Raw genomic sequence first — 144,179 nt, 5'->3', positions numbered from 1 at the left:
GTGTAAATCAGGATTCAAATCAGGTACGCACAATGCATTTGGTTCATAGGCTCTTAAATCTCTTAATCTGTAGCCCTCTCCCACTTCTTTTTTTTCCTCTTTGAAAATTATTTATTGAAGTCAGATCATGCATCCTGTGGTTTCTCATATTTGGGATTTTGCCGTTTACATTCTGTGGTGCCCGTCTAGCCCTAGAAGTTCCTGCAAACTTAGAGATAGAAGCAAATGAGGTTGAGGTGGGGCCAAGAATACTTCCTAAGTGGGCACTGTGACAGCCCCTTGACAGCCATTGCCTGCGTGCAGTTCACTAGGAGTTTGCAAGATGGTGACATCATGGTATTGGTGTCCCTTCTGTATTTGTGAGAACATTCTATGAAGACAAACTTCCCCCTATCAGTTGTTTGGTTGCTCTGAAGTAGGTCCATACAGAAAAGTTATATGCTTAATTATTGTCTTTATTCACTAGCTTTCAGAATAATGAATTGGTTTTCTAGCATTTTCCAGAGGTGACCAGTTAGGTACTTTTGTTTTTTTTCTATTGTCATCTGAATTCAAAGATTTAAATATATTTGATGCGTTTTTTTATTAAGATTTTATTATTTATTTTATTTTTTCCCCCCAAAGCCCCAGTAGATAGTTGTGTGTCATAGCTGCACATCCTTCTAGTTGCTGTATGTGGGACTCGGCCTCAGGATGGACAGAGAAGTGGTGCCTTGATGTGCACCCGGGATCCGAACCCGGGCCACCAGTATTGCAGCGCGCGCACTTAACCACCAAGCCACAGGGCCGGCCATTTGATGTGTTTTAATCCATTACAGTTTTTAAAATTAATACTCATATTATCCCATCTTCAGCCAGCAGGAGCCTCTTCAAGTTCTCCCTGAGGCTTTTTTTTTTTTTGGTGAGGAAGACTGTCCCTGAGCTAACATCTGTGCGAATCCTCCTCTATTTTGTATGTGGGACACCACCACAGCATGGCTTGATGAGCAGTGTGTAGGTCTGTGTTAAGACCTTCGGGGATTCGATCGGAGACGTAAAAGACACTTTCCACTCCAAACAAATGGACCGAAGGTATATTTTATTATATAGAGGATAGTAAAGGCAACAGTCTGCAAACAGATCCAAATAGGTCAAATATTAAGAGGGAAAAAAAACATCAGCCCGACTGGAAAGGGAAAACACCCACATCAGCTGAAGAGAAATGACACAAATCAACCGGAAAGAGAAACACCAGGTTGACCGAAAAGAGAACATATCAAATCAATTACTTCACATCAAATCAGTTACTCACAACATCCACGCCCCACTGCTGGGAGAGCCCTGTCAATCGACGCGGCTGGGCAAGGATCACACGTCCTGGGCAAGGTGTCCCTTCCACAGGTGGAACTCTCTCTAGGTGGAACTCTCTCTCTAGGGCTCAGTTTCCAGCAGTTTTTATACCATCAGTGATTTTTAGAGTAAGCAATTACAGAGTTTGCAGAGCAAGCATTTAGTGTTCCCATGCACAAAATGGTTATCAGTGGCGTACGTGCACTGAGCCCCCTGGCTAACGTCCCAGCCCAGTAGTTGCGCACGTGCATTGTTCTCTTTGGTTATCATCTTAGCCCGGCACAGATGGCCAGTCCATTCCGGGCCACGACGCTCCAAGAGCCTTGAAATGTTACAACTTGCAACTCTCTCCGTGGGAGAAAGGCCAGTTCCCGGGAAAAGGCCAGTTCCCACCACACAGAAAGCAGCTTTGTATTTCTTTTTTGTGCTGGTGGCTGTAGGTCAATGGAGCGGCCAAACATGGCTGTACTCATGTCAAGACAGTCTGCGCCTGGGATCTGAACCCATGAACCCTGGGCTGCTGAAGCAGAGTGCGCAAACTTGACCACTATGCCATCGGGCTGGCCCTGCCCTAATTCTTTTTGACACAAGCCTTGTATCATTGACAGGTTCTTTGATTTCTGATGTGACAAGATGTCCCAGGCTCATCCTCCATAATCCCTGAATCCTTAGACCTGGAATCAGCATATTTTTTTCAAGGAGCTCTGTGCCATCTTGGTGGGAAATGGCATTTGGAGTACCCAACTGGGGCTCTGGGAGTGCCTGTTGCTACTAGGTTGGTCATTACTTCTAGATCTTTTCAGAGGACAAAGCTAGGAAACATTTTTTTTTTAATGCAAAAAAAAATCGTGAGTTCACACATATTTCAAATACAAACTTAGGGCTAGGTGGTTACTAACTTCTTTGATTTTATATTTGTATCTCTTTTTCTCTTATATAGGCACAGTTTATTGTGCTCTGCTTTACTGCACTTGCAGATACTGCATTTTTTACAAATTGAAGCTTTGTGGCAACCCTGCATTGAACAGGTCTATCAGCGCCATTTTTCCAGCACCATTTGCTCACTTTGTGTGTCTGTGTCACATTTTGGCAATTCTCGCAATATTTCAAACTTTTTCATTATTATTATATTTGTTATGGTGATCTGTGATCAATGGTCTTTGATGCTGCTATTGTACTTGTTTTGGAGGGGTGCCACGAACCACATCCATATGAGATGGCAAACGTGACTGATAAATATGTGTTCTGACTACTCCACTGACCAGCAATTCCCCCATCTCTCTTCCTCTCCTCATGCCTCCCTATTCCTTGAGATTCAACTATATTGAAATTACACCAGTTAATAACCCTACCATAACCTCTAAGTGTTCAAGAGAAAGGAAGAGCCGCACGTCTCTCACTTTAAATCAAAAGCTAGAAACAGTTAAGCTAGTGAGGAAGACACGCCAAAAGCCACGACAGGCCGAAAGCTGGGCCTCTGGTCCCAACCAGTGAGCCAAGTGGTGAAGGCAAAGGAAAAGTTCTTGAAGGAAATTAAAAGTGCTGCTCCAGTGAACACACGAGTGACAAGAAAGCAAAACAGACTTATTGCTGATAGGGAGAGAGTCTGAGTGGTCTGGATGGAAGATCAAACCAGCCACAACATTCCTTTAAGCCAAAGCCTAATCCAGAGCAAGGCCTCAACTCTCTCCAATTCTGTAAAGGCTGAGAGAGGGGAGGAAGCTGCAGAAGAAAAGTTCGAAGCTAACAGGGCTTGGTTCATGAGGTTTAAGGAAAGAAGCCGTCTCCATAACATCCAAGTGCAAGGCGAAGCAGCAAGTGCTGATGTGGAAGCTATAGCTTCCAGAAGATCTAGCTAAGACAATTAATGAAGGTGACTACACTAAACAGATTTTCAATGTAGATGAAACAGCCTTCTGTCCAAAGAAGATGCCATCTAGGACTTGCACAGGTAGAGAGAAGAAAAGTCAATGCCTGGCTTCAAAGCTTCAAAAGACAGGCTGACTCTCATGTTAGGGGCTAATGCAGCCGGTGACTTTAAGTTGAAGCCAGTGCTCCTTTACCATTCCAAAAATCCTAGGGCTCTTAAGAATTAGGCTAAATCTACTCTGCCTGTGCTCTATAACTGGCACAACGAAGCCTGGATGACAGCACATCTGTTTACAACATGGTTTACTGCCCATTGTTGAGACCTACTGCTCAGAAAAATATTCCTTTCAAAATATTGCGGCTCATTGACCATGTACCTGGTCACCCAAGAGCTTTGATGGAGGTGTACAACAAGATTAATGTTGTTTTCATGCATGCTAACAAAACATCCATTCTGCAGCCCATGGATCAAGGAGTAATTTAGACTTTCAAGTCTTATTATTTAAGAAATATATTTCGTAAGGACTTAGCTGCCATAGATAGTGATTCCTCTGATGGATCTGGGTGAAGTAAATTGAAAACCTTCTGGAAAGGACTCACCATTCTAGATGCCATTATGAACATTTGTGATTCGTGGGAAAAGGTCAGAAGATCAACATTAATAGGAGTTTGGAAGAAGTTGATTACAACCCTCATGGATGACTTTGAGGGATTCAAGAATTCAGTGGAGGAAGGATCTGCAGAGGTGGTGGAAATAGGATGAGAACTAAAATTAGACATGGAGCCTGAAGAGGTGACTGAATTGCTGCAATCTCATGATAAAACTTTAACGGATGAGGAGTTGCTTCTTATGGATGAGCAAAGAAAGTGGGTTCTTGAGATGGAATCTACTCCTGGTGAAGATGCTGTGAAGATTGTTGACATGACAACAAAGGATTTAGAATATCACATAAACTTAGTTGATAAAGCAGCGGCAGGGTTTGAGAGGATTGGCTCCACTTTTTTTTTTTTTTTTGCTGGGAAAGATTCACCCTAAGCTAACATCTGTTGCCAAGCTTCCTCTTTTTTTATTTTTTTTTATGTGAGCTGCTGCCATAGCATGGCCAGTACAGACAAGTGGTGTGGTTCCACTCCCAGGAACTGAACCCCGGGCCGCTGAAGCGGAGCATGCTGAACTTTAACCACTAGGCCATCGGGGCTGGCCCTGACTCCACTTTTGAAAGTTCTACAGTGGGTAAAATACTACCCAACAACGTCACACACTACAGAGAAATCATTCATGAAAGGAGGAGTCAGTCGATGTGGCAAACTTCAATGCTGTCTTACTTTAAGAAATTGCCACAGACAGCCCAACCTTCAGCATCACCACCCCGATCAGCCAGCAGCCATCAATACTGAGGCAAGACCCTCCACCTGCAAAAAGATTACAACTCACTGAAGCCTCAGATGGTGGTTAACATTTTTTAGCAATAAAATTTTTTCTTTAATTAGCCAGCACAAGTGGTCTAGTGGTTAAGATTTGGCACTCTCACTGCCACGGCCTGGGGTTCATTTCCTGGCCAGGGAACCACACCACCTGTCTCTTGGTTGTCACACTGTGGCGGCTGCATGTTGCTGTGATGCTGAAAGCTATGCCACTGGTATTTCAAATACCAGCAGGGTCACCCTTGGTGGACAGGCTTCAGCGGAGCTTCCAGACTAAGACAGACTAGGAAGAAGGACCTGGCCACCCACTTCTGAAAAATTGGCCATGAAAACCCTGTGAATAGCAGTGGAGCATTGTCTGATACAGGCTGGAAGGGGAGAGGATGGGACAAAACCACCAGGCAGGGTTCTGCTCTGCTGTACACAGGGGCGCTAGGAGTCAGAATCGACTCGACAGCGCTAACAACGAATTTTCAAATTAGGGTATATACATTTTTTTTTAGACATAATGCTATTGCACACTTAATAGGCTACAGTATAGTGTAAACATAGCTTTTATATGCACCAGGAAACCAAAAACATCGTGTGACTCAGTTTATTGCGACATTTGCTTTATTGCGGTGGTCTGGAGCCAAACCCACGAGGTCTCCGAGGTGTGTCTATATTAAAAATCTTGGATCGTAATTATCTTATCACAATTACTTACTTTACTATTTATATATAATTGTGTCAGAATAACAGTGCCAATATTATTAACAGTATAATTACTGAAAACAGTCTAAAATTCTTTTGCAGTTGTTCTTGTTGTTAGGATATATTCCATTTGCGATATTACGCTGCTTTAAAGTAAATTGAAATACAGGTTTCCCCACTATCTGAAAGCAGAGTGTTCCTAGAAAACTTTTCGTAACCTGAAATGCTGTAAAGTGAAGAAGCAACTACCATTAATTTGTATGGGAAAAATTTTTGAGTGTTCCGGGACCCAACAAATAACCTACCAAAATGAGTCAAGACGAAGCCTGCAGACGCAGGGCAGGCTGTTGCGGCTGGAGGCTGAGATGCAGAGCGTGGCTCCCAGGAGGAGGAGGCGGCGCCACTCCCGCTGCCGCTGGGCATGCGCGCTGCCTCGGTAACAGCTCGTTGCACAAGTGCTGAACGCTGTTTTTGCTTTTCGCCTTTTTTCATAAGAGCAAAAATCCTCTTTGGGTTTCTTTCAGTTAGGGAAAACAGGTGCTAATGCAGGTGTTTCGGAAAAGCTAAAGCATAAAGCGAACTTTCGGATAGCGAGGAAAAGCTGTAGTTTGTTTCTGTGGGGTTAAGACTAACTTTATATATTGGCTCATTTGTTTCATTTTGCTTTTGCTTTTTAGGGTTACGTTTTTCAAATTTTCATATAATTTTGTTTTATGATCTTGTAAAACATTTATATGGTTCCAAAGTCAAGTCTACAAAATAAAGTACATTCAGAGAAGTGTGGCTTCTCTCCCAGTCCCCACCAACTTGTTACCTCCCTCTCCCTGTTGGTAACCATTTATTAACGCTGTGGTTTGTCTTTCCATTTTTAAAAACCTGAGTCAGCTTCGATGAAGAGTAGAAATCTGTACCTACTGTTCTGCGATTTGGCTTTTGTCACTTAACAAAAGTGAGTACCCTGAGATCTCTCGTTGGCAGCATCTAGGGATATTCTTACCACAGCTGCATACTCCTCTCTTGCGTGAATGTGCCATAGTGTATTTAACTAGTCTGCTATTACCGGACATTTGGGTTGTTTCTTGTCTTTTGCTATTAAAATTAGTGCTGTGATGAATAGTTTTATGTGAGTCTTTTCATAGTTTTGCCAGTTTAATTTTGGGATAGATTCCTAGAAATTGCTTGGTTAATGGGCATGTGTAATGCGTTTTTGCTGTGTGTTGCCCAGTTCCCCCCCACAGGGTTGTACCATCTTGCATTCCCACAAGATGTGGGTGTGGTGTTTCCTCACAGCCTGTGAACCAAGCATGTTGTCAAGTATTTGGAATTTTGCCAATGTCAGGAGTAACAAATGGCATCTCAATGTGGTTTCCCTTTGCATCTTTCCTGTGGGGACGTTGAGCATCTTTTCATATGTTTAAGGGCCATTTTCTCTTATTTGTCCATGAACTTGCTCATTTTCCTACATGGTTGTTGGCCTCTTCCCTGTGTTTGTGTGTGTGTGTGTGTGTGTGTGTGTGTGTGTGTGTGTGTGAGGAAGATCAGCCCCGAGCTAACATTCGATGCCAATCCTCCTCTTTTTTTCTGAGGAAGATTGGCTCTGGGCTAACATACATGCCCATCTTCCTCTACTTTATGTGGGACGCCGCCACAGCATGGCTTGATGACATGATGAGCGGTGCGTCAGTGCATGCCTGGGATCTGAACCTGCAATCTGAACCTGCGAACCCTGGCGGCCAAAGCAGAGCGAGCACACTTAACCGCTGTGCCACGGGGCCGGCCCCGTTCCCTGTGGTTTTAGAAGTGCTATTACGTTAACCCTTTGTGATGTAAGTTGCAGATGTTTTAAAAACTCTATATTTAATGCACCAATTTATCAATTGTTTAAGATTAAAATTTGTAAAAAAAAACCCTTATAGTCTTTTTTGATGTAACCTGACAAGTTACAATAAACAATCAATTTGATACCAGAGAGATGGTTATAAAGAGTAGACTTCAAAATCAATTTTAACATATATCCTTTTAACCTGACTTCATTAACTATCATGATTCACTTCATCCTCAACCTCATTAATATGCACAACTGAGGATACTTAGAAATAGCCTGTTCAGAGAAGACAAATGGAAATTCCTTAGGGGGAAATGCACTATAAGGCTGATAATACATTGATTGTTAAAAATATTTGACTGCTATGCTTTTTTTATGGCTTTATTGAAGTATAAATTACACATATTTTAAGTGTACAATTTGATGAAAATTTTGACATAAATATATGCCTGTGAAACCATCACCACAATCAAGACAATGAACATACCCATCAGCCCTAAAAGTGTCCCCCCGTCACTAGCAACTGATCTGCTTTCTGTCACTATAGCACAGTTTGCATTTTCTACAATCTTTTTTTAAAATTTTATTTATTTATTTACTTTTCCCCCAAAGCCCCAGTAGATAGTTGTATGTCATAGCTGCACATCCTTCTAGCTGCTGTATGTGGGACGTGGCCTCAGCATGGCCGGAGAGGCGGTGCGTCGGCGCGCGCCCGCGATCCGAACCAGGGCCACCAGTAGCGGAGCGCGCGCACTTAACCGCTAAGCCATGGGGCCGGCCCTCTATAATCTTATATAAATGGAATCTTAGAGTAGCTATTATTTTGGGGGTGGGTGAGTCTGGGTTCTTTCCCTCTGCATAATTATTTTGAGATTTATCCATATTGCTGCAGGTATCAATAGTTTGTTCCTTTTGATTGTTGGGAAGTATTCCATTGTAAGAATATACCACAATCTGTTTATCCACTTACCTGTTAATAGACATCGGCATGTTTCCAGTTTTTGGCTATTGCAACTAAAACTGCTACAAACATTTGTATATAAGTCTTTGTGTGGATGTGTTTTTGTTTCTCTTACGTAAATACCTAGAATGGCATCGCTGAGTGGTATAGTAGATGTATATTTAACTTTCTAAGAAACTGCCAACCTCTTTCCCAGGTGTTTTTACCACTTTACCTTCCCCAGCAGATGTGACATGTGCTCCACATACCGCCCACGCTTGGTACAGTCAGTCATTTCAAAAATTAGCCATTCTGGTGGCATACAGTGGTGTCTCCTTGTGGTTTTAATTCACATTTCTCTAATGCTTAATGACGTTGAGTATCTTTTCTTGTGCTCCTTTGCCGTCTGTGTTCTCTGGCAAAGTGTCTAGTGAAGTCTGCCTGTGTTTTATTGGGTCATTTGTCTTCTTCTAATTGAGTTGTAGGACTTCTTTATAGGATGGGATACAAGTCCTTTGCTGGATATATGTTTTGCAAATATTTTCTCCCAGTTTGTGCTTTGCCCTTTCATTTCATTTCATTTTGAGGAGCAAAAGTTTTAAATTTTCATGAAGTCCTGTTCACTTGTGTCCTTCCTTGAAAGTTATGCTTTTTGTGTCCTATTTAATACATCTTTGCCAAAGTCAAGGTCACTAAGGTTTTCTCCTATGTTTTCTTCTAGAAGTTTCCACTTTACAATTTGGTTGATGATACATTTTGAGTTAATTTTTATATGTGGTGTGGGGTAAGGGTTGAGGTTCATTTTGTTGGTATATGGTTATTCAAAAGTTCCAGCACCATTTGTTGAAAATGAAACTCTAAGTTTTACATAATCTTTTATATATTAATTTATACATGCTATATGTAATATAAGGTGTAAATATTTCCCCCAGTTTGTCACGTGTCTTTTTACTTTGACTATGTTTTTGGTCCTGCAAAAATTTATTTCTTTGTAGTCAAATTTATCAATGTTTTCCCTTACTGTGTCTTGATGTTGAGTCATAGTAAAATTTCCCTAACGTCCAGGTTCTAGAAGAATTCATCTAGGCTTTCATCTAGTACTTGTTTGGTTTTGTTTCTTTACATTTAAATCTCTGTTCCATTTCGAATTTATTCTGCTATATGATGTGAAGAATGGATCTAATTTTATCTTTTTTCCAAATGGCTATCTGGTTATCCCAATACTACATATTATGAAGTTTATCCTTTGCCCACAGATTTGAGATGACACCTTTCTTATATCAAACTTCCAGATGGGCGTGGTCTCACCAGTAAACGCTCTGACATTTGGAAAGGCCCAGACCCTAGCCCGTGGATGCAGAAGACGACCTTGCAGGTAGAATAAGCCACATGTGGGAGCTGGGAGCCAGGCTGCCCCCATGCCTTTGTGTTACATCCAGGGAAGGTCACTGAGGGTTGTTGGCTCTTGCCTGCCAAGCCCCAGGTGAATGGTCCAGCTGAGATTCTACTGTTGCTTCTGCCACAGCTGCCTGGCGTGGCCTGCACTGTCCTCAGCCATCAGGGCCCTGTTCTCTCAGGCCCTGGAGTTCCCTCCAGATCCATGCAGGCTTTAGGATTGCCATGGATCTGGGCCCCCCTCTCTACACACTGCACTCCAGAGTTTCTCTGCTTCACCTTGTGTTGAGGGGGGCCTGTTGGGGGAGACTCTTCCTTCCTCCATGTCAATCTGACCCCACAAGTTGCAGGACCCACTTGTGGGGCATGAGCTGAGGGAGTCCATGAAGGAGACCTCCCAAAACTCTACAAGCATGTGAAGATCCTGGCACAGTTGACACCAGCCTGCTACCAGCTGTTAGGGCTGCTTTTTTTGTTGTTCTGAAAGGAATTGGTGCTGTTGGTTGGAGGGAGGAGTGTCTGGAAGTGGAAATAAGGAGCAAGGAGAACATCCTCCCAATCTCCAGTTCCAGTGGTACATGGGGGAGGGAGGGCTTCAGGGGATCGAGACAGCCAGGTTTTAGTTAGAAGAAGAAGTCGAGGGAAACTTTCAGAGAAGTCACAATACAGAGGGATTTGTTGATGTTCATAAACCAAAGAGCAGAGCGGAAGGTGGGGCCAAGGAGGGCTTCGATTTTTTTTAAGGTGTGAAAAGGTGTATTAGTTAGATAATGAAGGTTTCTGGGAAGAGTGGAGAAGGCCTCTCAAACAGGTCTGAAATAGCTTGAGAGAGCAAGGAAAGGATACTGGCCTGGTCTTTATTGCGGTCAGTGTGTGGGACGGTAGGAGGGTTCTCAAGCATACGCAAGGTCTTGTGTGGTGTGAATCTCCTGCTGGCAGCAAAGGAGGGAGCACTCAGCTTTCTTATCCACGTGTCCAGAGGTGGGCGTGGAGAACCAGGGGCACGAGGTTTTCTTATCAACGTGTCCAGATGTGGGTGTGGAGAAACAGGGGCACGAGGCTTTCTTATCAACGTGTCCAGATGTGGGCGTGGAGAAACAGGGGCACGAGGCTTTCTTATCAACTTGTCCGGATGTCTGCGTGGAGAAACAGGAGCATGAGGCTTCAGCGCTGTCAGTGAAGATCAAAACATGGAGCCGGACCACCCATTGCACCCCTGATGTTTTGTGGCTGAAACTCACCGTGTTTCATTTAATTGAATTAGAGCTTGTTTAAATAAACCTTATGGTACTCTCTGCAGCTGGTAAAGGAGGTGAAAATCCCACTGTATGCCTTCTTCAAGAGCCCGGCGTTGTGTCTTCTGAGAAGTGACATGAGTGCCTCGGCCCCTGTCAGTGAAGTCTGGAGCTCCAGAGGGGATGAGGCCTCGTACTGTGCCTGAGTATAGGCAGAGCCCTGTGACCTTGATTGGTATTTTGCGGCATCTGTGAAGAGAGAGATTCCTGGAGTTCTTTACCCTAAAGGGGGCAACTCTTAGGCAGTGACACCAGAGTTTGTAAAAATGTGCAGATGGCGCCACTGGTTAGCCAGGCCATCCAGTGTTAAGATAACTGCCTGAAGTTTGGCCAATTGTGCCGACCCTCAGGGATATCCCAGTTAAGAAATGAGCAGCAGCTCCCCACTGAGCTCCACACCTATGATGGCTGGCAGTGCTGTTCATATAGTTATGAACTCCCACTGCTATTCACTCAGTTCATTCCAAGGGGCTCCCCAGGTAGCCAAAGTGTCTAGGGAGGGCTGACTCCAGCACCCTGGCATCTGGCAAGGGACTGAGGACAGGTGAGGCCACCCCTCCTGCAGGTGGAATATGCCAGAGGACCCAGGTTTGGCCCCATTCTGTACCAAGGTGGCCTCATCAGCATGGCTGAGCTTGTGGGGTGCTGCTTCCATGACCCAGAGCAGAATGGGCAGCTGGGTACAGAGGGTCACAGGCTTAGGGCCTGTGAGAGCCTCCATTTCCAGGAGGGTCCAATATGTGGTGAGCAATTGCAGCTCTAATGGCATATAGTATGGGGGCAAGGAGGGCAGTTTCTTGCATCAGAAGCCCTTGGAGGGCCGACCCCGTGGCTTAGTGGTTAAGTGAGCGAGCTCCGCTGCTGGCGGCCCGGGGTTCGGATCCCGGGCTCGGATCCCGGGTGTGCACCGACGCACTGCTTCTCCCGCCATACTGAGGCTGAGTCCCACATACAGCAACTAGAAGAATGTGCAACTATGACATACAACTATCTACTGGAGCTTTGGGGGAAAAAAATAAATAAAAAAAAAAATTAGAAGCCCTTGGAGAACTTATGGCCATGATGGGTGGCCCAGAGACTCCAGAAGGCATGAAAGGAGGTTGCTGAAGCCCCTACCATGGAGGAGTCTCGGTAGGGGGCACTATTGGTGGTGCCTGTGGCATTACAACCTGGACAGATTCTAGAATTGTTTTGTTGGAGGGGGCCCCATTGAAGGTGGGCTGATTTGCAAGTAACAGCATAAATGGGGTTAAGTAAAATTTGTAAATGAGGAATATGTTGCCTCCAGAAACCCCAAAAGACTAAAAGATATTGTGGGTGCTGAGAGGGTCAATGGCTGTTTCTTGACAGTGTCAGGGATGGAGAAGCCCTTGGTTTACCAGTCATTTTCGGTAACTTAACAGAGGTGGCAGGGCCTTGCATTACATTTGGGGCCATGGCCCATTCCCTTTTGGTGTGCTCCTTTGTGTTTGTATGTCCTGATAAGTGACGAATGAATGAGTGTCAATTGAATCTCCTTGGAGGAAGATGTCATCAATGTAATGTCACACCTGTGCTCCTGGAGCAAGGTGGATGTAGTTAAGATCTTGTCTGCCAAGCCTGTATGTGACAGTAAGGCTGCTGAGGTACCCCATGCGTATCATAGAAAAGGTGTCTTGTGTCCCTTCAGAGATGAAGGCAAACTGTGGCTGAAAGTCTGTTGAAATAGGCACTGAACAGGACATAGTAGCCAAATCTCTAATGGCCAAATACTTAGCAGTTGCTGATTGGATGGAGTCAGTAATTTCAATAATGTTGAGTGTGGTCTTTAAATGTCAGGTATGATGGGTTTCAATCCTTGAATGCCCTATTTTAATTTATATTGGGCTGTATTAACTATTTCAACTGGGGGGGGGTTCATGGGTGTCCCATGTTGTCAAGCCAATTTGTAAGTGGCAAAGACTTAATTAAATTTTAATTGATGGCTTACTGGGTCAGAACGTCCATCCCATTATGGAATACTGTAGGGCAGTGAGTGCTATGATTATGGGGAATTTAGGCAAGGCAATAGTTTTGATGGTTACGGTGAGGCATACTATCTGGCTGCACACTCAGCTGTGTGAGCAGAGTGGGAGAGGTTGCAGAGAGACTGAAGAAAAGACCAGGAGATGGCAGATGAGACAAAGGTTTATTGGGTCTTACTTACAGGGAACGTCCAGGAGCGGCCAGCTGGACAGAGTTGCGCACCTGCACCTGCTACTGTGAACAGGGAGGGGATTGCTTATATAGGTGGAGGGACAAAAGCTATGTGCTTGCCAAGACGGGCTGTCCCTGGTATGGCCAGCATTCCCAGGAACAGTAGCTCATGTGGAGGGGCTCTGTGTTCCTTCAAGATGTGACGTTCCTTGAGATAAGTTTTGACCCGGGTTGGCCAGTCCCGGAATTGTTACAAATCCCAGAAGGTTGATGTCCTGCCCGGGTGGGGGCCAGAAGGACACATGGCTCTTAAAGGACTTGCAGTTTACTGCTGAGCAAGCGTGGCCCTGCACATACCTATTTGTCCTCTATTTTATATTCAGTAATTCTGTTATTATAGGGGTCTGTGTTTAAATTTGGTGAGATACCCAGGCGTAACTGTAATTTGACACTCAGCATCAAGTCCATGAAGGTTTGCCAACTAGTGCATTTCAGCAGATGTAAATTCAGAACCCATGCTGTAGACACAAAAGACTTTTATCTTTTTGTCATATATTTTAGTAAATCCTGAATTCCCAGTTGGGTCAAACTGTGGACCTCTTTTTTTTTTTTTTTTTTTTTTATTTCCTCACCCTGTATCCAGGTTTCTTTCCTTTATTTTGGGGGGGGGGTCACTGGATATACTTCAGGGGGGTCCTCTCTACTGCACTCACATTGATACATTTCTTCCTTAGCATGCCACCAAATGCCTCCCTCCAAATATGTTTTCTCATGAGTGTTGAGTATCCCCCCAGTGGACGCACTTCTCGCACAGGGTAGAGTCTCCCCTGAGCCTCGAGTCAGTTGCAGCTCTGCTCTCAAATACAGATAGGTCTGGGCTCAGACACAGGACCCAGGCCACTTTAAGGAGGGCCCAATCCCATACTTCTGTCCCTAAACACCAATTAATTATCAAAACTACTGATTTTGTTCAGCTAAATCTATAACAGAGTGTCCATTGGACTCAACAATGCAACACATGCAACGTGGCTGAGTGCGTCCTGGCCTGTAGGAAGAGTGCTGGTTAGTGAGCCAAAGCAAGAGCAGATGGACCCCTGGGGTGATGTCACCGTCTAGACAGCCTGCTCACAGGCAACAAGTCCAGTTGCTGTGGTCACCTGCAGAGGCAGATGGCCCCACTCAAAATGAGGTTCAGATGTTAAGACTGATGACGACACACACACACCATGAGGGTATGAATGGTTTATTCCTTACATAACTGAGGTCAGCAGGGCAGTGTCTCAAGCAGGTCCAAAGTGGTTTGAGAGCGTGAGGAGAGGAGACTGGGCTGGATGTTTATTGTGGTTGGGGGGGCTGGGGCGAGCGCCCCCATGTTCGAGCAGGGACTTGAGTGGTTTAAATCTTCTGCTGGCATCAAGGGAGGGAGCACCCAGGCTTTCTTACCAGTGTGCCCTGATGTGGGCATGAGGAGGCGAGTAGGGCGCAAGGCTTAACTGCTGTCAACAAACATCAGAAAACAGATTGACTGCTCAGTCCACTGTTTGGGAAGTCCGAGGCAGCTCTCCAGACAGTTGCTGTGCTCCCACCTCATTGCTTCTTGCTCGAGATTCTCTGTCTCCTGCATGCAGGCACAGGTGGCCTGAGTGCCCAGTGAGCACATCTCAGCCCTGCAGTGGTGTCCCTACAGAATGTGTTAAGTGGTGAAATTATGTGTAGTATCTTTTTTTCCCCTTTTCCAAATTTGCATTTTCTAGAATGACGTTGATTTGAAAATTTAAAAAATTTAATTGCAGAAGCTACATTTGAAATTGTGGCTGTTACACACTCATGAGCACACGTCTGTACAGCAGGTGATTCTGCCACCTGCCGCCTAGTGATGCACTCATTGGCGGCCCCCACCCCTGCATGGGGTGATCAGGGATGGTGGTTGCCTCTGCAGTAGCTGGAACTCCCCCCAGACCACACGTGGTAACTGGGGATTGGCAACAACCAGAGGGGGTTGGGGGGTGGGCACCAGCTCTCTCTTGTTGGGCGATTTCAGCCCTTTTTAAAAACGCCATCCTGAGACATCCTTGCCCCTGGCAAGGGCAAGGAGGGCAGGAGTCCACAGATGACCACGCCAAGAAAGGGACGGCGTTTTGGATTTGGGGAACAGTGTTCAGATCCCAGTCCCAGCAGGAAGTGTGACGGTTCTTCTCTCACCCTGTCTTCTCCACTTACCCTTTCTCCTCTCCCCAGTTTCTCTGTTTCCCTACCATATAAACCAATAATTAAAATAATTAAGGGTCCTTTGAGAAAAATAAGGCTGGGGAAAGAGGCAAAAGGACTTGAGATGGTGTGACACAGAGAGGGACATACACTTGCTTGCCCCCAGTCTCTTCTCCACACAGTAGATTATCTTGTTAAAATGTAGGTCAGATCAAAACCCTGCAACATCTCCCCATTTCACCCACCATAAAAGCCAAAGTCCTTGTCATGGCCACAAGGCCCTTCATGATACAGCTGCCATTACTCTCACTTCACCTGCTTCTCCCTTTGCTCACTCCACTCCCAGCCACCTGACCTTTGATGATCCTTGAATGTTCTAGGCCCACTTCTGCTGAGGGCCTTTGCACTGGCTATTCTCACTGCCTGCCCCCCATCCGCCCCCATCTCACCGGTCATTCTCTTATCTGCTTCAAGTTGTTGCTCAGAGGACACCTCAGTGAAGTCCCCACTTGAAACTGAGCCAGACCCATCTCCTACCTTACTTCTGCTTCACAGCAGTCGTGACCACTAGGTCCTTCTCTCTCCCCACTGGCACGTCAACTTGAGGGCAGGCATTTTTTGTCTGTCTTGTTTCCCACAGTATCCCCAGTGAATGGCGTATAGTAAATATTCGACAAGTATTTACTGAAAGAAGGAATGTTCAAAGCCAGGCTGGACAAGAAGAAATGTGAAGCCAGAGGGCTGCGTGACAGCGAGAAAGCACGAGGGTCAACAGCCTACAGCTCTCCACGAGGCAAAGAGACCGAGCACGTGAGTTGGAGGAAAACAGGGCAAAGTTGTCATCAAAACTGCAGATGCGGCAGTTTCTTGTCTAGGGTGTTGCCTTCACAAAGAGGGGCTGAAGTGGAGGGGAAGGGGTGAAGAAACCCGAGGGGTGAGTGTGACGGACAGTGCCTCTGCAGGTGATCAGTGACGGGCCACTCTGGACGGTCTCTGAGATGAGGGTAGGCAGCCCATTCTGGCCCAAGCCCACGGGACTGACCTTTGCATCCTTGAGTCAACTCTTCCACACTTTCTTCAAACCTCCCACAACCTCTCCCTCCTCATTCAGAACTGATGGCCTTACCTCTACTTCCTTGAAAACACAGAAGCCAAACACTTACCTTTCTTCCATAACTGCAAACCTTACTACATGTGCCCATTTCCTTCCTTCCTCCTGGAACAATGCAGAAGGTGCTTCTCCACCCATCCATCCATCCTATGACACCCCCAGGTTGAGAGCTGCTGGCTGGCATCCACAGGGCTCCCTCATGGCAGACGTGTTGCTTCTGGGCCAAGGTCTCCCTGCTCAAGGAGCAGGGGCACAGCTCTGGGAAACTGAGGAGGGAAGCTGGTCCCCACCTTCTAGGGGCACCTAGCAGGTGCTCCAAAAGTGTCTAGTGATGAATGGACCTGTGAAAAAACTGAGCCTGGGAGCTTGTGGAGTACTGGAGGAGCATGGAGAGAGCTGGCCTCTGTGGAGCTGACAGCCAGGACCGTGAGGCACAGAACTGGAGGCTGGGAAACAGCTGACTGTGTGATTGTGCGGCAGCCCCGTGCAGGGCCATGGGCACCTGAGTCACAGCGGAGGCATGAAGAGAAAGCATGACCTGAGACTGCAGGTGGGCCCAAAGGAAAGGGAGCAGGGGGGCCTGTGTGCAGTTACAGAACGAACAAGGGTGAGGAACTGGTGGCAATGAGTATGCACCACCTCTGGGGGAGGGTGACCACAATCAGAACTGAAAACCCTTGACCTGATTTTATGTAAACAGAATATCACTTACAGCCAGTGACAAAGAACTCATTCTTTATGTCTAATTACCAAACAACACAATTACTGTGGTTATCTTGAACCAAATGTCAGTTCACTTCTTTGGTTACGTTTGGTAACAATAATAAACTCTATTCCTGAATATGCAGCCTCTATCATCTTTTCCCACCTAACAAATATGGCAGTCTGATAACAAAACGTAAAAACAAAACAAAAAAGAAACAAGAGATCACATGAGGTGGGAACTGGCAGGGGAAGGAGGGGAGGGAGCCATATAGGATGTCTCCAATGAGGGTCCCAGGCTTTGTGGGCAGTGGGACCTGGGTGTGGAGGGCAGTGGGTGAGCCCAGCTTCAAGTCTGGGAGGTGGGAGAGGCTGAGACATGGCCAGAGAAGCTGGAGAGGAGCCAGCCTGTCTCACTCCCTGGTGTGGGTCAGCTGGTGCTTGACCAGCTTCGACCGCTGGCTGAAGGCTTTCCCACAAGCAGTGCAGTCATAGGGCTTCACCCCAGTGTGAATCCTCTGGTGCTGGATGAGGACTGAGCGCTGGCTGAAGGATTTCCCACACTCATTGCACTTATATGGTCTCTCACCAGTGTGGATTATCTGATGTTGAATAAGGTGTGAACTCTGGCTGAAGCCCTTACCACACTCAACACACATGTACGGCTTCTCTCCAGTGTGAACCTTCTGGTGGTGAATGAGGTTTGAGCTTCGATTGAAGGCTTTACCACACTGGTTACACTCATGGGGCTTCAATCCATTATGGATTCTCTGATGCTGAATGAGAGTTGAACTCTGGCTGAAGGTTTTTCCACATTCAGTACATTCATAGGGTTTCTCTCCAGTGTGAACTCGCTGGTGGAGAATAAGGTTGGAGCTGCGACCGAACGTTTTCCCACATTCACGACACTCATAGGGCTTGTCGCCTGTGTGCACACCCTGATGTTGAATGAGGGCTGAGCTGTGGCTGAAGGCCTTCCCGCAGATGCTGCATTCATATGGCTTCTCTCCTGTGTGGATTATCTGGTGCTTTCTGAGCACTGAGCTGTAACTGAAGGCTTTTCCACACACACTACACACATGAGGCTTTTCTCCAGTGTGAATTCTCCGGTGCTGAATGAGGCTTGAACTCTGACTAAAGGCCTTCCCGCAGTCACTGCATTTATAGGGTTTCTCTCCAGTGTGAACCCTGTGATGCTTAATGAGGTTGGAGACCCGGCTGAATGGTTTGCCGCACTCGTTACACTCGTATGGTCTCTCTCCAGTGTGAACCCTCTGATGCTTCCTCAGGTGTGAGCTCTGGCTGAAGGCTTTCCCACACTCATTACACTCGAAAGGCTTCTCACCTGTGTGAATCCTGTGGTGTTTGATGAGGTTTGAGCTCCGCCTGAAGGCCTTCCCACATTCGGTGCACACATATGGCTTCTCCCCAGAATGAATTCTTTGATGTTGGATGAGGTTTGAACTCCGCCTGAAGGCCTTCCCACATTCGCTGCATTCGTAGGGCTTCTCACTCATGTGAGACTTCTGGTGCTTTTTAAGGCTGGAGTTCTGGCTGAAGGCTTTTCCACATTCACTACAAACATGAGGCGTCTCTCCACTGTGGTTAATCTGATGCCTGATGAGGTTTGCGTGCACACGGAAGGCTTTCCCGCATTCACTGCACTGGTGGGGTTTCTCATTCATGTGTGACCTCTGATGATTTTTAAGAACCGAGTTCTGGCTGAAGGATTTTCCACACTCAGTGCAGAGGAAGGACTTCTGTCCGGTGTGGATTATCTGATGCTGAACAAGATCAGCATTTCCTCTGAAGGTCTCCCCACACTCGTTACATATGAATGGGCCTTCAGCTGTGTGAAGCCCCTCGTGGCTAGTCGGGTCCATGCTGTCCCGGAAGCTCTGGCCACACATGTCGTACGGATGCAGCCTTTCTTCTGCAGGGATTCCCTGATATGCCATGGGGTTTGGGCTCAGGCTGAAGCTTCTCTCAAAATTGTCACAGTCCAGCTCTCTCTCCCCTAAGGGGCTCTTAAGAAGCACTGCCACTGGTGTGAAGTCCCCCTCCCGGTAGAGGGGCTGCACCCATCTGTCCTCATCAGGGACTCCCCAGTCTCTCTCTAACACATCATCACAGAGTTCTCCAAGCTCAGCTGCTTGGGAAACATCACTGGTATAGTTTCCTGACATTTCTGCCTGTGATTCCAAATGCTCAGAAACTTCTTCCTTCTGAAGAAATTCCTTGCCCTCAGTCCTGGTGTCCCAATCTGAAATGACAAACATAAAGTCACTTGGAAGGAAGCAGGAAAACATACAGATGAGTCTGGGGGTATGGGACCCACTGGGGATGGTAGTCCCAGATCTTTTGAGGGGACCAGGGAGGGTCTGCGAGAGCTCTGAGGGGACAAGGTTGCCCAGCAACTGAAGATTGACTCTCAACCCCTTACCCCCAGCACCCACATCTCAGAAAGTCACCAGCAGTCTCCCTACTGGTTCAGGCCAAAATCGTGTGTGCCCCTCAGCTGCCCTTCCTTTGGCCCACAGCAGGTCATTAGCAAGTACTGTCAGCTCTGGCTTGAGTGTGTCCCAAACCCAGGCGCTCACCCTTCCCACTTGTACAAGGAAAGCATTACCTGCCTCGCATCACATTGTTAAACATTCTACCCCTTTTGCTTTTCCACGGTGCATGGTGTCAACTTCTCAAGCCTATATTTGTTCTCTCAGTGCCAACTGATGGCATTCAGGCTTTGCCTTAGGAGTCGCCAGTGGGGAGGTGGGCCCTCGGCCAGCAGGTGCAGGAGAGCCCATCCTCTTCAGAGAAGCAAGGCTGGTTCCGATGGCGTGGGGGGTTGAGAACTGTGGTGGGGACTTGTGTGAAACACCAGATTCCATCCCATTCAACAGAGGAGCCTTCAGAGACCTTGCCCTGTCCTGCCAGTCACTTTTACCCCCTAAGACTTGCAACTCTGACTGGTGTTAGCTGGACAATTTCGTGCCCCAGTACAATGTTTAAGCAGCTGCATCCGTCATTCAGAAGGCAGAAACGTGCACAAGGCTCCTTATCACACCAGAAGGGCTCTGGCACCTCCCCCTTCTCTCTTCATGCCTGAAGGAACAAGGAAACCCTCACTCTCCTGGATCTCTCACTTCAACGAAGATCTTGAGTCTCTGTCTCATTCAAGTTGAACACCCAGGCCATGCCACTGCCATCTTTTCCTACCTGGACACTGAATAGCTTCCTTGGTCTCCTACCTTCCCCTCCTGCCCAGACAGCCTGGTGACATAAGAGCACTTCAACATCCTCCCAGGCCCTCCCTGAGCCCACCCCCACCTCTCCTCTTGCTGTTCCCTCAGCAAGGTGGATATGCTCAACTCAAGATCTGCCTTGCTTGGAACACCCTCCCCTGATGGTTCTACACTCCCTCCTTCCCTTCCTCCTGGTCTCTGCTCAAACACATCTCACTGGAGAGCCTTCTCTGACTGTTGCCCCTCCTTGCTATGTCCTACACAGCCCTGATTGCTCCCTGACAGGGCTCTATGTCCTGGGACTGGGGCAACCCCTCGTCTGGCTGCAGTCAGTGGTGCTGAGTGTGGGTGAAGGACAGCCCCCCAACACCCAGCCTCCTTGGGCGTGTCACCCTCCAACCTGCCCCTCAGTTCAGGCTGACACTGCCTGGAACTTCTAGAATCTACCACCACAACAGCATTCTGTCTCCTGCCTCATCTGGATGCTTCTGTTCTCCTTGGAGCCACCAGAGTGATCTCAATGCAGACCCGGCCTGGTCATGTTCAGCATCTCTGCCCGCCATGCCCACACACCTGGTGGTGACCGTCACATTCCAGTCACCCACCCGTGGTCCAGACACACTGTGCTGTGGCACCCCCAGCCAGAACTCCCCTGCACGAGTCTGTGCCAGGCCTCTCACCTATGGGACTCAGCCATATGGCTGGCACGCAGACATGGGTGACATGCTTTACTTTCCTGCTGACCCTCAGGCAGGCTCATCAGCACAGGTGGCACACGGGCTGACCACGTTCTCCAGTGAGCCTCAGAGTCCACCAGGTTGGGAGCCCTGCCCCAGGGTGTCTAGGAAATGTCCACATGCTGCTGTGTTCCCAGGAGTGATGAAGGGAGACAGACTCACTGTCCAGCAGACAGGGAGGCTGCTGCAGGAAACAAGGGTCTGGACGGGATGGCCTGGGGCTTGCTGTGCCCCCTGCTGCCCCTAGCGACTGACCTGGGGAGCCCCTGCCCTCTTCTCGCTGCATGTGAAGAAGGGACCAGAAAGGGATGACACATACAAGAGTCAGCGAAGCTTTTCCATAAAGCGTCAGAGAGGATCCATTTTAGGCTTTGTGGCTGTATGGTCTCTGTCATATGGTCTGCTTTGTTACACCCCAAATCTCAAAACCATTCTTTGCTTGCAGGTCATAAAAAACCACTGGCTAGCTCAATCTGGCCTGTGGGCGACAGTTTGCTGAACCCTGATTGAGACAAAGTCACTTGTGTGGCTCAGGCGATGGTGGCAATGGGATCTGGTTTTTGGGCTGGAGCCACTGTTGACCTGGAAGTCTTTTATCGAGACAGGAAACAAAAAGGAGTCCTGTGGGTGAGGATGGTCAGAGGTCACTTCACATTTGTTAAATTTGACATAATTCTTCTCTGCAACATAAGAACTGCTGGAAAAAATAATGAAAGTTCCTCTTTTGAAAGGAAATATAAAATCAGAAATATGGTTTCCCTTAAGGAAACCTAAAAAAAGGAAATACAGTAAAATTTGGGTTTAAAGGAGAAGGAAAAGATTTGAAAGAAATGCAGCTGCTTGCACTGTCCTCGCTGCCCCAACTGTGACACCAACTGGAGAAAAGAATGAGGACTCCGAGCTCTTCAAGAACACAACAAGCCCGTTAGCATTAACCAGGAGGAAACACTCATGCAAGACCTTGATGATTAGTGGCTTCCAGGTTTGTGAAAAACAGCTTAGGTGAGTACCCAAGTGAAAGCCACGCTCAGCTGAATGCCACGTGTGCCATTGGCACAGCAGCAACCTCACCCAGTACCTTACCCAGCCACCTGCCACACAGACCTGACATGGCACTGCACATTCAGGTGGGGGCTCCACTAATCTTCTGTCTCCCACACAGCAGCTTCTGTTTTCATTTTACTTAATAATTTATTGAGGTGAAATTCACAAACATAAAATTAACTGTTTTAAATAAACAATTCAGTAGCATTTTGTACATTTACAATGTTGTGCAGTCACCACCTCTATCTAGTTCCAAAACATTTCTATCACTACACAGCAAAGCCCCTTACCCGTTACAGTTTATCTGCTTATTGCCCTCCCCCAGCTCCCGGCAACCATCAACCTGCATTTTTTCTCTAAGGATTCACCTATTCCTGACATCACATCTGAATGCAACCATGTGACTTTTTGTGTCTGGATTCTTTCACTTAGCCTAACGTTTATGCAGGTTCATCTACATGGTAGCAAGCATCAGTGCTTCATTCCTTTTCATGGCAGGATAATATTCCATCGCATGGGTATACCACATTTTGTTTATCGACTCATCCACTGATGAACATCTGGGCTGCCTGCACCTTTTGGCTGTTGTGAATAGTGCTGCTATGAACAGGATGTACATGTACTTGTTTGAGCACTTGTCTTCAATTCTTTGGGTATATATCTAGTGGTGGAATTTCTGGGTCATATGGTAATACTCTTTAAACTTCAGAGGAACTGCCAAATTGTATTCCACAGTGGCTGCACCATTTTATATCCCAACCAGCAATGAACCAGAGTTCCAATTTCTGCACATCCTTCAAAACACTTGTTATTTATTTTATCATTACAATCATTCTAGTGGGTCTGAAGTGGTAATCTCATTGTGGTTTTGATTTGCATTTCTCAAATGAGTAATGAATTTGAGCATCTTTTGATTTGCTTGTTGGCAATTTGTATATTTTCTTTGGAGAAATGTTCATTCAAGTCCTTAGCTCATTTTTAAATTGGTTTCTCTTTTGTTATTGAGTTGTTTGAGTTCTTTGTATATTCTGGGTACTAGACTCTCACTAGATATACAGTTTGCAAAGATTTTCTCCCATTCTGTAGGATGTCTTTTCACTTTGATAATGTCCTTTGATGCCCAAAGTTTTTAATTTTGATGAAGCCCAATTTACCTTTTTCTTTTTTTGTTCATGCTTTTGGTGTCATATCTAACAATCCGTTGCCAAACCCAAGGTTATGAAAATTTACCACTTTTTTTCTAAGAGGTTTATGACTTTAGTTCTTATATTTAGGTTGTTGGATCATTTTCAGTTAATTTTTGTATATAGTGTGAGGTAGGGGTCCAAGTTCATTCTTTTGCATGTGGATGTCCACTTAGCACCATTTGTTGAAGAGAATTATCTTTCCTCAATGAATGCTCTTGGCACCCTCGTTGAAAAGCAACTGGCCATAGACGTATGGATTTACTTCTAGACTTTCAATTCTATGCCACTGATCTGTATGTCTACCCTTATGTCAGTGCCAAATTGTTTCGATTACTGCAGGTTTATAGTTTTTTTTTTTCTTTTTGGTGAGGAAGATTAGCCCTGAGCTAACATCTGTTGCCAATCCTTCTTTTTGCTGAGGAAGATTGGCCCTGGGCTAACATCTGTGCCCATCTTCCTCTACTTTATATGTGGGACACTTGCCACAGCATGGCTTGATAAGCAGTGTGTCGGTCTGTGCCCGGGATCCGAACCTGCGAACCCCAGGCTGCTGAAGTGGAGTGCGCGAACTTAACCACTACGCCACCAGGCTGACCCTATAGTAAGTTTTGAAACCAGGAAGTATGAGTCATCCAACTTTGCTCTTTTTCAAGCTTGTTTTGGCTACTTGGGGCCCCTTGTAATTCCATATGCATTTGAGGATCAACTTTTCCACTTCTGTAAAAAAGGCTGTTGGAATTTTGATAGGGATTGTATTGAATCTGTAGATGGCTCTGGACAGCATTGACATCATAACACTATTAAGTCCAATCCATGGACGTGTGATGTCTTTCCAATTATTTAGGTATTCTTTAATTTCTTTTGGCAATGCTTTGTAGTTCTTAGCAAACAAACCTTTCACCTCCTTGGTTACATTTACTTGTAGGTATTTATTTTTCTTTTTGATGCTAGTATAAATGAATTGTTTTCTTAATTTCCTTTTTGGATTGCTCATTGCTGGTATATAGAAACACAGCTGATCTTGTGTGTTGACTTGTACCCTGAAACTCTGCTGAATTCATTTATTAGCTCCAATAGCCTTTTAATAGATTCCATGGGATTTTCTATATATGGGATCATGTCTTAGGCAAATAGAGATAGTTTCACTTCTTCCTTCCCAATCTGAATGTCTTTTATTTCTTTTTCTTGCCTGACTGCTCAGGTTAGAACTTCCAGTACAATGCTGAATAGCAGTGGTAAAAGCAGGCACATTTTCCTGATCTTAGGGGAAAAGCTTTTAATCTTTCACTACTATGTCTGATGTTAGCTGTGGGATTTTCATGAATGCCCTTTATCATGTTGAGGAGATTCCTTTGTATTATGAGTTTTCTGAGTGTTTTTATCTTGAAAGGGTGTTTGATTTTGTCAGATACTTTTTCTTCATCAATTGAGATTATGGTTTTTTTCCTTCATTCTATTAATGTGGTAAATGACACCGAATGATTTTCTTATGTTGAAGCACGGTTGTATTCCTGGGTTATATCCCACTTGGTCATGGGGTAAAATACTTCTAAATGCTGCTGGATTCAGTTTGCTAGTATCTTATTGAGGGTTTTGCATCTATAACCATAAAAGATCTTGATATGTAACTTCCTTTTCTTTATTTGGCTTTTCTTCCTCTTCTAAATTTTATAAGTCTCTGAAAAATTGGTATTAATTCTTCTTTAAATGTTTCGTAGAATTTACCAGTGAAGCCATTTGGTCCTGGACTTTTCTTTGTTAGGTCTTTTATTACTGACTCTATCTTTAATTGTTATAGGTCTGTTCAGATTTTCTACCTATTCTTGAGTCACTTTTGGTAATTTGTGTTTTTTTAGGAATTTATCTCTTTCATCTAGGTTATCTAATTTGTTGGTGTACAACTGTTAGCAGTATTCTCTCATACTCCTTTTTACTTCTGTAATGTTCGTACTAAGGTCCCCATTTTCACTTCTAATTTTTGTTATTTGTGTCTTCTCTTTTTTGTCAGTTTAGAGGTTTGTCAATTTCAGTGATCTTTTCAAAAAACCAACTTTTGATTTCATTGATTCTCTATTGTTTTTCTATTCTTCACTTCATTTCTCTCTGCTCTAGTGTTTACTTCCTTCCTTCTGCTAGCTTTGGGTTTAGTTTGCTCTTCTTTTTGTAGTTCTTTAAGACATAAAGTTATTGATTTAAAATCATTCTTCCTTTTTTATGTAGGCATTTACTGCTATAAATTTCCCTTTTGGCATTGCCTTCCCTGCACCCTGTAAGTTTTGTTATTTTGTGTTTTTGTTTTCATTTGTCTGTAGGTATTTTCTAATTTCCCCTGTCATTTCTTCTTTGACCCATTGGTTGAAAGCATGTTGTTTTACTTCTACATATTTGTGAATTTTCCAATTTTCCTGCTGTTATTGGTTGGAGATGATACTTTATATGCTTTCAATCTTTTTTAATTTATCGACATTTATTTTGTGGCCTAACATATGGTCTGTATTAGAGCATGTTCCATATGCACTTGGGAAAAATGTGTATCTGCTCCTTTGGATGGAGTGTGTGTTTGTGTGTGTGTGTATATCTATCTATCTATCTATCTATCTATCTATTAGGTCTAGTTGGTTTCTAGTGTCGTTCAAGTTCTTTATTTCATTACTGATCTTCTGTCTAGGTGTTCTATTCATTTTTAGAAGGTACTGAGGTCTCCAACTATTATTGTAGAACTATCTATTTTTCCCTTCAAATCTATGTTTGCTTCATATATTTTGGGGTTCTTTTTTGGTGTGTTTATGTTTATAACTGCTGTATCTTCTTGATGAATTGATCCTTTTATCAATATATAATGTCTTTCTTTCTCTTGTAACAGTTTTTAACTTAGTTTATTTTGTCTGATATTAGTATAGTCACCCCAGCTCTCTTTTGGTGACAATGTGCATGGAATATCTTTTTTCACCTTTCACTTTAAACTTATTTGTGTCTTTGGATCTAAAGTAAGACTCTTATAGACAGCATACAGTTGGATCATGCTTCTTTACCCATTCTGTAAATATCTGCCTTTTGACCAGAAAGTATAAACCATTTACATTTAAAGTAACTACTGATAACAAAGAATTTACTTCTGCCACTTCGCTATTTATTTTCAATACCTTTTACCTTTTTTATCTCTCATTTCCTCTATTACTGTCTTCTTTTGTATTGTTTATTTTTTGTAGTGTGCCACCTTGATTTTCTTCTCTCTTCCTTTCATGCATATTTTTAAGATACCTTCTTAGTAGTATCATGGGGATTACAATTAACATCCTAAAACAATTTAGTTTGCTTTTTACCCCCCTCCAGCTTTACTGAAATATAATTGACATATAATATTGTGTAAGTTTAAGGTGTTCAACATGATGATTTGATATATGTATATACTGTGAAATGATTATCACCATAAGGTTTGTTAACATCTATCATCTACATAGTTACTTTTTTGTTATGGTGAGAACTTTTAAGATCTACTCTCTTAGCAATTTTCAAGTATCTAATATAGTATTGTTAACTACAGTCACCATGCTGTACATTAGGTCCCCAGAATAAAACCATCAAGTCTGAATTGACACCAGCTTAGCTACAATAGCATACAAAACTCTGTTCCTATACAGCTCTGTTCCTCCCTTCACGTTGTTGCCACAAATGCATCTTTACATGTTGTGTGTTCAATAACACAGATTTATAATTATTTTTATGCATTTGTCTTTTTTTTTTTTTTTTTTTTGGTGAGGAAGATTGGCCCTGAGCTAACATCTCTTGCCAATCTTCCTCTATTTTATCTGTGGGTTACCACCTCAGCATGGCCAACAAGTGGTGTAAGTCTGTGCCTGGGATCTGAACCTGCAATCCCGGGCTGCCAAAGTGGAGCATGCTGAACTTTAACCACTATGCCACAGGGTTGGCCCCTGCATTTGTCTTTTTAAATCATGTAGGAAATAAAAAGTGGAGTTATAAACCAAAAACAAAATAATACCAACTTTTATACTTACCTCTGTAGTTACCTTTACTGGAGATCTTTACTTCTTTATGGCTTTGAGTCCCTGTCTCATGTCCTTCCATCTTAACCTGTAGGATTCCCTTTAGTATTTCTTGTAGGACAGGTCTATTGGTAATAAACAGCCTCAGCTTTTGTTTATCTGGGAATGTCTTAATTTTGCCTTCATTTTGGAGGATAATTTTGCCAGATAAAGAACTCTTGGTTGAGTTTTTTCTCTCAGCACTTTAAATATGTCATCCCATTACCTCCTGACCTCCACGGTTGTGATGAGAAACCAGCTGTTAACCTTACTGAGGATCCCTTATATGAGATGAGTTGCTTCTCTTTTGTTGTTTTCAAGACTCTGTTTTTCAACAACTTGATTATAAGGAGTCTTGGTGTGGATCTCTTTGAATTTACCCTAGTTGGAGTTTGTTGAGTTTTCTGGATGTCTAGATTCATGTCTTTCATCAAACTTAAGATGTTTTGGCCACTATTTCCTCAAATATTCTTTCTGCTCCTCTCTCTCTCTTCCTTTTTGGACTCCCATAATGTGTATGTTGGTTTTCTTGATGGTATCCCACAGATCTGTTAGGCTCTGTTCATTTTTCTTCAACCTTTTTTTTCTGCTCCTCAGACTGGATAATTTCAATTCTATCTTCAAGTTCTCTGATTCTTTTTATTCCCTGCTCAGATCTTCTGTTGAAACCCTCTAGTGGATTTTTCATTTCAGTTATTGCACTTTTCAGCTCTACCATTTCTATTCTGTTCCTTTCTATAACTATATAACATACATTGTATTTTTATAGTTATATAAATATAAAACATATATTTATAATAATATAAATTTAAAATCTCTATTGATATTTCCATTTTGTTCATATATTTTTTTCCTAGTTTCCTTTAGTTCTTTGCCTATGGTTCCTTTTAGCTCTTTGAACACATTTAAGACAGTTGATTTTCAGTCTGTCAAGTACTATGCTTTTTTCATTTTATGCCAATTAATTTTTTTCCTTTGAATGGGCTGGCCATATTGTCCTGCTTGTGTTCTTTGGGATTTTTTGTTAAAAACTGGACATCTGAATATTTACTGTGGTAACTCTGTAAATCAGAGTGTCTCTCTCCTCCACGGTTTGCTGTTCTTGATTGTTGAAAGTTACAGTCATCTGTTCATTTAGTGTCTTTCCAAACTATTTTTGAAAAGACTGCATTCCTTGTCTTGCATAGTCACTGAGGTCTCTGTTTCTTGAGCTTGTGTTTAGCTAGTGTTTTGACAGGTTTCCTTGAACCCTGACATTAAAAGAAAAATAATACACCTCTCCCAGTCTTTGTGGATTGGCTCTGTGCTCGGCACTACTTTCACATCATTTATGACTCTGCCTTAGCTTCCTGCTTTCACTGAGCCTAGACATCAGCTGCAAGTGAAGCTATTATCTTCTCAGGTCTTTTCTGAGCATAATTCCTGTCCTTTCTAAATTCCCTGATATACAAGGGTGCTTTGGAATGCCCTCATTTCCCCAGCTTTCCCTCCTAGCCTTTAGGTGGTTGACTGCACTGTTAACTGATGTTGCAGGTGGCTGTGGGGTTTTAGCTCACCTTACAATGTTTCTTGAGCCCACTGCTTTTCTGCCCCAAGTAAGTTCTGAGTTAGGCAAAACAGAGATGAACGCTTTGCAGCAATCCTTTATCTAATCCCACGCAGTTTAGAACAAAATAATTTATGAAGAAGGTCTGCTCTGCTCCCTCTAGAACCACAGTCCCACAGTGGGAATGCAGGCCGCTCACTTTAAGACTGTTACTGAGCCAAGGAGTGTTCGGGGCATGAGCAAGTAAAAACACCACAAAGCTATCCTACCACTTTTAAGTTGCCTTTTTCTTGATTCAGTGTTCTCTTGGTTGCTGTAAACCTGACTGTTTTAGATTTCTGACAAAGCTGGTCCTGGCAGTTTCTGCGTATTTTTTTTTTTTTGTGTGTGTGTGTGTGTGAGGAAGATCAGCCCTGAGCTAACATCTGTGGCCAATCCTCCTCTTTTTGTTGAGGAAGACTGGCCCTGGGCTAACATCTGTGCCCATCTTCCTTCACTTTATATGGGATGCCACTACAGCATGGCTTGACAAGTGGTGCATTGGTGTGCGCCTGGGATCTGAACCCTGGGCTGCCAGAGCGGAGCATGCACACCTAACTGCTATGCCACTGGGCCGGCCCCTCTGCTTGTTTTTTTAATGTTTATGTGGAGGAACAAGTGTTTGGAGCTGCCTACTTCACCAATTTGCTTTGCAGTGGCTTTTTTAACATGAACTACCATCAGTCTGTCTTTTTCCTGGAGCAAGGGTCCTGGTCTCCCTCACCATTCTCTGCCCAGCACACCTTTGTCCTCTGCTGAGGACAGTCAGCAGGCCTGTCTCTCAGGGCCACTTTCTGAAACGCTGTCATGTCTCTCACCCTCTATCCACCACCTTCCTCCGACACACCTAGGACTGCCCTGCACCATCTCTGCCCTTAGTCCAATCTTTCCTGGCCACACAGGGTCTAACCAGGGCACTCTGCCCAGATGTCCTGGGTATAATTATAGGTCCCATGTAGTTAAGAGCGTTCTTGTAAAATTGCCACTGTAAAATCTCAGTAAGGAAAACTTAACAGTGAGTAATCATCCTAATCACTGCTGAGGGGTCCACAGAAGAAGTGAGCTAGGGAGAGTCTTCTGGTAGGACTCTCTAGTAGGATTCTGAAGGGGAGGAGAGCAGCTGGGCAGGGTGAATGCAGCCAGGAGGGAAGAAAACCAAGGCCTGGATTAGGGCAGAACCCTGAGGTCATGGGACCACCACCAACCTGGTGGTTGGGCTGAGCAAGGCTCAGCTGACGACCATCACATCACACACCTCTATGTCAGGCAGGGAAACCAGTGTCCCACTCAGGGCACCAGGGCAGCCAGGGGCCAGGTCAACTTCCTCTCTAACCTCCAGTCTTGGCCCCTCAAGTCCACAAGGCACCCTGCTCCTAAAGACACAGACACCACCTGGAGGTAGACAAAGTTCCCCCAGAATGAGGGCACCAGTGGGGAACGTGCTCCCAGTACCTGGCTGCTGATGGTGAAGGGGGGTGGTTCTCAACTCAGTGTTGCCACAGCAGAGGGAACCACGGAGGGCAGATCCAGGGTGGGTCACGGTGGGAGCATCATTCACACAGGCATGGGCTGTAGGGGTCCAAGGGGATGGTCCAGGAACTGAGGGCTCCATTTCTGCCTCTTCAGGGCGAGCTCTGAGGCTGGGCATGGCTGGGACCTGGAGACCAGCAAGGCCATAGGTGAGTGTGCAGAAGAGGGGCTAGCTCCAGGGGCCCATCCTCCCACCAGGCAGGGGTCTCTTCCTCCACTCCTGTAGCCCAGACCTAAGGAGGACATAGTGCTGGGTCTCAGGGACCAATGCCACATTCCCTGATCCTGGACCCACGGGGAGGGGCAGCCAGCCATGGGGACACAGACTCACAAGGCAGGGCCACAGGTGGGAACAGGTGAGATGCTGACCCCAGGGCAAGACAAGCATACAGTGCCCTGTGGGCACCCTCTGGAATGGCCCAGCCCTGCCATGATAGGAGGAGGGCAACCCCCACAAAGCCTGCACCCACTGCGGGCCCACTCCTCGTTCCTGACATGACACCTGGAAGGTGAACCAACAGACTCACTCACGGGGGGCAGCAGTTCCAGAGGCTGGGCAGCCTGTGCAGCAGGTGTGCGCTTGGTCATCCCAGTAGTCAGGTCTGTCTGAGCTGTGCCCTCCTGGCAGCATCCACAGCGGGTATCCCCATCTCCATTCTCTTGGGCTTTCCTCCCACGGCACTAGCAGCTCCCTCCCAGGCTCCTCCTCATCTCCCTCTTCACGTTGGTGCCCCAGGGTTCACTTTTGCACCTATACCAATTTCCTTGGTTAATTTGCCCAGCCCTGAGGCATCAACATGCCTTACCATGTGAAGACTCCCAAACTTGGGCTCATCTCCAGCCCTAACTGCTCCCTCTGAGCAGGAGACAGGACATTCCCACCTGGACACACGATGGGCCCCCCACATGGACCAAGCTACTGATTCCCCCCAACACCCCCACTGCCTCATCTCTGTGCAAACACACCACGCCCTGTCCAGCAGCCCACCCGGGAGTGTGGTGGCACCCCTTGGCACCTTATTCACACTGCACCATCGATAGGTACCACTGACCCCTGTACCCTTCAGGGGTGAAGACGAGGCAGGAAATGTTGGCAGAAGCCCATTGTGGACACTGCCTTCCAATCTACAAACTGGATTTCTCCTCTTGGAAATACATTTTCAGTGTTTCTCAAAAACCCACCACGTGTCAGTGTCTGTTCTGGGGATGGTGTGAGGACACAGCAGTGACCATCGTTCTCATGGACCTCAGTGGGCAGACAGATCATAGCAAATATATCAATGAGATAGGCAACTGCTCTGGGCAGAGGCAGCAGTGAAGGGGCAGAGCCCTGGGGCAGGTGGTAGCGGGGGGGAGAGGGGGCATGTGTTTGTGGCATTTAAACCCGGCCCAGAGAAGGGGGCTTAGACCACGTCTGGTTAGAAAAGTGGGAGAAAGCAGAGGTGAAATGGGACAGAGGTGTGGACAGAGCTCAGAGGCAGGGTCACTGGGGGAAAGGCTGTAAGAGGCCTTGGCAGCCTGACGAATGTGAGGCACTGGCCACATTTCTATATTAGGAGACACAAAACTAAGGAGACATCTCAGGAAGATTAATCTGGCACGGGTGCTCAGAGGGATGGCACAGAGCAGGGAGAGCACTGACTTAAGGCATCTGTCCATGTGGCAGCAGAACTGAGCAGACACCGCTCCCATGGGGGGAACCTTCAGTGTCCCTCTCCAAAGGGAAGACTCAATCATATGCAATATTGGTTTAGTTCATTTTATTTTAAAATTCTTGAAATCTTCATCGTTGTCACTGAATAGAGGCACAGTTACTTGGCTCAAAATTCAAAAAGTAAAAAAGAACTTATGGCAAAACATCTCCCAGCCAGCCACTCAGTTCCCCTTCCCAATTTCCCTTCTAGATTATTCTAAGCTTACACAAGCAAATTATACATATACGTATATTTAGAAATATAAATATATAAACACATATATATTGCTTTGCCTTTTTATTATAAACTGTACCAAACTATGCTCGTTTTGCATCTGGTTTTTCTCACCTCAGTATATGTGAGATCTTGCTCAGGACAGACACCAAACCTGTGGTAGACAGAATGCCATTCCCCAACCATGTCCAGATTCAAATCCCCGGAACCTGGGGTTATGTTACACTACACAGCAAAACAGACTTTGTAGAGGGAATTAAGGTTATGGGCCTGGATTATCCTGGTGAACCCAATCTAATAACATGAACCTGACTCTGAGATGCATGGGTCATGTGCAAGGACTGGGGCCTCCAGGAGCTCAAGACAGTCGGCAAGGAAACATGCACTTCAGTGCAAGAACCTCAAGGAAATGGATTCTGCCAACGAGCTTGGAAGCAGATTCTCCTGGCTAAAGGTTCAACCTGGTGCTGAGCAAAGAGACAACTGGAAGGACCAGCAGCCACCAGTCCGTGGTAGGCATGCACAAGATGGGCACGGTCCATCCCTCAGCCCCACTCGTCGACCCCTCCCAGACCCGCTTCTCCACCAGGAGGGTGAATCCACAACGACGGGGCCCCCAAGCAGAACACCTGGCACTGAGCGACAGCCCCGTCTCACCCGGCTCCGCGCAGCTCTGACGTTCGCACCGAATTCCCGAGGCCCTTCCTCCACCCCACCCCAACGCACCAGGACACCACTCACCGTACACCCGCCCCGTCGCTCTGCAGCAGCCTCGCCACGCAGTCCCGCAGCCAGGCTCGGCCACCACCGTCCACCCGCCGAGGCTCCGGACCCGCCCAGGCTGAGCAGCCCCTGCCCCTCAGCCCACGGCTCCTACGATCCCCGCGCCTGTCCGAACCGAGACCGCGGGGCCCGAACCCACCGCGGGGGCACCGGAGTCACGCGGGAGCGCGGTCGGCAACGTGGAAGCTGCCCCCGTGCGAACTCTCCGCTTCCGGTGGTCCCTCCGCGAAGGGCGCGACGCTGCAGAACCAGAGCAGCGAGGCCCCGAAGCGCACACCGGAAGTCCCGCCCCGACTTCCGGGCCTCGGGCACGCCCCGTCCGGGCCAGCGTAGCCGCTCTAGGCGGCGGGAGGGCGGTGAGACTCTGTGGGTTCGCCCCGACCCCCTGAGAGAGCGCGGGGCCCCCCGGGAGCCAACGGTCGGAGTCTATGCAATTAATGAGGTGACGACTAACTATAAAAAGACAACCTATTAGACATGCAGGGAGAACTGGATATACCGCTGTAGTGGGACTTAGATACACGGGTACCTAGAATCGGAGCTGACTGTAGCTTGATGAACACGTGAAGACGTACGAGGAAGAAATGAACCCCCCAATCAGTAAGTGATTCGACAGACGGATGGAAAAACCCAAATTCCTGAAATAGGAATTTCTTTGAACATTTACAAAAATTGATTATACACTTAAACATAAAATACTGATATTGTAATCTGCATTTTACAGGCAGATTAAACTATCAAAATTAGAAATACGTAATAAAAAGTTGACCAAAAAACCCTTAACTGTTAGAATTTACGAAACACTGCCTACATAACCTTTGAATCAAAAATGATATTAGCTGGAAAATTACAGACTATTTATAAAGCAATGAAAAGAAAAACATTTCATTCTCACACCTGTGGAACCCAGTGTAAAGTGTAAAATGTGTAATGTTCACTGAGTATTTTTTAGAGAACAATATATAATATATACATGTATCACCTTAAATACTTTTTCATTATTGAAGACAAAAGCATTTATCTTAAGAAGCTAGAAAAAGGAACAATACATTTCTCTGCACGAGCAATAACCAATCAGATAATATAACAAAAAATGAAATGTCCTCCACAATAGCAACAAAAACTATAAAATACTAGGGAATTAACAAAGAGCACTCTAGACCAAAGGGGAGAACACTTCGTAACTGTAGTGAAGAACACAGAAGGTGATCTGAGTCAACGGAGAGAGATTTCTTGCTCTTGGATGGGACAACTTAATATTTCAAAGACGTAAAATTTCCCCCAGTTTAACCTATAAATTTACTGCAATCCAGTCGAAGTTCTACTTGGATTTTTAGGAGGAAACTCAAAATGTGTATGGAAAAAGAAAAGTCAGTGAATAGCCAAATCAACCTAAAAAGGGAAGGAGAGGATGTGCTATCAATATTGGCACAGAATTGACACATAGCAAAACAGCACAACAGAGAGCTCAGTGTCAGACTTTTGTACAGATGGACATTTAATAGATGATAAAAGTGGCACCACAATCTATGGCCAAAGGGTGGATTGTTTGATAGAAGGTGTGAGAAAATGAGCTCACTCAATGGAGAAAAACAGAACCAGATTCCTGCCCAACAACACACACAATGGTAGTCTCTAAAAGAACTAAAGACCTAAATATGAACAGTAAAGAAATGAGGTTAGCAGAAAAAAATACACAGGAAATATTTTTGAGACCCTGGGATGGAAGAGATGCTCTGCTGATTAGCCATCAGAGAAATGCAAATTAAACAACAAGGAGATACAAGTTCACACCGCTGGGTTAGAAAAGTTAGAAGCCTGGATAATGCCGGTGTTAGCACTTGTGGTTCAAATATTTTTCTCTCAAGTAAAATCACAAGTTCGTATGGCAGGTTTCCTTAGGCAGCGATCAGGGACCCAGGTGCCTCCCCTGGTTGTTCTGCCAGCTGACTTGGAGGGGAAGATGAGAATGGATAACAGGGGTAACGAGCTGCTTCTGCCACAGTCTTTCCATGTGGGTACCTGCTGCACCAGGATACAGCCCCTGGCCAAGAGGAACAACCCACAGTCCCGTGCAGTCCCTAATGCAGCTTCATCCAGTCCCTCTGGACAAGGTGCAACCTCTCCACCGGGTCCTATAACTAAAGGGCAAGTCGCTGGCCCCCACACACCCAGCTTGCAGTGTGGAGAAGGACTCACTGTGTGATGGGGAACACACAGCAGCATTCAGTCTGCTGGCAGTGTCCAAGAATAAGTTGGGCGTGTGGTTATTGTGCACACTGCATAGTTATTTTGAAGGCAAAGTTCTCACACATGTGTAAGCGAGCTTAGCCGTCATCGTTTGCAGGGTCTGCAGCGTCCTCTCATGGGCACCTCTGCGTAAATGCTGGAGACCCTTTCCCTGGCAGGGCGGGGAGCTCCAGGACAGCACCCTGGTGCCCAAACTCAGCTACAGGAGGAGCTCCCTGGGCCCTGGGCCTCGTCAGGTCTGACTTGACCCTCTGGGGGGCTTCCTTGTTTATGATCCCCATACCCACCTTCAGAGGAATGTGAGAGGCTGCCCTGGCCATGGCTGCACAGCTTTGCAGACGCTTCCTGATTGGAAGTTGGAGGCTTGGGTCAGCTTTTCGTCTACACACTTCCATTCAGCTCCACATGCAAATGCCCCATCTAGGGCTTAAGCCTGAGGACCCCCGTCTTTTATTTATTGGCCTCTATGTGCTCGCCATCCTCCTCTCTCTCTCTAGCTCAAGATGGCTCCCTTGAGGCCACCTGCACTGCCCAGCTCAGGTGAGACGGCAGTGCCTGACCTTGGCCATTCATCCATCAAGTATTTACAGAACGACCTTCCATGCGCAAGACACACGCCCACTCTCTGTGGGCAGGGCCAGCTTCTTGGGTTTTAGATCTGTGCGGTCACAAGGGCTCTGTGCTTAGAAGGGCCAGAGCTTGGTTGAATGCTGGACTGATCCCTGTTATCTGGCTAGGAACTCTGATAATTTGGGAGGAATGTGGGGCACACTGGCTGCCTCTTCAGAGCCTCGTTTTCTCAAAGCTTCATGTGGGGTTCAGAAGAAGCTGGAGTTTTCAGCCTTGTGGGGCCCACTTCCCAGACTTTAGGTGAGCACAGATCACCGGCAACAGGCAGAGGGAAATCCCCTTGTCCAGCTGCGCTCTCCCTCCGCCTGTGCCTCTGTCTGCCTTCCTCTAGCCTGAGTCTCTAGGAGGACTTTGCTGAGAGTGGCAAGAAGTAACCAACGCTCGCCAACATTTTGAACTGTTTCATCCATTTCCTCTAGGGCTATAGTTTTAGTCGCATGTAGTGTACTCCTAAAATATCACAAGAAATAGTCATACCAAATGCTTTTCCGTGCATAGCAAGGGTCACCAGCTTTCCACCTGTAACATCTGTGCCCTCACTGCCTGATCATTAAGCCGACTCCACATGTATTAGGTTCTGTTTTGGCACTGCCCTACTTCCACATGTCAAGTTCTGAATTAGTTAGAATAAAGCTCAGCTGATGTAAAGAGGCTCAACACTAACATTGGCTTCAGCAAGGCAGAGGGCTGTTTCTATCTCCTGTTACAGTCCATGTGGGGATGGTGGCTGTCCTGAAGCTGGAAGGGCACAGGTCCCTTCTACCTGAGAACTCCACCCTCCCCAGAGATGGCCATCACCCACGTGGCCAAAGATGCCACACTACCGCGTCCCATCTCAGCCAGTTGAAAAAGGAAAAGGCAAGACCTTGAGGACACACCAAGAAGATGTACACATCCCTTCTGCCCATGGCCCACATGCCACAACTCACTGCAGCACAGCTTGGAAATGTCATTTTTACTTGGATGGGCAAGCACTCAGCTAGTATTCTATTTCTAAAAAGGACAGGGAGAATGGAAAGACAGTAAGGAACAACCAGCAGGCTCTGCACATCTACCGCAAGAGAAAATAATAAGTACAAAACCAGGAAGCAACATCGGAAAATATAAGAGGAAAAAACTGGTAAAGATGCCCAAGACAAGGTCTTATGAAAACACAGCAAAAATCCACCATAATGTGCCCAGTGAAAAGCATATTTGAATTGAATATGATAGATCATTGGTTCCAATGCAGGTTTTTGTGACGGCCACCTGAGTACGTGGTGGAAGCACCTTCCACATGACCCAGCAGTCACAGACTAAGCCTTACTGCTGTGGTCGTTGACTTTTTGACCTTGACCACTAATTCCTGAGGTGCTAAGGGTCAAATTTTGAAGTAGTCTATGCCCAAGAAGACATTCTTCTCAGGCTCCCACAAGGTCCTTTTGCTCCTCCCTTCAACACTACAACCTGGGCTCCTACTTCCCAGCTGAGAGAGCTCTCCTGAGACCCTCAAGTGGCAATGAATGGACCTCCACTTTTTAGAGAAAAGGTAATTTATCTCTTCTGTAACTCCAGGTTCCCTCTCCTTAGCTTCCCTGTGGATTTCCAGGGCCCGTGCAGCACGGGGCTGACCTGGGAGGGAGAAGCACAGGGAAAGGGATGTTATAGGAGCCTTGGGGTGAGGGATAGAAGCACCATCAGAAACCAGGGATGTGGGGAAATGGGATGCTTGCCAGCCCTGTCTGGCCCATCTGCCCTCTTCTCTCCAGGATGCACTTCTCACCTCTTGTCTCTTACAGGCACCTGCACAAACTCCCCTTTGAGAGTCAGAAGATGGGGAAGATCCATCTGGTGGGGGTCACTGCCCACTCCTGTTGATTTGAAAAGCCTCAAAATGAGTTTATTTGGGAATAGCCAAAAGAATTGCAATTTGGGATATGCAAGCTGTGTCAAACTGTAGGCAAATCTGGAAAACAAAGGAGGGGAGCTGCTTTTATAGAGAAAAAGGGAGAGAAGGAGGGGCTGTTCTAAATGAAAGTCCATTAGGGGAAAGGAGCAGTTCAGGGCGGCAGGCAACAGTTTCTCAGTGGCTGAGCTGTGGTGTTTCTCATTGGCTGGGCTGTGGTGTTTCTCATTGGCTGAGCTGTGGCATTTCTCATTGGCTGAGCTGTGGAGTTTCTCATTGGCTGGACTATTGCCAGGTGGGGAGAGAAATCTTCCTTCAGTAGTGAAGTAGTTTTACTTCCTGTCCAAGATGTACCTCTGTCTCTTCCTGTTTGGTGTAATTGATGGTGTGTGATGGGGGTGAGAACTCCCCCTATAGGCTGTCCCCATCCAATTTAGTTAAGGTTCCTTTTATTAATTTCCATACTCCTCATGACTCCATCCTGGGGAGGTCCCTGGCCACTTTAACACCGGAAATTTGGCTCTCACGTTATGCCAACAACATCACCACGGCTCCTCTCGAGCGCATCCCATTCTCCATCTGGGCCCTTGAGTGTTCCTAGGCACTAACACCATGCTTTCCTCAAGCAGCTCCACCTTTTGACGACTAGACTGTATCCTTCAATAGTCCCATTGAGCCCCCAAAAGCCTCACTACAGGGGCATGCACTTCACCTATCAGGCCTTAGAGCCCGTGCTTCGTGATCTTATGCCCTCTTAAGGACTTTTCTCAGCTTACTAACCTTTGTGCCCTTCCTCTTGACCTCACACAGCCCTTAATAGTAAACCGGCTCTGGCCTTTTAGCTTGGGGTGTTCACAGATGTTTGCACTTGCTGCTCACACCCGTTCACTCCCACTGCAGCCTGGCCCCTGCCGCTGTCCCGCGTCCCCCAAGCTTTACATGCAGTTCCAGGTGACATCCTAGGTGTCAAATCCTGGGACAGTTTTGGTCCATATCTTAAACGACTTCTGCAAAATCTGATCCAGTTATCACCTGTCCTTTGAATTTCTTTTTTGCTTCAATGTTACCAGGATCCTGATTCTACTCTGATTCCACTGAGTTCCCTCTCTCCTTGATGGACCCCATTTCCTCTCTCTGCCCTCCATGATGCTCTTGCCCAGGACACCAGCCCCTACCTTTCCATCCCAAACTTCTGCCAAGGCCCAGAGCACCATCACTTCCTCACCTTCTTTCCCATCTCATCTTCCCCCTCTCCCCTCAAAAGAACGCACTAACTTTATCTTGGTTGATCCACTTAGACACCTGAACAAGAAATGAGGGGTCATCCTTGATCTTATTTCTTCCTCACTCCCCAAATCCATCCTGTCACTTGGTCCTTCCAATTTTGCTCCTTAAACATTTCTCTTCCTTCTCCTGCATGCTTTTCATGAATTCAGTCCCATACAACCTTTATCCTGGATGGTTCCTACCCCTTTCAGTCTGATAACACCTTTTCCTGGCATCACCCCTACATCTTCCTTACCTATTTCTCTCTCATAGGCACAATTCCATATCACCTTCACCCGAATTAACATCCTTTTTGCCTATTTCCCTGCCACCAGGTAAGTCCAATATACTTTTATCTGGATCACCTCTACAATCTCCTCATTCCTTTCCCTACCACTAGGCCTGTAACACCCACTTCCTTGCCTCTTACCTTGGCTGATTAAAGCAATACTCCCTAAAATTAGTCATCAGTCCAAGGTCCCAATAGGATCCAGTTCAGATACACTCAAAGCTTTCAGTGCCCCTCTGTTTACAGCCAACACTCAATCTCAATCCACAGGGTTCTATAAGATTGGGCTGCTTTTTGCTTCCTCAGCCTCAGCTTCTGCCTCTGCCTGCCTGGGACTCTGAACCCAGCATGCAAACTTCCCCTGTGCTCACACTCACATGCTGTCACACCTGTCCTGGTTCTTCTCTGTCCCTTTCCCCTCACTGCCTGCCTGATGCCCCTGGCCCACCCAGACTTGGTCCTCCCCCTCCTGCCTCCCTCCTTTTCTCAGTCTTCACTTGGGGATGGAGGAGAGGGAAGGTGACATTACTGCTCAAACAGCCACAGGTTGTTTCCTGTTCACCTCAGAAACTGAGGGTATTTGAGTTGTATGTCCCTATGGGGGTACTGAGGGAGGGCTGGCTATCAGAGTTTTGGGGGAGGGGGGTAGAAGGGAGGCTGTTTATAGCTATGAGTTTGTCCACTTGGGTGGTGTTTCCTCCATTTTAATGGTTTGTGGGAAGTTTTTTGTGTTCTGATGATGAAGTTTGGAACAGACATCAAGACCAGAGAAACTGTGGTGGGGGAAATGGGGAGATGTTGGTCAAAGAGTACAACCTTATAAGATGAATGAGTTCTGAGGATCTAATGTACAGCATGGTGACTACACTTAATAATACTGTATATTATACTTGTAATTTGCTAAGAGTGGATCTTAAGTGTTCTCATCACACAAAGAAAAGTGTGAAAAACTATGGAGGCAATAGATGTGTTAATTAGCTTGATTGTGGTGATTGTTTCACAACTTATAGGTGTATCAAATCGTCATGTTGTATACCTTAAATATATATAATTTTTGTCAATTATACCTCAATAAACCTGGAACAAAAAAAGACCAGAGAAACTGCCCTGAAAAATGCAGCAAGGGGGCTTTTGGATGCGGTGCAGACCTTTCCCACTACTGGGGAATTAGACAACATGATGGATGTTTCAATGTGGCCGAGAATCTTCATCCCCAGAGAAAGGGACTCTCAACACAGCTGGATGCCTCTTAAGGCCCCTTCAGTTGTAGGTTTCTGGAAAATTGGATTGTGAATAATACAGAGAGCCTTCCTGATCTCAGTCCTCTCCTTCCACACAGTTAGAATGACAACTTTGAAGTCCAGGCGGGTGAGAACTGAGACTAAACCCAAGAGGAAGAGCAAATGGAACAGCCCAAGAAACTGGAGGTGTGAAAATGGATGTGGCGGGTGGAATGGGAGCTCCTTGAGGCTCTTGGCTTCCACTTAGGCTCTCTGCTATTTCTCGGGTCTTGGTGCTACTGTTGCCTGGTTCTCTAGTTTTGCTTACAGTGAACGCCCATGCTGAGGACCAGCTGACTGCCTTGGTGAGGAAATTTGGGATAGGTGGGCTCTGGGTAGCCTGGACTCTCTCCCACTGCTCTCTCCTCCCTCAGCTGCTGGACCCAGGTGAGTCCTTGAAGCCTGGGTGCTGTAGCCTTGCAGTAGAGCAAAGCCTGTGACCCCCAACCCAGAAACCTGACCCCCTAACCTCTTCCCAATGGCTGGTCTTCCAAGGGCATGGGGTGGGTGTAAGGGGTGGGGAATGAGCGACGTGAGATTTCTCCATGGTTGGCCACGGCTTGAAACACGCAATGACCACTGATCTACACAAAATGCTTAGGATACAGAAGCAAATAAAGGCCAGTCCCCATTCTCAAGCAGGCCCCATAGTGTTGAGTGAAAAACAATTGTCTCCATCCCAGAGCACCCAGCCTGTCGGGCTTGGGGATCCAAGCCCTGTAGCTACTTGCTAAATTCTTCTGAGATGAGAGCTTCTAGATATGTTTCTTTTTTCTTTCTTTTTTTTTTTGTGAGGAAGATCAGCCCTGAGCAAACATCGATGTCAATCCTTCTCTTTTTGCTGAGGAAGACCGGCTCTGAGCTAACATCTATTGCCAATCCTCGTCCTTTTTTTTTTCCCCCAAAGCCCCAGTAGATAGTTGTATGTCATAGCTGCACATCCTTCTAGTTGCTGTATGTGGGACGCCGCCTCAGCATGGCTGGAGAAGCGGTGCGTCGGTGCGCGCCCAGGATCGGAACCCAGGCCGCCAGTAGCGGAGTGCGCGCACTTAACTGCTAAGCCATGGGGCCGGCCCTAGATATGTTTCTTTAGCCATGGTGGATGGAAAGGATACCCACTTCTCTTGTTCCATGAGCAGCTGTTCTGTTCCCTTTTCTGCTTTATTTTCCTTCAGGGTATTCATCACCACCAGACAATTTATTTGCTTACCATCTTTCTCCTCATAGATGTATGCTCCGTGAGAGCAGGGGTTTTGTTTCATTCACTGCTCTATCCCAGCATTAGAACCATGGCCAGAATAGGTACTCATTATCTACATTTGTTGATTAAACGGATCCATGAATCAACTATATTAGTTCTCTTTTAAGAAGGGGAGAGAGTGGTATTTGGGAAAGAATTATGCCACATCATATAGGTTATCACACATAAATCTCTCTATAGTACGAGTTATATTATGTGATCTTTTACAAATGAGAAAACAGGCCAGGGAGGTGGAGCCAGGATTATAATCAGGCTGTCCCTCTCCCAAGGCGATATGCTCTTCCTACCGTTCTTGCTGCCCTGGCAAGACTGGCAGGGAAGAGTTTGCTTTGTTGTGTGCCCACTGTGTTCTGAGCAGCACACTGGTTACTCTGCATACTTGGTTCTACCTAATCCCTAAAGGCCCCTTCAAGGATTGGTATTTTTATTCCCATTTTGCAGATAAGAAGACTCACCCTGGGAGATATTAGTTTTCCCAGAGTAATACAGCCTACAAGGAGGGAGGTGGACTCACCTCCAGGCCCGTCTAATTCAAAGATTCCTTTCATAAGAGCCCTCACTCTATGAGCCAGAGAACTCATGGAGAATCTGCCAGGTGTAGTATGTCTACTCCACCTGTTTTCTGGATCTGGGTAAATACTGTGGGGTGGGTTCTGGGTCCCACAGTGACCTTACTGTGGGATGGCCCTGAACTAAAACTTCATTTGCCACTTGACTCCATAAGCTCCTACTCTGACTGGTCAACAATAGCAATATTTTGAATTAACATCAATTCAGAGCCAGAGTCCAGTAATCCCTGCCATAGCTGGATCAGCCTCAGACCACCAAAAACAAGCCTGAACTCTGACAAAGTCAGGGTTATGGACCCACTATGAGGGCAACAACATGAGAACTGTTTCCATCACCAAACAAAGGAAAACAGTTGTTACAGTACTTGGGGAAGGGTTTTTTTTGTGTGTGTGTGTGAGGAAGATCAGCCCTGAGCTAACATCTGATGCCAATCCTCTTTTTTGTTTTTTGCCGAGGAAGATTGGCCCTGGGCTAAAATTTGTGCCCATCTTCCTCTACTTTATATGGGACACCACCACAGCATGGCTTGACAAGCAGTGTCTTGGTACGCGCCCGGGATCCAAACCTGTGAACCCCGGGCCACCAAAGTGTAGTCCACCCACTTAACCTCTATGCCACCAGCCTGGGCCCTGGGGAAGGGTGTTTAGGTGAAATCTAAATGAAGCAGCGTTTTGATGGGCAGGCAGCAAAGCAGGGTTGTGCATAGTGGGTCAACATCAGATCTGGACTGTGAAGTGGACCCAGGCTCCTGTTTCCTTGGAAATCACAAAGTCTACATGCGGGATATGGTGTTCAAAACTCCTTATGATTCCAGCTGTAAGTCAAGGTTGCTTCTCCGTGTGAAAGTGACTGATAGCCACCAGGAAAGAGTGGAGCGTTTCATTCTTGATATAATTTCTAACATGTTTCTGTTAGTCTATGATATTAGAGAACAGAGTTTCTCAGTAAGAAAGCAGGGTACAATGTTACCACATTTTACAGCTACACATCTCTTTGGGAGAAACACTGTTTCTGTTCAATGGAAGCTGGTTTTATCTGTGTCTGTTATTCCAGCCTGGAATTAACAGATTTTTTTTCTTTCTCAGTCAGAGCTAATTTTCACTTTCTCATCCCTGAAGTGTGGGTATTTCCTGTCCTCCAATGTACAGTTAACCCTGTAAATAGCCACATTCCCTTTGGGGAAGGGTATGAGATAGAGTATAAATTTGGGGGAGAGTAAAAGGGTCTTTCCTCAAGGGAAATCTGGGCTCTTCTTTCATAAAGTTCAGGTATCTCTTCACCAGATTTAATGGTTTTTCACTTATACTGATAAAGACCTTGGGGGCTGTCTACCTATTTCAGTCCTAGAGACACCATCGCCATCATCCAGGGCCAAAATGTCTGTGGTCAAACCATTCTGATTACTGCTCTGGCCCTGTGCCTGTTAGAGTGACACAACTTCCCTGTTTTTGAAAGGGTTACATGCTGCTGTCTGGAATTCAACCAACCCCACTGAGTTATGAAACCCATTTTCATGACAGCCCCTCCTACTGTCATTCCTAGCCTATAGAAAATAGCCACTGTAGAGTCTTCCATGGATGTTGGTACCCGCTCACCAAAGCATTTCTCACAGCCTGGGTGAAAGAAGTGTCTCTAGACCCTCCCGGGGGACACAGGCAAGGGTGAAAGAGCAGGTTCCACAGCATCCACTCCCATCTCCCTGAGCCTCTGAGTATCCTCCATTGTCATCTCAGGCAGTTCTAGCGTGCCAGCTTCATCAATGTAGGCCACGACTGAATACAGACTGCCATCAACCAGTTGCTGCTGGAGCTAGCACACTGAATCCACAATCTGCCATCTGTGCACCCATATAACAAATTCAGTCCAATCCAGACTTATATTCTCTTCGCTAGTCTAACAGCCTAAGAGTCTGTTCCCATTCACATTACCTAGGCTTCTGTTGATAGTAAACTGGCAAAATCTTGCCATTCTTTGCTATGTATGGTATCCTTCTCAGGTCAAACTGCATTCATCTCTTGGGTCTGCTGGAGTTTCACTGCTAGAAGCAATCAAAGTTGGTGTGTATTGAGGAAAATCCACATTCCCCTGCAAGGTGACAGCTTCTAGCATGTTGATGTAGGTAGCTACAGGTAATTCATTTTGATGTACAATTTTCTATTGCATATACAAATAAAACTTTTTGTTTTCTCTCCATGCACGTTGGATTATTATCAGATTTTGCTGTTACATACACTGCTGTGATCAACATTTGGGGGCACATCTCCCGGTTTTCATGCAAGAGTGTTTCCTGTGTGTACGTGTAGGAGTAGAATTGCATTGTGGTCTATGTGCATCTTTATTAATAATGCCAAATTATTTTCCAATGTGTTGTTCCAGTTTCACTCCCATACATATGAATGAGAGTACTTGTTGCTGTATATTTTTTGCAACACCTGTTATCGTCAGACTTTTAATTTTTCCCAGCCTGGTGAGTGTAATATGGCATCTCATCGTGACATTATTTTGTATAGCCATGATAATTAATGAGCTTTGCCCATCTTTTCATACAGGTTGGTCGTGGGAATATCTCGAGCAGTGGAGAAGCTGTAGTGGGTTTTGTGGCAGAGGCTGGTGGTGGAGGCAGGAAATCGTGGGGGCTGGACACAAGTGCAGATGGGAGTCCACGTGGTGCCACCCCCACACAAGGGACAGGGCATCTGCAAAAACTTCTGGCCACTGCAGAACAAGCCTCTCCAGGTATCAGGCCTGCAACACGACCCCTGAATCCAAGCTCTTCTCCAGAGCCCATGGCCTCAGGTACAACTGAGATGCCCCCACCCCGGGCCCACATTGTAGGAAGTTGGAACCTAAGTCCAGATTCCCTCACCCCTGGATCCTCATGCATCACCTCAGAGGCACTGCCTCCCCTGCTTATTCTAACCCTCTGTGCGGACCAGCCTGCACCTGGCCTGATGCTCCAAGACTTGGTGATGCGGCCATGTCCAAGGATGGTGCTGCTGGGACTGAGTGCCCAGAGCAGGCTGCTACAGTGGAGGCAGGACTCCCTCACCCCAATTCTGGCACCCTATTCTTCTGCAGAGCCTGGCACTGGTTGGGTGCTTGGAAGTTCCTGCTGAGAGCAGCAGGTTCCTTTCTAGTCCCTTCCCATTCACAAGGCCCTCCCGTCCTGTGCTCTCTTCCCCACGTCATCTCTCTGGCTTTCCAATGCCCACACCCTTTTCAAGGACATGCTCCTGCCCACTCAACAAATACAGTGGCCCCTGCAGCCACTCTGCCCCTCTTGGCACGGCCAACTGGATAGGTGTTGACATCTAACCCAGGTGAGCCAGAGTCTCTTCCCCAAACTCTGAACTTATGGCCATGTTTATTGGAGTCTCTTAGGTTTATGAGAATATGAGTGGACACCTGACAAGAGATTGGCCAGAGTCCTCTCCTTAGAATATGAATCAAAACACTAAGTTCCCAGCCTTATTCTGGCAGGCCTCTCAGAAGCAGCAGATATGAACCCAGTAACTGTGGTGGCCAGTTTTAGCCCAGTGGACTTGGAAACTGGGAAAGCAGGTCTTCAGGGAAACCAGTGGTGGAAAATCATGAAATCTTCCCAGTTCCTGACTCCAGCTGTTTTCCTGCCTGGGGTTCCTGAGGCATCCCTGGATCCTCACACAGTGCTCCCTTCTTTGCTCAAGTTATCTTAAGTAGGTTTCTGTACCTCCAACCAGGAGCCCTAACACACACCCCTCCAACTTCAATCCTGCACTTTTCTCTGGCCCCACCTTCAGATAACACAGAAGATGCTGCATGTATGCAGTGTTAAAGTGAAAAAAACCCAGCTCAATCCCGCTGTCTGGGAGTCAGGCCCTCAGAAATTGAGATCAGAGGCAGGGACTTGAGTCTTAAAGATCTTGCAGTTTCTCAATGATACCAAGTGCCTTGCACTCTCCTGCATGAAAATGGGCAATAATGGAATCCACCCATTACCTTTTAATGCTTGTGTATGAACATATAAAACTCAAATAAACCTTAAGAATTGGTGGGTAAAAATGAAATATCAACTACACATGATAAACCAGGAGGATTGGCACAGGAATATACACAACATGTTAACAGGCACAGACGGACAGAACACCTTTCACAGCAGAAAGACCAATCTCAGTCCCCTTTTTTTTTCTTTTAATAATTTTATTTATTTTTTCCCCCAAAGCCCCAGTAGATAGCTGTATGTCACAGCTGCACCTCCTTCCAGTTGCTGCACGTGGGACACGGCCTCAGCATGGCCAGAGAAGCAGTGCGTCGGTGTGCACCCGGGATCTGAACCCGGGCCGCCAGCAGCGGAGCACGCGCACTCAACCGCCAAGCCACGGGGCCGGCCCCTCAGTCCCCTTCTGATTCACATCTTCAGCTGTGGGTCAAGAGCTAGTGGTGGAGGTCAAGGACATGGGTCAGCTTCAAGAGTCCACCACACCAAGGCATCGATGGAAATGCCGTGAGACAGGCAGACACAGGGGAAAAGTGAAGGGGCTCCTGTGACCTTTCAGCCCCTACCTCCACTGCCTCAGGCATCCTTTCTGCTTACAGCAAAGGCTGCCCAAAATCTCCAGGAACTTTACTTAATAATTCCATGTTCTGACAATAGATAGACCCCAGAACTAACAAAACCACCCTGGATTTATAAATATTACACCCCTGACCCCCACACATGGAGCAGACCCTGGCTAAACTCCTTGGCCAGGAAGGCTGAGTATTTGGGCAGCTCCTGGAAAACAAGTTGGAAGGTATGAGTCCTTCTCAACACTCCCCCTCCCAATATCTCTGGCTCCCAAGTCCAGTCAGGTTACAAAAGTAGTTCATGGAGAGCAGACCATCCGAACTGCTGAATTCTACCAGTTCAATGAGTACTAGATAATGTCCACATCTCAAAGCAATAACCATGCTAAGTTCTTTCCTGTCATGACCCCACACAGCCTGTGGTAAGAAGTACTGATACACAGACATATGAGGTAGCAGACTTCATCTACCTTCCACAGGGTAAGAGAGAACTATGAGAAAACACCTGTTCCCTCACTAGAACAGCAGCCTTCCAGTGACTTGAAAATACCCTACTTGTGAGGGCAATGGGCTTGACTAATAGAGCAACAGAAATAAGGGAGTCTTTGGAATGAGTTACTAGATGAGTATGATGTCCACCGAGCAGAGCTCAAATTCCTGGATTTCAAAACTCCCCTGGCTGTCAGTCTCCTTTTTTCTAGAGTGTTTCAGGCGACAAAGGCCTGTGCCACCGGTATGGGCCACGGTGGGGTTCTTGGAAGGTTGTATGTCTGCTGGCACTGGCAAAAACTCCTCCAGAAACAGTTTTTTTCCATCAGCTAGAGAAACTGAAATGCCCTTAATTGTAATGAATTTACTTGCCTTAGAAGCCAGGAGGTACCAAGGGGACGACTGCTCTGTGGTAATCATCAAGAGTAGAACAGAGACTTTCTGTTCTACAAGGGGACAGTCCGGCTACCAACCGATAGTAATGCCATCACGAAGCTAAGAAATTGGGTAACAGAAATTTCTGACTGGAATCAAGAACATTAACAACTATGTAAATAAAATTCAATAAAAACTGGATGAAATACTTAACTGAAAACTAAAACAAGTCAAACTGATCATGGAAATTAGTCATAAAGGTATTTTAGTCATACAACCTAAAACAGGATTAGAATAAAAGCTGAGGTTCTTAATTAAGCAAATGTCTCTAATGTATGTAAAGGTGGAAGTGCAAAAGAAAAAACCCAACTGTTTCCTCCTGATTTGGCACTCTAATCATGTGGCCTTGAGGAAGACACCGTCATGGCTTCCTAGTCCTCTTGTCTCTTGCAAGGGTGCCAAAGAGATCCTCAGAGAAAAAAATAGTGAATTTCTTCCTTCCTAAAAGTTCTTTCTCTAGAAGCAGAGGTTGTAACTGAATAAAAAGCTCCAAGGCCCTATCAGACTGAAGCCAGGAGAGCTACTTGAGAAGCTGCTTATGACACAACTTCAGGAGATTAAGCTTTCCAGCCTCCTTAGGAAAAGATAGATATTCTTTCCCTTTCAGGGGGAACATGGCCACTGGGTGATGATTAGTAAGTCATAAGCCAGAGGCCCCACTGTTAGACTGTTTTCTCATTTTCCTTCATTGATAACACATCTACAAGATCCACCTACCAAACTATGGTTAAGTAAAACGTACAATTTCCCACCTAGAATTAGTCAGACAGGTAAGCTCCCTGCCAGCAGTGCCTTAACTCTTGGGGTGCCTAGGGTGCAGCAGGGTGCTGGCCTGTGGCAGGTGCTCAGAAGGCGTTCCAGGAGCTTGGGCAGTGGAGCCGCACAGTGTCAATGCTGCCACTGAGCAGCCTCTCCGTGGCTGAGTCTCACTGTGAAACAGGGTTAATAAAAGTACCTACTTCACTGAGTTGATGTGAGGATTAAATGAGAAAACCCATTAGCATTTATCACAGTGCCTGGCACGTGCTAAGGTAAAAAAGGTAAAGGTTTGTTGACTGAATCAGAACTTTTGTTCGGCACATAACCATTATCATCAAGGTAAATTCATTAAAAAAAAAAAAAAAGTCAAAGCTATTTGTGGTGAAGTATGCTTAGGAGGATTATCACCAAGGGGCAGATTTTCCAACCACTTTTCAAAATTCTAAAATGAGTAAAGACCGCTACTACTACTATATGGACAAACGCTGGAAAATAAGGACTGAGCCACAGGCCAAGTCAATGTAAGGAGAAAAGACTGGCCAACTTCTAAGAGAAAGCTCCTTTAATAGACAGGAAAACTGGAATAATTTTATTAGTGAAAAGAATACTATAAAGGAATAGAATGTCCAATTATTGAATGACTCATTACCCTTACCTTTTCTTTCATTTCTTTCTTACCCTGATTCTCATACACAAAACACCATTCCATTTTGGCTTAGCCCAAATCATAATTGGTCAATTCCTTCTCAAGCGTCTGCATACATGGTATCCAGCTTGTTCATCAAAGATTCTACAGCCACTTTCAGTTGCTAGATTTCTAGAACTGTCTCTCACAGACTGCTTTTGCTAAATTTCTCATATTTATAATCCTATTTCAGCCCATTTTCATGCTAATCTTCTTTCCTCCACAAAGAATGCAGAAGAAAGTGCTACAGAAGTTTCTGGAGAACGGGGTTCTGAGGATACTGAAGTGAACCACAGATGAGTGAATCAGGGGCAGAGGCACTGCAGGACAGGGGCAGCAACTCTAACGACTCTGCTTACAAAAACAGAGCTCCTGAGATTTTTATCATCATCTCAAACATCAGGTGAGAGAACCAAAGGACACTGCTGATCAACATCGCTCCAGAGGAGGACAACAGGCACCTTTAAAACACACACACACACACACACGAGTTCATATGTTGACAGACAACCTGCATGATCCCTGCCTACTAAAATCTGCTTAATGCCATGACCCTGCCTCACCTGGAGTCCTGTCCTCCGGCAGAAGGACCTGCCCCTCCTCCCAGAATGCTCAGTGCCAGGCTGCCCAGGAAAAGGAAGCAGCTGCCACTACTCACCTTCTCTCCCTTAGAAACTGAGATGGGATATACCAACCTTGGTTTTAAAAACAGAATCTATAAGCTGTGTCCCATGCCACCATGTATCTACTTTACGCCTATTTTCCTCCCAATTCTCAGGCTTTTCTCTTTTTTTCTGTCCAAATTACCCTGTAGAAAAACCCCTTTTACATGTATCATTTGACTTCTCAGCAGGATCTCAACAGTTTGAATCTACACATAAGCCTCACCTCATTGCTTAACAAACTTTGCTTATACTCATAAGGTTTCTCTCCTGTGTGGATTACCTGATGCTGAAAAGAAATAAGTTTTGAAGTTAAAGGTACCATATCTCTCACAATAGAACAAAAACATTTTGAAGAGGCCTAAATAAACAAGAAAGCCCAAACTGGTTCCATTACACTTGAAAGTGCAAGGATCCCAGTTACTTTTCTTGAAGCTGAAACAGACGATGAAGAGGAAAGAAAAGAAACACAAGTGGCCAAATGAAATACCTAACTACTCTAATGTCTGGTGCTATAAAAACATGATCTAAATAAGTATATTTATTATTATTTTTTTTGTGAGAAATATCAGCCCTGTGCTAACATCTGCCATCCTCCTTTTTTGCTGAGGAAGACTGGCCCTGTGTTAACATCCGTGCCCATCTTCCTCCACTTTATATGGGATGCCGCCACAACATGGCTTGCCAAGTGGTGCATCAGTGCATGCCCGGGATCCGAACCGGTGAACCCTGGGCCGTTGCAGCAGAGTGCATGCACTTAACTGCTTGTGCCACTGGGCCGGCCCCTAAATAAGTATATTTAAATTACACTTGTTTAAAGTACTAAAGCAGAGGGCCATCCTCCGAATCTGAGGGAAGGTATGTTACCTTGGAATTTTTACCACATAATTTGGGAGCCTGCCTTTAGTTAGCAGCTCATTGGGAGATAAATCTCGTAAGAGCTGAATCTCCAAAATGAGTCATAAAATGACGGCTTTCTCATCAGTATTTACATCTCCTGCTGTAAAACAGTGGAAAAATTTGTCAAATACAGCAGTCACTCTCCACTGTGAACTTGATGATGCTGAATGAAAGCCGCCTGTGCACTAAAGAGCTCCCCACACTTACTACACTTACAGGCTTGCTCTCCAACGGGAATTTTATGAGTTTTCTCATGACTGATAAGAGTTATTCTCTGACTGAAAGTTTTCCCACAGTCATTACACTTATGAGGTCGCTCTCCACTGTGAATTCTCTGATGTCGAATAAGGTGAGAGCTTTGTCGGAAGGATTTTCCACATTCTGTGCACTCGTAGGGTTTCTCTCCAGTGTGAATCCTCTTGTGTTGAATAAGGGATAAGCGTGCACTGAAGGGCTTCTCACATTCATTGCACACGTAGGGCTTCTCTCCAGTGTGAATCCTCTGATGCTGAATAAATTGTGAATGCTGACTGAAGGCCTTGCCACACTTACTACACTCATAAGGCTTTTCGCCAGTATGAATTCTGCGATGTTGAATCAGAGAGGAACGAACATTGAAGGCCTTCCCACAGTCACTGCACTCATAAGGATTCTCTCCAGTGTGAATTCTTCGATGGCGGATAAGGTGTGCACTCTGGCTGAAAGCTTTCCCACAGTCACTACATTCATAGGGCTTCTCTCCATTGTGTGTTCTCTCATGCTTAATTAAAGTGGATATCTGTCCAAAGGTTTTCCCACACTCATTACACTCATAGGGTTTCTCTCCAGTGTGACTCCTCTCATGCTGAATTAGGTGTGAGCCCTGGCTAAAGGCCTTTCCACACTTGTGGCACTCGTAGGGTTTCTCTCCATTATGTACTCTCTGATGCTGAACAAGGGAAGAGAGCACACTAAAGGCTTTATCACATTCATTACATTCATAGGGCTTCTCACCATTGTGTGTTCTTTGATGGTGAATAAGATTAAAACTCTGGCTGAAAGCTTTTCCACACTCACTACACTCATAGGGTTTTTCTCCAGTGTGAATTCGCTGATGCTGAATAAGATGTCCCTTTTGACTGAAGGTTTTCCCACACTCATTACATCCATAAGGTTTTTCTCCAGTGTGAATTCTCTGATGCTGGATAAGGGACAGGCGAGCACTGAATGATTTTCCACACTCATTGCAGATGTAAGGCTTCTCTCCAGTGTGAATTCTTTTATGTTGAATAACTTGTGAGTGCTGACTGAAGGATTTTCCACACTCATTACACCTATAGGGTTTCTCTCCAGTGTGAATTCTTTGATGGACAGTAAGGGTTCGGTTCAGGCTAAAGGATTTTCCGCATTCGTTACATCCATAGGGTTTTTCTCCTGTATGAATTCTCTGGTGTTGAATGAGAGATAACTGTGCACTGAAGGCTTTGCCACACTCAGTACAGTCATACGGTTTCTCTCCAGAATGAGTTCTCTGATGCTGAATGAGGTGTGACTGTCTACCGAAGGCTTTCCCACATTCCCGACACTTGTAAGATTTCTCTCCACTATGAATTCTCTGATGATGAATCAGGTTAGAGCTATGACTAAAGACTTTCCCACACTGATTACACTCATGAGGTTTCTCCCCAGTATGAATTTTAAGATGTTGAACATAAGATGAACGTGTACCGAAAGCTTTCCCACATTCATCACACTCATAGGGTCTTTCTCCAGTGTGAATGTTACAATGCTGAACAAAGTACGAACGACCACTGAAAGCTTTGCCACATTCATCACAGATGTAGGGTTTCTCACCACCGTGAATTCTCTGATGTTTGCTAAGGACAAAGTGTTGACTGAAAGTTTTTCCACATTTACCACATTCATAGGGCTTCTCTCCAGTATGAACTCTCTGATGCTGAATAAAAGCTCTACTGTGACTGTAAGTTTTTTCACACTCAGTACACTCAGAGGGTTTCTCTGGATTGTTAATCCTCTGATTCTCACTACGAACTAAACTCTGCCTGGGCACTTTCACGAACACGTTTGTCTGACAGGCTTTTTCTCCTGGATGGAAACTCTGGAGGTTAATGAGGTCCTCACTTTGTTGAAAGTTTTCTACACATGACACACTCTGATGGAGACTCTCCCCTCTAGACACTCCGTGATATCTGACAGGGTTTGAGTCTGCAGTGCAGTTTACCTCAATTGCATTGAATTTCTGGCCTTCCCCCACTGTGGGGGTTTTCACATGGGTCACTGTCACTGGCCTGAAATTGCTCCTCTGGCAGAAAGATTTCTTAAGTCCTTCCACTGAAGGTTTTCTCCAGCAATCCTTTAATTTCCCCTCAATTTTACTCATCTTTTCAGAATCAGGTTCCTTGGAAATATTCCTTACATGTTCTTCTGAGTTTGCTCTCTGGGATTCCATTTCTTTGGAAATTTCCTGCTTTGGAGTTAGCTCCTTTTTTTCCATTCTAGACTCATAACCTAAAAGAATGAAGACAAAACGAGTTACTTGTGTTTTACTATGAGAAAAAGAATTAGAGCATAAATAGGAACATTTATATGAAACAACTATCTCCTGGAGGATACTGGATTCTCAGAAAGCAAAAACAAAAAACGACCTCACTGGGAAGAGGAGAAGAAAGAGAAGAGGAGGAGAGAGAAGCATGCCATCAGAGCAATGTGAGCTGGTGTGGGAAGGAGGAAGGAAAGAAGCCCAAGGTCAAAGGCTTACATCTGCAGATAGGCTAGCCAGACACAGATGGAGCAGCCACAGCGAGGCACAACCTGAGGGGAACGGCTCCAAGAGAGGTGAGGAGGGGTGATGAGGAAGAAGGGAGTGGAGGCTCAGAAGGTCACCACCTCTGGTGATCACGTCAAAGCTGTATACTTTGTAAACAATGTATCTTAAGGCTTACACAGAACAGGTATTCAAACATTTGTTGAAAAAAATAAATGAATGATAAATAACTTATAATGAATGAAGGGTATACAGAGTAATGGATAATGGGAAAAACCATTTGATCTGGACAACTTAGTTTCACAGAAGCAAAGGAGGGAAAATAGAGAAAAATAGAAACAAAGAAGCAACCTACTCAAATCGCAGGTGTAGCACAAGGCAAAATGTGTGTTAGAGTCCACACTACACATTCCCAATGAACAAAAGTATCTGAAAATTTGTAAAAACTGTGATACAACTGAATTCTGAGTCCCAATGAAAGGAAATTTACCAAAAAACCCCCCAAAAAACCCAAACAAAAACACTGAATCACATGGATACACAGACTGCTGGAAGGACAACCCAGGTCAGAACAGGCAGAGGGTACCCCTGTTTTGAGATACCATGAAAGCAATGTTCTCTCTCTTTTGTAAACAGTGGTTATTACCAGAGCTGTAACAGGCTGTTACTTTCAGACTGTTTAGCCAGAACAAGGAGTCTGAGCTGAAAATATTAATTGGATGGGGTCTAAAATTGGGCTAAGTAGTCTTAAGACACTACTTAGTCTGTTAGTGAACCACTCACAGTACTTCAAAGTATTAAAGGTAAAAAGCAAACAATAATTCATTCTAGAAACCCATAAGCAGCCTGAAGGAGCAGGCTGTGGATGGTAAACATCCCAAATTCCTGTGGCTTCTGTCAGGGTTACCTGAGGTATTAAGAGTCTTCAACGCCTTAGGATTAGAGTCTAAAAAGATGATCCTAATCAAGATGTGTTATTTCACCAGGTAGGAAACAGATTAAAAAATGTGAACAAAACAAAAAACCACAGAACAGAGTGATCTGTGAATCAAGAAGCAGTGTCTCACACTAGTTCATGCTGTCATTTTCCCTCGGACTTCTGGTGGTCCTTGGTTGCCTGTTTACATTTTAAACAGAGGCAAACAAAAGATGCTTGGGAACCCTGTGTATGAGTGGTCTTGTCAATTGGAAGGGCATTTGAGTGAGGTGGTAGCTGTAAGGCCAGGGAACCCCCAAATGCCAAAATTTGGAGGTCTCTGCTCTAGGGCTGTTTGTTTTATTTGAGGCAATCCCCTAGTTTTTGCCATAGGTAGAAGACGCCTTACTGTTGGGTATTCTTCATGCAGGGTTAGAGGGAGGATGTGGTAGTATCAGCTGCTTTTGTATTTAGATTTTTTAGTTGATATCTCAGGATTTAAGTTTTTTTTTTTTTTGACCAAAAAACTCTCCAAAAGTAGAATATTTTTCTATCAAGAGGTGTAAAATATCTGGCTGCCTCTCTTCTTTGTGATGTTAACAGCCATTAGCAATCATTATTTATATTGGTTTTTAAATTTGGGAGTGCAAAATAGTGATTTCTAAGTCTGTCATTCATTCTTTTTTACCTGGAACTTCAATGAAGAGAAATTTCTACTCATCAACTGCTTAGTTATCCTGAGGTATAATACATCTAGTAAAGGCAGAACAAATATTTGATTCTTTTATTTACCAGTTTGCAGCATAAGTCGTCAGTTTCCTAGCATTCCTCAAAGGCAACCAATGAGTAGGGAATGTTTTTTTCTGAGTACATCAGACCAGCCTTAACAATGCCTAAGACCAAGCCCTTGACAGACAAGGTGATCCAATGGCATGTTGTCTGTCTGCCAGAAGGAGACTTAATCCTCTCTCAAGAGTGTAACATCATATAGAGCCGCTATAAGTTTTTGTCTATAATAACTGACAATATCAGAAAGCATGTTTTAAAAAAAGACTAAATGACAAGAAACCCAGAGGAAAAAAAATACACAATAGAAACTAACCCACAGCTGAATCAGATAGTCAAGAACCAAGATAAAAAAAAAGAAAAAACCAAACCAAAACTATGGTTAGTATATGTAATAACATATACTGATCACCAACTTCCTCACCTGTGAAATAGGGAAAATAATGTTTCTGTGAAGTTTCATTCTTGCAGATTATATGATGATTAGAAATAACTCACACAAAGGACCTACCACCCTAGCACAGACTGAAGCCTCAAGAAGTGATAGTGGGAGGTTGCATCACAGGCTACGGGAAATCTCCTGGGAGATAAACTATGTCTTTGTCCAGGTAAAGGGGAATGACAGGAAAGAAAAGAGTCATCAGCAGTCAATGTTAAACAGATTGTTTAACCCACAGAGGGGTTTCTCCCACTGCATGTGGAGAAACTGAGCGGGACCCCAAAAGTAAGTTTAACTGGTTCTGTTTCATCAGTGAAAATCCAGGTGAGAGAGATACAGAGGCCATGCTACCACTCAGTTATTTTACTGCTACCTCCACCTCCTTCCTGCCAGCATGGACCTGTTCTCCTACACGCCCACTGTTCCCATGGTGTGCAACCACCCTGGTGTACAAGAAGCTATATAGCACAAGCTTAGATGAATGGGCTCTGCGAGGTTGCAGAGTATGAGAAGGATTTGCAAACACCAACTGTATTTTTACATACAAGTAATGAACACCTTGTGCAATAGCATCAAAAAATATGGAATACTTAGGGATAAATCTGGTAAAAGATGTAAAATGCCTGTACATAGAAAACTACATTATATTAGTGAGACATTAAGACATAAATAAATGGAGACATACACCTTGTTCATGGGTCAGAAAACTCAACACATTTTAATTTTCCCCAAATTGATCTATAGATTCAATGCAATCTCAACAAAAATGCTAATAGACTTTTTTGTGGAGATCAACAAGCCAATTCTAAAATTCATATGGAAATACAAAGGGCCTGGGAACTCTGAGGGAGCAATGGCAGGAGCGAGAGTCTGGGCAGGAGGGCATGTCTCTGGGTGGTCTCTCCAAGTGGTGCCTCCAAGCAGCCAAGGCAGAGCTGGCCAGCAAGGTCTGAGGAGAAGTAGGTGACACGGAAGTGATGGGGAGGCAGCCACGGTAGGGAGCTAGTTGCCAGAGAAAGACACCTGAGTTCTTTTCTGAGATTATAGGAGCATTTGCTAGGGAGATAAAAATGAACCCATTTACGGCCACAGACTAGGGGCCATTAACAACAAAAAAAGAGGAGAGGAGAAACACGAGATAGAGAGGATGGAAAGCAAAGCCCTAGTAGTAACAAGAGATTCTGTCCGGAGGCCACAGAGAAGGGCCTGGTGAAGCGGTAGCACCTGCCAGCGGGGGCAGGAGAGCATGGGGGGGGTCCCTGCACACTCACCTCCACTCCTGTGCCTCCAGACCCTGCTGCCCTCAATTCTTGGTGAGTGTGGGGCCCATGGCTCTTCCTCCTGCTCCAGCCTGGAGACAATATCAGGTTTGGAACCTTGAAGTCCTGCTCCAGAGAAAGGAAGCAAGACCGATTATTCATCAGGTCCAGGGCAAGACGGCCCCGTGGGCAGTGCCTGTAGGCCTGTCATGACCTCCCCTGTCACCTGGTCTCCAAACCATAGAGACAGATGCAGGCTTCTGGCCCAGGTGAAGAAAAGTCAAACTCAGTTCTTCTGGGGGCCATGGATAAGGAATGGAGTTGGGGCCTGAACACATTACAGTAGAAGATTCACGACTGAGGTGTTGATGCCCAGCAGAAGGACCAAAGGGGAGCAGCATGTTCCAGGGTAAGGAGGGGCTCTGAAACCAAATGGAGTCAGATCCCAGATCTGCCCCTAACTACCTGTGTGAACTTAAAGAAGTTACGATATTTGTCAGCCTCAGGTTCATCTATGAACAGTGTATCCCACCACGGAACTTGAAGATTAATGAAGATTAACTCAAGGGATATTAATACACTTGCTGATCAACGAATAACATTCCCCTTCTGTACTCCTACAAACAAACTGTGACGACAAGGTCCCTGGCACAGCCTGTCCCCTCCTCTGTGCAGACCAGGCCTGCCTGGGACCAGGGTCAGCAATGCCCAATGTCTGGGCCCAGGAAGCTGAGGAGCCTCTGAGCGTCGAGCCCAGCCCCAGTCCCCAGGGCCGTTCATGGAGCAGGAAGCCCAGAGCTGAGCTCCAGCGAGGAGTCTTACCCAGTGAGACCAGGTTCCTGTAGGTCGCTAGCGTCACGTCCCTGTAGAGGCCCCTCTGAGCAGGATTCAGAAGGCCCCACTCTTCCGGAGAGAGGAGCACAACCACGTCCTCAAAGGAAACCAAGGCCTGGAATGACAAGATCTTGTTGCAATCTCAGGGTGGGCCTGGGCTGGGAGGAGGCTCTAAGCTCAGGACAGGCAAACCCCTCTGAGCACACATACCATTCTGTCTTCTCAAGAGTCAGCTCTTTGAGGCAGGCACCATTTGATTTGCCTTTGTCTGCCCAGCCGCTGCCCTCCACTGCTCCCAGTCCAGGGATTGAAAGAGACAGTGTAGAACACATTTCAGGGACTTGAACTCAGGGGCCGAGAACATCGGTGAAGACAGGGAGCCACCCACTGTCTGAGACTAGCCCCTCCTAGAGGGAACCATGGAGAAACTCCACCCAAAGTCTGAAGTCACAGAGAGATGTCTCCATGAGAACCACTCACCTGGATCCCACCAGGAAGGAGGTGCTTGTCCGCCATCACTGGGTCTCTGCAGCTTGTGTCGAGGACGCAGGCACTGCTGCAGGAGAGGGAGGAGTGTGATGAAGCTTGCTTCCACAGCAACTCTGAGACTTCTGCGCCTGGACCACTGCACGGGTTTTCTCTGACTGGCAGTTGAACCCACGCTTACTGATGCCCAACTCGTTTCTCCTGGGCCTTCCCTGAGTCTCCACCTGAGGCCACCTGGGCCAGAGGCAGCTCCTGGTCCTCAGCCATGGCTTGCTTTGACTGGCCCCTGGCCCGGGCCCCATCTGCATCAGAAGCGTCCATCCTAATGCACTGTGCCTTCACCCAGACTCACCTGGGAGGCACCAGCTGCTGTCAGAGGCATGGGCTCTGGACACCAACAGGACACAGTTCCAGTTTCGGACACACCACCTACTCACGCAGGGTCTCAGAGAAGTGACTTGACCATAAAACGAGAGCACCACCACTGACCATAAAGGACTGTTTTCAGAGTTAAGTGAGAAACACGGACACTGAACTTCGCACAGCGTTTGCAAGTCACAGACAGAGACGCTGACTAAACCTCAGCCACTGTCGTTACGGCACTGTTCACCGAGCGCCCACTCAGGGAGCGAACGGGCGCGGGCGTCGTTCGCGCGCGGGACGTGGTCTCCGCCTCCCCGCTCCCGGCGCGGCTCTCGCGGGTCCTCTGTCCACTCCAGCCGCTCCCGCCCGGCCAGCGGCACCGTCCCCTCCTCCGTTCGCCCCGACTCCGCCCACATTTCGCCTCCTCCGACAGGCCTCTTCACCCACGGCCGCCCGCGCAGCGGCGCCGGAGCCCCTCGCGCCGCTCCCGCCCGGCCAGTCCCTCCACCCACACAGGCGGGCGCTCCCCCTCCACGCCGCCCGCCCGAGCCACGCAGGCGCCGGAACCGTCCCGCGGCCCTCCAAGCGCCGCCGCCCGCCCGGCCCCGCGACGCTCCTCCGCGCCAGGCACCGAGGCCGGATTCACGGAGCTCCGTCGCCAGCAGCTAGGGAAGGAGCGCGGCCGACCGGCGCCGTGGCGCAGCGCCAGACCAGCCGGCCGGCAGTGCCCGCCCTGAACTTCCGCCTTACCCCGGCCCACCGGCCAATCGGATCCCAGGGTTCTGTTGGGCCGCTCTAGGCAGCTCAGAGGACTCAATGCTCCTGGCGTAGACCTGGGCGTTGGTGGAAGTTTTGTTGCCGGTAGACTTGCTTTGCAAGAAGTGTTAAAAGAAGTTTTTCAGAGAGATAGGAAATGATATAGGTCAGAAACTCGGATCTGCATAAAGAAAGGAAAAGGATCAGAGAAGAAATAAGTGAAGGTAAAATAAAATCTTATTTTTCTTATTTCTGATTAATCTAAAAGATCATTGCTTTTCAAAGTAATAATAGCAACAATGTATTGGATAATTACACCATATGGATAATTAAAACGAATGACAGCAATGTCTTAAGGGATGGTAGGGAGGAGTTGGGAATACATGGTTATAAAGTACCTATGCTACCTGTGAAGCAGTATAGTGTTATTTGAAAGTGGACTTCGATTGGTTCTCAATAACCGCTAAAATTTTTTTTTCAAAAGCACAATTGTTATGCTAAATAGAATAAAAAATGGAATAAGATAAAATGCTCAGTTAAACCAGAGAAGGCAGAAAAAGAGGGGAAGATTTTTAAAAAGAAGTAAGTCTGGGGCCCGCCCTGTCGCGTAGCGGTTAAGTGCGCGCGGTCAGCTGCCGGCCGCCCAGGTCCGGATCCCAGGCGCAGACCGAGGCACCGCCTGTCAGGCCATGCTGTGGGGGCATCCCATATAAAGTAGAGGAAGATGGGCACGGATGTTAGCCCAGGGCTGATGTTCCTCAGCCCCCCTCCTCCCCAAAAAAGAAAAGAAACAAGTACAATGAATAAAAAATAGGGCCGTCCTGGTGGCTTAGCGGTTAAGTGCGCGCGCTCCGCTGCTGGCGGCCCGGGTTCAGATCCCGGGCGCGCACTGACGCACCGCTTCTCCGGCTATGCTGAGGCCGCGTCCCACATACAGCAACTAGAAGGATGTGCAACCATGACATACAACTATCTACTGGGGCTTTGGGGAACAAAAAAAAGGAGGAGGATTGGCAATAGATGTTAGCTCAGAGCCGGTCTTCCTCAGCAAAAAGAGGAGGATTAGCATGGATGTTAGCTCAGGGCGGACCTTCTTCACACACACACACAAAATAGTTGCACACATGGTGCATATTAATTTGTGGAAATTAATAAAAGAAACCGTAACTAAACTGGAGTCGGGAAGGCCTGTAGGGGGAGCTCTCACCGCCATCACACATCGTCAAGTACACCAAACAGGAAGAGACGAGCCTGCATCTCCCACAGGAAGCACAACTACTTTACTATGAAGGAAGAATCCCCCCACGCCCCCCCACCCCCCGCAACAGCTCAGCCAATGAGAAGCCATTTCTGTCCTGAATGGTTTCCCCAATGGTCTTTCATTTAGAACAACTTCCTGCTCCCGCTTTTTTTCTATAATAGCAAGCTCTCCTGCTTTGTTTTCCCATTTGCCTATGGTTCACCATAGCATGCATGTCCAAAATTGCAATTCTTTTGGCTATTCCTGCATAAACTTATTTTGAGGATAACAAGCAAATTTGCTTTCTAAATTGAAAAATCCAACCATATTAATAATCACTTTAAATGTGAATGGTCTAGATACACCAATTAAAAGACAGAGACTGTCAGAGCTGATAAAAAGACCCAACTATATATTGTCTACAAGAAACCCATTTTAAGTATAGAGACACAGATAGATTAAAAAGTAAAGGGAGGAGAAAAGCATACCATGCTAACACTAATCAAAAGAAAGTGGGACTATCTGTATTGATCTCAGACAAAGCTGACTTCAGAGCAAATAAAATTATCAGGGATAACGAGGGGTATTACATATGATAAAGGGATCAATTCTCGAAGAAAACATAATCATTCTCAATGTGTATGCACCTAACAACAGAGCATCAAAATACATGAGGCAAAAACTGATAGAATTGCAAGGAGAAACAGATGAACTCACTATTATAGCTAAAGACTTCAACACCCATACATCAGTAATTGACAGATTCAGCAGGCAGAAAATCAGTAAGGATACAGTTTAACTGAACAGAACCACCAATCAATTGGATCTAATTGACATTTACAGAACACCCCATCCAACAAGAGCAGAATACACATTCTTCTCAAGCTCACATGGAATGGTCACTAAGATAGACCACATTCTGTGCCATAGAACACATCTTAGCAAATTTATTTATTTTTTATTTTTTTATTTTTTTAATTTTTTGTTTATTGCAGTAACATTGGTTTATAACATTGTAAAAGTTTCAGGTGTACATCATTGTACTTCTATTTCTGCATAGAGTACATCATGTTCACCACCAAAATACTAATTACAACCCATCACCACACCCATGTACCGAATTATCCCTTTCACCCTCCTCCCTCCCCCCCTTCCCCTCTGGTAACCACCAATCCAATCTCTGTCCCTATGTGTTTGTTTATTGTTGTTATTATCTACTACTTAATGAAGGAAATCATATGGTATTTGACCTTCTCCACATCTTAGCAAATTTAAAAGAATAAAAATCATACAAAATATGCTCCCAAACCATAATGAAATTAAACTAGACATCAATAACAGAAGGATAGCTAGATAATCCCAAAATATTTGGAGATTAAACAACACACTTCTAAACAATACATGCTCAAAAAAAAAAAGAAGTCTCAATAAAAAATTTAAAATATTTTAAACTAAACTAAGGTTAAAAATCTAACCTTGGGGGTGGCCCTGTGGCTTAGCGGTTAAGTGTGCGTGCTCCGCTACTGGCGGCCCAGGTTCGGATCCTGGGCGTGCACCGATGCACCACTTGTCCGGCCATGCTGAGGCGGTGTCCCACATACAGTAACTAGAGGGATGTGCAACTGTGACATACAACTATCTACTGGGGCTTTGGGGAGAAAAGGAAAAAATATATATAACCTCAAAATTTGTGGATATCAACAGATTCTGAAGTTTATAAGGAAAGGCAAAAGACCCAGAATAGCTAACCCAGTACTGAAGAAAAACGACAAAATCTAAGAACTGATTCTACCCAACTTTAAAACACTCTGTAAAGTAATCAAGACAATGTGGTATTGGTGAAAGAATGCACAAATAGATCAATGGAACAGAACAGAGAGCCTAGAAATAGACTCCCACAAACATAGTCAACTGATCTTTGACAAAGGAGCAAAGGCAATTAAATGAAGCAAGGATAGTCTTTTCAATATATTGTACTGGAACAATTGGACATCCACATCCGAAAAAAAAAAAAAGAATTTAGACACAGACCTTACATCTTCCACAAAAACCTAAGTGGATCTTAGATCTAACTAGGTTTTTTGTTTTGTTTTTTTGTTTTTTTAAATAACACCTAGGCTATAATTAACAAGACAGGAAACAACATGTGCTGGAGAGGTTGTGGAGAGAAGGGAACTCTCATACACTGCTGGTGGAGTGCAAACTGGTGCAGCCACTATGGAAAACAGTATGGAGATTCCTCAAAAAATCAACGATAGAACTACCATATGATCCAGCTATTCCACTGTTGGGTATTTATCCAAAGAACTTGAAAACACCAATTTGCAAAGGTACATGCACCCCTGTGTTCATTGCAGCCTTATTCACGATAGCCAAGACTTGGAAGCAACCTAAGTGCCCATCAAGGGACGAATGGATAAAGAAGCTGTGGTATATATACACAATGGAATACTACTCAGCCATAAGAAATGATGAAATCCAGCCATTTGTGACAACATGGATGGACATTGAGGGTATAATGCAAAGTGAAATAAGTCAGAGGGAGAAGGTCAAATACCATATGATTTCCTTCATTAAGTAGTAGATAATAACAACAATAAACAAACACATAGGGACAGAGATTGGATTGGTGGTTACCAGAGGGGAAGGGGGGAGGGAGGAGGGTGAAAGGGATAATTCGGTACATGTGTGTGGTGATGGGTTGTAATTAGTATTTTGGTGGTGAACATGATGTAGTCCATGCAGAAATAGAAGTACAATGATGTACACCTGAAATTTTTACAATGTTATAAACCAATGTTACTGCAATAAACAAAAAATTAAAAAAAAAAATAACACCTAGGAAGGCTCAAAGTTCCAATCAAAGTGACCTTGAAATAAAAATCAGAGGGGCTGACTGAAACATGATTGTAATTTAGTAGGTTCTTTCATATTCTGTCTCTAAAGTAATCCTGGAGCTCAGAAAAAATAGGAGTCTCAGAAAAGCAAAGACTGGCAAAACCCTGATCAGCGAAGGGAGCTGAGAGAACCTTCTCAAAATTAAGGCACTTTCTTTGTTCTAATCCCAGGCTCATATGTAACTCTTTGAAAATATGTTTTCCCAGATGCTGTACTGTGAGGTCAACACAAACACACAGTCTCTTATAAATTAACAAGTTGGTCCTGAAGTTTACAAGAACAAGTAGGCAATCCGTGTGCTGTTGAGGAATGCTTTCTGAGCCTGTGGAGGTGAGGACCACAGCAGCCCAGTCATGTTTTCCAGGCCATACTATCTCTGTCCTAACTACTCTCTTCTGCCATACGAGTGTGAAAGTAGCCACAGACAATATGTAAATGAATGAGCATGGTTGTGTTCCAATAGACACTGAAATTTTCATTTCATGTAATTTTCACACGTCATGAAATATGCTTCTTTAGATTTTTTTTCAACCACTGAAAAATGTAAAATCTCTTCTTAGTTTATTTCTTGATTAGTTTCATAAGAGTTTGCTATTCTTTTGACTTGGCTTTGTTAATCCTCTGTAATGTTTGTTTACTGTTTCACTGATTTCTGTTTGAATATTTATTATATCCTTCCTTCTACTTTCTTTGGGTTTTATTTATTCATTTTCTAATCTCATAAATTGGGCACTTGGTGCCTCTGGTTTCAGCCTTTCTTCTTCTTCCTCTTTTTTTTTTTTGGTCATCAAGATTAGTTCTGAGCTAACAGATGATCTGTTGCCAATCCTCCTCTTTTTGCTGAGGAAAATTAGCCCTGAGCTAACATCTGTGCCCATCTTCCTCTATTTTGTATGTGGAATGCTACCACACGTGGCTTGATGAGTGGTGTGTAGGTTCTCGCCCAGGATCTGAACCTGGGAACCCTGGACCGCCAAAGTGGAGTGTGTGAATTCAACCACTATGCCACTGGGCCAGCCCCCCCTTTCTTCTTTTTTAATATAAGCATTTCAGGCTATAAATTTCCCCAAAGCACACTTTCACTGCATTGTACAATTTTTGATATGGAATGTTTTCATTAATTTCTTAAGAGTTTTAAATTTTCATAATTATTTTTTATTTGCTCTATTAATTATTTAGAATTATTAAAAAATTTCCAAATGCATGGGGATTTATATTTTTTATTACCTTCTAATTGACTTTTAACATGTTCAGAGAATGTGGTCTATAAGATATCTAATTTTAAAAATTTGCTGAAAATTTCTCGATGGCCTAATACCTGAATAATTTTTATAAAAGTTTCTAAAACATTTTTTAAACATATTTTTCAAATGTTTTTTTCATAATTTTTATAAATATTTTATGTGAATTTGAGAAGAAATCCAATTGTTGAATGTAGATTTTAGTTCTATATTGTAAGAGATATTTTTTCTTTTTTTTCTTTTTTTGTTATTTTTAAGATCATAGTATACTTTACTAAGGTATATATTCACCCTTACTTTTAAAAATTTTTTTTTTTTTGTGAGGAAGATCAGCCCTGAGCTAACATCCATGCCAATCCTCCTCTTTTTGCTGAGGAAGACCGACCCTGAGCTAACATCTATTGCCAATCCTCCTCCTTTTTTTCCTTTTTTCTCCCCAAAGCCCCAGTAGATAGTTGTGTGTCATAGCTGCACATCCTTCTAGTTGCTGTATGTGGGACGCCGCCTCAGCATAGCGGGACAAGCGGTGCGTCGGTGCGCGCCCAGGATCCGAACCTGGGCTGCCAGTAGCAGAGTGTGCACACTTAACTGCTAAGCCACGGGGCTGGCCCACTAAATTTTTAAAAAACTTTTTATTTGAATAAAATTTTTATTTTAGAATAGTCATATTTACAGAAAAGTTGCAAAGATAGTACAGAGTTTGTGTGTACTGCACACATAGTTTACCTTGTTGTTGGTATCTTACATTGGTAAAGTAAATTTGTTACAACTAATGAAGCAATATTGATACATTATTATAAACTTTATTCAAGTTTCCTTGGTTTTTACCTAATGTTCTTTGTCTGTCCCAGGATCTCATCTGGGGTACTATGTTACATTTAGTCATCGTGTCTCCTTATGCTTCTCTTGACTGGCACATTCTGACTCCTTGTGTTTGATGGTCTTGACAGTTTCAAGGAGTACTGGTCAGATATTTTGTAGAATGTCCTTCAGTTGGGGTTTGTCTGATGTTTCTCTCAAGATCAGACTGGAGCTGGGTTTTTTTTTAGGAGGTATACCACAGAGATAACATTTCATTCTCATCACATCATATCAGAGGTACATACTACAAACACGACTTACCATGACTGATGTTAACCTTGACGTCACCCACTTGAAGTGGCTTCTCCACTGTAAAGTTACTCTTTCCCCCCTTTTCCCGAAGGAAGTCATTATGCATAGGCTATACTCAAGGGTAGGGAGTTATACTCCACCTTCATGAGGGGAGAGGATCTACATAAATTATTTAGAATTCTTCTGCATGGCAGATTTGTCTATTCTCCCCCATTTGTTTATTTATTCAATCAATCATTTATTTATATCAGTATGATCTCGTGGATATTTATCTTATACTTTGGGTTCTAATCAATATTACGTTATTTATTTTGTTGCTTAAATAGTTTCAGCTTTGGCCATTGGCTTTCAGTTTGCTCCTGTGTCTCTTTGACATATTCCTAGTATTGTGGGGTTTTTTCCTTTTAAGCACTTCCTTACTTTCTGGCACTATAAGATGCTCCAGACCCATCCTGTATATTCCCAGTCATAGCCCTAGAATTGGCTGTTTCTCTAAAGAGCTCTGGTTTCTTTTATTGGACAATAGTATTAGAAATCAAGATCTGTGGGCCAAGTGTGCTCATTGCCACTGGAGTGTCACTGCTTCTAGGTTCTGTCAGCTGACAAAGCAAGGAATTACATCTGTATATACTAACCCACTATATACACATATGTATAAATATTTCTGTATGTATCTATTTGTATGTATATTAAGCTAAACCCAGTATCTCCAACTCTAATCCATTGCCACATGTATCATTCTAGTCTTCCTCCCTTGCTTGTCTATAACCTCCTACTCCAGCAGTAAGAAACCTGGCTCTTATCATCTGCCATTCCTTTAATTGTCCAAATCCAGTATATATGTACAGTGGACTCTTACTTTTTCTATATCTCATTCTGTGTTTCTGGATTTCTATCTTTTCTTACTATAGTACTTCTTCCTACGTAAGAAGAAGTGTTTTCAGAAAAGGCTCTCAGTGCCCGAGAATAAGAATATTGCACCATCACTCAAAAAAATAGACTTTTATTTTTATAGCAGTTTTACATTCACAGCAAAATTGAGCAGAAGGTACAGAGATTTCGCACATACCCCTTGCCCCCACATATGAATAGCCTCCCCTACTATCAAAATCCCACACCAGAGTGGTACATTTGTACAATCTATGAACATAAATTGACACATCATTATCACCCAGAGTCCATAGTTTATATTAGGTTTCACTCTTGGTTTTGTACATTCTGTGAGTTTTGAAAACTATATAATGATGTGTATCCACCAAGAGAACATCATACAGAATAGTTTCACTGCCCTAAAAGATCCTCTGTGCTCCACCTATTCATCTTGCACTATCACTTAAATGATAGTTTACCCCAAGTATAAAATTCTAGGTTCAAAATTTTTTTCTTTCAACACTATGAATGTATTATTCTATTGTCTCCTTGTTTCCAGTATCATTATTAAGTCTGATGTTAATCACCTTATTCTTCTTTTGTAAGTAATATTTTCTCTCTAAAAGCTTTTAGGATATCGTTTTCTTTTATATTAAATTTCATTACAGTGTGTCTACTGCATGTGTTTTTTTCTTTCTCTCCTGTTTGACACTCAAGGAGCCATTTCAGTCTGAGGTCACCCATCTTTAATTCCAGATCACATTAAAAGTGTTTTCTGTCTTCCATTTATTTTTTCTTCTTTAAATATTCCTATTATATTAATCTTGACACTTCTATTTTCAGTGTCCGTATCACTTAATTTTTCTCTGAGATTTCCTTGTCTTTTTTTTGGTGAAGAAGATCAGCCCTGAGCTAACATCCATGCCAATCCTCCTCTTTTTGCTGAGGAAGACTGACCCTGGGCTAACATCTGTGCCCATCTTCCTCCACTTTATATGGGACGCCACCACAGTGTGGCCTGACAAGCGGTGCATCAGTGCGCGCCCGGGATCCGAACCCGGGCCACCAGCAGCGGAGCGTGTGCACATAACCGCTACACCACAGGGCCGGCCCCTAAAATTTCCTTGTCTTCATTCCTTCCTGATGCTTTCTAGAGAGTTCCTCAACTTGATCTTCTGTTCCACTAATGTGTTTTCAATTACCTTCTTTCTGTTGTTTATCCCAGCTACAGGGGTCTTTACTTCAAATGTTAGTTTTCATGTTCAATAGTTCCACCTGGTTTATTCTTTATTAGTGCTTTTTCCTTCTTTGTGTCAATAATATCATCTCATCTCTTTGCAGATATTCATTTTGTTTATTTTAAATTCTGGCTCTGCTGTTCTATTAGTATTGGTTCATCTAGTAGAGTTTGCATGGCTTGTTTCTACCTTTTATCACGATTTTGTTTCAAAAGTGTCTGAAACTTCTGCCTGTGAGCTCATTTTCCTGGTGGCCGGGCTCAGGCTCCAGGTTATGCCACACCTGATGTCTTAAAGGGGAAGAGGCATGTTCCATAGCAGAGAGCCTACAGCTCACAGTCTATCTCTGACTATCCCCTTAACTGACCCTCATCAGGTGCCTCTTGGGGAACCTCCCTATATCTTCTCTCTTGGCACTAGTCTTCTGAAAGGGCTTTTAGCCTATAGTTGGAATCACCTGGTGTTAGGGCTGTAGCTATTAAGAAGGGGAAATAGAATACTCAGGGGTTAACTAGGCTCTGGTGACTACTGACATAATCTCACTGGACCCTATGCTGCTGGGATTGTGTTTGTGTGTATCAGCCTGTTACGGGTTGAACTGTATCTCCCCCCTCCTCGAAAAGATAAGCTGAATTCCTAGTCCCAGTACATCAGAATGTGACCTTAGTTGGAAATAGGGTCATTGCAGATATAATTAGTTAACATGAGGTCATACTGGAGTAGGGTGGGCCCTTATCAAATATGCCTGATGTCCTTATAAGAAGATGGCCATGTGAAGACAGAGACACACAGGGAGAACATCATGGCATGACCAAGGCAGATATTGGAATTATGCAGCTGCAAGCTAAGGAACACCACAGATTTCCAGCAAACCACCAGAAGTTAGGAAGAGGCAAGAAAGGATTTCCGTACAGGTTTAAGAGGGAGCATAGCCCTGCTAACACCTTGATTTTGGACTTTTACCCTCCAAAACTGAGTCAATATATTCCTTCGTATTGTTTTAAGCCATCTGGTTTGTGATACTTTGTTACGGCAGCTCTACCTAATGAATACACAGCTTCAGCTTCATAGTGGTAAGGGGGCAAGTAGTGATTCTCCCAAGGCAATGAGATGGGGAAAAAAGAGTACAACTCAGGGGGTCACCACCATCCCTCCTCTACCAGAGCCGGGCTCACTGCTCCAGGGTTCCAATTCTCCCCAAAGCTTTTCTCTCCCAAGATAGTTCTCACAGTACTTACTTTTGTCCTCCAGTGCCATATACTTTTCGCTTAACTTTTGTAGTATGAAAATAAAATCATGGACTCAGAATTTAAAATAAGACTGTTGTTAACTGAAAATATGCACGTAGAAAGGAAGCTACCAGCCAGACATTGGGAGGCCACCACACCTCCGTTTCTTAGTTCATCAAAATGACAGGTTTCTTTTACACACAGGTACAATCTAAGACAAACGCCATCCCTGAGGAATGCCTTGTGGTCAAAAGAGGTAGTGTCTTGTGACATTCATGTGGAGAAAGGGATCACTTGACTAAGGGAGGGGCGTGGGCTTCCTGACGCTCAGATAGGGAAGATGAGATCTTGTGTTATTGCAGGGGAAGGAAAGTAGTCATAAACTAGCACACTTCAAAAAGCCTGTTTGAAAGGGGACCTGATAATAGACTTAAAAGGGGAAAAGTATTTTTTTTTTTGTGAGGAGATCAGCCCTGTGCTAACATCCGCCAATCCTCCTCTTTTTTTGCTGAGGAAGACGGCCCTGGGCTAACATCTGTGCCCATCTTCCTCCACTTTATATGGGACGCCGCCACAGCATGGCTTGCCAAGCAGTGCGTCGGTGCGCGCCCGGGATCCGAACCAGCGAACCCCAGGCCGCCGCAGCGGAGCGCGCGCACTTAACCGCTTGCGCCACCGGGCCGGCCCCAGGGAAAAGTATTTTTTAAGTAAAACTTTATAAAGATTTATCATTTGTTGAGAATTTAACTTTTTCTTACAGGTAACATGACATGTTCTATCGATTATGGGGGCAGATCATAATCACTGGCATCTTCAGAGTTGGGCTGGTGGAGGAAATCAACTATCCTTATGCCTTTGTTTTCTCTTTAGGAGCCAGAAAACCTACTGAGCCTGCATTGCCATATACATTGGCCTTGACCCTACTAAATTTTTTATTTCATCAATTGTTGTCTCCTGTACATTCTCTCCAAATCAGACACACAATTCTATGTTATGTGAAATCAAGCTGCCAACTATTTCTTCTACCAAGATGCTCTATATTTTCTCAACTCTCTCTTCACTCCTAATAAGATGAACTCTTTAGTATACTTTCATATCCAACCTCTTTTCTCCTCATCTACTCTCACCCCCAATTGAGCCCTTTAAAATGCTTCATCCACACCTCCTGAATATCACTGAAATGATTAGTCCTTTCAGTTTTAGACGATTGTTAGATTTTTTTCTTATAGTATGTCCCATCTATTTCATGAATATTTGGCTCTTGTATTACAAACTCCCAGACAGTCTATCCTTATTTATATTGTAGGTCATGACTCACCAGTAGGTTTGTTTTCTCTTTATTTTCTTTCATCTGAGGTCTCCATTCTGGTTCTTTTGCTGCTATGTTAATGTCTTTTCTAAGGTATTTTCTTCGACTAGAGTACCAAGGGGATATGTGATGGTTAATTTGAGGTTTTTTCCCGATGAGATTAACAATTGTATGGGTAGACTGAGTAAAGATTTCCCTCCTTAATGTGTGTGGGCCCTATTCAATCAGTTGAAGACCTGAATAGAACAAAAAGGTTGACCCTTCCACAAGTAAGAGGGAATTTCCTCCATCTGACTGCCTTGAGCTAGGACATCAGGTTTTTTTTCCTGCCTTCAGACTCAGACTAAAACATTGGCTCTTCCTGAGTCTTAGCCCGCCAGCTTTCAGACTGAACTACGTCATCTCCTCTACCGGTCCCTAGGCCTTTGGACTACACCACTGGCTCTCCAGGGTCTCCAGCTTGCTGACTGCAGATCTGGGGACTTGTCAGCCTCCCAAATCATGTGAGCCAATTCCTTATAATTTATATATATATATATTTCCTCTTAGTTCTATTGTTCTCTTTCTCTGGAGAACCTTGACATATAGGACACAATCTCAAATATCTCTCTGCTCTGACAATGTAATGTCATTTATAGCATATGTCTGACTTCATGTTCTTAGGTTGTAGTCTCTTTCTCTCAGTGGTGTGTAGGCACTATTCCACTATTCCATTCTCTTCCTGCTTTCAGTGTTGATAATGGGAATTCTGATGATAGTCTGATTCTTTTTCCTTTGCAGATAACTTGGACTTTCCATCCAGAAGATTGTATTATCTCTTGCTTTGTGTCTAAGAATTCAGGAATTTTACCAGGATATATCATGTCTCATCAATACAACCTGGAATTCATTGAGCCCTTTCTGTCTGCCAACTGGAGTTTTGCTTGGCAAAGTATTAGTGAGGGAGAGAGGGACCAGGGAGCTTAAGTTGTAAGCAGAGTAGTTATTAAAATAGTGCCCATGTGTCTTAGCCAGGCAGGAAGGATGTAAGGACAGGAGGGAGAGGATGGCAAATCAAAAGTAGTAGGGTTCAACAAATGGTACTGGGGTAACTGGATAGCCGTATGCAAAAAAAAGAAGTTGGACTTCTGCCTTTCAGAATATACAAAAATTAACTTTTGTGTTTGTGTGTGAGGAAGATCAGCCCTGAGCTAACATCTGTTGCCAATCCTCTTCTTTTTGCTGAGGAAGACTGGCCCTGGGCTAACATTCCATGCCCATCTTCCTCTACTTTATATGGGACGCTGCCACAGCATGGCTTGACAAGCGGTGTGTTGGTGCGCGCCCAGGATCCGAACCCTGGGGCACCATGGTGGAGCACGTGCACTTAACCGCTACGCCACTGGGCAGGCGTCCTATAAAAATTAACTTAAAATGGATCAAAGACCTAAATGTAAGAGCAAAACCTATAAAACTCTTAGAAGAAAACATAGGTATAAATCTCTGTGACCTAAAATTAGGCAATAGTTTCTTGGATATGACACCAAAAACCCAAGCAACCAAAGATAATAATAGATAAATTGGATTTCATCAAAATTAAAAGTTTTGTGCCTCAAAGGACACCATCCAGGAAGTGAAAACCTATAGAATGGAAGAAAATATTCCCAAATCATATATCTATATTAAAAATGTTTTTTTATTTTCGTATATTATGATGTTTTGACATCTTTAAAAAAACCTTTCTGGCTGGAGAGAGGCTGCTCCTCCCAGGGCTAGCCAACTTTTAGAGATAGCAAGGGCTCACGGTGAGATCATGCCTGTGTTATGCAAACTAATCAATCCAGAGCCATACGGCCTTTCTCTGGCCTGTACACCCCAGGAGGCGATATTCCTCCTTAATCATCCCAGAGCCAGGTGCTAGGCAACTAGGGACCACGTCTACAGCTTGGAGCCCGCCAAAATTATTCAAACTAGCCAATCCTAAACTGTTTACCCTGCCCTGTCTTGCCTTTCCCCGCAGAAACCCCAATAAAGTCTGTGGCCTAAGCACTCCCTTGGCTCCTGCTTCTGCTTCCTCACCAAAACCTGGTGTCCTTCTGAGGCCCTGCATGGCAAGTGGTGCCCTGTTTCTAGGGGAGCTGTGAGTAACATTAAACTTTTCTGTCAAAAACATTGACCTCTCCGTGTGGTCACTCAGTCACCTTTATAAATTAAGACCCAGGGCAGAACATATCGGATAAGGGCCTAGTATCCAGAATATATGATGAATGCTCATAAATCAACAATAAAAACACCTCTCAACTCGCACTTAGCTGGAAAGACAGAAAGTAATAGTCCCTGAGAGCGAGTGTGAGGATGGTGTGGTTATCTGAAGGGATCACACGGAGCCCTAGCTTCCTTCACACGCTGCTTCTCTAGCGCGGCTGCACGCAAGGGCTAATGCTGGGGAGGTGGGAAGGACCCCGAACTTTCGCGGAGCTTGGAGGAGGCCTCGGCCGGGTCACGCGAAAGGCGACCGTGGACACCTCTGTTACGGGCCTTCCGACTCAGGTGTCTCCAGACGGTCCGCGGGCTCCAGAATGGCAGGCAAACCACCGAGACCACCGTCCTCCGCGGCGCCTAGAGCGGCTCCAGCTGCGCTCACGCCCGGAAGGGCCCAGGCCCACCTCAGAGCTGCAGTTCCGGTGCGGCGGCGTCTCATGTCTCGCGGGGTGTCTGCGTGTGGAGACCCATACCCTATCCTGTCCTCGAGTCTGGACGCCTCCGGCACTGCGCCGGCTCTCCTCCCATCCGTGCAGGGCTCGCCGTCCGGCAGACTCGGGCCCTCGCGCTCTCGCAGCGCCCTCTCCCTGCTCCGTCTGCGGTTTCCGCGGCACTGCTGGCTCCTGTCACCCCCGCTGAGGCCCCACAGAGGCTTGTGGATGCCGTTGTCCACCGAGCCCGAGTCCCTTCCCAAGAAAGATTTCCCGTTTCCGGACGCTACATGCTCGGTCATCTGCGCGGGGAAAAGCGGGCGCAGGGAGAAGCCGGGGGAGAGGGCGCCGAGAGACGGACGGGCCTGTGAGAGACGAGGACTTGGTCTTGTCAGCCTTGGGGCTCCGTGCACGCGGCGGGGTGGGTGCGGCTCAGCGGCTGGTGCGGGCTGTCGGGGCGGGGGGCGGGGAGGGCGAATGCGACGGGGCAGAGGTGACTCCTGCCTGCGGGGCAGCCGCCGTCCTTGCGAGTTCCCATTACATTCTGTCAGTACCTTCCCTAGCAACAACAATAATGATATTTAGCTTCTTTTTTTTTTGCTGAGGAAGATTCGCCCTGAGCTAACGCCTGCGCCAATCTTCCTCTGTTTTGTACGTGGGCCACCCGCCAGCGGTATCCGTCGCCCGCGGAACCGAACCCGGGGTGCCGAAGCGGAGCACACTGAACTTAACCACTAGGCCACCTGGGCTGGCCCAATATTTAGCATTTTTTGAGTGCTTACTCTGCTGTTTATTCCTCAGAACAACGTTTGCAGTAGTGCTGTTAGTTCCATTTCACAGATAAGGGACCTAGATTATACAGAAGCCCAGGAACTTGGTTGAGGTTACACCCCAGTAACTGGCAGAGCTGGAGCTCCAGCCCAGGCAGACTGGCTCCCAGCTGCTTTGATACACTGACCAGCTGAAGTCTAAGACTTACCCAAGGTCGGGGGAAGTCCCTTAAGCTCTCAGAGAGTAATTTCCTCCACTTATAAAACGGGCACGATGATGAGACGTAGCTCATCTCCCTCATGAGTCAGTTGTGAGATCAGTGAACCGTCTGTTAATAGCTGTACGTGAGCCAATGTGGCTAGTGTTCTCCCAGCCTCGCCTGCCAGAAAAGAGACTTCTGTTTTCTTTTCTTAGGACTGTCTTTATCACAGAAAGGAAGCAAATGCCAAACCTTGCAAAATCCAGTACAAGTAAAGGGGACCGTTTAGAAAGCCCATCCCCTGGAATGGCGGAGGGTTCCATGGCTCCAGTACCGCCTTCTCTTCAGGACGTGCACCTTCCTGCCCTACATTTTCGCTGATATCTGTGCAGTGGTCATAGTCAGGAAAATTTACAACAGCACCCTTTCCCAAGCATCCCCTTTAACTATGAGCTTATATGCTTAATTTTTTAAAAATGATATTCTGTTTTATAGATTAATTTTTCCTAATTTAAAAATTAATATAAATTTTTTGGCTTTTTATTTCTTGTGGTATCTTTAATGATTTGTGATTCTCATTTACTGACACATTCCTTTGTATTTTAAAAAATCATCTCTTATACATTCGTTTTCCTTAAGATTTCTAATATTGCTTGAGGAAACAATAATCTGTAATCTTTACATTACCTCGTGTATTTGTTAAATCTTTGTGAGGTGCCTGATGATTGCCAGACATTTTGTTAGCCACTGGGCGGATGGGACACAGCTCTCAAAAAGTTCGGTTTGGTTGGGAAGAGAGATAATAAAGTTAGAGGAATATGTCCTTATTTTCAATTTTTTCTCCACATTCACTCTACTTGTTCATTCACTTTTTTTTGATTCTTTGGATTCTCCCAGCCTGGCATGCCACCTGGCCTCACTTCCTTTCCTACAAGCCCTGATGGCATCATTAATCATCTGTACCCTTAAATTCCTTGTACTTTTGTCTCTTTGCTGCTTCTGGTGGAAACTATCTTTGATTAGTCCTACAGTCCCCTATCTTGTTCCTATACCTGGATACCGAGTGTGCGGAGAAACATCTCACCTTGGTTTTCCTATGATTTCATGGCATCCAGTCTCTTAAGAGCAGAGACTTGGCCTTTTGCTTGGCCTTTGTTGGCACCCTCTTGCATTCTCCATCAGCATGTTCCTTGAGGCACGTTCCTCTACCTCTTTACTCTTAACTGATGACTTCCTCTTCTATTTCAAAGAGAAAACTCGAAGATGAGGTATCTTCCTCCTTCTGAAAGCCACCCTCTCTGGCTATGGTCTTGATCCAGTCCCTTCTCCAGGCTCCCAGCCCACTCAGAACTTTTCACCATGAATTGTCCTCTCTTTCATCTTCATAGTCTCCCTGGCACTGTTCCCTCAGTCTACAAATTACCTGTAAGGCACTCCCATCTTAGTAAAACTCTTTTTGATCTCCTGTCTCCCTTTTAGCTACTGCATTACCTCACTCAAGCTTACTGAAAGAGTTTTCTGCAACTGCAATCTCCACTTTCTCACCTCTTTTATATCTCAACCATTGCCTTCTCATTTATCCGCCTTCCTCTTCACCAGAAATGACTCCTTTATTGTCAGATCTAGTGGGTGCTAATTTAGTCCTTAATTCCCTTGACCTCTGTTGAATTTGACATTGTGGTTACTTAGTCCTTCTTGAAAGTTTTTACTTCCTTTGCTTTTGTGACTATTCTTTCCTTGTGTTCCTACCTTCTCACCAATTCTTTCCTGTTGTTCTTCAAGGGGACTTCTCCTATCCAAGCTCTTAATTATCAGCGTTTCCCAGGGGTTCTGTCCTTGCCTTCTGCTCTTTTCCAGCTACACAGTCTTCTTAGGAAATCTTTTTTCTTTCATGGCTTCAGCTACCACCTGAACTCCACACCCTCATAGATATGTGTGTGCTGGAAATTTAAACCCAGAATTCCCAAAAGTGCTACAACTCAAAATGTCCAAACTGAACTACTCAGGTTCTCTTCCACAATTCCCCTGGGTCTGAGTCTCTTGTTTTCTTTTTCTTGGTCTTAGTTACAGGCATGTTAACCTGGATGTCATCTTTGGACCCTTCCTCACATGTATCTCCCACATCCAATCAACACCAGTTCCCAGTGATGCCACCCTCTAAATATTTCTTGATTCCACCTAATTCCTTCTGTTTCCAGTGCTTTCTCCTTAACCCAAGTCACCCTTATTTCCTCAGTAGGCTACTGCAGTGACCTAGCTATCCTCTCCACATACATTCTTGCCTATCCTTGATCTATTTCCTATACTGCAGTGGGGACTCAAAAATCCTCCAGTGCTCCCAAGATAAACTTCAAAATCCTTACTGTTGCTTTTAAGGCCTGCATTATCTGGCCTATTCTACAGGCTAATTTCAAGCCACTTTCCACCTTGCTCTACTTCCTGACCATGCTGGCTTCCTTTGTACTCTCAAATACACAACACTTTCCTTCCTCAGAATCTGTGCTGTAAGCTGGTGCCTCTGCCTAGAACACTTTTCTCCTGCTGTTTACCTGACCAGCTCCTACTCACTCTTCAGGTCTCATTTTAAACATTTACCTAGCATTCCGTGAGCATCCCAGACTAGAGATTAGTAGTTTCTGAGGAGTTTATACTTCACCTGTGGCATCTATACTTCTAATCTCTTGTTTGGTGTCTGTAACAATAAGCTGTTAGCTTCTAGGGCTGCTTTGAGGACTTAAATGAGTTGCTATGTGTAGAGCTCCTAGGAGAGTTTCTGGCACTCATGTGAGCTGTATGAACATTTCTGATTATTGTCATTAATATGATGGCGGAAATTGGAACTGTTTTACTCATATTTGTGGTCTCAGTGTATGTTTTGGAATAAATAAACCCATTTTACTGCTACTACCTCAGTCATACCCTAATATCTCTTAGTAATTACAGAGGCCTCTTAATTGGCCTCCCTTTGACCAAGCTTCCTTATCTCTCATTCATTCATTCATTCAATTTCTTACTCATTCAACATTTTTGAGCATTTGCTATGTGCCAGGTACATTCCTAGGCAATGGAGATACAAAAATAAATAAGACATGCTGCCTAGTAGGTGTAGGAGGGAACATGTTTGCAACAACTAAATACAAAACAAAGTTTTGCAAGTACTGTAATAAAGACATATTTCAGATACTATGTTGAGGATACTGTGGGGATACAAAGGAGGAAATGAACCAGCTTTGTTCAAGGCAGTGTTATGCCTTGAACAGTGTATGCCCATTTTCATATGTTCAGATGTTTCATATGTTATTCCCATTTTCATATGTTCAAACTAAGGCATAGAGTAGTTGCATCACTTTCCTGAGGATACTGACAAACTAGTCAGTATTGGAGCCAGGAATTGAACCCTGGCTGTTTGAGACTGAGGCATCAAAGTAGGAGGGATATTGCATCTGAGAGGTCTTTATGAGCAGAGCTAGCAAGAGGAAATATGAGCTTGGGAGAGGGGCAGACATATATCAGGGAGGATTTTGTACACTATGTTAAGAAAGTTAGAGTTTTATTTTCTATAACCAGTAGGGATTCATTGGAGGCTTTTAAGATGGAGATCAGCATGATTAGGTTGTTTTAGTAATTTTACTCTTCTAACTGGAGGATAAAGGATAGAGTCCAGAGGCTGGAAGCAAAGAAACAGACAAGTCAGGAAGTCATCACAACAGATGGGGTGAGAGACCATAGGATGTTAGATGAGAAATATGTATACAGAGCTAGGGCAGTGGCAGAATATGATGTGAGAAGAGAAATGCCTATAGAGGACTGCTTTCTCCCTCCTTCCCTTGCCTTTTCTGTGTAATAGACTTTATTGTAGGCCCTGGAGGTAGAATTGTAAATGTCTCACAGTATCTGACCCAAGAAATACCTATAGGGGATAAGGACTAGAGCAGTTTTGATACATGGGAATGCCAGTTGCCATGAGAATCTTCTGGAAGAGCACTCATCCCAGCTTAGGGAGGGAGTCAGGAGTCCTTCCCAGAGGGATGGGTGTCTGAGTTGCCCAAAGAGGAAGTGCAACTACTTCACTGCTCCAGCAGGAGGAAGGAAGACTTCCTTCTTGCCCAGCAGCAAGCCCATGAGAAGCTGTTGTCACCTGTCATTTACTTACCTCCAATGAACTTTCATTTTTTCCTTGCTGATGACTTCCTTTCCTTGTCCCGCTCTCCTTACTATAAAAGCCCTCCATGTTGTGTAACCCCCTTGGAGTATCCCTCTACTTGCCAGATGAGATGCTGCCCAATTCATGAATCACTTAATAAAGCCAATTAGATCTTCAAATTTAGTCAGTTGAATTTTGTTTTTTAACAGTAATAAAGGATAAGCACAAGTTATCCAAGGGCAAAATGTTTCAGGGAAGAGTGTTCCAGCCAGGGGGTGGATACCACATCTTCAAAGGCCCAGGAGTTAGAGGGAGCTGTGTAGTTCAGGGACTGAAGGGCACCCAGTTTTTTTTCAGGTATAATTTGTAAGCACAGTGGGCAGTGAGAGATGAAGTCAAAGAGGGATTAAGGAGCTCTATCATGAGGAGTCTTATCAACTTTGATAAGGAACTTGGACTTAAGAGTAGTACTTGGAAACTGAATAGATAATGAATTCTAGGACAAGCTGAGTTTGAGTTATCTGGATCATCCAGGCAAAGACATTCAATAAGTATTTGTCTTCAGACATATTATACTCATTTTCTGAATAAATAATTGAAATTAGTACATTGTGGTAAACTGGCCTAATTTTTAGTTTTTCCAGTATTTTCTTCATATTTTTACCTTAGTTTCATTGTACTGGTCAACAGTTCTATTATATTTGTATTTTTTTTCCAACAGAAAATGGTTTCTCTCTCACTCACATTACAGATCAGGTGGCTTTCCTTGGCTCTTCTCCTCAAATTATGCCTCAAGGTCTGAGCTGCTTCTGTCCTACAACTCCACCATGAAGGAGGTCTTTGCTTCCAGCTGCACAGATGTGAGAGGGATACCATGAAGGACACATACCAATTCTTAACTGCCTCAGACACTAGGAGCTAGACATCCTTTAAAAATTTTTTTAATTATAGTAAAAATAACATAAAATTTACCATCTTAACTATTTTTAAGTGTGTAGTTCAGTGATATATTATTAAACATATTCATAAATATTAAATATTTAATTTTAAATTTAAATATTAAATATATTCATAACGTTGTACAACCATTACCACCACCAATCCCCATAACTCTTTTCATCTTGTGAAACTGAAATTCTGTATCCATTAAACAATAACTTCCATTCTCTCCTCCCCCCAGCCCATGGCAACTACCATTCTATAATTTGTCTGTCTCTATAATTTTGACTACTCTAAGTATCTAATATAAGTGGAATCATATAGTATATATATGTTTTGACTGGCTTATTTCCCTCAGCATAATGTTCTCAAGGTTCATCCATGTTTTAGTCTATGTCAGAATTTCCTTCCTTTTTCAGGCCAAATAATATTCTATTATATGTATATACCACATTTTGCTTATCTATCCATCTGTCGATGGATACTTTGGTTGCTTCCGCCTGTGGGCTATTGTGAATAATGTGCTATGAACATGGGTGTGCAAATACTCTTTGCACTCTGCTTTTAATTCTTTTGGATATATACCCAGAGGTAGCATTGCTAGATCATATGGTAATTCTATTTTTAATTTTTTGAGGAACCACTATATTGTTTTCCATAGCAACTGTCCCATTTTATATTCCTACTGATAGTGCACAAGGGTTCCAATTTCTCCACATCCTCACCAACACTTGTTACTTTCTGTGGTTTTGATAGTAGCCATCCTAATGGGTGTGAGGTGATATCTTATTGCAGTTTGGATTTGCATTTCCCAAGTGATTAGTGATGGTGAGCTTCTTTCCATGTGCTTGTAGCCTGTTTATATATCTTCTTTGGAGAAATGTCTGTTCAAGTCCTCTTCCTATTTTTAAATCAGGTTACTTGTTTTGTTGTTGAGTTGTAGGAGTTCTTTACATATTCTGGATATTACCTCCTCATCAGATATATGATTTACAAATATTTCTCCCATTCTGTAGGTTGCCTTTTCACTCTGTTTATTGTGTTGTTTGATGCATAAGTTTTTAATTTTAATGTTTAATTTGGTTTTCCTTTGGTTGGCTGTACTTTGGTTGTCCTATCCAAGAAATCATTGCTGAATCCAGTGTCGTGAAGCTTTTTTATATTCACATCAAAAAAACCCATTTTCGGTTATATGTGGATCTTCCATGTTCAGAGATTCCACAGAGCTTTTCTTGCCTCAAATCATTGTTATCCTATTCCCATGTGCTTCATAAACAAGACTCCAAGTTTTGTGACTATCCAGGTATAGGTGTATTTTGTCCCCCCTCCTCCACTCTGTGAGAGATCATCTTCCTTACTTGCTTACTTCCTTACTTGTAATTTGTTCTAAATTCATTCATTTCCTTTGGCTACTTTTCTGTGAATTATCAACCTGGCCAATTATCTTATTAGGTTAGGTGTTTTTTTGTTCTTAAAAAATCATATATTAGTCTACTTAGGCTGCCATAACAAATACCACAGACTCTCTGACTTAACAGAAATTTATTTTCTCACAGTTCTGGAGACTGGATTCCAGGATCAAGCTGCCATCGAGGTTGGTTTCTTATGAGGCCTCTACTTGGCTTGCAGACGGTGACTTCTTGTTCTTTCCTCCGTGTCCTTTTTTCTGTGTGCGTGCAGACAGAGGGAGGTGTCTTGTGTTTCTTCATCTTCTTATAAAGACACCAGTCCTATCAGATTAGGGCCCCATCCTTATGACCTCATTTAACCTTAATTACCTCCTTAAAGGCCCTATTTCCAAATACTGTCACACTGGATGTTAGAGCTTCAAAATACAAATTTTGGGGGAAAAAAGTTCAGCCCACAACACACAGTGTGTGGCTATTTGACTGCTGTATTGTTATAAAAAGAGGCTCTGAGTAAGTACTAAGAAGGTACAAAGAAGTAGATACTCAGATATTTAAAAATCTTGAGTGATTGCCTGTGATGAAAAGCCCCTCCCATTTGAGTTTTCCTGTAGGAAGAATGTCACTAAGTACACGTTCTGTGTCAGTGCTAATTTGTGGTAAGTGATGGAAAGGAAGGATTCAAGTGCTGAGATGAAGGAGCATGGCTCAGCTAAATAAAAATTAAAAGAACCCAAATATCCTATTTCTATTTTTTTTCTGCCTTCAAGTCTATGGCAGAACTTTTTCCCGGTCTCCTTTCCATATTCCTTGAGGATTCTTTATCTCACACCTTGCTCAGCTCACCTCTCACTCTCTGATATTTGAGTTGTCATTTTGACTATCCCTCTTGTCAATCCTGCACACACACAATAAACTGTAGTTATCCTGAGTCTACCACATCTACCATTTTGGCTCTCCTTACTTCTCCCTCTCTTCCTGTTTTCCATTCTCCAGCTGAGGTACATAGGGATCAGTCAGCACAGATCCCTATATTTCCTAGGAAATGTCTATTTCCTATAGTTTTTACTTTTGCATGTAACGATAATTCTCCAGGATTAAAGGACAGATGATATCGACAACTTGTGTTTATTTCAGAATTGGAGGCCAGGACTAAAGAAATATTTATATTTAAACCAGAAAATTTCTGAAGAAATGGAAACACAAGAAATGGTTACAGCAGGATCTAAGCTTAGTGAAAGCTGGGAAGATGAGGTGAAATTATGCAGAATTGAGGGAAGTGTGAATTTGAAACAGTCTCATTATGAGAAGACTGGTTTCAGGCCAATGACAGTTATCCAGGAAGAAATCTTTAGAAGAGAGAAAAGGCGAGAATGTAACAAGTCAGAGGAAATTTAGAATCTATGCTCAGACTCTGTATCATTTCAAGAGTTTCCTGCAAAAGAGATGTCCCAGCAATGATACACATGATCAAGGCTTCAAACAGAATCCACATAACAGTGACTTTCAAGGAACACAGATACTGGAAAAAACATGTACTGAATCTCCAAGAGTCTTCAATGCAGCACAGCTCTTAACGAAAGGCAGCACGTTCAAAATAGAGGGAAGCTTTATGAATGTAGTAAATGTAGGCAAGCCTTCAGAGGGAGTACTGACCCCATCAGACATCAGAGGTATCATAGTGGAGAGAAACTCGTGAGTGTAATGATTGTGGAAAAGCCTTCATTCAGATCTCTAACCTTATTAAGCACCAGAGAATTCATACTGGAGAGAAACCTTATGAATGTAGTGATTGTGGGAAATCTTTTAGTGAGCACTCCATCCTTATCGAACATCATAGAATTCACACTGGAGAGAAACCTTACGTGTGTAATGAATGTGGGAAAGCCTTTGTCCAGAGCTCAAATCTTAGCATCAGCGAATCCACAATGGGGAAAAACCATGTGTGTGTAATGAATGTGGGCAGGCTTTTAGGCAAAGCACCAATCTTATTCAACATCAGAGAACCCAAAATGGAGAGAAACCCTATGAGTGTAGTGAATGTGGGACAGCCTTTAGACAGAGTTCACAGCTCAGTCAACATCAGAGAACACAGGATATTCAACTGACAGTAGATAACAGAAGGAAGCTCTATTTATATAATGAATGTGGTAGAGCCTTTAACCAAAATGCTCATCTTATACAACATTGTAGAATTCATACTGGTGAGAAACCCTATGAGTGTAATGAATGTGGGAAAGCTTTTAGTGCACACACAACTCTTATTCAGTACCACAGACTTCACACAGGAGAGAAACCCTATGAATGTAATGAACGTGGAAAAGCATTTAGGCAGAGGATCCAACTTACTGAACACAAGAGAATTCACTCTGCAGAGAAACCTTATGAATGCAGCGAATGTGGAAAAGCCTTTAATCATAGTTCCAATCTTATAAACATCAGAGAATTCACATGAAAAAATTACCTTAAGTAGGACTTTACCTCCAAATCTTATGAGATATATTGTCCCTGTGGCTCAAATACTATTTTCACAGTTGTAATTTAGTGTCTTTGACCATGACACTAATGGGTCAGAATGCCAAAGAAATATTATGAAATCTTTAATTAAATGGCTTTATGAACATGATTACAGAGGAGCATGATTACAGGAGGAGCAAAGACCAGCCAGGTGGCCATCAGACAAATTATACTCTGGCTTTGTAGCTCCATTTCATCACTGAGCAGCCTGGTGAGTCTGAGGGAATCCTGCTTATAACTATTGATCTTTGTGCTAGAGAACCAGTATTCAAACTATCAGCAAATCCTATCAGCTCTATCTTCAAAATATCCAAATCTGAGCATTTCTCTTCATCTTCATCGTCCAAGATACTATTATCTCTCATCTCACTATTGCAATAGCCTAACTGGTTTCCTTGCTTCCACTCTTTTTTTTTTGTGAGGAAGACTGGCCCTGGGCTAACATCCGTGCCCATTTTCCTCTACTTTATATGGGATGCCGCCACAGCATGGTGTGATAAGCAGTGCGTTGGTCCACGCCTGGGATCCGAAGCTGCGAACCCCGGGCTGCGGAAGCAGAGTGTGCGAACTTAACCGCTATGCCACTGGGCCGGCCCCTCCTTGCTTCCACTCTGGCTTCCTAAAGTCTAATTATGCAGCAGTTCAGAGTCATTATTTAAAAACATAACATCTTGGGGGCAGCCCGGTGGTGTAGCGGTTAAGTTCATGTGTTCTGCTTCAGCGGCCCAGGGTTTGCTGGTTCGGATCCTGGGCGCGGACCTACTTACCGTTCATCAAGCCATGCTGAGGCGGCATCCCACATAGAAGAGCGACAACTCTACAACTATGATATACAACTATGTATTGGGGCTTTGGGGACAAAAAGGAAAGAAAAAGAGGAAGATTGGCAACAGATGTTAGCTCAGGGCCAATCTTCCTCAAAAAAAAAAAAAACCATCTTGCCATTGCCCCACTCATAATTCTCCAATGCCCCCTCACACCTGTCCCACCCATGTTCTTCAGGATAAAATACAGATTCTTTACCAAAGTCTCACATGATCTGGCTCCTGATTCATCTCCTACCTTTCTGACATCATCTCCTACCATTCTTCCCCTCAGTCTCCCTAAATGTTGCAAGCATGCTCATATCTCAGGGTCTTTGCATTTGATATTACCTCTCCCTGCAGTTTTCCTAGATGTTTGCAAGACTTGCTCCCTCTTTTAAACTCCCTGCTCAAATATTACCTTAGTAAGGCCTTTCATGGCTACCTTATCTAAAATATACCTCCATTACTTTCCATTCCCTATGTTGTTTTATTTCTCTTTAAAACACTCATCACTACCTGACACTTACTTGTTTATTGTCTGTCTCCCTTACTAAAAATCAGCTCCATGAAACCTTGCAGTTTGTACTGCAAGTGTCTAGAACAGAGCCTGGCAAAATAGGCACTCAGTAAATATTTGTTTACTGAATGACTAGATATTCATAAAGAAGCACGTAAAGGGGAAGGAGAAGAAAATAGTACAATTAAAGTGGCTACTTAATACCATATTTAATTGGATCAAAGATGCAGCTGATTGTATATCATTTTATGTACTGCGAAGAGAAAAAAAATTGCCAATTATGACATTGCTTTCTTTCTTTTTTTTAAATATTATTTATTTATTTTTTCCCCCAAAGCCCCAGTAGATAGTTGTATGTCATAGCTGCACATCCTTCTAGTTGCTGTATGTGGGATGCGGTCTCAGCATGGCCGGAGAAGCGATGCGTCAGTGCGCGCCCGGGATCCGAACCCGGGCCGCTAGCAGCGGAGCGAGCGCACTTAACCGCTAAGCCACGGGGCCGGCCCTGACATTGCTTTCTTAACACTTAAAACGTTTATGTTATACTTACTTAAAGAGTTTTTAGACTTTTTAAGACATGAATTTTTACCATTTATTACTCTTACATATATAAAAAGGAAAACCTAAGCAAAATAAAATTGTTAAAGTATTCCTGGAACTTATTCACACTGAGTCCAACTTTCCTGAATCATTTTTCAGTTCAGAATTTTAAACATCCACATAATATCCTCTGTACCATCAAGAGTGTTGGTGATGTAGCTTGTCTTAAGAGATTGCTGCACTATGTAGTAGGGTGTTTTTCAAGCTGCAGATATTTTTCTTTTCCAGTTTTAGGTGTTGATGCTTTAAAAATGTTACTGGAAAGTATCAGTGACACGTTTTCAGACAATAAGCAGGACTGATTTTCCTTCCTCAAGTGGTCCTTAAATGGTTTACTAAAACATTGAGGGGTTACAGTGATTTGGGCATATTGCTGGAATAACAACCAACTTCACGCATGTGCAGGCGATAACAACTATACCATGACTGCCTCCTGACCAACAGTGATTGTAAGACTCTATCAATTTAAAGAAGTGTTCCAATATCAGAGACGTTAAAATATGAAAAAATTTATGTCTCAGAATGATGAGAGATGGTAAATATCCAGAAAAATAGAGTGTTAGATTTCTGAATCAATCAGATGAAGAAAGGTGGGTTCTGAGCACTAGCCAACAGAAGGATCATTTCTGTCTTGGTACATATGAGAAGGGGAAGCAGATATAGGTTTAGAAGGGAAAAGAAAAGGATTTATATAGTAATTTAAGGTTTTGTTTAATAATAATAAAAAACCCTCATCTGCTCTCCCAAACGGCTTTCTTGACATCCAATGAAAAAGAAAAAGACACCACCATGATTTAAAACCTTGGAATTATCTTCAAACTATTCAGAAATGTTTATTGAACACATATTAATGTTATAAAGCAGATGCTGCTGCCTGCTGTCGGAGATAGTATTCTTGAACAATATCCCAAGATGCAATGATTCTATGCGGCATAGAAAAGTCAGAGAAATTAAGGGGTACATAAGTCCTAGGATTGAGAATAAAATATTTGACATGAAAAATCGTGTTGGAATAAAAGAAATCCACATTGGGAAGAGTGCAGTAACATGTTGCAATAGTGATAACTGGTGTCCCTACACCCACCCTTATACTGCTACTGTGCAATACAGTGAGCCTGCTCCTTCACTCTTGCAGGATCTTCTTGCTACCTCAGAGTGCCTGATGCATCCCTGAGCCAATACTTGTGTATCTGCCTTTCCTTTAATAAACTACTCATAATGTGATAAATTTGCAATGCTACTACTATTCATTTCTCTGTGCTTCTTGCTTGAAAAATATACTCATCCTTCAAGATCCAACTGTGGCTCTTCTGCAAAACTGTAAAGGCTGTGGTGTCCTTTGTCAATTACAATTGAATACTTTTCTCAATCTTTCTTTCCATCTTTCATTCAGTAAGTATCAGTAACCTACCATATGTCAAGCATTGTGTTAGTCACTATGCTAGAGGAGGGAAGAAGAAAGATGGGATATCTCTTTTTTTTTATTGTGAAATTTTTGTTGTACATTATTGTTTATCAGTCACCATATAAGTGCATCCCTCTACCCCTTGTGCCCACCCCCCAGCCCCTGGTAACCACCAAACAGTTCTATCTGTCCGTGTGTTGGTTTATCTTCCACATATGAGTCAAATCATGCACTGTTTGTCTTTCTCTTTCTGGCTTATTTCACTTAACATAATACCCTCCAGGTCCATCCATCTTGTTGTAAATGGGATGATTTTGTCTTTTTGTATGGCTGAGTAGTAGTCCATTGTATATATATACAACATCTTCTTTATCCAATCATTAGTCGAAGGACACTTGGGCTGCTTCCATGTCTTGGCTATAGTGAATAATGCTGCGATGAACATAGCGGTGCATAAGCCTCTTTGGATTGTTGATTTCAGGTTTGTTGGGTAGATACCCAATAGTGGGATAGCTGGATCATAAGGTATTTCTATTTTTAATTTTTTGAGGAATCTCCATACTATTTTCCATAGAGGCTGGACTAGTTTGCATTCCCACCAGCAGTGGACTAGGGTTCCCATTTCTCCACAGCCTCTCCAGCATTTGTTGCTTTTTGTCTTGGTGATTATAGCCATTCTATCGGGTGTAAGATGATATCTTAGTGTGGTTTTGATTTGCATTTCCCTGATGATTAGTGATGTTGAGCATCTTTTCATGAGTCTATTGGCCATCTGTATATCTTCTTTGGAGAAGTGTCTGTTCATTTCCTCTGCCCATTTTTTGATTGGGTTGTTTGTTTTTTTGTTATTCAGTTGTGTGAGTTCTTTATATATTATGGAGATTAATCCCTTGTCAGATATATGGCTTGCAAATATTTTTTCCCAGCTGGTGGGATACCTCTTTTATTCTGCGTAGAATCTATTGGGGGAAAAGACACGTAAAGCTATAGAAAATTATTTAAATTATAAATATGATAAGGTCTTTGAAGAAGGAGTGCAATATGATAGGGAGCCCAGTTCAGTGGATTCGTTACAGAATAACTTCTATGGGCTAACTACAACATATTACAAGCAGCTTAGTCCAGTTCTCATTAGCTTTCCTGTGTGGTTTCATAGAATTCAGCAATCTTTAATTCACTTTATTGAAATATATATACAAAAAATTGCAAAAATCATAAACATACACAGCTCAATTTTAAATAAATGAGTGATAATGTAACCACTATCTGCATCAAAATGCAGAACATGTAAGTACCCCAAAGCCTCCTTTGTGCACAACTCCCGGTTATTACCTTTGAAATAGGTAAGGGGAGGAGTAAGGGTACTACACAAAGTTATAAGTATCAATGTAAGAACTAGAATAGAAATAAAATCCTTGCTAAATATCAGAGACTCAACAATAAAAAGGATTTAAAGGAAAAAACCCAGAAATTGGGCCGGCCCCGTGGCTTAGCGGTTAAGTGCACGTGCTCCACTACTGGTGGCCTGGGTTCGGATCCCAGGCGCGCACCGACGCACTGCTTCCCTGGCCATGCTGAGGCCACGTCCCACATACAGCAACTAGAAGGATGTGCAGCTATGACATACAACTATCTACCGGGGCTTTGGGGAAAAAAAAGAAAAAAGAGGAGGATTGGCAATAGATGTTAGCTCAGAGCCGGTCTTCCTCAGCAAAAAGAGGAGGAGTAGCATAGATGTTAGCTCAGGGCCGATCTTCCTCACACACACACACAAAAAGACAAAAAAAAACAAAACAAAACAAAAAAACAAAAGCAACCCAGAAATATATAATAATCAAAACATAAAATAATACGACAGAAGTAAGACCAAAGATAACTCATCAGTTAATGAGATTAATTTACCTATTTAAAAAAAAGTTTCAGATTGGATCACAAAATAAAGTCCAACTCCTAAAATACAGTGATTCAGAAAGGTTAAAGATAAAAGAATGAGCAAAAGTATAACAGGGAAATCTAAACAAAAAGCAGGGTAATGGTCTTAACATCATACAAGGTGGAATTCAGGTCAAAAAGCATTAAGTGATAAAAAAAGGTTTACAACGATAAAGGCTATGACTCAGCGCAAATCTCACGGTTATGAGTATCTATGCACCAAGTAACACGGAGTTGCGCTTGTGGTGGGTTGTTACAGTCCACAAGCTGGCCTCCTGGCATCCATGCCTTTGTGCAGTCCCCTCCCACACTGACTATGGGCTTGTCCATGTGTGTTTCTCTGGCCAGTGTGACATCAACAATGTAACTTAAGCAGAGCCTTGATAAGCACTTAAACATTGGAGTTTGCCATCTTGGAACCCAGAGACTATGTAAAGAAATTCAGGCTGCCCTGCTGGAGAGGCCTTGTGGAAAAGAAACAAGACACCATGACACCCCAGCTTTCAGCCCCAGATAGTCACTAGCTTTGTGAGTGAGGCTCAGTCCTTAGGCCGCTTATTTTTTTAGCAACACTCACTCTCTGGGTGATCTTAATCCAGTTTCCCCCTCACCCAAGTTTTATTTATTTTTTAATAATTTTAACAGATTTATTTTTTAGAGCAGTTTTAGATTCACAGCAAAACTGAGTGGAAAGTACAGAGTTCTAATATACTCCCTCTCCCCACACACCCACAGCCTCTGCCAGTATCAACATCCCACACCAAAATGGTTCATTTGTTACAATTGAAGAACCAACACTGACACATCATTATCATCCAAAGTCCATACTTTTCATTAGGGCTCACTCTTGGCGTTGTACATTCTGTAGGTTTTGACAAATGTATAATGACATGTATCCACCATTAAAGTATCATACAGAAAAGTTTCACTGCCCTAAAAATCCCGTGGTCCACCTATTCATTCATGGCCTCAAAGCCCTGGCAACCAGTGATCTTTTTACCATCTCCACACTTTTGCCTTTTCCAGATGTCATATAGTTGGAATTATACAGTATATAGCCTTTTCAGACTGGCTTCTTTCCCTTAGCAATCTACATTTAAGTTTCTTCTATGTCTTTTCATGACTTGAGAGCTCATTTCTTTCTATCATTGAATAATATTTTGTTGTCTGGATGTACCAAAGTTTGTTTATCCATGTATTGAAGGACAGCATGGTTGCTTCTAAGTTTTGGCAATTATGAATAAAGATGCTCTAAATATTCGTGTGCAGGTTTTTGTGTGGACATAAGTTTTTAACTCATTTCAGTGAATACCAAGGAACGTGATTGCTGGATCATATGGTAAGAGTATGTTTAGTTTTGTAAGAAACTGCCAAACTGTCTTCCCAAGTGGCTGTACCATTTGGCATCCCCATCAGCAATGAAAGAGTTCTTGTTGCTCCACATCCTCATCAGCATTTGGTGTTGTCAGTGTTTCAGATTTCAGCCATTCTAATAGGAGTGTAGTGATATCTCATTGTTGTTTGAATTTGCAGTTCCCTAATGACATTTGATGTGGAGCATCTTTTCATACGCTTATTTGCCATCTGTATATCTTTTTGGTGAGAGATTTATTTATACCTTTTGCCCATTTTTAAAATTAGATTGTTTTTTTATTGTTGAGTTTTAAGAGTTCTTTGTATATTTTGGACACCAGTCTTGTCAGATAAGTGTTTTGCAAATACAGTCATGGGCTGCATAACGACGTTTCAGTCAACAATGGACTGCATATACAATGGTGGTCCCATAAGATTAGTACCATATAGCCCAGGTGTGTAGTAGGCTATACCATCTAGGTTTGTGTAAGTACACTCTATGATATTCACACAATGACGAAATCGCCTAACAACGCATTCTCAGAATGTATCCCCATCGTTGAGCAATGCATGACTGTATTTTCTTCCAGTCTGTAGCTTGTCTTTTCAGTCTCTTAACTGTCTTTCACAGAGCAGATGTCTTTTTATTTCAGTGAAGTTCAGCCTATCAACGTTTTTTCATGGATTATACTTTTGGTTTTATATGTAAGAACTCATCACTAAACCCAGCGTCACTTAGATTTTCTCCTACATTATTCCCTATGAGTTTTATAGTTACACCTTTTACATTTAGGTCTACGATCTGATTTAATTTTTGTGAAATGCATAATATCTATTTAGATTCTTTTTTTGCATATGGATGTCCACTTGTTCCAACACCAATTGTTGAAAAGACTATCTTTTCTCCATTGAAGTGCATTTGCTTTGTTGTCAAAGATCAGTTGCCTGTTATTTGTAGGAGTCTGTTTTTGGGTTCTCTGTTCTGTTCCACTGACCTATTTGTTATTCTTTCACCAATACCACACTGCCTTGATTAGTGTAGTTTTATAGTAAGTCTTGAAGGTGGGCATTGTCACTCCTCCAATTTAGTTCTTCTACTTCAATATTGGATTGGCCCTTCTGAGTCTTTTGCCTTTTGATTACACTTTAAAATCAGTTTATCGATATACACAAAATAATTTGATGGCATTTTGATTTTGGATTGTGTTGAATCCTATAGATCAAGTTGGGAAGAACTGATATCTTGAACACATTAAGTCTTCCTATCAAGGTACATGGATATCTTTTGATTTATTTAGCTCTTTGATTTTTTTCATTAGAGTTTTGTAGTTTTCCTCATACAGATCTTCTACATAGTTAGATTTATACCTAAATATTTCTACGTTGTTGGTAGTAATGTAAATAGTATTGTTTGTAATTTCAAATTTCAATTGTTGGGGGGCGGCCCCGTGGCGCAAGCAGTTAAGCGCGCACACTCCGCTGCGGCCGCCCGGGGTTCGCCAGTTCGGATCCCGGGCACGCACCAATGCACCGCTTGTTAAGCCATGCTTTGGCGGCATCCCATATAAAGTAGAGGAAGATGGGCACGGATGTTAGCCCAGGGCCAGTCTTCCTTAGCAAAAAAAGAGGATTGGCAGATGTTAGCACAGGGCTGATCTTCCCTACAAAAAAAAAAAATTCCAATTGTTAACTTCTAGTATATTTTAAAAAATTGAATTTTGTATATTAACCTTGTATTCTGCAAACTTGTTATAATCACGTATTAGTTCCAGGAGGTTTTTTGTGTGCATGGATTCTTCAGGATTTTCTGTGAAGAGAAGTCATCAGTGAACTGAGTTTTATTTCCTCCATCCCAATCTGTATAGCTTTTATTTCCTTTTAAGGTTTTAAAGCATTAGCTAGTACTTCCAGTATACAAATCATCCCTGCCAGGCCCTGAATTCAGAGTGCCTCTGCCCTGCCCAGCCTGTGCCTCATTAACTACCCCATCTCCTCTCATCCCCTCACCACATCCCTGTGGGTCACAAGCAAATCTGTCACCAGCGTGGGTGAAGGTGACACCCCAGGCTCTCCCAGAGGGTCTGAAGGTCTAGAAGCATCTAAACCTTCAGTCCAGAGACAAGGACGGACTTGGACATCATACAGGTTTGGCACCACCCCCGTGCACAGCACTGGGCTGGGCCAGCTTAGGGAGAGTCTCCAACTCAGGCCACCCTCCTGGCCCAGGTTCCTCCTATCCCTTGTGAAAAGGAGCGAAAACAATGGTTTCTGGTCTGTCCTGTACTGAAATCTGACTCTGCTCCTTAACAGCTGCAGCCCTGGGGCAAGTCCCTTCCTGTCTCTGAGTCTCACACCTCCTCCCAGGATTCTGGCCCACAATTCAGAGGATATGACTGAACCTAAAGGGTGTGAGAAATTATCCGCAAAGTGCTATGTGGAGGTGAGTGGAAATTCTTCACATCCAGTCTATTGAATTGCCCTGTTTTTTCCTCTTGCCACAATGTTTTCCCAGCAGTTTAATGGTTAAAGAATGTGGCCTGGAGATAGAGTTGGTGGGTTGGATCCCAGCTCTACTATTAAGAGCAGTGAGACTTGGCAATAACAGAACACTATGTTCCCACCATCTTTAATACGTGAACAGTAATACTCTTTTTTGGGTTACTGTGAGGGTTAAATGAATACACACAAAAATCACCAGGGCTGTAGAAGTCACAGAGTGGCCACGCTCAGGTGCAGACAGGAGAGGTGGTCTGAGAGACTGACCACAAGGGTGCCCCAGGAGGCTTCAAGGTCCTGGGCACAATCAGCTTGTTGATATGGTGCTAGTTTCAGAGGGCGTTCAGGATGTGAATAGTCATCGTGCTGGGCCAGCCCCGTGGCTTAGCGGTTAAGTGCACGCGCTCCGCTACTGGCAGCCTAGGTTTGAATCCTGGGCGCGCACCGACACACCGCTTCTCCAGCCATGCTGAGGCCGCGTCCCACATACAGCAACTAGAAGGATGTGCAGCTATGACATACAACTATCTACTGGGGCTTTGGGGAAGAAAAAAAGAAGGAAGATTGGCAATAGATGTTAGCTCAGAGCCAGTCTTCCTCAGCAAAAGGAGGAGGATTAGCATGGATGTTAGCTCAGGGCTGATCTTCCTCACACACACACACAAAATATTCATCGTGCTGTATGCTGGAGGTATTCTCAATTCTGATATTTTATTTATAGAAGTATTATACTTCTACAAAGATGGTTTAAAAATGTGTACCTGGTAAAATCCTTTGGAGATCCTCAGACCAGACCTGGGTGGGTGGGGCCCAAGCCTTTATCTCCGAGAGAAAAGAGGAAACCAGCTAATACACGGACAGAGTTGCAGTAAAGAGAAAAAAGCAATTTGGTAATATATAGACACATCTGCATTTATATATAACTTATATACAGTTGTTCCTCTGTATCCACAGGGGATTGGTTCCAGGAACCACCCCATGGATACCAACATCTGCAGATGCTCAAGTCTCTTATATAAAATGGCGTAGTACAATGAATACAGTCAGCCCTCTGAATCCTATACAATGTGCTGCAGAAAGGTTGTGGGTGGAAAGCAGGAAGGAACAGTGAAGGGTGAAGGGATCTAGTGGCCATGAGGGGTAGTGGGATCTGCTGAGCAGATGGTGGGGAGGGGCCTGGCTGTCACCTCACCTTCCTGTCCCCTCCCCTGCACTCAGGAGCTCTGTGACTGCTCCTTCACTCTGTGATGTGGGCCTGGACCTCTGGACTGGAGCACATTCCTGTGTCCAGTTGCCTGAGGCAGCAGTGCACTTTCCATGATAGAAAACTTTCCTTTAACTTTCATTTTAGTGACCCTTGGGGCTGTATGACTCCTTTATTTGTATGTCCTTGGAAGCATTTGTATGCCCTGTCATCTTGCTGAATTCACTGGTTTCCAGGTGTCAGAACATTTGAAAAACACACAAACATCACGCAGGTAAGGGAACCCAAGGCCCAGCCCACAAAAGAGATACACTCTTGTCTTGTCCCATTCCCACTTTTCTAATGGAATTGTTGGAGCAGAGGGCCATCCCCAGCGGGGATTCTCAGATGAAATGATAACATCACCAACCTATGAGAACAAGTCAGGCATGGTAGGGGGTCAGGTGGAGACTAGGGCTTCTATCCAAAACTCACAGCCCATATTCCTAGTGTGGTGGAAGGGTCCAGGGTAAAATCCCAAACACCATGATTCTGGACTGTAGATTGACTCCTTAAGAGAGTTCAGGACACCTAGAGGACAGGCCTCACACCGGTTCACCTTGCCATCTCAGGTATCTCTGGGCCAAGACTCTCCCTGTGTCAGGGCTACCTGGAGCCAATGCTTAGCCTCAAAGACTGACCACAAATGACTCCATCTGTCCTCAGGGACCAGAATCCATAGAATGCAGCAAAGATGTTCCCCCAGATCTGACATTTGGGCCCCTTTTCAGTAGAGCACACTGAAATATCAATGAGGACCAATGCACAAAACACTTTATTTGGGTTTGACAGAAAATGACCAGTAGAAAATGTTTTCATCACCTTTAAAATGAACATGGAACAGTAGAGATCTCAACTAAATTAATGTGGAATATCTCAACTAAATTATGTCTGCTGCTTTATTAGAATGAAGAGAGCAAGAAATGGGTTCCAAACTCTTTTTTGGTCTCTTTTTCTTTGTGTCTTTCAGCAGGAACACAGAGGCAGAAAGAAACGAGTGGGAGCTTTTAAAGGTGAGGCTCTGCTCTTCAACTCTGGTTTCTCACAGGTTTGACCTTCACCTCTCTCTCCACCAGGCCCAGGCCCCCTGTCACCGAGAACACCAGTCCTTCTCAGAAACTGGAGCTCTCTGAGGAGCTCATCAGGGGTATCAGGGCCTGGCACACTCCTAGCCCTGCTCTGCCCTCTGTGGGATGGAGCTGGGCAGGGGTCTTACCCTCTAGGGGACAGTGACACATAGTGGAAGAATTCTTGGATGTTTAGGAGGCAAAATTTTGGGGTTCTGATTTTGAACAAGTTGTTAAGGTCCCTAATTTTCAGATTCCTCCTTTGAGAGTGCACTTGGCCCCACATGACAGGTTTTTGTGAGGGCCACCTGGATACGTGGTGGAAGCACCTTCCACATGACCCAGCAGTCACAGACTAAGCCTTACTGCTGTGGTCATTGACCCTTTGACCTTGACCACTAATTCTCGAGGTGCTGAGGGTCAAATTTTGAAGTAGTCTATACCCAAGAAGACATTCTGCTCAGGATCCCATAAAGTCCCTTTGCTCCTCCCTTCAACACTACAACCTGGGCTCCTATTTCCCAGCTGAGAGAGCTCTCCTGAGACCCTCAAGTGGCAATGGACGGACCTCCACCTTTTAGAGAAAAGGTAATTTATCTCCTCTGTAACTCCAGGTTCCCTCTCCCTAGCTTCACTGTGGATTTGCAGGGCCCATGCAGCACGGGGCTGACCTGGGAGGGAGAAGCACAGGGAAAGGGATGTGATAGGAGCCTTGGGGTGAGGGATAGAAGGACCATCAGAAACCAGGGATGTGGGGAAATGGGATGCTTGCCAACCCTGTCTGGCCCATCTGCCCTTTTCTCTCCAGGATGCACTTCTTACCTCTTGTCTTTTACAGGCACCTGCACAAGCTCCCCTTTGAGAGTCAGAAGATGGGGAAGATCTATCCAGCAGGGGTCACTGCCCACTCCTCATGGCTCCATCCTGAGGAGGCCCCTCGCTGCTTTAACACCAGAAATTTGGGTCCCTCATTGTGCCAACAGTATCACCACAACTCCTCTCAAGGGAATCCCATTCTCCATCTGGGCCCTTGAGTGTTCCAAGGTGCCAACATCATGTGGTTTGGGGGGCACCAGAGGTGGGGCCCACTCTCTGAGATCCATGAACACAAGACAGTGTTCCTTGTGTGTAAGACCCAGTCCCTAGCTCTTTCCCTGTCTCCTGTTGATTCTTCTCCTGTCCACTCTTCCAGGGCTCTCTCCCCAGCCATGCCTGGGTGTCCCATGGGGGAAACTCCCAAGTACATCAGGGAGAAGGGGTGCTCAGAAACAGTTATGTCCCTGGCCTGGAGTGCTCCTTCCCTGCCCCCTCCCCTGTGGGTGGAGAAAGCCCTCAGACTGGGGCAGATAACCAACAGGACCCTCAGTTAACATCAGAGGGGAGAGATGCCCCTGGGGGACCCATGAGAGATGAGATAGAGCCTGCAGGAAGAGGGACCACTCAGCCCAGGACGACGAGTCCCCTTGCTCAGGATGCAGCATCGCCAGAGACTCCTGAGCACATGAAGTCCCAGGGCTGCCACAGGTATGATTAAAAAAGAAACTGAGGCATTTCTTTTAGGCCTTTCCTAACCTGAAAAGAAAGAAGGGATGGACAGATCCCACTTATATGCTCCCAAGGGAGCAGATGTCCCCAGGTCAGCCCAGGCAGCCTGGACCACGGGTGCCAGAGTGCCGGCTCTGTCTCCGGGACTATGTTTCTGGTCAGCCAGAAAGTCCTCCACCATCCCCCACTCCCTGCAAAATTTCCCTGAGGGAAATGTTTTACTAAAATTAGAATAAATTCATCTTCTCTTACACATGCTCTGAGGTGTGGGGAGGAAGGTGAGTGGCCAGGTCTGGGGAGTTGGGGCCCACTGGGAACTTGGGCAACAGGGTTGGTACTGCATGTTTAGCTGCCATCAGCCAGGCTGCAGGACACAGGAGACGTCAGAGCAAGGGAAGCAGGGGTTCAGCGGAAGACCTCACCAGGGGCAGAGGCAGCCCCAGGCCGAGAAGTTCATGCGTGTCCTCCCACAATAATCGCCCAGTAACTGCAAGGCTCAGGAACGTTTACCAAATTGAATTTATCAGAGAGAGCTGCTGCAGGAACTGGTTCCAGCACCTTCTGGTGGCGCTGGCACAGGTGGCTCCAGCCCCTGCTGAATGCTTGTACCCCCAGAGGGTAACAGCCACACCAACCTTTTATGAGTGCTTAGTGTATGCCAGGAGTAAGGCAAAATGTTCCAGGAGGATCATCCCATTCTATCTTTTAGCAGTGTTTCAAGGTATACTTTCTCACTGTACACACAGATGAGGAAATGAAGGTTACTCATTTACCAGAGTCAGTTGCTAGATTGGACTCCAGGCTCTGACTTCAGAGCCTATATTCAGTCTCTCAGAGATCACCTGTTATACTGTAAGAGCTGTTTGTATATTTAACCTTTCATTAAATTGGCACTTATGGAGGCTCTTGGTAGATGGACGGGTGTCCTGTAAGGAGCTTTCATCTTCTGGAAGTAAATTTTACCTGTAGATTCACTGGATTTTAGGAGCAGTGGGGCTAAGTTTTCTTCAAAAGCCAGACGGTTACTTCTGACTGTGTGTTCTCTGATGCTGAAGGAGGCCTGATCGCTGGTTGAAGGCTTTTCCACAAGTGTTACACACATAGGGTTTCTCTCCAGTATGAATTCTCTGGTGTTGAATAAGGGACGAGCTCCTACTGAAGGCTTTCCCACATCCACTACATTTGTAGGGCTTCTCTCCAGTGTGAATTCTCTGATGCTGAATTAGTGTTGAGCTGTGGCTGAAAACTTTCCCACATTCAGTGCACTCATGAGGTTTCTCCCCAGTGTGGATTCTCTGATGATCTATCAGATTTGAGCTTCGGCTGAAGGCTTTGCCACATTCACTGCATTCATAAGGTTTCTCTTTAGTGTGAGTTTTATGATGTTCCATGAGATTAGAACTTCGGCTAAAGGCTTTCCCACATTCATGACATTCATAAGGCTTCTCACCAGTGTGAATTCTCTGATGTTGTATGAGGGTTGAGCTGTGGCTAAAGGCCTTCCCACAGGCTCTGCATTCATAGGGCTTCTCTCCTGTGTGGATGCTGTGATGTTCCATAAGCGTGGCACTTCGGCTGAAAGTCCTTCCACATTCAAGACATTCAAAAGGTTTCCATACAGGGCCTGTTTTCTGGACACTGGGAAGGTCTGCATTATCAAAGAGTGACTCTCTCCATGCAGCTCCTAACAGAAGTTTCTCTGATATATGGGTTTTGTAATGTGGAGTCAAATCTGCTTGTTGTTTGAAGCTTTGGCTGCAGTCACCACACTGATGAGATCTTTCCCCTGTTAGAACTCTCTGAAGGGAAGCAGAGCTCGAGTTCAAAATGAAGCTTTGCCCAAATTTATCACACACTTGGCTTCTTTCTCCACAGTGGCCTATTTTATGGATGACTGTTTCCTGTCGTAAAGTTCTCTCCTGGAAAAGAGATTTTCTCAGCCTCTCCCCTTCAGAGTTTCCCTGATATCTCTCTGAACTGCATGCTTCTCCAGGTTCACTCCCAATGACTCGCTTAAGTGTTAGCTCCTGAGATTCCAGGGCCTCATTACTTTCCTCTTTGGGCATCCACAATTGGTTCTCAGGTCTGGTCTCACAATCTGAGACAAAAGATACACAGTATACATGTCAGTTCCTGGTGATAGAAGAATGAAAACTTCCCAGTTAGAAAAAACAAAATTCATTTGAAATCCATGACTCCTCTTGGCTGCAGTCTTAACACTGGCCTCATTCTGGAAGGGGAAGGTAGGGAAGGCCAAGTGCTGAGCAGTGTTCTCAGGAGAAGAGGTGACAACAAGAGGCAGCTCTAGTTCCTCCACAACCATCCCAACCCTTCTCCTTTTCCTCAACCTCCCAACTCCAATCTAGAGCCTCATCTACATCACAGAAAGAGCAGAAGCCATCAGACTGGAGCTCCCTCAACTTCCCACCAAAACCTGCACAAGAACCCACATCTGGACCCACCTGCTTCTCAGTTCTTCCTCTGAAGTCAGTCTCCCACCTGAGTCCTGCATCCCATCCCCCCACTTCTTCAGAAACTGCCCATCACTGACAACTCTTCCCTCTCTAATAGTTTGCCCACTTTCCCCGTGAAACCAAACCTTTGCTTCCTCACAGCCACACTACGAGCAAGAACTGCCCACACTCTGTCTCTTCTTTCTCATCGCTACTCGCCCCTAACCCACTCTCATTTGGTTTCTGCTCCCAGTGTTCCACCTATCAGTGAGGTCACCAGTGACCCTGGATCCTGCATCCAAAGGGCATCATCCAGCCTTCATCTTCTGTTCCTCTCGGCAGCATTCCACATCTGACTCCCTTCTTGATTCCCTCTACCCTTGTCTCCTGGGATCCCACTTTTACCTGGTTTTCCTTCTACTTCTCTGATACTTGTTTGAGTGTTCTTGGCTGGCTCATCCTGTTTACTTGGGCATTCAATGTTAGAGTTCCTCAAGGTTTGATCCTGGGCCTATTTCTGTTCTCTCAGAAATCTCATCTACCCCCATGGCTTCTGACATCTCCCATATGCTGAGGAAAACCCAATGTGTAACAGCCTATACTCTTCTTATTTTTAGGCCTATGGCCCCAACTGCCTACTAAGATATCCACGAAGATGTTTCAAAGTCATCTCAAAACCAAGATGTCAAAAAATTGTTTCATGAATTTCCTGTGCAAACCTTTTTCTTTTCTAGTGACCCTTGTTACCACATCCCAGACATCCCTTTCTGCAAGCCAGAAACCTAGAAATCTGTAACATTCCCTCTTCCTCACTCCCTATATCCAGCCCATCATGAAGTCCTGGGGAAGGGGAAGGAGGAAGGATGAGCCTCATCTCTGAGGTGACCCCCCTGGACTGTAGACTCTGAGAAAAGGGACATTTGTCCTCAGTGCCTGGTCCTCCATAAATATTCATCAAAATAATGAGTAAAAGGGACAGCTTGGTCAGAGACAATATACAGATGTGGGGGGGGACCAACAAGTGGATGGATGCTGGAGTCAGTCCTAGTGACCTATGTCAAGGATGCCATGATGGAGGCAGATAAAAGTGACCTTGTGGAGCAGCAGCCATCACATCTCAGCAGAGGGGACTCTGCCCTGGGCTGGTGCAGCCAGATGTCATGTGGCTCCCTCAGGTCTGGAGTGAGCAGGCTGATCACAGGGTGGCCAAGGGCTGAAGGCCTGGTATGGTGAAGAGGATGGGGGAGGGGCATAACCACAAAGAAGTGGGTCATTTGGTAATCTGGGGTAGGGGTGATCACAGAACATGATACAAAGGGGTATGCTCCAAAACTCAGGAACAAGCCAAGGATCAGACCCTTGGATGTGAGTGACCAGCATCATGCTGGGCATTGTGACAACCAAAAGGCACTTCCTGATGACCTGCTGAGGGGATTTCACCGTGGGGCTGGGCGAGAGGGGATGCTGGCAACACTTCTGGAACCAGCCTCTTCACTGCCACCTTCATCTCCTCGGAGAGCTCCTGCTGCTGCCTGGACCTGGGAACAGTTGGACACAAGGCAGGTAAGGATGGGATATGGATGGCAGAGACCAAGCTCAGGACCCAGTTGTGGGGGGGGGGGTCTCCACCTCCCTTCGGGTTCTGGGGCTGAGAAACAGGGCTGGCCACAGCCTCTGTATCAATTTCTCCCTCTGGGTTTCCTCTGGATGAGCTGAGGTATTATTCCGTCATCAGGGCATAGGGTCCTGCCTTGGCCATGCCAAGCCTGTGGAGATGAGCAGAACTCAGGAGATAGGAGAGTGTCCACTAGTAGGGCATGGCTCCCACTCTGGTGGTGCTGGTTAAAATGGAACAGCAAGGGATACAGTAAAAACGGTAATAAGAGGCAAGTTTATAGCAATACAGGCCTACCTCAAGACACAAGAAAAATATCAAATAATCTAGCAATACACCTAAAGGAACTAGAGAAAGAAGAACAAATGAAGCCCAAAATCAGTAGAAGGAAGGAAATAATAAAAATCAAGAGCAGAAATAAATGAAATAGACACTAAAAAGACAATAGAAAAGATCTGTGAAACTAAGAGCTGATTCGTTGAAAATAAAAACAAAATTGACAAACCTTTAGCTAGGCTCACCATGAAAAAAAGAGAGAAGTCTCAAATAAATAAAATAAATAAAATCAGAAATGAAAGAGGAAAAATTACAACAGACACCACAGAAATACAAAGGATTATAAGAGAATACTACAAAAAGCTACATGCCAACAAATTAGATAATCTAGAAAAAGTCGGTAAGTTCTTAGAATCTTACAACCTTCCAAAACTGAGTCAAGAAGAAACAGAGAATTTGAATAGTCTGATCACTAGTAAAGAGATAAAAACAATAATCAAAAACCTCCCCAAGAACAAAAGTCCAGGACCAGATGGCTTCCCCAGTGATTTCTACCAAACATTCAAAGAAGATTGAATACCTGTACTTCTCAAACTCTTCCAAAAAATTGAAGAGGAGGGGACACTTCCTAACTCATTCTATGAGGCCAACATTACCCCGATACCAAAACCAGACAAGGACAACACAAAAAAAGAGAATTACAGGCAGGCCTATATCACTGATGAACATAGATGCATAAAATCCTCAACAAAATATTAGCAAGTCAAATACAATAATACATTAACAGGATCATATACCATGATCAAGTGAGATTTACTCCAGGGATGCAAGGATGGTTCAACACCTGCAAATCAATTAATGTAATATACCACATCAACAAAATGAAGAATAAGAATCACACGATCATCTCAATAGATGCAAAGAAAGCATCTGACAAGATACAGCATCCATTTATGATAAAACTCTGAATAAAATGGGTATAGAAGGAAAGTACCTCAACATAATAAAGACCATTTATGACAAACCCACAGCTAATATCATACTCAATGGTGAAAAACTGAAAGCTATCCTTCTAAGAACAGGAACAAGACAAGGATGACCCCTTGCACTACTTTTATTTAACATAGCATTAGAAATCCTAGCCAGAGCCATCAGGCAAGAAAAAGAAAGAAAAGGGATCCAGATTGGAAAGGAAGAAGTAAAGTTGTCACTATTTGCATATGACATGATTATATATACAGATAACCTTACGATAAGGTTATAGATAACCCACTAAAAATATTATTAGAAATAATAAACAAATACACTAAAGTTGCAGGGTACAAAATCAACATACAAAAATCAGTTGCATTACTTTTTTTTTCTGAGGAAGACTGCCTCTGAGCTAAAATCCATTGCCAATCCTCCTCTATTTGCTGAGGAAGATTAGCCCTGAGCCAACATCTGTGCCCATCTTCCTCTATTTTGTATGTGGGATGCTGCCACAGCATGGCTTGATGAGGGGTGCATTGGTCCACACTCGGGATCTGAACCTTTGAACCCCAGGCTGCAGAAGCAGAGTGCGCGACCCCAGCCCCATGCCACCGGGCTGACCCCTGCAATCAGTTGCATTTCTATACACTAACAATGAAATAGCAGAAAGACAAATCAAGAGAATACAATCCCATTTACAATCACAACAAAAAGAATGAAATACTTGGAATAAATTTAACCAGAGCTGAAAGACCTGTACACTGAAAACTACAAAACATTGTTGAAAGAAATCAAAGAAGGCATAAAGAAATGGAAAGATATTTTGTGCTCATGGATTGGAAAAATTAACGTAGTTAAAATGTCCATACTTCCTAAAGCAATCTACAGATTCAATGCAATCCCTATCAAAGTCCCAGTGACAGTTTTCATGGAAATAGAACAAAGAAACCTAAAATTTATACAGAACAATAAAAGTCCCTGAATAGCCAAAACAATTCTGAGTAAAAAGAACAAAACTGGAGGTATCACACTCCTTGATTCCAAAATATACTACAAAGCTATAGTATTCAAAACAGCATAGTACTGGCACAAAAAGAGACATACAAATCAACAGAACAAAATCGAGAGCCCAGAAATAAACCCGCACATCTACAGACAGCTAATTTTTGACAAAGGAGCCAAGATCATATAATGGAAAAAGGAAAGTCTCTTCAATAAACGGTGTTGGGGAGGCGGCCCAGGGGCACAGTGGTTAAGTTCATGCACTCTGCTTTGGTAGCCCGCAGTTCGCAGGTTTGGATCCCAGGGGCAGACCTACGCACCACTTATCAAGCCACACTGTGGCAGGTGTCCCACATATAAAGTAGAGGATGATGGGCACGGATGTTAGCCCAGGGCCAATCTTCCTCAGCAAAAAGAGGAGGATTGGCAACAGATGTTACCTCAGGGCTAATCTTCCTCACCAAAAAAAAAAAAAGAAAAAAAAAGTGCTGGGAAAACTGGACAGCCACATGCAAAAAAATCAAAGTAGACCATTATCTTATACCATACACCAAAATCAACGCAAAATGGATTAAAGACTTCAATGAAAGACCTGAAACCATAAAACTCCTAGAAGAAAACATGGGCAGTACGCTCTTTGACATTGGCCTTAACAGTATCTTTTTGAATATCATGTCTCCTCAGGCAAGAGAAACAAAAGAAAAAATAAACACATGGGACTACATCAAACTAAAAAGCTTCTGCAAAGCAAAGGAAACCATCAACAAAACGAAAAGACAACCTAACAACTGAAACAAGATATTTGCAAGTTATATATCTGATAAGGGGTTAATATCCAAAACATATAAAGAACTCATACAACTCAACAACAAAAAAAGCAAATAACCCTATTAAAAAATGAGCAGGGGATCTGAACATTTTTCCAAATAAGATATACAGATGGCCAACAGGCACATGAAAAGATGTTCAACATCATTAATTATTAGGGAAATGCAAATCAAAACTACAATGAGATATCACCTCACACCCGTCAGAATGGCTATTATTAAAAAGACAAGAAATAACAAGTGTTGGAGAGGATGTGGAGAAAATGGAACCCTTGTACACTGCTGGTGGGAATGTAAATTGGTGCAGCCACTAGGGAAAACAGTTTGGAGATTCCTCAAAAAATTAAGAATAGAACTTCCACATGATCCAGCTATTCCACTTCTGGATAGTTATCCAAAGAACATGAAAACACTAATTCAAAAAGATATATGTACCCCTATGTTCATTGCAGCATTATTCACAATAGTCAGGACTTGGAAACAACCTAAGTGCCCATCAATGGATGAATGGATAAAGAAGATGTACATATACAATGGAATACTACTCAGCCATAAAAAAAGAGGAAATCTTTCCATTTGCGACATGAATGGACCTTGTGGGCATTATGCTAAGCAAATAAGTCAGATGGAGAAAGCCAAATACTGTATGATTTCACTCCTGTGGAAGATCAACAACAACAACAACAACAACAACCACATAGACACAGAGAATAGACTGGTGGTTACCAGAAGGGAAGAGGGGAGGGCAAAAGGGGTAAAAGGGCATATGTGTACAAAAAAAAGTGGAACAGCAAGCTAAACATGGGGTTACATATCCAAATGTGTAACAGAGCCACGTCAGGGTTAGAGCTGGACAGGAAAGGGTGTAAGATGTGATAGGTTTCAAAATAAAGTTGAAAAGCACAAATGAGAAGAATGCTCTGTGGAAAAAGTGGCTGACAAATAACTCTGCCCAAGACACATCTCCCTGTCAGTGATTCTCCGTGGCCAGGCTTCCCCTTGACCTCTGCAGAGTTTAATGTGTGGAATGCTCATGTGTGCTCCCGCCCTCTTCTCAGCATCTGCCCCTTAGTCCCATCTCACCACCCTCCTCTTCCCTGGCAACCCACCCACATCAGGTGCCACATGGAGGTGGCAGCATCCTGGCCACTAACCTACCAGGTTATGGCCCCTTTGTCCACGTAGGTGCCTTAGCCAGGCACCTAAATCCTTCCCTCTTCCCCAGGTCCAGTCAATCCAAGTGTTCTACTCCCAAACCTATTTCTAACATCCACTTCCTCCCCCATCCCCAGTGGTCCTGCCTGAGTGCAAGCCCTCCTCATTTCTCATCTATATTTAAAAAAATGTGTACATGTGTTCATTTACTCTACCAACACATTTTTAAAAATTTCTGAAAAAGTTTCAAGCTTACAGAAAAGTTGCAAGAATAGTACCAATGCATTTTTCCCTTAAATCATTCTCCCATATAACCACATAACCCCAATTCAACCACCAAAATTAGGACATTAATGTTGATATGTTACTACCAACTAATCCTCAGACTCCATTCCAGGTTTGCCAATTGTCCCAATGATGTTCGTGATATCTAGATCCAAGTCACACATTCTCACATCTCTTCTGTGTCCCCTGACTCTGACCTTGAACTTCTGATGAGCACAGGCCACCATTGTGTAGAACCTCCCTCACTGTGGGATGTTTCTGTGGATGCATTTTTGTCAGAATTATCACAGAAGTGACACTGTCCTGTCTGGGCCTCCCGCCAGAACGCAGAGATGGTGGTTTGTCCCATTATTGATCTCCACGGTGGTGTCGCCAGGTTTCCCCACTGCAAAGTGACTCTTTTCCCCTTTGAAATTAACAAGTATTTTGTAGGGAGGTACTGTGAAACTGTATAAATGTTCCATTCCTTGTCAAATTTTCACCCACCAGCTTTAGCACCTATTGATGTTTCTTACATTGGTAACATGGTGGTTGCCAATGATGATTCTAAATTCATCATTCCTTCTAATTCCACTACTTTTTTGTTTATTTATATCGGTAATGAGTCATAATTCCCTATTTTATTTAATGTTATAATCTGTAATTATCATTATTGATTTTGATACTCAAATTGTCCCAGATTTGGCCAGTGGAAGCCCCTTGAAGCTGGCTCCAGGGTTCTTATGATATGATCTTGTTCCTTGATCACCTCCTTACTTTCTGGCACAATAAGATGTTCCAAGCTTATTTTGTACTTTCTCTGCTAGGTCTTAGAATTAGGCATTTATTCAAGGAGCCTGGTTCCTTTAAGTTGAGTAATACTTAAAAACAAGGGTCAGGGGCCGGCCCGGTGATGGAGTGGTTGTTTGTGCGTTCTGCTTCGGCGGCCCAGGGTTCGCAGGTTCAGATCCTGGGTACAGACCTGTGCACTGCTTATCAAGCCATGCTCTGGCAGGTGTCCCACATATAAAGTAGAGGAAGATGGGCACAGATGTTAGCCCAGGGCCAATCTTTCTCAGCAAAAAGAGGAGGATTGGCAACAGAGTTAGCCCATGGCTAATCTTCCTCACCAAGAAAAACCCCCCAAAACAAAAAAAAAACCCAGGATCTGGTTGCACAGTGTGCTCAGTGCTCCCAGGCCCTCTCAGTAGACAGAGCTAGAGATATATGTATTTATACAAATACATTACATGCACATGCACACGTTTATATCTATATTCAGTTCTGTATCTACCTGTGTACGTGAAAACCATGAATTCATGCTAATACCACCAATTCCAACCCAACACAAACACCCATGCTGGATCACTACCATCCCTAATGTGGGCACCTTATCTTTGCTCAGGCTCCAACACCCTGCCCTGCCACACTGCTGCTACTACTCCACACAAACACCATCCTCAGCAAGCCTGGGCTCCATTATGCCAGGCTGTGGCCCCCACCCCCAAGTAGGCACCCACTTTGCTCAGTCACACCTGATATCTTTTGGTCTGAATTATGAAAGAAGGAAGAGAGGGAGGGAGGCTCACCTACATTTTTTATATGAACTTTCTACATTTTAAATTCTTAACTATGAAATATTTCATATGAAAATATATGAAAAGCACAGGAATTAACTTACAAATTACCTAAATTGTGTAATTTGTACCAAAATTTCATGTGTTAATATTTTGCCAAAAATGTGCCACATCTGTTTTTAAGAAAGAAAAGAAAACACTCGTGGAACCAGCACTCCAGAAGCCTCTCAGCTTCCCATTCCCTAGTGGTGACTGTCTCTAATGCTAAGCACTATCCTTATTGAAAGAATTATGACTATGATACATAGTATCCATAGCCCTAGGATTTGTAAGAGCCCAACAGTGGAAACAACAGGAACATCTATGTACAAAGGAATGGATGAAGCACGTGAAGTACATTCCCACACTGGCATGCACACAGCAGCAAGCACAGATGGACGATCTTTACAACACGGGACACAGGTAAACCTCACAAACACTGGGGTGCTGTAACCTCTCCGCTGAGCCAGCTGTATGCAATGCCTGGAATCAGGCGTGTCTGGGGCTCGGGGAGATGGCACTTAAGCCATGGGTGGGGATGAGCCCGCCCAGGGAGAAGGTGCTGAGATAGGAGAAAGGCAAAGTCCCACGACATCAACATCTGGGGAGGCAGAAAAAGAGAAGTCCCAAAAGACAACTGTGCAGAAAGGGCAGCGAAGAAAAGACGGGGGACACTTCTACAGTAAAATGCCGCCACAAGGAGGGGTGGGGGGGAGACACTTCAACTCCTTACTGTTCAAACATCAAAAGGCCCTTCCAGAAGAAGAAAGTAAGGGAATGGAGGAAAGGCAATATTGTAACGAATGATGGCTACGAATTTTCAGAACTGAAGACAAACACGCATTTTCAGATTCAAGAAGAATCTTGAGTTCCAAGCAAGAAATTTTTTTTCATAGACACACTACTGTGAAAGTGCAGAAAAACAAAGTTAAAAAATAAAACTTTGAGCCAGCCCTTATGGCCTAGTAGTTAAAGTTTGGCGTGCTCCACTTTGGTGGCCTGGGTTTGGTTCCCTGGCATGGAACCACACCACTCGTCGGTCAGTAGCCATGCTGTGGTGGCAGCTCACATAGAAGAATTAGAAGGACCTACAAGTAGAATATACAAATATGTACTGGGGCTTTGGGGAGGGAAAAAAAAAGAGACAAAGATTGGCAACAGATGTTAGCTCACGGCGAAACTTTCCCAGCAAAGAAAAAATAATAATAACAAAACCTTAAAGCAGTCAGAGAGAAAAGTCAGAAAAATTGTCATCAGTGACATTAGATGCTGGAGGAAAAAGGAATATCTTCAGAGTCCTTTGGGAAAATAATTGTGAACCTACAATTCCAGGCACATTAAAGAAGAACAGTTTAGACAAGCTGAATGAATCTGCTGCTTGTTGATCCTCACTGAAGAAACTACCAACGAATGTACTCTACTTTGAAGGAAACTCAGCCAGAAGGAAGTGATGATTGCAAGAGAAGGCCACCAACAAATAAATCTATACACACATGGGCAGAGGTAAACAAATAGTGGCAGTAAAACAACAACAACAAAAATGATAAATAATTGAGGGGTGGGCTGATCAAAGCTCTGGAAACTCTGACCATAATCTCATGCTGTGGGGGAGGGGACCACTGCACATCCACAACTGCAGCTTAGTGATGTCAGATAACCCAGTGTGGGCTACGGTGTGGATGGAAGCCTTCAGGCCCACCAGGTGGGGGGTGTGCCCACTGAGCAGCCTCAGCTGTGGGGGATGCCTCCACTCAGTGCTTGCACGTGAGGAGGCTGGCATCCTCACTCGTTTTAGCAGGAGAACTGACCAACAGTCAAGTACAGACAATAGAGCAGTTACAACGAGTGCAGCTGAGCCACTTGAACTAACAAGGGGGGAAAGTTTTAAAACACACTGTTGACTGAAAAAACCAAGTTGCAAAATGATATAGAAAATATGTTCAAAGTTTGAAAACATGCAAAGCAATAGTATACCGACAGTTCCTGATTTACACACTTATGATTTCCTGACTTGATAATGGTGTGAAAGCAATATGCGTTCAGTAGAAACTGTCCTTCGAATTTTGACTTTTGATCTTTTCCTGAGCTAGCGATATGCGGTATGATACTGTCTTGAGATGCTGGGGAGCAGCAGCGAGCCACAGCTCCCAGTCAGCCACATGATCAGGAGAGTAAACAACCGACCCTTCTGTACCCACATAACCATTCTGTTTTTCACTTTCAGAACAGTATTCAATAAATTGCATGAGATATCCGACACCATTATAAAATAGACTTTGTGTTAGAGGATTTTGCCCAACTGGAGGCTAATCTAAGTGTTCTGAGCACTAAGGCAGGCGAGGCTAAGCTACGATGGTCGGTAGGGTAGGTGTATTCAATTCATTTTCAAGTCATATTTTCAACTTATGATGGGTTTATTGGATGTAACCCCATCGTAAGTCGAGGGATTTGTATATATTTTTAACATTTTCTTTATTGTCAAATACACATAACACAAAATTTACCACTTAACCATTTTTCCCCAATTTTTTTTCATTGTGGTGAAATATACATAAAATTTACTGTCATAACCTTTTTAAAGTGTACAGTTCAATGGTATTAAATACATTCATAATGTGCAACCATCACTGCCACCCATCCCCATAACTCTTTTCATCTCGTAAAACTGAAACTCTGTACCCATTAAACAATAACTCCAATTCTTCCCTCCCCCCAGCTCCTGGCAATTACCATTCTACTTTCTGCCTCTACGATTTCGACTACTCTAAGTATCTCATATAAGTGGAATCATACAGTATATATATTCTTTGACTGGCTTATTTCATTTAGCATGTTCTCAAGGTTCATCCATGTTTTAGTCTATGTCATAATTTCCTTCCTTTTTCAGGCTGAATGATAGTCCATTGTATGTATACACCATATTTTGCTTATTCATCCATTGACGAACATTTAGGTTGCTTCCACCTTTGGGCTATTGTGAATACTGTACTATGAACATGGGTGTGCAAATAACTCTTTGCACTCTGCTTTCCATTATTTTGGATATATAGAAGTGGAATTGATAGATCATATGGCAATTCCCTTTTTAATTTTTTGAGAAACCACTATATTGTTTTCCATAGCCACTGTCCCATTTTATATTCCTACCAATAGCACACAGAGTTCCAATTTCTCCACATCCTCACCAACACTTGTTACTTTCTGTGGTTTTGATAGTAGCCATCCTAATGGGTGTGAGGTGATATCTCACTGCAGTTTGGATTTGCATTTCCCAAGTGATTAGTGATGGTGAGCTTCTTTCCATGTGCTTGTAGCCTGTTTATATATCTTCTTTGGAGAAATGTCTGTTCAAGTCCTATTTTGAAATCAGGTTACTTGTTTTGTTGTTGTTGAGTTGTAGGAGTTCTTTACATATTCTGGATATCAACCCCTTATCAGATATATGTTCTAGAAATATTTTCTCCCATTCTGTGGGTTGCCTTAACTTTGTATATTGTGTTGTTTGAAGCACAAGTTTTTAATTTTGATGTTGTCCAATTTATGTTTTTTCTCTGGTTGTTTGTGCTTTGGGTGTCATATACAAGAAATCATTGCCAAATCCAATACTGTGAAGCTTTTGCCCTAATTTTTCTTCTCAGAGTTTTATAGTTTTAGGTCTTACATTTAGATCTCTTATCTATTTTGAGTTATTTTTTCATATATGGTGTTTGGTTACTGTCAAATTTTATTCTTTTCCATGTGAATATCCAGTTTTCCTAGTAACATTTGTTGAAGAGACTGTCCTTTCCCCATTGAATATTCTTACCACCCTTGTCAAAAATCATTTGGCCATACATGAGGGTTTATTCCTGGGCTCTCTTTTCTATTTATTCGGTTTATATGTTTGCCTTTATGCCAGTACCACAGTTTTGATTACTGTAGCTTTGTAGAAAGTTTTGAAATCAGGAAGTGTAAGTCCTCCAGCTTTGTTCTTCTTTTTCAAGATTGTTTTGGCTATTCGGGATCCCTTCAGATTCTATATGAATTTTAGGATGGGCTTTTCAATTTCTGCAAAGGATTTCTGTTGGGATTTTGATAGGGTACATTGAATCTATAGATTGATTTGGGTAGTATTGAAAATTTAACAATATTAAGTCTTTTAGTCCATGAACATAGGATGTGTTTCCATTCATTTATGTCTCTTCTAATTTCTTTCAGCAGTGTTTTCTATTTTTTGTTGTACAAGTCTTTCAACTCCTTGTTTAAGTTAATTCCTAAGGATTCTATTCTTTGATGCTATTGTAAGTGGAACTGTTTTCATAATTTCCTTTTCATTTTGTTCATTACTGTATAGAAATGCAAATAATTTCTGTGTGTTGACACTGTATCCTGCTACTTTGCTGAATTCATTTATTTACTGTAACAGTTTTCTTGTGGAATCTTCAGGGTTTTCTACATACAAGATCATAACATCAGCAAACAGAGAAAATTTTCTTTCTTTCTTTCTTTCCAATTTGGATGCCTTTTCTTTCTTTTCTTTTTTTTTTTTTTGTGAGGAAGATCAGCCCTGAGCTAACATCCATGCCAATCCTCCTCTTTTTGCTGAGGAAGACCGGCTCTGAGCTAACATCTACTGCCAATCCTCCTCCTTTTTTTTTCCCCCAAAGCCCCGGTAGATAGTTGTATGTCATAGTTGCACATCCTTCTAGTTGCTGTATGTGGGATGCGGCCTCAGCATGGCTGGAGAAGTGGTGCGTTGGTGCGCACCTGGGATCTGAACCCGGGCCGCCAGTGGCGGAGCATGCGCACTTAACTGCTAAGCCATGGGGCCGGCCCCTGCCTTTTATTTCTTTTTCTTGCTCAGTTGCCCTGGCTAGAACTTCCCGTGCTATGTTGAATAGAAGTGACAAAAGTGGTCATCTTTGTCTCGCTCCTGATCTTAGAGAAAAAGCTTTCAATCTTTCACCATTGAGTATGATGTTTGCTGTGGGTTACTCATATAAGGCTTTTATTATGTTGAGGTAGGTTCCTTCTATTCCTCAAAAAACTCTAGTTTGTTGAGTGTTTTTATCATGAAATGCTGTTGAATTTTGTCAGATGCTTTTTTGCATAAAGATGATCATGTGTTTTTTTCCTTCATTCTGTTAATGTGGTGTATTACACTGGTTGATTTTCATATGTTGAACTATTCTTGCATTCCAGGAATACATCCCACTCGGTCATGATGTATAATCCTTTTAATATGCTTCTGAATTCAGTTTGCTAATATTTTGTTGAGAATTTTTACATTAACGCTCATAAGGAATATTGGTCTCAAGTTTTCCTTTCCTGTTAGTGTTTTTTTCTGGTATTAGGATAATGCTGGCCTCATAGAATGAGTTAGGAAGTGTTCCCTCCTCTTCAATTTTTTGGAAAATTTTGAGAAGGATTGGTATTAGTTTTTCTTTAAATGTTTGATAGAATTCACCAGCAATGCCATCAGGCCCAGGGCTTTTCTTTCTTGGGAGACTTTTTTAAAATTACTGATTCAATCTCCTTACTAGTTATAGATCTATTCAGATTTTCTATTTCTTCTTGATTTAGTCTTGGTAGGTTTTGTGTTTCCAGGAATTTGTCTATTTCATCTAGGTTATCCAATTTGATTGTGCACAATTTTTCATAGTACTCTCCCATAATCCTTATTTCTGTAGAACTGGTAGTAATGTCCCAATTTTCATTTTGGATTTTAGTAATTTGAGTCTTCTTTTTTTCTTAGTCCATCTACCTAAAGGTTTGTCTATTTTGTTAATCTTTTCAAAGAACCAACTTTTTAATTTTATTGTTTTTCTATTTCATTTGTCTCTCTTCTAATCTTTATTATTTCCTTCCTTCAGAGAGGTTTAGGTTTAGTTTGTTCTTCCTTTTCTAGTTCCTTAATCTGTAAAGTTGGGGTTGTTGATTGAGATCTTTCTTGTTTTTTTTTTTTTTTTGTGAGGAAGATCAGCCCTGTGCTAACATCTGCCAATCATCCTCTTTTTTTTTTTTTTTTTTTTTTTTGCTGAGGAAGACTGGCCCTGGGCTAACATCCGTGCCCCATCTTCCTCCACTTTATATGGGATGCTGCCATAGCATGGCTTGCCAAGTGTTGTGTTGGTGTGCACCCGGGATCCAAACCGGCGAACCCCAGGCCGCCACAGTGGAGCGCGTGCACTTAACTGCTTGCGCCACCAGGCCGGCCCCGAGATCCTTCTTGTTTTTTAATGCAAGCATTTATAGCTATAAATTTCTTCCTTAGCACTGAGTTTGCTGCATCCATAAGTTTTGGTATTTTTTTCACTTTCATTCATCTTCAAATATTTTCTTTTTTCTTTTTCTTTTCTTTTACACTATGAAGTGACCATTTTTTTTTTTTTGAGGAAGATTGGCCCTGAGTTAACATCTGTTGCCAATCTTCCTCTTTTTCTTTTTTCTCCCCAAAGCCCCAGTACATATTTGTATATCCTAGTTGTGGGTCATTCTAGTTCTTCTCTGTGGGACGCCGCCTCAGCACGGCTTGATGAGCAGTGAGTATGTCTGCACCCAGGATCCGAACTGGCGAACCCCAGGCCACTGAAGGGGAATGTGTGAACTTAACCACTACACCACTGGGCTGGCCCCCCATCTTCAAGTATTTTCTAATTTTCCTTGTGATTTCTTCTTTTATTCATTGGTTGTTTAAAATTATGTTGTTTACTTTCCATAAATTTGTGAATTTTCCAGTTTTACTTCCGTTATTGATTTCTAACTTCATCTTGTGATCAGAGGAGATATCTGAATATCTACCTTTTAAAATCTATTGAGACTTAACTTGGGGTCTAACAAATAGTCTATTCTGGAAAATGTTCCATGTGCACTTGAGAAAAATGTGCATGCTGCTGTTGTTGGGTAGAGTGTTCTGTATATGTCTGCTAGATCCAGCTGATTTATTTCCTTGCTTATCTTCCATCTGGTTCTTCTATCCACTATCAAGAGTTGGGTACTGAAGTCTCCAACTGGGATATTGAAGTCTCCAACTCCAACTACTGTAGAACTATTTCTCCCTTCAATTCAGTTTTTGCTTCATATATTTGACGGTCCATTGTTATTTACTTATTATTATTATTATTATTATTATTTTTTTTTTTTTAAAGATTTTATTTATTTTATTTTTTCCCCCCAAAGCCCCAGTGGATAGTTGTGTGTCGTAGCTGCACCTCCTTCTAGTTGCTGCATGTGGGACTCGGCCTCAGGATGAACGGAGAAGTGGTGCCTCGATGCGCACCCGGGATCCGAACCCGGGCCGCCAGCATCGCAGCGCGCGCACTTAACCACCAAGCCACAGGGCCGGCCCTATTATTTTTTTTTGTGAGGAAGATCAGCCCTGAGCTAACATCCATGCCAATCCTCTTTTTGCTGAGGAGGACCAGCCCTGAGCTAACATCTATTGCCAATCCTCCTCCTTTTTTTCCCTTTTTCTCCCCAAAGCCCCAGTAGATAGTTGTACGTCATAGTTGCACGTCCTTCCAGTTGCTGTATGTGGGCCGCTGCCTCAGCATGGCCGGACAAGTGGTACATTGGTGCGTGCCCAGGATCCGAACCTGGGCTGCCAGTAGTGGAGCACACGCACTTAACCACTACGCCATGGGGCTGGCCCCGATGGTCCATTGTTAGGTGTGTGAATGTTTATAACTGTTATATCATCTTGCTGTAGTGAATCTTGTATTAATATATAATGTCCTTCTTTGTCTCTTGTAAACTTTTTTGATTTAAAGTCTGTTTTGTCTGATATTAGTATAGCGCCCCTGCTCTCTTTTGGTTACTATTTGCATGGAGTATTTTTTCCCATCCTTTCACTTCAATCTATTTGTATTTTTGGATCTAAAGTAAGTCCCATATAGGCAGCATATAGTTGGATCATGTATTTTTATACATTCTGCCAATCTCTGTCTTTTGATTGGAGAGTTTAATCCATTTATACTTAGAGTAGCTACTGATGAAGAGGGACTTCTATAATTTTGCTATTTGTTTTCTATATGCCTTGTAGCTTTGCTCTCCCTCATTTCCTGTATTACTGTCTCCTTTTGTGTTTAGTTGATTTTTTGTGGTGAAGTTTACATTCCTTTCTCACTTCCTATTGTGTATATTCTATTGTTATTCGTGGATACCAGAGAATTACATTTAATACCTTAAAGTTATAATGCTCTAATTTGAATTTATACCAGCTTAACTTCAATAACAGAAAAGCTCTGTTTTTTTTATAGCTTCATGCCCATCCCTTTTGGTTGCTGATTTCACAAAATTACATCTTTATATACTGTGTGCCCTAAAACATGAACTAGTAATTATTTTAAATGCACTGAACTTTTAAATTATGTAAAGAACAAAATTTGGAGTTACAAACCAAACTTACAATAATACTAGCTTTTAGACTAATAATTGGGTTTTTAAAAAATGTATTAGTCTCTTAAATCATGCAAAAAAACAAAAAGTGGAGTTACAAACCACTGTTACATAATACTAGCTTTTACAATTGCCCATGTATTTACTTTTATTGAGATCTTTGTGTCTTCATATGGCTTCACATTACCGTCTAGCGTCATTTCATTTCACCCTGCAAGACTCCCTTGAGCATTTCTTGCAGAGAAGGTCTGGTGGTAACTAACTGGTGATAACCAAGTCCCTCAGCTTTTCTGTATCTGGGAACGTCTTAATTTCTCCCTCACTTCTTTTTTTTTTTTTTTTTAACAAACTTCATTTTTATTTTATTTATTTATTTTTGTGAGGAAGATCAGCCCTGAGCTAACATCCATGCTAACCCTCCTCTTTTTGCTGAGGAAGACTAGCTCTGAGCTAACATCTATTGCCAATCCTTCTTATTTCCCCCCCCCACAGCCTGAGTAGACAGTTGTATGTCGTAGTTGCAGCTCCTTCTAGTTGCTGTATGTGGGATGCGGCCTCAGCATGGCCCGAGAAGCGGTGTGTCCCTGCGCGCCCAGGATCCCAACCTGGGCCGCCAGTTGCGGCAGGCGCACTTAACCGCTAAGCCACTGGGCAGGCCGTCTCCCTCACTTCTGAAGGACTGTTTGCTGGATATAAGTTTCTTTGCTGATAGTTTTTTTCCTTTAGCACGTTGAATATATTGGTCCACTGCCTTCTGGCCTCCAAAGTTTATGACGAGAAATCTGCTAGTAATTTTATTGAGGATCCCTTGTACGTGATGAGCCGCTTCTCTGCAGCTCCTTTCAAGATTCTCCTCAGCCATTCAGCAAGACCTTGCTTATTATTCCCCAATGAACAGAGAAGGCATCAGCAGGGAACCTTCACAGGCTCCCGCCATGACAGTGGCCCCGACCGGCTCCCTGCCCGAGACCAGTCGCTGAGGCACTGAAATCCATCTCTCTGCCCCAGCCAGTCCTCCTGCCCCAGCAACCTACCGGGAGGGTTTCTAGAAGGGGGTTATGAATGGAGTGAGTGTTTAGGCAAGAGGATTGCCATAGGACTGACCAGCCTGACCCAAACGGCCAATCCGCTAATGAGGTCGGATTGCTGTCTTTGGAAACAACTGACTTTTCTTTTTCGTTTGTTTTTTACCTGTAGCGGAAATCATGTGTTGAAACCCGAGAATGTGTAGGGGCTTCCCACTTCCCTTCCTCATCTTAGTCCTTAGCCCGCCCACGGGTGGTGGGAGGCCTGCTGGGCAGACCTGGGGCTCGGACTTAGGGCGGTTACCACTGCTCCTCAGCCCTGACCCAGCCGGGACTCCGACCGGTTCCCTGGCTCGGCTCCCCGGCCCCTGCCCTTCCTCCTCGGACTCTCGATTGCAAGGCGCGGGGCCGCGTTACCTGTCGGGGGCGATCTCCGGTCCTGCGTCCCCGCCCTCCAAGCCCGCCCCATTCTGGACGCAGCAGGGGAGCCCAGACACCGACCCGGGCCGGCCCTGCCCGCGACCCCCTCACCGCGCCGACCCCGCCTCTTGGACTCACCCGAGCCGGGATGGGCAGCCTGGAGGCCGCGGTGCCCGGGGCTGTCGGAACCCGCCCCCGCCAGCGCTGGGGGCTCGCCGCCCGCCTCCGGGTTTCCCCCGAGTCTTCCACGGTTCTGCGTCTCGGAGTCCGTCAGCGCCCCCAGCGGACAGGGCAGCCATGGGTCTTTATTCTCCACCGGCCGTACAAACGTAGCAGCCACAGGTACTGCCAGTCCCGTGCCCCCGATAAACAAAGCCCCGGGGGTCTCTCTCCGTCTTGCCCCCCTAACAAACAAGGCCCCAGGGTCTCGCCGTGTTCTCTGCTCCCAATAAACATGGCGGCGGGGGGGTGGGAGTGGTCCCTGCCGGTCATGTGCCCCCAACAGACATGGCCCCGAGGTCCCTTCCACCGGAAGTCCGGCGGAGCCGCTGCCGGGTCAGGATCTGAGTCCGTGGTTCCTGTGGGGGCTAGGCAAGTGGAATTTATCACTAACAAAGATCGTCTTAGGTTTTAACCGAGTTACCGTGGTGGGACTGAATATTCCAGCCTCTTCAGCTGCATATCCTAATCTCAGGATCACATCTACAGGTGACCAAATTCTATGTTGATTCCAACTGGTTCACAGAGGTAGCCTTACTTGCAGGTTCTGGGGTCGCTTCTTATTGCCCCTCCGTGCTAAGTGCATTTTTAGTGCCATGATCAAGAACAGCCAAGGATAGCCTGGAACATTTAACAATGTTTCATGCTGCGTGACAAAAGTGCAAAGGTAAGTAAATTACTGGAATCTTCTTACCTTTGGGCAACCACACCAGTTGTCTCCTGAATTAGCTAACTGGGTGGGAGGGACAAACCAGAATGTCTCTGAGGCTCTTGGAAAAGCCTGGGCGCTTCCAGGCATGTGGACCAGGCTCTTCTCTGGTGGCCCTTAGATGAACCCATCATCTGGGCAAGTTAGTGAATTCGAGGGGCGAGTTCACGCTAGTTTGGAAGGAGGTTGGTGTTGGAGAGTGGGATTGCCCAGGACCATGTGAGGGCAGGAGACATGGGAGGGACCAGGAGCTGGGGGAGGAAAAGGGAAGTAGGATGAGGAGAGCACAGGTGCCCCCTCCAGTGGGCGCTCTGGTTGTGCCACGCATGGGTTCTGATTCACCTTCCAAGTGGGCAGACTGACATCCTCCTGCTCTCTGCTTCAGAGCAAGATGAGCTTCAAGGACCGTGCTCCTCTCCTTGGTGGAGTGGGCCACTCTGGGGACATGATGCTGGAGACCTTCAGGAACTTGGTCTTGCTGGGTAAAAACTGCCCTGCAGTTCTTAACTGCATCTTAGCTTCATCCTCTCTTGGCCACAGCCATAGGTTCTGAAGCTGAGTGAGTTTTGGGCTCAGGATCCATCGAGTCTGTGAAACAAGGGAATGCGTTGTCTTACACTTGTACTTACACTGGGAAGACCATAGATTTGATGTCAGACCTGCGATGGGGTTGGTTCTGTACTGAGGATCTTGTTCAAGACATTTAACTTCTCTGAGCCTTGGTTTCTATTAAGAGGAGAATAATTCCTTTCTCATAGGGTTATTTAAATTAAATGATATCAGTATATTAAAGTTCCTAGTTGAATACCTGGCACATAGTAGAGATAAAAAAAAAAGTTTAGTTTTCTCTTCTACATTGTTACAGAGAGTTGGAAATGGGCCATCCCCTTTTGGAGTCCCTGATTTTACACTTTCTTCCTCTTTAAGCTCTTTTGATAACCAACTTAAATACTCCAGTTCCAGGACTCCTCCCAAGGTCTCATATGGAGCCCACAGCCCAGTGTTGGCTGATTTGGCATTGTCGCCGTTGTTTCATCTAGGATTCTTGGTTGCAAGGAAGTATTGGAAAGAAGTCAGGAGGCTCGCAGAATCAAGAGAGAGAGTGTAGGAAGCAAGGATGCTCTGGAGGAGCAAGGGACAGCAGGCCCCACAAAGCCAGAATGGTCTGCTCTGCTGAGTGAAATTACGACCAGTGTTTCCTCTGCCTTTCTCCAATTCACATGCATAGGTCACATGTTCCCCCTGACTGGACTGTGGCAGGGAGAGGAAGCTAATGACCCATCAGCTTCTGAATATGAAAACTTGAATTAATGTCCCTCCAAGATTACACACAGTGTGGCAGAAGTAGTTCCCCAAAAGGAAAACGGTTGCTATGAGAAAGGGGGCAGGTGCTGGAGAGCCCAAAACCAACAAATGCCAACCGTGAGTACACCTTTATCCAGGCACTGTGCCAAGCTCTTTACCCAACGTTATCTCATTTAATCCCAGCAACAAACCAATGAAGGCAGGTGCAACTACTCCCCCCACATTACAGATGAAGAAATTGAGGATCAGAGAGGTTAAGTACCTTGTTTAAAGTCACACAGTAAGTGTTGGAGCTGAGATTTGAATGCAGATCTGCCTGCCTTGACAGTAGTGCTCTTGACCACTGCACCATACTGCTTTTCTGCTGTCCAGTGAGGAAAGCACACACAAGCTTGTTATTTCTCTGTACTCAAATACCACTCTTAACCCACCGTGTAAACCCATCCTCCCATAGACACAGCTTCACTTGGACTTTTAAAATTATGGCTTCTCTAGAAGTCCCTGTCTCTAACAATAGGCCTTCGTACACCTAGAGACTGACACCGGTGCAGGTGTGTTCTGTGTGCCCAAGACATGTCATTTACTTATCTTTGAGCAGGAATCCTATGTTCCAAACCTGGGGTGATCTCCCAGCTGGAACAAGGGAGAGAGCTCTGGGCCCCAGAGAGACACAAACCCAAGGATAGAAAACTCCCAGGAGATGACCACTGCTGCCCAGATGAGCAAAGAGGAGCCAGCCTTCATTCGTTAGTACTGTGTCAGTGAGTGCTCAGTAGGTATGAGGCTCAGTGATGGTCAGTTTTGAACCCCAGCCTCCTCCTGTTTGGCTCTGTCCCTAAGCAGTCCACTGGGTCTGAGATGGAGGGTCCATAACTCTGGTGAAGTGTCATCATCGACCATCTGCAAACACTGTGCCCGGTGTGGGTTTTAACTATGCTGCCCTCTTTCAGTGCCCATCTACACCAAGGACCAGTACTCAAGAGACATACCCACGTATTCACTAATGCGTTGGGTGATGCTTATTCAGCACCAGAAAACCCACTTGGAAGAAAAACTTTATGAACTTAAAGATGGTGACAAAGTTTTCAGGTTAAATAAATTTAAAAAAATCACATTTTATCATAGGGAAAAAATGAGAAAAAATAAAAGTTTGATCCAAATTTGTAATTATGTTAATGGAGAGACAGTATGTTTGGATGTATGTTTTCTTAAACTATGTTTTTCAAGGTCAGGGCACTTCTCTTTTTCTTTCACTATACTTCTCTCATTACCTTATTCATATCAGCCCTTAATAAATATTTTGGTCTATGGAAATGTGGAAAAATCTTTCTTAAGAACTCACAAGTTTCATGCCAGGAGAGGAACCATAGAAAATATGATATTGGGAGAGTAACAGTTCAAATCCAATATGATTCATGATTAAGTCAATCTACATTTATTGTGTAGCTACTATGTGCCAGGTGATGTGCTGGGCAATGGCAAATCAAAGATGCAGAAAGACATGTCTTTCTTCCTCAGGGCTGTCAGTCTAGTCGGGAGACAAATGTACTTCGAGCCAGGTAGCCACGTTGGGACAGTAGTGGAGGTAAGAGACAGGGTGGATGGGGTCCTAGAGGCGGGAGAGGTCTGCAGAGGTAGCTCATCTTCAAAATTCTGAGAGACAGTAACTGCTAACCTCAAACTTTATTTCCATCCAAGCTATCTTCCAAGAGTGAGAATAAAAATAGATGTTTTGGGATAAACAAAACCCAAAACACCACCAAAAGACCTCACTTGAAGGAACTTCAAAAGTATGTGCATTAAATAAGAAGATATCAGATGGAAGAACCGAGATATAAGAAGGAATGACAAGCAAAGAGTATGACGTATATTTGAAAACATTGACTGTAAATAAAAATTACGTCTAATTTGGGAAGTTTAAAAACCAAAATAGAAACAAAGTCAAGACAAGAATAGCAGATGAGTCAGGAAGTGGGGATACAACTGGAGCATTCAAAGGTCCTTGCATTGTTCCGGAGGAAGATAAAAATATTGTTTAACCTAAGATTTTAAGAGTGCATGTTAAATTTTCAGGATTACCATAAAATAATAGAAATAGAGTGTATCATTTCCAAACTAGTAGAGAGGGAAACAAGGAAAGAAAGAAACAATCCCCAGTCAATCCAAAGTAAGGTGAGAAATGAAAAAAGTGAGGGGGGAAAAAAAACAGAAAAGCAGGATGCAAGTCATAAAACTATCAGTGGGTTAAACTTTCCTCCATGAGGCAAAGATTACCAGACTGGATTTTTTGAAAAAAAATCAAGCTATATGGAGACCTACTCAAAACCTGAGGACACAAAGTTTGAAAGTGAGAAGATGAAAAAAGAAAGCTATTGAAGCTGTATGAGATGAAATCAACTTTAAGACCAAAGTCATTACTGTAGATAACAGAATGCCATTACATAATTCTGAAATGTTCATTTAGCCAGAAAGATACAAATATTTTAAATTCACAGAATAAAATAGTTTTAAATATACTTCAAAAATTGTAGAATTGCTAAGAGCAATACACAAACTCACCATCATAGTGGGAGGGTGTTACATGCCTCTTTCAATAATTGGTAGATCAGACAGACAAGAAAATCATTAAAGATTGAGGTTTTTTCCTTCCTGACACCAAATACATGGTGTCTTCTCCAACACCAGCTGGGAGTCCTATAATTCAGCTCATCTCAGACCCTAACTGCCTGGAGTTAGTGCAGACTGCACAGATTAAGGGCTCAGCCCACAAGACTGTCCCTACTTCAGACATAGTCACAGGTGTCAAGTGCCTGGGGCACTCACACTTCTGTGTGACTGAGCTACAAAGTCAGGGGTTCCCACATCCCGCCACCCCGGATTCAATAATTTGCTAGAATGACTCACGGAACCCAGGAAAATGCTATACTTACTATTATAGTTTATTAGAGAGGGTACAAATCAGTAGTCAGATGAAGAGGTACATAGGGGAGGTCTGGAAGTGTCCCAAGTGCAGGAGCCTCTGTCCCTGTGGAGTGGGGTGCACCACCCTGCCAGCACATGGATGTGTTCACCAGCTCAGAAGCTCCCCCAGATCACCTCGTTTAGAGGTTTTAATGGAGGTTTCCTTATGTAGGCATGATTGTGGCCATTGATGATTAACTCAGTCTCCAGCCCCTCTCCCCTCCCTGTAGATTGGGAGGTGGGGCTGAAAGTTCCAAGTTTCTAATAAGGCTTAGTATTTCTGGTGACCAGCCCCCATCCTGAAGCTGTCTAGGGGCTGGCCAAGAGTCATCTCATTAGAACAAAAGATGCTCCTATCATCCTTATCACTCAGGAAATTCCAAGGGGTTTTGGAGCTCTGTGCCATGAACTAAGGACAAAAATAAAATATTTTTCTTATTATACCATAAGTATACATATGATTTGTGCCCCAATTTGAACCCTAATAGCAATTTAAAAATAGCATATGTAGGATTACTTACAAAATGTGAAAGACTTTTAGGGAGAAAGTTATAAAGCTTTATTGAAGTTTATTGAAATATAATATTGAATGTTGAAAAATATTGAAGACCTAATTAAATGGGAGGTATACTAGGTTCATGTTAGATTCATGATTGTTTAATACAGAGAATCAATTCTTCCCAAAATGCTCTATAGAATTAACTCATCTCACAAAAATGTCCAAGGAGACATTTCCATTTTTTAATGGAAATGGATAAGCTCATTTGAATATCAGACTTATAAAGGTTGGCAGTTAACCAGAGTGGCATTAGTGCTAGGACATACAAAGGCCTAATGGAACAAAGTGTAGAGTTCTGAAACACACCCATGTATATGTGGAAATGAGCTGCAATGGAGGTGGCTTTGCAGATCAGAATTCCACAAATGAGGTTAGGAAAGTTGATTATCCATATTTTAAAAATAAAATTGAATTCTACTTTACATGGACACAAAAATCAATTTCAGTTAGACTAAAAATCTGAATTTGAAAGGCAAAACCATAAACTTTTAGAAGAGGAAGTTAGCTCTATGATCCCAAGTTGAAAAGATTCTTAAGACACAAAAAGGGGAAATAAAAAGATTGATACATTCAATGTTGTTAAAAAATAAGAATTTCTTTTCATCAAAGTACACTATAAAGAAAGTGAAAAGACAAGCTGCAGAGTGGGAAAAGATGTTTATAACATATACAACTGACAAAAGATGAATATTTATAATATGTAAATAACTTCTATGCCTTCAATAAGAAACAGTGGATCAGATAGAAAAATGAACAGAAGACATAAATAAGAACTTTATAGAAAGAGAAACATTAATGGCCAATAAATATTAAGACAAGATGCTCAGAAAAATGAAAATTAAAATCTCAGTGAGATACTATTTTGCACCCATCACACTGACAATTTAAAAGTCTGATAATACCAAATAGTGAAGCTGTGAACATATAAATTCTAATACACTGCTGGTGGGAGTGTAACCTGGTACAACCACTTTGGAAAATTGATGCTGATATTATCTGGGAAAGTAGAAAATGTGCATAACCCTACAACTCTGCTTTTCCACTCCTAGATATATCTTAGAGAAATTCCTGCACAAAGGGGACATACAAGAATATTCCTAGTGCATTGTGAATAATAGCAAAAAAATGGAAGAAGTGCAAATATTTATTGATGTGTCTCCTTATACTGTGGAATATCATCACCAGTGAAGACAATGAACTACAGCTGTACACAGCAACATGCATAACCCTCACAACATACTGAGGAAAAAACAAGCTTAAGAACACGTACAGGGGCCGGACCCATGGCTTAGCGGTTAAGTGCGCGCACTACGCTACTGGCGGCCCAGGTTCAGATCCCCGGGGGCGCACGAGGCACCGCTTCTCCGGCCATGCTGAGGCCGCGTCCCACATACAGCAACTAGAAGGATGTGCAACTATGACATACAACTATCTACTGGGGCTTTGGGGGAGAAAAAAAGGAGGAGGATTGGCAATAGATGTTAGCTCAGAGCCGGTCTTCCTCAGCAAAAAGAGGAGGATTAGCATGGATGTTAGCTCAGGGCTGATCTTCCTCACAAAAAACAAGAACAAAAACAAAACAAAACAAAACAAAAACACATACAGATGATTTAATGTATTTAAAGTTCAAAACGTGCAAAACTAAACAATATTGTTTAGAGATCCATATTTGTGTTATATAAGTATCAAGAAAAGCAAAGAAATGGTCAATTTCAGTGTAGTTGTTTTCTCTGAAGGGAGGAATGGATTATGACCTTGGAAGGAAGGGCACATAGGGTCCTCAAAGATATTGATAATGTTCTGGTTCTTAAACTGGGTGGTAGATACATGCATTTTAATGATTTTTACCTTAAAATACGTTTATATATACAGTCAATCTTCATTACTGTGGATTCCATATTTGCAAATTTGCCTACTTGCTAGAACTTATTTGTAACCCCAAAATCTAAACTAGTGCTTTAATGGTCATTCACGGACATTCACAGAGCAGTGAAAAATCCGTCACCAGACTCACAGCTGAGGCTGACCAAGGTGACACTCTGCTTTCTTGTTTCAGCTCTTATATTGTAAACCAGTGTCCTTGTCACAGTATATTCAGTGCCACACTTTTTGCATTTTTGTGCTTTTTGTTGGTGCTTTTGCTGTTTAAAATGGCCCTCAAGCATAGTGCTGAAGTGCTGTCTAGTGTTCCTAACTGCAAGAAGGCTGTGATGTGCCTCACGGAGGAAATATGTGTCCAGATAACTTCATTCAGGCATGACTCATAGCGCTGTTGGCCATGAGCTCAATGTTAGTAAATCAACTACATATATTTTAAAAAGTGTCTTTAACAGAAGCACACGTAAAACAAGGTTATTTTCAAGGTTGTTGAAAATATCATGAACGGTGGCTGCCAGGAACTGAACTGTATTTCCCCTAGAAGCAATGGTTCACTATTCTCAGCTACTTCATAGAACTACCTCACATAATGAGAATTGACTGCATATTTGCACGTATGAAGGTGGTAATACATTTTCCAAGGAGGCTAGGAGAGCAGGCCGAGCAAACATCGTTTTAGCGGAGACTGGTGTGTCTCAAGAGCGAGGACGCAGCCGTGGTGGCGGAGAGTGGACGCGAGGCGTGGGGTCTGAGCGGCCGTGGAGGCGCGGACAGCGGGAGAGCTGGCGGGGCCCGGGAGCCTTCACCACACGCCAGGGTGGGGCGCGGAGAGGAGTTCGGGGACCGCTGACGGGGCCGCCGGGGTCCTCCACACCTTCCTCTCTCCGGTTCTTCAAGGACCTGCTGCCGGGTTCTGGGGGTTGAAGAGGCGCTAGTACCGCCAGGGAAAACAAACGAGGCGGCTGTGAGGCGCTGAAGGATCGACGGGGCCAGAAAAGAGTGAGTGCTGGGCCTGGCTCCGCTTCGGGCGGGCGCCGCCCGCCCGCGCCCGGAACGCTGCGCCGCGGGCGCGTTGCTGGAGGAGCGAATTCGGCGTGGGACCCGAGGCCCTACGTGGGTTCCGGCGGCGACCTGGCGCATGGCGGTGAGCGGGGCGGGGAGGGCGCGCGGGCGGCGGGGCCTGGCGCCGTGGCGGTCCCCGTGACCCTCGTGCTGCCCCCTTTCTCCAGGCCCTGGGACATCCTGCTCGGGAGACAGTGGCGGCCCCAGGTCCAGGTACCGCGCGCGCGCCCCGCGGCCCCGGCTTCCCGGGTCCTTCCGCTGTAGGGTCCCACCCGGTCCGTTTCCGCCCAGGGCCCCCCGCGCGCGGGGACGCGCGCCCCGTAGGCGGTGGAGGCGAGGCGGACGCTAAGAAGCAGAAGAAGAGAAAGAAAACCCGGAAGGGGCCCTCTGTGGCGAATCGGGGCAGCAAGGCCCCCGAAGAGCCGGCCCCAGAGGAAGCACCCTTGAGCGCGGAGGCCCAGGCAAGGGCGGCCTCGGTCGGGAGGGTGGAGTCTGCCCGGGGTGTGCGCTCAGATTTGCGGGTGGAGGTGGCGGAGGATGGGATGGGGTCGTTGGGGTCGCTGTGGGGTGGGGCTGGAGGCCCTCTCGCAGCCACTACCCCCATCCATCACAGGCGGAGCAGCTGGCTCGGGAACTGGCCTGGTGCGTGGAGCAGCTGGAGCTAGGCCTCAAGACGCGGAGACCCAGCCCGAGACAGAGTGAGGGGCCCGTCTGTAGAGTTGGTGGGGCGGTGAATGGTGACAGTGCTCTGGGCTGTAGGTGCTGCCCGGGTGGAATTGTTGCCTTTGCGGTAGGACGATAGGAGGAGAGGATAGAGCAGGCCACTACTCCTTTTTTTTTTCCGCAGGAGAGCAGGCTGTTGGGGCAATCCGAACCCTGCGCAGCGAAAGAACCCTCCTGCCCCGGAAGAGGCAGCTGATGCGCTCCTTGTTTGGGGACTACAGGGCTCAGATGGAAGGCGAGTGGCGCGAAGCCCTGCGGGCCCTCCGGACTGGTGAGGACCCGGGAACTGGTTGATTCAGGGCAGCCTAATTCAAGGGTTGGGGAAGAAGAGCCTAGGGAGTGAAAGAAAGAAGCTTAGAGCCACAGGGCTGGCGGGAGGAGGAGACTGGCTCAGGGAAACCTCAGGGAGCGGGGAATGAGAAAGCTCGGACCTCGGGAACACAGAATTTGGGCCTAGACCAGGGAGACGAGCAGGAGAGTTAGTGAATTACTCTTTGATTCTAAAAGGAGTGTGATGATACTACCTACCTCATAATTTTGAGAAGTCAGTTAAATTTATACAAAGCAGTTAGAATTGTGGGGGCAGAGGTAATGTTAGCTGTTGTTATTCAGTCCTCATGCTGTCTCTCTCTTCTCCCGCAGCAGCCCAGTCAGCCCAGGTGCAGCCTGTAGGTGAGGCCGCCAGAAAGAAGAGTGGAAGGGTCTGCAGGCCTCACCTAGCAGGGGGAGCCAAGGCCACCCTGGACACTCCTGATGAAGAGTTTAGGTTCAATTTCTTTTAGCCTCTCCCCCATCCTGGAACAGTCCCTCTCCGTGAGTGGTGTGGGGGTTTATCTTGGGTGCAGAGCCTTTCCAGGAATGCTCTGTGGGACAGATGTGGGGTTGGTCTGTCCCTGGCTGGTCAGTGAGTCTGGTGCTGTTTTTTGGGCAGATGTGAGACCAGCATATTGGGTACTGTCAGACAAGCACGAGACCCCCATTTGTAGGTCTTCAGGTGAATTGTTCCTCCTGCCAGAAGAGGGAAGTCCGTTTAGAAAAGCTTCAACAATAAGCTGAAGTGAGTGTTCAGCATGTTATAGAAAGAATATTTTAGTCAGTCTTTAGTGTTAGATGTGGTAGCTGTTGGTAGAGAGGAATAGTGGGAAAGCTGTGTGATTGTGCACTGGTGCTCACTTATGAAAGGAGGTCCTGCCACATGGTGTGGTGCTTTCTCTCGTGATGTCACGTTGCCCCAATAAAACTAATTTTTATAAAAGTGGATGAGTGAAAGCGTGTGCTAACCGTGTGTGCTAGAGGAAGTACAGATGAGGCAGGCGTCTGGCAGTTCTGGATCCAGGCTCTCACCCCAGTGCTTGGTCATTTTTGTTGCCTTCATTTCTGAGCAATTCATCCTCAGGGAGCCAGTGTGGCTCCCAGCAGGCCAGGCTTTGTTCTTAGGAGCAGAGAGCTTCTTGGCCTAACAGTCCCCGCCAAAGACTTGGGTTAAGCCTTGGTGGATGACATCTCTCAATGTTGGCTGCTCCAGGCGATAGTCCCAGGCCTTCTGCTGCATTGAATCAGGTTTTCCAGGTGGCTTAATCCTCCTCAGTGGCTGTGATGCCATTTTGGTGGTATCTCCCAAACTTGCATCTCAGACTAGATAGAAGCCCGGAGCCCAGCTGCCTACTCAACATCTCTACTTGGATGTTTCATGGGCATTTCAAATTTGGCATGTTCAAAACATCCGATCAACCTCTAAATCTCCCTTCGTCTTCTGCTTTTCAGTGAATGACACTACTGTCCACCTAGTTGATTAAGCCAAAAACCTGGGGCATCCTCAGTTGTTCTGGTTCTCCAACACATATGCTAAATACTTCAGCTGGTATGTGAGTTCTGTCTGCAAAATAAATCTCATCTTTTGTGCTTTCTGTCTTCACTGCTAGGCGTTCTAGTCCTCGCCCCATCTCTTACTCTGAAGCTGTGTGAGCCTCCAGGTGTTAGTCTGCGTTACACCCACTCTTGCTGCCTGTTCAGAGCAGCCAGAGCGATCCTCCCTGTATGTCGAGTCCTATTTCTTTGACCCAGTGACTTCACTGTACCTAGGATACAACGTGAAGGCTGGTGGATGAGACCTCATATAGGGCCTGCACACGTTTAGGCTCCTGACTGCCCCTCTTGTCTGCTCCTGAAGTAAACAAACTCAATCCTGCCTCAAGGTCTTCAGTATTGCTGTTCCCTCTGCCTGATTGCTCTTCCTCCAGCTCTTAGTATGAGTGGCTTCTGGGAGAGCAAACACCGGCTGTGACTGAGAAAGTAGCTGCTCTGTCATTCATCATTTTGAGGCAGGGGAGGGGGGCGCAGAGGGGACTGCTGTGTAACACTGCTGGGCTTCACAGAGAGCACTTATAGCAGGTCTCGGACTTAGGGAAACTTGGTGGAGGGTACCACGAAACAGGAAGCATTTGAAGACGAGATGCAAGGGCACTCCCTGGCCTCTGCGCTCCCATTGACGTTGCTGCCATCTCCATTTCTGGATCCCATCTTTCTGCTTGGGATGCTGGCCTGTACCCAGAGGTGTTCTTGTGGTGTTTCCTCTGGCTTGCACATTAGGCAACCACAGCTAAGTCACACCCACTGGCCTCAGTTCACCCATCTGTAAAGGGTGAGTGGAGGTGGTGGTGGGCGAGGTTGACTGGAGGCCCTGGCCCACCTGCTCTGCTCTCTGGCCTCAGTGTTCTGGTCTATGCAGCAGGCCCTCATGTGTCGGGGTGGGGGTCTCAGGCCAACACCAGCTCCATGGCTCTATAGGAGGAGGTGTGGCTCTGCAGCTCACCTGTAGCTCTTCCAGGTGACCCTTGCCCTCTGCATGGGCTACACCCATGTGTCTAACACAAGCACTGCTGGACAATGTCTTCATCTGGCCCCCATAGGGGTGTTGGTGTCTGGCTTCACTGTGAGCCCCCTGACCCATCCCCCCTGCTTTGCCCAGAGACCCCACTCAGGGACTTTATTTCTGCTTCCCCAGTCCCTCCTCCTTTCCTGGGGCTCCCCTCGTCCCCTCTTGCTGCTCCAGGACCCTAGTCTTCGCCACCCCACTCTTTCCCTAGTATCCTGCACTCCCCCTGCCCTAGGCCCTACTCTTATAACCCTCCCCTCTGGGTTCCTTTCACCCTGCATTCTACCCAGTATCCCACATCCCACTCCTCCCTCAGGAGACCTTTGCATCACCCCCTGCCCCAGTCCCTCATTGCTACCCACGGCCCTGCCCAGTCAGCTCTCACCTTCCTCCCCTCTTCCAGTCCGGCTACATCTTGGACTTCTTCGGCTTGGGCCTCCAGCAGTGCCTGGAGGAGGACGAGCTGGAATGGAAACCCAGCCTGTCGCTGTGCTGGCTCTGGGCAAGGTTGACCACAACCATTGTGCTGACTGGTCTCTTCTTCCTAGGGCTGGGAGCTGCCCAGGTTGGGCCCATCTGTGAGTCCAGCTGAGGCTCAGGCTGTGGGTTAGTGTGTCTGTGGTTCTGGTAGGGCCTTCCCCTGGGATGGTGATGAGGACTCTGGACAGGATCCAGGTGCCCCAGGCTGGCGGGAGCAGTCTGCAGCTTCCACTGCTCCCACCTCCCTCGTGTTCACTGGACCAGGGGTCTGCAGGTGATTGGGGCAGCCTTGAGCATTGGAGGAAGGACCCTGTCTTCATAGCTCCCTGAGTACTCCCTGTCTTTTGTGGAGTTAGAGAAGGGACCAAGAGGTCAGAATGGATGCTGTTTTATAAAATGTGATGTACATGGTGGTTTTTAGTAAAATAGATCATTGGTTCTACAGACTTATCAGCACCTGCTCTGCTCCCTATGGCCCATTCTGAGGACTGTATTCCTTCCAGCAGAGGAGGACTATCCCCCTTACTTGAGTCCCATTGTCTCCTGAAAAGTAGAAGTGTATCTCCCACCCTTGGGACGCCTGGACAGGTCGGGCTCAGGGATACACCCTCCATCCCCCAAGGTTTCAGAGCCCCATCAGTAGCCACCTGCAACTGCACATACCCCGGGTATCTTGGGGCTCCCAGGAAGCCCCCAGCCTAGTCTGTCCACCTTCTGTGCCCCTGTGGGATTCACCAAAAGCTGGTCCCGTGGCCTGATCCTCCCTCCAGTCCTGCCCTTCCAGTCCTGGGCCCAGCTGTCCCCTCCTCTCTGGTTTGTGGATCCCACACATGGGGAGCTTCAGAAACAGGTGATACGCAGACCCTCTCCCTGCTGTCTTTCTTGGAAAGGAATGGTAGCTTCTCACTGACCATTTGCAATAATGAATGCCAGAGGAGTAGAAGACCTAAAGCTGTAAACTAACCTCTAGAAATGCTGGGAAAAAACCAGGAAAACATGTTCAAGACTGGAGTGTGGGAAAGACTTGTAATTCAGGAAAATAGAGAACTTGAGATAGAAGAAAACCTGGTGACAGAGGACTGGTTCAAGAAATGGAATGTAGCATGAGATCACTGCACACCTCGTCAGGGAAGGTTTGTAAATATGGAGTGTTCTCCAGAGTCTGGATCAGTGAATAATTTGAAAATTATTTTGCTACCACAGAATTTCACTATCTCTTTGTGATGTGCATTATGTACTGCCTACATATCTTACGTCAGAGGCTCCATTTGAAATGTGTCAGGAAGAAGTAGAGGATGTGCTGTTACCGTGGCTGAGTTGTCTTAAGTTGCTGTGACTCTCAGGAGTGGGAGCTTCCTGTTTCCACAGTTGCCCTAAGGGAATGATGAATGATACCAGCCATGTTCAATGAATCTTCCCTCAATTATAATTGAATTCCCAGTAAATAATCAGTAATATAAACTATGTAATTTCAGATATAGATACAGACAAGGCCAAATATCTGATTTTTGTTTTATTTTCATTTTTAAATAGTCTGTAATAATGTACATTATAATTATAGCTAGAAAACCAAACCAAACTTTACTTGATAGGGAATCTTGAATTAACTACTGGTTCCAGATTGCAAGAGGTTAGCCAACTTCAAAGTTTAGAAGGAACAGTCCCCACAAGACTCCACTTACTTCTGACACTAATTCCAAATTGGGGGGTTTCCCCAAACCACCCTGAGTTTCAATAATTATCTAGAAGAACTCACATGTTAAAATCGGCCAAGGGAATAGACAAATAGGGCAGACCCAGGAGGGGTCCAAGTGCAGAGCCTCCAATTGCCGTGTCCCCACCGAGTCATGGACAACACTAACTCCTCCCGACCATGACGTGTGACAGGATGCATGGTGTATGTGAGCCTTTGGTAACCAGAGTTTTTATTGGTGCCAATCACAAACTGCCCGTGTATCTGACCTTTAGTCTCCAGCCCCTCCCAGAAGCAAAACTGATATGTGGCCCAAAGCCACAATTGTAAATCATATGGCTAGTCTGTCTAGTGGCCAAAGCCCCCAGGCAAATAAAGACACTACTGTCAGTCATGACATTCCAAGGGCCTAGAGATTACTGCCTAGTAACTGTAAGACAAGGTCAGACCTCTTGGGATAAGTTTAATTCTTCACTATAGACTACCAGATTTCTTTTGGCAACAATACTCAATATAATAGAGCCAGCGAGTTCCAAATTCTGGAACCAAGACCATTATATCTCAGTGAACTTAGAGTCCCATGATGGTGAGCTGATGAATAAGGGGGATGTCTCATTTTAGCTAGGTAGGCTCAAGTTATGGAAACATGGAGCAGACTAAAATTTGACTTGGCCTTCTAATTTACTCACTGTATAAATGCCCACAATATTTTCCAAATTCTCTTGGGCGTCCTTCTGTAAACAAAACTTGAAATGTCATTCCCAGCTGGACTTACAAGATATGTTGTCTGTGATACACAGGTTATAATTTGGGAGACACAGATTCAAGTAGAAACTCAAATGTGCTCCGAGGAAGACAAAGGAGACAGGTTTATAAAGGCAAAAAGAGATCAATCACACAGGTGGTTTTGCAAGATTTGTGATCGGTGCTGGCAACAACTGTTACTTGTTGGCTACGTGATTGGTTGCTAGGACCATCTCCAAGGCAGAAAGTTCTTATCTATAGGAGTGAGCATATTTCTTGGAAGAAGATCAGGATGACAGCTGTGAAGCTCAGTTCAAAAGTTTACAGTTCATGTGGGTAGAGACGTGTATAAGCCCCACTTCCCTAGTGGCCTCCCGGCTCCATTTTCGGTGCCCTTGGCATGCTTGACTCCATGTTGTAATCACCTTCCACAAGGGACAGTGGCTCCTTGGAGATTAGTGATCTTTAAAGTAGTTATTACAAGTTTAGATTGGAGCAGCTCTAATCTTTGAATTAGCTAAAATAAGATATTTAGGCAGTACATAATGCACATCACAAAGCAATAGTGAAATTCTGTGGTAGCAAAATAATTTTCAAAGCTCTTATCAATTTTCACTTATATCCAAGAGTTACAGAATTACATAGTGTATTCAGATATTCATATTCCGTTTATTTCTTTGCAAATATTTTTACAGAGAGCTATTATTTTCCACTGCAGTGGTGATAAAAGTGAATAAGGTAATATCACTCTCTTTAAGGACATCTGAGTTCAATAGAAGATACAAATGTATGAAAAGACCATGACAAAATAAATTCATTAGGAAAAAAGTTATTAAAATTATAATTAAAAATTTGAGAATAGAAGCAAAAGTCTTCTTTCCCATTACACAGCACATATTTATTATCAAGTATTTCATATGAAAAGCAATGGGTATTTAGAATGCATATATGCATGTGAACCGGCCTGCTCAAAATTGCAGCCGTCTCCTCTCAACGTCTCAATTACACTGATCCATTCATTTTCCCAAAGAATTTCTTTTTTCTACGGACGTGTAAATACAATACATTGCTTACTCTTTAGTGTCTCCAGCTCGAGTGTGGGCTCCAGGAGGTCAGCCTTCTTGTCTGTTTTGTTGACTGATGACTCTTAAATACAGAGAACAATGCACGGAACATGGGAATGTAGTTGAACAAATGCTGAACACTTTTATACCTCAGTCCTGCTTAAAAAATTGCTACCAAAAACGTTGAAGCCTGTTGTTAGACCTTCCCCAATCAAAGCTCCTTCCTGAATGTTGCTTATTATTGTTTATTCCTTTAGAGACTTGCCCTGTGATGGTACAGCCGTAAAATATAATATGTAGTTTCACTGATTTCAGAACTTTATAGAAATGTTTATTCTGTGCCTTGATATTTTATGAAATATTTTATTTGTGCAGTCTATCTATATTACTGTAGTTCATTCAATTCAACTGACATGAAGTATTCTATGAAGAAGCCCTACTTTATGTATATGATTTAATGCCAATTGTGAGAAAGGGGGGAAAAGGAGCAGTTATTGACATCTGGAAGCTGACCTGGCATTCACAGCTAGGCTGTGTTATTCTCCTATTAGACATAAAGAATATTACAGAACACAAACCTCAGACAGAGTTTCTCTGAGACCATGATAAAATGAGACCAAGCAGAAACTCTTCATAATTTTGTCTGAGCACAGACAAAAACAAGGTCATTGTGCAAGCCATAAAATACCCAACATGGAGTGACATCAGCATCATGGAGGAGTGAGCTTCCCCCATTGAATTCCCCCCCTCAAGACACAACAAAAAGGACATTCATATTCCAACACAAGCTATTCACACAACACAGGGGATGTCTGAGGCACCCTGGCAGCCATACACCTGAGGACTGAGGTGCTGGAATCCTCAGAGTACGTGGAAGAAGGTAAGAGGAGCTCCCTTCTTTCCCCAAGGACTGCGACCCAGAGACTGAGACCACATGGCTCTCAGAGGAGGGGGAGGGGCAGCTCGCCATGTGAAAAATGGTGCTCTCCAAGACCCCTCACAGGCCAAGGGGATCCCCCTGTGGAGGGAGCGGAACTGTTTTGAGGATAGTTTCAACACGCTAGCCTCTCAGGAGAGGAGAGAGCGACAGCAAGGCAAGAAACCTCTGAGATCGGGGAGGCAAAAGTAAGCGCCCCTCCCCAACCTGGCCTGCCTGACGGGCGCTTCAGCATAGCGGCACTTCAGCTCAGCCCTGTCCCCACAAGCAGCGGCCCCCAGGTGCCTGGGCCTGACCAGCAGTGGGGCGAGCCTGCATCCCTGCACCAGAGGCAGTAGCAGCTCAGTCGCCACCACACCACAGCCCCAGCTTCTCCAGCTCCACTGTGCCACAGCCCCAGCTCCTTCGTCTGGACCGTTCCCCACCCTAGCTCCTTTGGCTGGACTGCCCCCCACCCCCCGGCTCCAGCTGCTTCAGCTTGGCCTGTGCTCAGGCTCCAGCTGACTTGGTGCCAGCAACTTTGGCCCACCACACTCCAGTTCCAGCTTCTTTGGCCCAGCGGCACTCCAGCTCCTCCTTCTTCAGCCCAGCGTGCTCCAGTTCCAGCTTCTTTGGCCCAGCGGCACTTCAGCTGCAGCTGCTTCAACCCACCTGCACCCAAGCCCCAGATGCTTCAGCCTAGCTGTGCTCCAGTCCCACCTGTTCCCATGCTTCCCCCCCAGCAGCCTCCACTCAGCCACACCGAAGATCAGCTAGGGGCCGACGAGAGTACTGGCCTGCAGAGTGAGGCAGGCCAGAATACACAGCCCTTGACCCCCACCCAGTGGCAGCAAGAGGAAACTGTGAACATATATTTTCATTATGAGGAAAAGTAAGCCAACACCGACAGGCACCATGCAAAAATATATTAAATCTCCAGACCAAAAGGAAAATGACAAGCACACAGAAGTCAACTTGGAAAGCACAGAAATGTATAACCTTAATGACAGAGAATTCAAAATAGCCATCATAAAAAAATCTTAATTAAATACAAGAAAACACAGACAGACAATTCAGTGAAATCAGGAGTTTCTTCAAAGAGATTGAAACAAACAAAAAAAACCAATCAGAAATCTTAGAGATGAAAAACACAATAGAGGAACTAAAGACAAATCTGGAAGCCTTAAGCATCAGAACTGACAATATGGAGGAAAGAATTAGCAATATTGAGGACAGCAATGCAGAAATGCTCCAGATGGAGGAGGAAAGAGAACTAAGACTAAAAAGAAATGAAGAAACTCTCCGAGAAATATCTGACTCAATTAGGAAATCCAGCATAAGGATTATAGGTATTCCAGAGAGAGAAGAGAGGGAAAAAGGAGCAGAGAACTTGTTCAAAGAAATAATATCTGAGAACTTCCCAAACCAGGGGAAGGAGCTGGAAATACCAGTGAATGAAATCAATAGATCTCCTAAATATATCAACATGAAAAGACCCACTCCAAGGCATATAGTAGTAAAGCTGGCAAAAGTCAATGACAAAGAAGAAATATTAAGGGCAGCTAGACCAAATAAATAAATACATACATACATACATACAGACAGACAGACAGACAGACAGACAGACAAAGGATTTCCTATCAGGCTCTCAGTTGATTTCTCGACAGAAACTTTACAGGCTAGGAGAGAGTGGAACAATATATTCAAAATTCTGAAGGACAAAAACTTTCAGCCAAGAATACTCTATCCAGCAAAAATATCCTTAAGATATGCTGGAGAAATAATAACTATCCCAGATAAACAAAAGCTAAAGGAATTCATTGCCACAAGATCCCCACTGCAAGAAGTGCTCAAGAAGGCCCTCATCCATGAGGAAAAAAAGAGAAAAGGGATTCAAAATTTTGAACAAGGAGGAAAATAGGTTGACAAAACCAGAAAAATTGCAGTCCTCTATCAAAATAGATTAGCAAAGACTTCATTATAAAACCAAAGATCAAGGGAAGGTAAGCACCAAGCATAAATATAACCTCATCATGTTAAACATGAACTCACAACACAAGAAGGAATAAGATGTGACAACAATAACATAGAAGGGGAAGAGGAAAGGAATTGAATCGACTTAGTCCAAGGGAATAAGGGGCCATAAAAAAATGGACTATCACATCCATGAGATTTTTTATACAAACCTCATGGTAACCACTAACCAAATAATCAGAACAGAATCCCACATGACAAAGAAAGAGAAAACTAAGAGAACCCCCATACAGAACTACCAAACTAAATTGGTAGTCTGAAACACATGTGAAGAGAAACAAAAGAAATGCCAAAGAACCGGAAAAAGAGTGATAAAATAACAACAAGCCCCCATATATCAATAATTACCCTAAATGTAAATGGACTGAACTCTCCAATCAAAAGACACAGAGTGGTGGGATGGATTAAAAAACAAGACCCAACAATATGCTGCCTCCAGGAAACACATCTCAGCTCTCAAGACAAACACAGGCTCAGAGTGAAAGGATGGAAGACCATACTCCAAGCTAATGACAAACAAAAGAAAGCAGGTGTTGCCATACTTATATCAGACAAAGTTGACTTCAAGATAAAACAGGTAATGAGAGACAAAGAGCGGCAATATATAATGATAAAACGGACACTCCACCAAGAACACATATCACTTTTAAATGTATATGCACCCAATACAGGAGCACCAAGGTACATAAAGCAACTATTAACAAACCTAAAAGGAGATATTCACAACAACACAATAATAGTAGGTGATCTTAATGCCCCACTCTCGTCAATGGGCAGATCATCCGGATAGAAAATAAATAAGGAAATAATGGACCTAAATGAAAAACTAGATGAGATGGACTTAATAGACATATACAGAGCGCTCCATCCAAACACAGCAGATTACACATTCTTCTCAAGCGCGCATGGAACATTCTCAAGAATAGACCATACGTTGGGAAACAAGGCATGCTTATATAAATTTAAGAAGATTGAAATCATAACAAGCATCTTTTCAGACCATAATTCCATGAAGTTAGAAATCATCTACAATGAAAGAACCAGGAAAGTGACAAAGCTGTGGAGACTCAACAACATGCTACTAAACCACCAATGGATCATTGATGAAATTAAAGGAGAAATCAAAGCATATCTGGAGACAAATGGAAATGAAAATACACCATACCAACTCATATGGGATGCAGCAAAAGCGGTCCTGAGAGGGAAACTCATAGCAATACAGGCCCACCTTAACAAACAAGAAATTCCAAATAAGAAACCTCAAACTCCGCCTAAAAGAATTAGAAAAAGAAGAACAAACAAAGCCTAAAGTCAGCAGAAGGAGGGAAATAATAAAAATCAGAGCAGAAATAAACGAAATGAAAAAAAAAAACAGTAGAAAGGATCAATGAAACAAAGAGCTGGTTCTTTGAGAAGATAAACAAAATTGACAAACTCTTAGTCATACTTACCAAGAAAAAAAGAGAGAAGGCTCAAATAAATAAAATTAGAAATGAAAAAGGAGAAATTACAACAGATACCACAGAACTACAAAAGATTATAAGAGAATACTATGAAAAACTGTATGCCAACAAATTGGACAATCTAGAAGAAATGGATAAATTCCTAGACTCATACAACCTCCCAAAACTGAATCAAGAAGCAATAGAGAACCTGAATAGACGAATCAGAAGTAAAGAGATTGAAACAGTAATCAAAAACCTCCCCCAAAATAAAAGTCCAGGACCAGATGGCTTCTCTGGAGAATTTTACCAAACATTCAAAGAAGACTTAATACCTATCCTTCTCAAACTATTCCAAAAAATAGAGGAAGATGGAATACTTCCCAACACATTCTATGAGGCCAACATCACCCTGATACCAAAGCCAGGCAAAGACAATATTAAGAAGGAAAACTACAGACCAATATCCCTGATGAACATAGGTGCAAAAATCCTCAACAAAATATTGGCAAGCCGAATACAGCAATACATTAAAAAGATCATACACCATGATCAAGAGGGATTTATACCAGTGACACAGGGATGGTTCAACATCTGCAAATCAATCAATGTGATATGCCACATTAACAAAACGAGGAATAAAAACCATATGATCATCTCAATAGATGCAGAGAAGGCTTTTGACAAGATCCAACATCAATTTATGATAAAAACTCTCAACAGGGGCCGGCCCCGTGGCTTGGTGGTTAAGTGCTTGCGCTCTGCTGCTGGCAGCCTGGGTTCGGATCCCGGGCTCGCATCGACGCATCGCTTCTCCGGCCATGCTGAGGCCGCATCCCACATACAGCAACTAGAAGAATGTGCAGCTATGACATACAAGTAACTACTGTGGCTTTGGGGGGAAAAAATAAAAAAAATAAAATCTTTAAAAAAAAAAGACTCTCAACAAAATGGATATAGAAGGAAAGTACCTTAACATAATAAAGGCCATATATGACAAACCCATAGCCAACATCATACTCAATGGGGAAAAACTGAAAGCCATCCCTCTGAAAACAGGGACAAGACAAGGGTGCCCACTCTCGCCACTCTTATTCAACACAGTACTGGAGGTTCTGGCCAGAGCAATTAGGCCAGAAAAAGGAATAAAAGGAATCCAAATAGGCAACAAAGAAGTGAAATTCTCACTGTTTGCAGATGACATGATCTTATATATAGAAAACCCTAAAGAATCCATTGGAAAACTGTTAGAAATAATCAACAACTACAGCCAAGTGGCAGGGTACAAAATCAACTTACAGAAATCAGTTGCATTTCTATATACCAACAACGAACTAACAGAGAACTCAAGAAGACAATCCCATTTACAATTGCAACAAAAAGAATAAAATATCTAGGAGTAAACTTAACCAAGGAAGCGAAAGACCTATACAATGAAAACTATAAGACATTATGAGTGAAATCAATGATGACATAAAGAAATGGAAAAATATTCCATGCACTTGGATTGGAAGAATAAACATAGTTAAAATGTCCATGCTACCTAAAGCAATCTACGGATTCAATGCAATCCCAATCAGAACCCAAGGACATTCTTTACAGAACTGGAACAAAGAATACTAACATTCATATGGGGCAACAAAAGACTCCAAACAGCTAAAGCAATCCTGAAAAAGAAGAACAAGGCCAGAGGCATCACAATCTCTGACTTCAAAACATACTGCAAAGCGATAGTAATTAAAACAGCATAGTACTGGTACAAAAACAGACACACATCAATGGAACAGAATTGAAAGTCCAGAAATAAAACCTCATATCTATGGGCAACTAATCTTTCACAAAGGAGCTAAGGAAAGTGGAGAAAGGAAAGTCTCTTCAATAAATGGTGCTGGGAAAACTGGACAGCCACTTGCAAAAGAATGAAAGTAGACCATCTTCTTTCGCCATACACAAAAATTAACTCAAAATGGATCAAAGACCTGAAGGTGAGACCTGAAACTATAAAACTCCTGGAGGAAAATATAGGTAGTACACTAGTTGCCATCAGCCATAACGGGATCTTCTTGAATTCCATGTCTGCTCAGACGAGGGAAACAAAAGAAAAAATAAACAAGTGGGACTTCATCAGATTAAAGAGCTTCTACAAGGCAAATGAAACCAGGATCAAAATGAATAGGGAACCCACCAGCTGGGAAAAAATATTTGCGAACCATATATCTGACAAGGGATTAATCTCCATAATTTATAAAGAACACACACAACTGAATAACAAAAAAAACAAACAACCCAATCAAAAAATGGGCAGAGGAGAAGAACAGACACTTCTTCAAAGAAGATATACACATGGCCAATAGACACATGAAAAGATACTCAACATCACTAGTCATCAGGGAAATGCAAATCAAATCCACACTAAGATATCACCTTACACCCGTTAGAAAGGCTATAATCACCAAGATAAAAAGCAACAAATGCTGGAGAGGCTGTGAAGAAATGGGAACCCTAATCCATTGCTGGTGGGAATGCAAACTGGTCCAGCCTCTATGGAAAATAGTATGGAGATTCCTCAAAAAATTAAAAATAGAAATACCTTATGATCCAGCTATCCCACTACTGGGTATCTACTCAATGAACCTGAAATCAACAATCCAAAGAGGCTTATGCACCGCTATGTTCATCGCAGCATTATTCACTATAGCCAAGATGTGGAAGCAACCCAAGTGTCCCTCAAATAATGAATGGATAAAGAAGATGTCGTATATATATACCATGGAATACTACTCAGCCATAAAAAAGACAAAATCGTCCCATTTGCAACAGGTCCAGATGGATGGACCTGGAGGGTATTATGTTAAGTGAAATAAGCCAGAAAGAGAAAGACAAACAGTGCATGATTTCACTCATATGTGGAAGATAAACCAACACACGGACAGATAGAACTGTTTGGTGGTTACCAGGGGCTAGGGGGGTGGGGGGTGGCCACAAGGGGTGGAGGGATGCACTTATATGGTGACTGATAAACAATAATGTACAACAAAAATTTCACACACACACACACAAAAATACCCAACATCCCCTCTCTTGCTAAACGAATAACTACTACTTCTTTACCCAACCATAGAATTGTCCCCACTTTCTGACATTATCTAATCTAGTATGAATTCCCACTTCTTTGGACCCTCACCAAATCATCCAACCAAATCCTATACTAGGTTTTTCCTAACACCCACTTACTGAGACAGCCCACCATTCTATGTCGTGTGTGTTTTCCCTCACTGCAGTGAGTGATGAACCCGACTTGTTCAGATATGCGTGTGTACCTGGTGAGCTCTGACGGAGGGTACTGACAGGTAATATTTTGATGGACTGTAGTTCTTGACCATTACATGCACTGTTGTTATAATCATTCTTATACACGTATCCTCTATCATACGTGTAAGAGTTTCTCTGGGAATATGGTTGTCCTTGGTATCCACAGAGGATTGGTTCCAGGATGCCCCACAGATACCAAAATCTGTGGATACTCAAGTCCCTTATATAATATGGAGTAGTATTTGCATATAACCTACACGCATCCTCCTGTATACTTTAAATCATCTCTAGATTACTTATGATACCAAATACAATGTAAATGGTATACTGTATTGTTTAGGGAATAATGACAAGAAGAAAAGTCTGTATGTGTTCATTATAGATGCAACCATCATATACCTTTCAATCTGCAGTTAGTTGAATGCCTATACACGGAACTCATGGATACAAAGGCCTACTGTATTGTTCGGGATAGAACTGCTGCTTTTAAGTATGCGTGATATCATATTGTTTTTCAAATATGAGGAGATTTTATCCAATGTAATATTATTTTTCTCCTACATGGGGAATTTAATCATCCTACATTAATTGTGACTACTTATATATAGTTGGATTTAATTCTATCATATAATTATATAATTTTAAAATTTCCATGGTTTTGCTTTTTTCCTTCTTTTTCATGTTTGCCACTTCTGATTCCTTTTTTTTCCTTAAAAAATGTTTTATTCACATTTTCCCATGCCATATATAATTGAATATAACATTTTACTAGCTTCAGGTGTACCACACAATGATTTGATATATGTATATATTGCAAAATAATAACCATAAGTCTAGTTAACATTCATTCACCTTGTATATTCAGGGTTGCCAGACTGGGAACAATCAATTTGCTGAGAAAGAGCAAATAGAACCACCCAAAGGCACAGCGCCGGTGCAAAGGCCATGACGGGCCCCACGGGAAGGCTCGATTTCCCCATCTGCTCAGTGGGCCCATCTCTGTGAAGCCTCCATGAGGTCCTGAAAATCAAGTCCTAGGTACACGGCAGGCGCCTAATGAATGGAGCCATCAGCATTCTCGCAAGCACAGTGCAAGACCCTGGGAAAGTTGGGAGAATTTAAAAAAATGGGACAGCCAGGGACCACAGAGACCCATCTGGATCCTGGAGATGAGGGAGTCAGGCCCTGAGCTGCTGCCTCATGCAGGAGCACAGGGACATGGAGACACAGAGACTCGGCGTCACAGGGACTTACGGACATAGGGATACGGTATGAACAGCACCGGGCAGAGCGGCAGGCAAAGCCTGGCTGCAGGGGCAAGAGTGTGGTGTAGCCAGAGTCAGCTGAGAGGGAGAAAGTGTGAGTAAGATGGTGCACACACCCAGGCCCTGCATGTGCATGTGCGCGTCCCCACTCTCCTCTGCATCTGCCTGGGCTGGTTTTATTTAGCTGCTTTCTGCCCCATTTCACGCTCATTCAGTGGCTGAGCTGAACAATTGCTTTGTAACTCTAGGGTGTGATTTCCCTGTCTGAGGTGCTGAGGCACGACTGCTCAGAACATATCACACAAAGCGAGTCCCTCACCCCACCTGCCTCCTGTGGGCCTTGGGGAGAGTCTGTGCAGTGGGGACCCAGCAGGGGTGAAGGCGCCCAGACGAAGGGCCGTGTCAGTGTTTGCTCAACCATGGAGGACAGGGCCAGGCCAGACTTCTTGTCTCACATCTGCACGCGTGGTAGCACCAGGGCCCAGCCTTGACCCAGGCAGGGGGCACAGGAAGGCCCTGGCCACAGGCCTCACCTTCAAAGAAGGGCCATCAGGTAGACACACCCCTATGACAAAAGGGGCGGCCTTCCCCAGTGCCCTGGAAGAGCCAACAGGTGTGTCCACTTTACAGATGGACAGCTGAGGCTCCAAGAGGCTGATGGGCAGGCCATACACACAGGCAGCGCAGATGGAGGACCAGACCCCTTGTGGCCTGACTGCCATGCAACAGGACAGTGCAGAAGGTGTCTCCCCACCCAAGGATGGCTGGATCATTCCAGAGAGAGCAGGTGGGGGGAGCAAGTGACAAAGGAGCCTGAATGGGAGAGGGAGGAGGAGAGAAAAAGAGAGTGAAGGATGGAACTGCATCTTATAAAATGTAAATGTCACAAACAGGGGAAGTGTGGGGAGGGACAAGCCCTCTCCCTCCACCCTTCCATGGCATCCGTGAGATCGACCTGCTTAATGAGCATAGGGACAATGCTCTTGAAGGTGATCCCCAAATGGACACCACTCCACCAACCACCCAGGCTCTGACCCCAGACACACAGGCTCTTGAGAGACCGGACCACTGCCCCATCCCTGGCCCTGCTAAAGGCCAGTTCCCATGGGAATAGACCAGTTAATGGGAAACCTCAAGGCCCTGGCCACCAAAGCCAGCTATGAACAACAAACTTGGACAAACTTGGAGGAGAAGGGAAGGAGGGACGGGTCTTGGCTTGCAGAGCCTCAGCCTGACGATGGTGCCCCAGGCTGAGCCAGCTCAGTAGCCCCTGCTCTGTATCCTACAGAGAGCAGCCGAGCCAGGCCCAGGAGCCCTCTTCTCCTAGAATATGGGCCATACTTGCCACTTGAGGCCTCGGCCCTGAAATATGCCAACTGTGGAAAGAGCCTATGAAACCCAAGGAAGTGAAACACTGCAGGCAGCTTCCACTGGCTCTGGGCAGGCATTTAAGGCTTTTGCCTCCCGGCACCCATGTCATATTCTGTGCAGCTAAATTCTGTCCCACCTCAATGCACCGTGGGGCCCCCTCCTGGAGTCAGAGACCCTGGCATGCATGCCCAGCCCTTCTTGGTCAGGGAGGCCCACCCCCAAGCATCCACTCTACTCTGTGCCCTTACAATAGTGTCACAACTCCCTCAACCAGGCTTCCTTTCCCTGGATAGGAAATGAAGATCACCAACCGAAACCATCCCCAGAGCCACAGAGGAGGTAGGGAGGGGGCCAAGGGAGAGCAAGCAGAGGGCCTCCTGGAGGAGGCACAGCTCCGCACAGACCCTGAAGGGCAGGCACAGCTGGAAGAGCTGGCAGAGCTGGGAGCAGGCCCCCAGGAGCCACCCCTGTGTGAGGGGTGCTCGCTCAACTCTGTGTAACCCCAGCTCGATGCTGCTCGAACCTCCCTCCCTCACCATTCCTAGGGCCCCCCCATGGGTGGGATCTGCTCATCCCACCCATGTCTGGGCAGAGGGGGTCAGGGCTGAACGCTGGGCCCGGGCATGGCAGCCAGACCCAGGCAAAGATACAGGCCAGCAAGGCCACGGTCAGGCTGCATCTGAGGGCTGTTTATCTCATCCTGACACACTCCCAGCCAACAGAGCCTCCTCCAGAGTTTACCAAAATAACCGCCTCAACAGTCCACAGTGCCCAGGCCCAGACACGACCACCTTGGGAGGCCGACTCCAGCCCAGCCTCCGGAGAGTCACATAGCCCTGTTATCTCAGGAGGCCCTGGAATGTGCTCTACTTTGGGTCCCGAGGGCTCTGATGTTACCGGAAGCCCCTCACCAGGGCTCCAAGCTCTCTCGGGTTCCCAAGAGCCCCTCAGAGGGTGGCCAGTGGGCCTATCACTCTGTTACCAGCCACCCCATCCGTCCCCGGACAAACGGGCCACTAGCAGCCCAGGGGGTACAGTGAGGTCTGAGACCTTTGGACTTCCTCTGCTGGCTCAGCCTTCTGCTCCCACCATCCAGGCTGATGCCAGCACAGCCTTCCCCCTGACAGGCGCAGAGACACTGGCTAGCCCTGGGCTGCAGGGGCAGGAAGCAGGGGCCGCCTTGAAAATGGCCAGATAGCTGAAAGTGGTGCTGGAGCCTTCCCAGCAGCTCCAGGCCTGGCCTGGGTGGCCAGCTGGG

At 44.4% G+C, this 144,179-nt stretch overlaps 4 protein-coding genes across 12 annotated transcripts; 1 reads left to right on the top strand and 3 right to left on the bottom strand.

The window, feature by feature from the left end:
- Window positions 1-16,983: 16,983 nt before the first annotated feature.
- Window positions 16,984-33,307, bottom strand: ZNF16 (zinc finger protein 16). Of its 5 annotated transcripts, XM_087447175.1 has the most exons (4): window positions 33,008-33,307; window positions 30,870-31,089; window positions 30,261-30,465; window positions 16,984-19,230 (listed from the first exon to the last, which is right to left on the bottom strand). In XM_087447175.1, the coding sequence occupies exons 2-4, from the start codon at window positions 30,924-30,926 to the stop codon at window positions 17,381-17,383; spliced, it is 2,112 nt and encodes a 703-aa protein (XP_087303301.1). In that variant the 5' UTR covers window positions 30,927-31,089; window positions 33,008-33,307; the 3' UTR covers window positions 16,984-17,380. The 5 variants fall into 5 exon arrangements, with proteins under 5 accessions (XP_087303301.1, XP_087303302.1, XP_087303300.1 ...); XM_087447176.1 differs by lacking the exon at window positions 30,870-31,089; XM_087447174.1 differs by lacking the exons at window positions 30,870-31,089; window positions 33,008-33,307 and adding an exon at window positions 32,381-32,970.
- A 15,969-nt stretch (window positions 33,308-49,276) lies between these two features.
- On the bottom strand, window positions 49,277-116,743 carry LOC101400940 (zinc finger protein 184-like). Of its 5 annotated transcripts, none has more exons than XM_087447162.1 (5): window positions 116,448-116,743; window positions 58,434-58,509; window positions 57,942-58,068; window positions 57,132-57,245; window positions 49,277-53,463 (listed from the first exon to the last, which is right to left on the bottom strand). In XM_087447162.1, exons 1-5 carry the CDS (start codon window positions 116,606-116,608, stop codon window positions 51,092-51,094), a joined length of 2,850 nt encoding a protein of 949 aa, XP_087303288.1. In that variant the 5' UTR covers window positions 116,609-116,743; the 3' UTR covers window positions 49,277-51,091. The 5 variants fall into 5 exon arrangements, with proteins under 5 accessions (XP_087303288.1, XP_087303290.1, XP_014652752.2 ...); XM_087447164.1 differs by lacking the exon at window positions 116,448-116,743 and adding an exon at window positions 58,164-58,242 and having other exon boundaries at window positions 58,434-59,468; XM_014797266.2 differs by lacking the exon at window positions 116,448-116,743 and adding an exon at window positions 58,792-59,467.
- LOC101400418 (uncharacterized) lies at window positions 94,449-116,588 on the bottom strand. The gene is made up of 2 exons (XM_004443054.3): window positions 116,448-116,588; window positions 94,449-98,406 (listed from the first exon to the last, which is right to left on the bottom strand). The coding sequence occupies exon 2, from the start codon at window positions 98,372-98,374 to the stop codon at window positions 97,331-97,333; it is 1,044 nt and encodes a 347-aa protein (XP_004443111.1). The 5' UTR covers window positions 98,375-98,406; window positions 116,448-116,588; the 3' UTR covers window positions 94,449-97,330.
- An 8,320-nt stretch (window positions 116,744-125,063) lies between the features above and the next one.
- On the top strand, window positions 125,064-126,983 carry C23H8orf33 (chromosome 23 C8orf33 homolog). Its single transcript, XM_087447733.1, has 6 exons — window positions 125,064-125,084; window positions 125,170-125,215; window positions 125,294-125,463; window positions 125,616-125,700; window positions 125,850-125,996; window positions 126,368-126,983. The coding sequence occupies exons 1-6, from the start codon at window positions 125,079-125,081 to the stop codon at window positions 126,505-126,507; spliced, it is 594 nt and encodes a 197-aa protein (XP_087303859.1). The 5' UTR covers window positions 125,064-125,078; the 3' UTR covers window positions 126,508-126,983.
- The last annotated feature ends 17,196 nt before the right edge of the window (window positions 126,984-144,179 follow it).

Source organism: Ceratotherium simum, chromosome 23 (genome assembly GCF_057802395.1).
Source record: "Ceratotherium simum simum isolate JZ-2026a chromosome 23, ASM5780239v1, whole genome shotgun sequence".
Lineage (NCBI taxonomy): Eukaryota > Metazoa > Chordata > Mammalia > Perissodactyla > Rhinocerotidae > Ceratotherium > Ceratotherium simum.
The sequence above is the reverse complement of the archived record's forward strand: the minus strand, read 5'-3'. Positions and strand labels throughout refer to the sequence as shown.

What these genes read in the sequence shown, in the direction of transcription:
- LOC101400418 (XM_004443054.3), bottom strand. Translation starts at nt 98,374, where the DNA reads ATGCCCAAAGAGGAAAGTAATGAGGCCCTGGAATCTCAGGAGCTAACA.
- LOC101400940 (XM_087447162.1), bottom strand. Translation starts at nt 116,608, where the DNA reads ATGGCTGCCCTGTCCGCTGGGGGCGCTGACGGACTCCGAGACGCAGAA. An exon ending in GGCTGCCCATCCCGGCTCGG is followed by an intron (nt 58,510 to 116,447) that starts GTGAGTCCAAGA and finishes CCTCTCCTGCAG; the next exon opens with CAGTGCCTGCGTCCTCGACA. An exon ending in CAGGAACCTGGTCTCACTGG is followed by an intron (nt 57,246 to 57,941) that starts GTAAGACTCCTC and finishes TCTCTGGAGCAG; the next exon opens with GACTTCAAGGTTCCAAACCT.
- C23H8orf33 (XM_087447733.1), top strand. An exon ending in GAGACCCAGCCCGAGACAGA is followed by an intron (nt 125,701 to 125,849) that starts GTGAGGGGCCCG and finishes TTTTTTCCGCAG; the next exon opens with GAGAGCAGGCTGTTGGGGCA. An exon ending in CCTGCGGGCCCTCCGGACTG is followed by an intron (nt 125,997 to 126,367) that starts GTGAGGACCCGG and finishes CTTCTCCCGCAG; the next exon opens with CAGCCCAGTCAGCCCAGGTG.
- ZNF16 (XM_087447174.1), bottom strand. Translation starts at nt 32,452, where the DNA reads ATGGTTGGGGAATGGCATTCTGTCTACCACAGGTTTGGTGTCTGTCCT. An exon ending in AAGATCTCACATATACTGAG is followed by an intron (nt 30,466 to 32,380) that starts GTGAGAAAAACC and finishes GCTGGTCTCCAG; the next exon opens with GTCCCAGCCATGCCCAGCCT. An exon ending in CCTTCACCATCAGCAGCCAG is followed by an intron (nt 19,231 to 30,260) that starts GTACTGGGAGCA and finishes TTGTCATTTCAG; the next exon opens with ATTGGGACACCAGGACTGAG.